This window comes from Rhizophagus irregularis, chromosome 6 (assembly GCF_026210795.1).
Source record: "Rhizophagus irregularis chromosome 6, complete sequence".
NCBI lineage: Eukaryota > Fungi > Glomeromycota > Glomeromycetes > Glomerales > Glomeraceae > Rhizophagus > Rhizophagus irregularis.
In genome coordinates this window covers 3,660,591-3,804,769 of record NC_089434.1, presented here as the reverse complement: position 1 = coordinate 3,804,769, position 144,179 = coordinate 3,660,591, and the positions used below count along the sequence as shown (strand labels likewise).

Genomic DNA, 144,179 nt, shown 5'->3' with positions numbered 1-144,179 from the left:
ATACATTTGTTTTAATCTTATTCTAATAAAATATATAATTTACTGTATACATCCAATGCAGTTCAAATAAATTATTATAAATATATTAGAATAATAAAGTTTAATTGTTGAAATCATATAAATTTAGCTTTTTATCTTATAAAAAACAAACTGATTTTGTAGAGAACATATTGATGAAAAGGATATACATATTTGAACTGTCAGCATGCATTCATGAATTTATTATAGCAGTATTGCCCAATATAAAGTACCAGTTAGAGGGCAAATTATTTATTTCAAATGTTAGAAAAAAAATAAAAAATACCAAACACTCAATGGGCTAAATGTGTTTATAGTAAAAATGTTTAGTAGGAAAATTCTGAGTGAAAAAAATGAATTTGACTGAAACTTAATATTAGCTATTAAACATCTCATTAATATGTATTGGTCACTTAACGTCTTAACCATTAAGTTCTAACCATTATGACTAGTATACTAATTTCAAAATAGTCTAGTTTTTTATTAATTTTTAGTTATGGATTTAAATATAGGATATACAACCACTTGTTATTATAGAGTTTATCTGTTTTAATATAGATTTGAAGTACCATGATCATTAGAATAATATTTTTATATCTCTTTTATATCTTTTTGGAATCCTGATGAGGATTTTGTAAATTGATAATTGAAATAACTTTTCAACTATGGACTATCACTCTGCTACTTTGCAACAATATAGTATTTAAATTGTTCAATTCATATCCAGAAAATAAGGCATCCCTTAACTTATAGCCAATGGAGTTAGGACAAATAGTGTTCATACAAAGAATTAAAAGAATTTAAACAACTATTCCAATACAAATATATTTATTGTATTTCAATTAAACAAAAATATTTATTTTAAAAGTTAAACCAGAAGGAACAAATTTATGGGTCCTATCACTATTATTGTTTGTAACTTTGAAAATTTTTTAAATTTAAACAAAAATTCAAAATATAATGAATTAGAAATAAATTGGTTACAATCACTTTTGAACATTTAAAAAATCTTCAACAACATCTTTCAGTACAAAATATTATCATAAAAAAATTCAAAGATTAATAGAAGAAATACCTACTGTTGAACAATATAAATATAAGTAATAGATATATAAGTCAACCAAATTAGGTGTTGATGGTACATAATACTTTTGTCTAAATATTAGAAGTCTTCTTATATACCTAATAAATATTATAAGTCTTCTTGTAATATTTAATAATAATGAATTATACACTAATACAAAAATCTGTAGGAGAAAAGATAAACTGTTTAAAAAAAATAAAAAGTTGTGAAGTGGGTGATTTAAATATTAAAAGAATAATACTACCTAACTACAAAAATTAGGTTAAGTATTTTAAAAGGTTTGAATTAAATACTTTGAAAATAGAAAATTATATAAATAGTAAAATTAAAAACTACTTCCATTTCTTTCACATTTATGATAAAAAAATATCAACCAAATTACCACTTATTAAATATATATTTTTTTCTTTAATACATTTTTTATTTTTTATTTTATTGTATGGATAAGAATGATAAGAATATTATTAATATACCAGGGGAGGCATACTTAACTAAAAAACTCAATGCCTTCTATACACTATCAGAGATAAAAATGAGATCTCAAAAAATGTCTAATAAACTAGGAAGTAACTATAGCAGGACTGGATTATGGATTATGGAAATACTCCTTATTAATTCCTAATTTCTTAATACCTATGGCTGTTGGTTATTTACTCAACATCATATTAGGATTCAAGAAAAATAAACATCTAAATATCATGTGTTGCTACCTTTTTGCCAATTCACAAAGATTTCTATGAATTAAAAACAAATGATAGAAAGAATACTCTAAACTATTGTGGTAGCACTCTAGGAATCATAATAGGAGACTTTAATTATAGACTAAAAGACAAAATCAGAATGAAACTACAAGCTATTTAGACTATAAAAGCACATGGCTTAATTGATGATCTAGCTAAATATCATGCAACAGACAACATGCCAGCATTACTTATATCAAAAAATTGACTACCAATTTTGCAATCAAAAACTATTACCACATACAATTCACACTTTCATTCAATTTATCACCTCTTCTTTTTTTTTATACTGATTATAAAGCACTTTTAGATCACTTGTTCAAAGAACCTATAGAAGGACTAAGTAATAAGCAATAAACCTAATTACAAAAATCAGGTTTAGTATTTCAAAATTTAAAATAATATCAATTTTGAAATACTTTAAAGAAACTTTATTTTATATAATGAAAAAGAAGATAGAAAAAGTGAAACACCACTCAATGTTCTTTATATACTATGACAATTTCTCCAACAACACTACAGCTGATTATGGAAGTACTTCTCATTACTTTCTTATTCCTATAACTAGGTACAATATATTTTATATAAAGAACTTGTAAATGAGCTAAAAGAGAAATATAATTATTATGACTTATTGTGGTTTAAATATTACAATTGATAGGATTTTTCTAGTAATGCCAGATGCTTAAATATGATCATAATATATTAAAGTTTAATAAGCAAGACTAGACAGAATAAACCTAATTACAAAAATTAAGTTTAGTATTTCAAAGTTTCACATTAAATAATTTTGAAATATTATTTTACCAAGTTATTGTTTATATCTGCAATTTAAAAACAAAATATTTATTTTACTACTTGAAGGCTACCGAAAAGAAAAAGGCAGATTTTAAACAAAAAACTAAAGAATATCCCTATCTTAACATTGCTACTGTTAATGTGTGAGGTTTAACGCATGGATCTTGGATGTGAAATTATCCTATCTGATAAGGTGTGTAAACAGATGAAAAAGGGCACATTATATTATTTATATATTCATGAGTAATTTATTTCTTACTAGAAGTGAAATCACCGCCATATTATATTTTTTAAACTAAATTTTTTAGATACAAATTTTTTAGGCAAAATTATTAATTTCACAATTTTACCCTTTAATATCATTATCTAATATGGATCTAATGCTTTAGTGAACACCATATATTTACAGATTATTAGAAGTAGCTGGTTATGATTGACATCTTCTTGATTGTTTTGAAGAATTAAGTGTTTGTTTTTTTATAAGTGGCATGAAATCAGCCATTAACTTTGAAATCTGGATTAATTTAGCCCATACAGATGACAGTAACTCATATTATATTGTCTCTTATATTTTTAATTATGAATACAATCAAATCATCTGTGTAGTAAAGCTCTTGACGATTTAATTGCAAAAATTTTGTGAGTAAAAATTTATACTAGTAAAGCTAAAGGCTATTTAAAAAGAACTCGTAAATTCTTAACTGATTTCAGAAATAAACTCAATCAATGTTCTAAGTTCAGTGAAAGAATATAAAGAAATAAGAATAATGGCACTGTTAAAACCAGTCTGTAAAAATGACCATTTTTATTTTTCAATAGAGGATCTTATGAAGGTTAAAAAGGAGAATAAAGATCTTTGAGAAGAAATTGTGAACTTAAATGAATTTGGGATTCTTAAACAAGCTTCAAGTTCAAGCACATTATGATTTTGGGCTGTAGAACAAAGGAAATTGTGGAATGCCCAAGCATTAATTATTAGGCAAACTGAAACGATTGATGGACTTGAAGAAGGAGTGTGCAGTCTTCTAGAGCACAATATGTGTTTAGAGAGAAGTGTCGTGGGGTTTGGTTTAATGCATACAACAAAAAGAAACATGTTTTTGATTAAATTAAAGAGGAAGTTAACAACTGTTGTCAATTGATGATTCTTTGTAAGAAACCAACTGATAAACAGATGTCTTATATATTTAACAAATAATGGATTACCTTAATTAGAAAAACAATATATTATAAAAAAAAATTATTTTATCATTAATTAGTAAATATAAATATATTTATTATTAAACAATATAGCATTTCAACAGACAAAATATTTAATCAGGTTAAGTTAATAAAAATTTGGTAAATCTTAAAATAATGCTAATTAATTACAAAAATTAGGGTTAGTATTTCAAAGTTTAAAATTATATTAGTTTGAAATACTTTGAAAAAACTTTACTTATATAAAACAGAAGGCAATACAAAATAGTTAAAATAAAAACCACTACTTAATGCTTTCAATACCTTATAACAACTGCCGATTCCTTTCTAAAGAAACACATACTGTATAATAAAAACATTTATGAGAGGGAGGGACCTTTTTTTCAAAACCTTTGTCACTCATCAACAAAGAATGAACAAAAATCATGTTATTCACCATGGCACGTCATCCAAGATGCTGACTATGCACTATCCCCAACAAAGTACTATGATGGTTTAACTTTTGGGCTAAGAATTATGGTTTAAACCACAATCCTGATTCTTATGACTCTTATTCTAAAGGCACATGAACAATAAAATACATTTTATAAAAAACTATAGAGGGCTATATAATAAAAAATTTTATTATGGTTTAAAACTTAAAATTATAAGAATTTACCTAGTAATACTAGATGATAAGATATTAAAATTTAATGAGCAAGGCTAGATAAAATAAACCTAATTACATAATTTAGGTTTAGTATTACAAAATTATATTAAATCAGTAAAATAATTATTTTTTAAAAAATATTGATTAAAAAAGAATGGATAGAAATTAAAAATGATAATTCATAACTTTTGACCTTTTCTCTTTGATTACTATTATTGGAAGTCTAATTTCAAAAAGTTCAAAAAACTGCAATTTTAAAATAAACTATATATTTATAAGTAATTTATTTTTACTAGAAATGAAATCATCATAACTTTTTAGAAAACAGATTTTTTTAGACTTATATTATTATATTATTAATAACTTTAATTGCAAATATCAACTATTAAACTTGATAAAAAAATTCCAGATGATGGATTAATTTAATTAAAATAACAATACTACCTAATAACAAAAATTAGGTCTAGTATTTCAAAGAAAAAAATATAAACTTTGAAATACTTTTAAAAAAATTTTATTTTATAAAACAGAAGACAATACAAAATAGTACAAGTAGAAATCATCACTCAATACAATACTCTAGTGGCAACTGCGCTCATAGAAGTACTTCTCATTACTTCATATGGCTCTTATTCAATAGTCACTATCTTTTTCAAATTTTCCATAAGTACATTTTTTAAGTAATCATAGTGGGCTAAGAAATAAGTAGACTTTATGGTTTAAAATTAAATTATACAACTAAAATTGCTAATATTATAATAATTGATAGGATTTACTTAGTGATACCAGATGTTTGAATGTGATAGGATATTAAAATTTAATAAGCAAAGCTTAGATGAAAATACCTAATTACAAAAATTAGGTTTAATATTTCAAAATTCTATATAAATAATTATTTAAAAAATCTGCTTGTTATCATTAGAAAATATATAAGACTTATATCTTGACTGAATTTATATCTGTAATTTCAAAAAAAAAAAATAGTTTTATATATATATATTTATAAGTGATTTATTTTTCACCACACCATATTATACTATCAAGCTAAAATTTTTAGTTTAATATTTGGAGAATACTTTGAATGGTGATTATATTATAATATGTATCAACAACTTAATCTCAACATTGATACAAAATCTGGATTAATTTAGTAATAAGAATACAAAAAAATTTAAATCCACTGCAAAATCTTCAGAAAAGAACTAAAATGGAACTGGAATATTTAAAATTAAAAAACATTATAGAACTGGATAATTTATGAATATTAGTAATATAAACATTGGTAAAGTTCATTGGAATTTTGATTTATATCATAATATAGATTGCTTGTCATTCACACTCAAAAGGATTTTATAATTCATATGAACATTTGTTACTAATTTCAATATTTTCAATATTTATCAATATCTTAATTATTTGAAATTTCAATATTTTCAATATTTATCAATATCTTAATTATTTGAAATTTTAATTTTGATTGATATTTCAATAGAGATTGAAAATTTTCTGCCACTACATTCAAAAGGATTTATAATCCTTATGATACAGAAGAAAATATACTCGTATTTAATATAGCTAAACTTAAAATTCAAGATCATGCATCATATTAATCACTAGCCAATATATTAAAAATGCTAAAAACTATAAATAAGCCAATATACTACTCCTTAATAGATGCACGGATCTTACTTCAAATGTTGTCTAAAAAATTTATTTAGCAGATTTTAAATAATGAATCAATTCAATTCGTAATTCAAGATATTAATGAAACTATACATACACATGAAGAAGCAACTCCTAGAAAACATATCTTACACTTGAAAGTTAATTTCCACCAATCAAATAATGCTATTATCTGGCTGAACCCTAATAATAACAGATTCACTAAGATGAAGTGGTATTTTAACATATAAATTCTTGTAACAATTAACATCTTTGAGATTATTATTCAAATTATAATATAAAAGCAACTACAAAATTTAAAGTAAATAGTTTCTGTACCTACTATTACTGGTTTCTCAAAGTTACATTAAATTTTCCTTTCAAATATATTAAAAAAAGAAGCTGAAATACCTTATCACAGAGTACTTATGTTCTAGTTCTTTAATGGTTGATCTTTTGGCCTGTAGATGGGGTTTTTATACCTCTAGGAAGCATAGCGAACATGCTTATATCACCTTGTCGATCATTTGCCGATCATATAGTAAATTAGGTGATATCGGACTTTAAGGCTTCGGGCGAAGCCACAGAAGTTCGGGCGAAACTTGAAACTTTTATAGCCCATAGTTTAACTGCTTTAAAATTAATGGCCGAAGTAACCAAGTATAATTTTTGGTAACACAAAAGTTATGAATAAAATTGTATTTGCAATTATAATACTATAATTTATATAATAAATAGAAATTTTCAAAATATCATTTCTCAATCAATTTTGCATAAATATTTATGAAATTACTATCAAAATGTTCGTCTTGATGAGATGAATCCAACAAGCTATAAATCGTTAAATTCTGATCACTGGGTGTTGCAACATCATCAATTATTTTTTAATTTTTCTAATTATTAAAAATTTAGCCTATTTTCGGCTGGGTAGTTAACTTTGGATATGAAAACATTAATTTTCGGACTTTTTTTATGAATATTGATAACAAATAAAATTATATAACTAAATTTATTGTTAATTTTTTTTAATTTTTTTTATAAATAGCTTAAGATTTGTAAGAAAACTCTTTATTTTTGAAAAATAAATCATTTAAAAATTTAAATTAAAAAATGGAAACAGAAAACATATTAAATGTTTGTAAATTTCATTCTACTGACTGCAAGGGAAGAATTAGAATAATTACTGAAAACATAGATATTCCAGTAACAATGAAAGAAATTGTTTTAGTTGGCATGAAACTATGTCAAACTCATTATAATAGATATGTCATTAATGAAACTCATAATCTTGGATATAATAAATCTTGTTCTCATCCAAAACATGAACTATATAAAACACAATCAAAAGGCAATAAACAATCAAAAAAACTTAATCTTGAAAAAGTTCCAAAGAGGTTAATTGAAGTATTAGGATTAGATGAGTTTGCAGAAATTTGTAGCATGTGTAGGAAAAAAACTGATAAGGATCCTGAATATTTACAAACTGAAGAATATAAAGCACCTATTTCAAAAAAAAAACAAAATGATGATAAAATTCTACAAGTTGGTAATTATTCTTATATATTAAGAAATGATGTTTTTTATAGTGGAGAAGAATTAAAACAACTTGAATTGGATTTTCAAGAAATTTTAGAGCATATGACAATTCCAAATGAAGTTAGTTTAAGTGATAAGATAATAAAAATGTCCAATATTCTTTATCATAATCAACATAAATTAAATCAAAAGCCTATTTATGAACCAACAACTTTTAAAATAATGTTAGAAGCAGCTGATAAAGATTTGGTTGGTTTTTTTGATGAATTATATATTGGTACTAATCCCCATACTAAATCTGATAAAACAAATGAAAATAACAAGAAAAAATTAGTTTCTTTATGTTATTTTTTGGCCAGTATTAATAATAAATATATTAATAGTATTAAAGCTGATATTGGATCATATTTACAAACTTCTGGTGCATCATCATCATCTATTGATACATTAGCAAATATAGGATTTTCAATAAGAAGAATGACAGTAGATCGTCAAAAAAATCTTATTTCAAATGAGCATCAGCAAACTGTTGATATTTACTGCTTGCAAAATATAGAAAAAATATTTATTTTAAATATTGATGATTATCATAATATTCATCGTCGTAATAAGCCAACATTATTAGAAACACATAATATATTTCATTTTGTTACAATTTTATTAAATTCTAATTCTAATATAGCAGCAATACCATATTGTTCAAATAATATTTTAATACATAATCCTAAAGGGATTGACTTTAAATTAATTATTAAAAATTTTGAGGATTTTTTTATGAAGCAAATAGGTAAAAGTTATTATGAACAAAATGAATTATGGAAACAATTCTTAATTGAAGATTCTTATGAAAATAGAGTTGAAAATCTTAATGTTCATGATTATGATAGTCGAATTCAAAATCACCAAGAATTAAGATCATTAAATAATAGCAAATTAGTAGATTTTATCTTACATTCATTGCATAGTACTAAAGATTATATAGAATGTTTAGATATTTTATTCAAAGTATTTGAAAGGTCAGAAAATGAATATAATTATTTAGATAATTATGTTATTCCAGTAGTTGCTGATTGGCCAGGACAAGTAAATATAAGAAGAGCTATAACATTAAGAATTAATAAAGGAAATAAATCTGGTATTTCAGAACAAATATTGAGTTTAATTCCTATAATTGGTCCACTTCATATTTCATTAAATAGTAGAGAAACTTTGTTTCAAACCTATCATTTTTTTTTGAAAAATTATACCATGATTTATTTGGAGAAAAAAAAATATTATCTCATAAACCAAAACAAACTGTAATTAATCTTATTTTAGATTTAACATTTAATGGTTGGAAAAAGATTCGAAATGTTGTTATGCATCGTTTTGGAAATTCTAAAGATATGGAATATAGAATGATGATTGATTTATTAGATAATTCTATACCACTTACTTTAGATATATATACAATACTCTTTAGAAGTGGATATTTTGAAGGATATTTAGAAGGTGTTGTAAGAATTTGGGTATTATTTCAAAGATTAAGATGACATAATTATAATAAAGCATCACTTATGTTTTTAAGCGATGTGTTTTATTGGAAATTAAATAATCATCCAATGGCTAATATTTTAAAAAATCATTTGCCAATTTTTAATGATTATTTTGTAGAAAATTTTCATAGTTCTATTAGAAGTCAAACTGCTGAATCAAATACAGCATTACAAATTATTCAAAAGGCCAAAATTATTGATGTTGAAAAAAATAGCAACCTTTCTTTTAAAGAAGCTTTTGTTAATTCAAGAAATCCAGTTATTTCTCAAGTTAGATTAAATTACTTAGAAAAAAAAGTTTCCTTGTTTTTGCTTTCTATTTTTGATGAAATTTTTCATAATTTAGGAAATACAAATCAAGTTAATAATAATAAGTATCCAAGTTTTGCACTTCCAACCTTTAAAATTAATGTTGATATAAAGGCCCTTCCATTGGCTTGGAATACAAAAAGCAAACCTTCTGATGATAAGGATAAATTTTGTGATGCAGAAAAATGTTTGCTATCTAATAATAATAATATAGATTTACCTAATAATAATGTTATTTTAATTTGTGGGCATGGCTTTCATAAAGAATGTTTAACTTTATATAATGGTAATTGTAACCATTGTTTTAATTATTTATCATCTGAAATAAAAAAAAATATTAATAGTTTAACAGAAAGATTAAATACACTACTAAAAGATAATGAGAAGCCTTTAATTGAAAAAGATGCAAATAACAATATAAATGAGGATATTGATGAAAATATACAAGATATTATGGAAAATGTAGAACAAAATATAGATAACCAATTTGAAATTTTATATCAAAAATGGTCAGATTATGATAATTTATATTAATTTATTAAATTTATAATAGATTTATTTATTTTTATTAAAAGTTATTACTAATAGATATTATTCAATAGTAATACAACTCTAATAAAATTTAATACATAGTAAATTAAAACAATACTAAAATTATTTGTAAAATTTAAACATGTATTATTGTGTAAAATTTTCCGATTGAAGCTAATTATTGGCATTTTAAAAGTTATTATTAGTAAAAGTTGCCTAATAATAGTGCGATTCTAATAAAATTCAATATATTGTAAATTCAAATGCTGTTTGTAAATTTTGAGTATATATTGATCAATATTATTATGTAGAATCGTTCAATTTAAGCTAATCAATTTAATTATAGCGATGTGATAAAGTTGAAAAGTGATCAACAAATGATCGTCAAATGATCGCCAAAATTGTGATAAAATAGGGATGTTCGCTATGCTCCTCTAGGATTAGTCTTGAATGCACTCCCCTGTAGTACTCTTTTGTACTATCAATTTTATTCACTTAGTTTTTAACTAGAAATTGATAGTATGAATTTCCTCTTCTCTTTTTCTTTTTCTCTTTTAACAGAGCAAGTAGAATTTCTTTAAAGTGAATTATCTTTGACTCAATGGAAACTAATTAAAATGAAAGAGCGAAATGATTCTCTCTTTGAAAAGAACCTTCAATATCTAAATACTGGTTGGAAATTACAAGACCAGGTTGAAGAGATGGAAGAGAAGGTCAAAGCTCTTGAATAAGAACAAGATAAATTCAAGGATACCATCTCTAATCTTCATTCTTCCAATTTAAATTATGGTCAATTACTTCTTAACCTCAAAGGTATATTATTATTCTTATTATATTTTAATATTAAATTACTAAATTTTTTTTTTTTTTTTTTTTTTTTAGAAGAAAATCTCGCTTTGAAAAACTCCAATAACTCTTCTCTCTTTCTTTTGGGAGTTTTAAAATTTAATAAAATTTTATATTCTATCTTTAACAAATTATATGTTTGCTTTTATTATACGAATTAATTAAAATATTTATTTAAGTTTTCTCATAAAATATTTCTTTAATAATTCTCCATTTGTGGGATTTCTTAATATCTTTCCATCTAATTCTTTCAATTTGTAAAATTCATTTAACAATATTTCATGTATTAAGTATAGTTCTGACCATTTATCATTTAACTTGTTTGATTTAGAATTTTGCTGTGCTGCATTATATTTTAATACTTCATCACCTATTTTAAATTCTTCTTTTCCTTTTCCTTTGCCATCATAATATTCCTTCTGAGATCTTAAAATTTCTCCTTTTGCTATGTTTCTTTGAAAAGGTAGTTCTTCTATAATTTTGTCTAATCTTTATGTAGTTTGGGTTTCTTTTCCAATGAAATTAGCTTTTTGTCTATATACTAAATAAATGGTTTAGTTTTTGTAAAAGAATGGGTTTTATTTCTGATACTAAAGGTATCATCCCATTGTTTATCTTTTTGTAATTTAGCTAATAATTCACATAGTGTTTATTAAATCTTTCTACTAGTCCATTAGTTTAGGAATAATAACTTGTTGATAAATTATGTTTTATTTCAAACTTTTTAGTTAATAATTCTACCATCTTATTGTCAAAATGTTTGCATCTATCATCACTAATTATTTTTTGTGAACAACCATGTTTACATATAATATCTTCATAAAGAAATTTAACTACTTCTTCAGCTGTATTCCTTACTTTTAGTCACTCTTGCTTCTGGCCATTTAGTAAAATAATCCATTGCTACAATTATGTATTGATGTAGCAGGCAATGGTTCTACAAAATTAATTCCTATTTGATAAAATGGGATTTTGACGCTGATTGGGCTTAATTCATTTTTCTTTTGAGGTTTATTCCTCCTTTGGAATCTATCATATAATTTAACATAATTTTCAATATCTTTCATCATTTTAATCCACCAATACTTTTCTCGTATTTTATTTTGGGTTGCTTTTATTCCAAAATGTGCTGATAATTTGTGATTATGCATCATGTATAGTAATCCTTTGACTTCATATTTTTGTATTACTTTAAGTAATTTACCATCTTTCACTTTATATAGTTGGATTCTTTTCAATTTGAATTTTGGGTTTTCATGAATATTTTTAACAATTTCATTATATTCGTCAGCTTCCATTCTTTATTATTTTCAAAATTTCATTATAAGCAATTTTCCAACTTTTATTATTATTGTGAATTTTCACTGCTTTATATATATTTTTATCCTCATATATTGTTTAATGTTGTTTGAACATCTTAACCATTTCCATGTACTCATTTTCTTTGAGTGTATTATATGATGATTTATGTCCTTCATCATTCTTTTTAAGCTCTCTTTCTATATAATCTTTTCAACATGTGTCATTTTCTAAAAATATAACTATCACATTATCAATTATATCTTTGTATTTGAAAATTTCTTGTTCCATTTTAAAATTTCCAAAGGTTTTATTGTTCCTCTATTGAAACTACTCATCTTTTGATAAAAATATTCACAGTATGGAGATTTATCTACTATAATTATATCTTTATTGGTATATATTACTAATTTCTTGTTAATTTATTCAACTACCTCTTTTCGAAATATCCATTCATATTTAATAGTTGGGGTTTCAAATAATTTATTCTTCTTTTGAAAGTATTAAAGATAATTTTGAGATTTTGGGCTTCAATTTTCCTAATTATATTTTCTACTATAGTAGTTTTTCCTACACCATCTATTCCATCAAGTATTATTAAAATGGGCTGGATTTTCCTATTATTTTGTTTTAATAAAATTTCTTTAGTTACTTCTTCTAGTTTAAGTAACATTGCTTCATTATCTGTAAAATATTTGAATTTGAAGTTTGAGTCTTTAGTATATAAAATAAAATGCCATTTATCTTTTATTTTTACATATTTTTATTTTATTTTGAAATTTTGAGTTTGGTATTGTAAAATTAGGCTTAATTTATAAAAATTCAATTAACATTTTAAAAGTTTTATGCTTTCCATAAAAGGATCTATGTTTATATCTAAACTAATTGTCATATTGAAATATATCATTTGATCAAATATTTCATTTCCAAAAGTTATTTCTCATTCTAAATCTTCTATCCTATCTTTCAAATCATTCATTTTGTTAACATATTTCATTAACAAATATTACCTTTTTTTTCAACTCATTTACATATTTGTTTCTTCTTTCATACTTGATCTTGAAATAATTTATCCACTCTTGGGCATTCATTACCATGGCTGCATTTTCATTACACATTCTCTCTATTTCATTAAGTTGGGCTTGAGTTTCTTCTAATTGTCTTCTTAAGCCTTCATTCATTTGATCTTTTGTTCCAATTTCATTTTTCAATTTTGCAATATGGTTTTGAAGTTCAATTATTCTATTATCAGTGGAGTTTATTTTTTGAATTATGTTTATTGTAGAGGTGGGCCTTTCATTGGTTCTTCTTCTGGCCATACAAATTCTCCATTCATTTCCTATGGTTGTTGGATTTCTTCAGTTCATCCAATAATATCATCAATAGTCCTGATATATTCAACTTGGATTAATTCCTTTTCTTCTATATGTTCAGCTATTATATCTGTTATTTCTGGAGGACTACATAATCTAACGCCTTCTCAATTTCTTCTTTTGGATATTCAGAAAATATCCTTCCTTTAAATTCCTTATTAAAATATTTTTGTATTTTTTTGGACATGCTTCTGAATATATTTTGTTCTTCCTTTCTGCCATCTTCATCCTCTAGGTCATATCCATATCTGTCTATCCAAATCCTTAACTTTTCCTGTATTGATTGGAGTTGGGGCTTTTCTGATTTGTCTTTGTTAACCATATTCTTAATGGTTAATACACCATTATATTTTTTCCTGCAGACTATTGCTCCTGATGATCATGATTCAAAATCATCAGTTTTTAATTGACAGACTGTACAAGTTTTATGCAAGAGGTACTTCCTATCAATTCTAATCTTTCTCTCTTCTCATTATATTTAGGGCAAATGCCTAAATTGTTAATATAATTGGTGGGCTTTCTTCCCTATCACAATTTGTGCATCTAATTTTAGGATATTCCTGCTTTCTTTTTCCTTTGTTGGGTTTGGGTAGATCTAACTCCATTTCTTCCATGGGGTCTTCTGGTTCTGGTATATTAAATTTGGGCTTTTTATTACTTTCATCAGTATCTGGAGTGGATGGTCTATTTATTATTAATACTATTTTTATAGCATTCATTACATCCTAACTTTCAAATATTATAGTTAATATAGGCTTCATAAAAGATAACTGGTTTTGGCAGGTACAACAATGATTGCTTCCCTTGGATTGGGCTTCTGATCTTTGTCTTTTACACCATTCTCCATCACACTTGCACAAATATAACCTATTCCAATAGTATAATTTGTCATTACACACTTCTTTACTGTGTACCCAAGATCCACATCTTGTGCATTTAGATTTATTACAATTATATGGAGGGTGATAAGTTACGGTTAAATGCTTGAAACATTCAATAGGTTCTTTGTGTTTTTGAAGGTTACTTATTACAGCTTTTAGTTCTCCATATTCCCTATCCAAGCTGTAATAGTTTTGTTAACATCTTTCTAAACATCTCTTACATTTTTAATTTAAATCAGTCCTAATTTTAAAGTTTTGAGGGTTGGATTAGTTAAGAACTTCCTTGAGTTGCTCAACAGTTGAATTTATTTTTAATTTGGGTTTTAGGTTTTGGGTTTCAGATTTTGGTTTTCAGGTTTTGGGTTTTGGTTTCTTGAAAAAGTGATTAGTTTATTATTAAAATTAAGATTTGTATGATATTGTTCTATTATCCTGAATGTTGTCTTTTTATAATAAATTCTCTTCCTGCAGTTAAATGATCATCATCAATTTTACTGGTGCATCTTTAAATGATCTTGGTGTATCTTTTAAATTATTGTTTACATCTCTAAATAAACAAACTCTTCTTGTGATAATTTGTTTATTTTATCAGAATAATACCAAAATTGGGTTTTGATTGTTCTATTTTAAATTCTGATTTTCTATCTAGAAATTCAAAAATTCTTTTATGCCAAGGAGTGTTTCATTACTAATTTTATTTCATTAAATATTCAATATGACTTGGGCTTTTAATTTGTTTATTACACTAATTTAATTGATTTTAATTATCATTTATATTCCCTGGTCTATATTCTACAAAGAAATCATATTGTTACAATTTCATTATCCATCTGACACACCTTCCTTTTGGAATTTTCTCATTTACTAAACTTTTAAGTGCTGCATGATTAGTAATTATCTTAAATCTTTTATTTATCAGAAATTTATGGAAATATTCAACTCCATATACTATATATTACTAAACATTCTAAATCTGTAATTGGGTAATTTCTCTCAGTTTTATTGGTGCTCTTAACCAAAAACACAAATATAAAGTGCAAGTCTATTGCAAATTTACAATTAATTACTTTCAAATGCTATATAAAAATAATGCATGTTTATAACAAATTTATTTCAAATACCATACAAAAACATTACAGATATTGTACAAATGGATGCTCATAATTGTACTAAATTTGTTATATTAACTTATTTTACATTTTTTTCACAAAAACCCAACAAAAACTTTTTATTGGGTCTATATATATAATAGTTATTGGGTAGGTGAGTTGAAATATCACCGAACTGCAAAGCAGTTCAGATGATATTTTAACCCCCCTACCTAATAACTGTGTTATTATGCAGACATCCAAGATCCCCAGTAAAAAGTTTATGTTGATTTTTTGTATAAAAAATGTAAGTTACAAATTTAATATGATTATGAGCATCCATTTGTACAGTATTTGTAAACAATTTGTAGTAAACTTGTAATGTTTTATATAGAATTCAAAGTAAATTCGTCATAAACTTGCAATGTTTTTATGTAACATTTAGAATAAATTTGTATATTATTTTTACATGTTTGATTTATTATTCATATACGAATTACTGTGTATATATGAAATACAATCTATTAAAATTTATAAAAAATATATGAGGATTGATGTCTTTATTCAATGATCTAAATTGGTGAAAAAAATTAAAAATAATATAAGGTAGAATGGAATATAAAAAAAATTAAGTTAAAAAAATATGATAAATTATACAATATATGGATTTGACATAGCAGAACAAGATATGGTCTTACTACTACAATAAATTTCCGCCTAAGAAATTTTTGATCGTAAAATGAGCTATTGCCTCTTTCAAAATTGGATGATATTGTGTACTTTATTGTACTTGTCAAAGACTTATATAATGATCTATAGAATATCTTTGGTTTGCTGAGAATTTCTGGTTCGTCTTTGGCCACTTGGTTTGGGATTACAGTTTCCATAAATGTAAAAGTCAACTCCAAATTGTTTTTGTACATTACTGTGAATATACCTCCCATTTTTTAAGTTATGACACCCTTCGATATTCCTAAGTCAAGAAATGGTACCTCATTGGTATTTAAAAAAAAAAGACAAAAAGCAAAAGTTAATAAAATGTTTTGCCAAAAAAAATCATTTTATCAAAATTTTGCTAAAAGAATTAAATTCAAAAAAATATATAGTCTGATTTCCTTTCCCATGCGCCTAGACCCGTCTAAAAAAAAAGATAGAATTTGAAACATCAATATACATTTCATCATAATAAATAAACTAAGACGAAAAAAACAACTTACCATAATGGTATCCAAAGAGATTTGAAGAAATATCTATAAAAAAAAGAACTATTAATATCTGTTTGTTAATATTAAAGGAAAAATTTGAAAATTTACAAGATGTCATGTCCAGGAGACCAAAAAGCCACCTAAAAAAGAAAAAGAAATAAGTAACCACCATTTTTAGAAGAAACTAAAAAAAAATAATACTCCCACTAAAGTCCCTGCCCAAAGAGCTGAAGAGCTGCCTAAAAGAAGAAAAATAAAAGTGTTAGGAAATGTTTCGGCAAAGAATAATTCAAAAAAAACCTCTACCCTACTGAATTGTTACGCCAAAATTCCACATCCAACAAGACCGTAAGAAGCATCTAAAAAAAAGAGAAAAAATTGTTAAAATAGATAATTAAAATTTAAGAAAAAAAATCTCCCACCATTATTCCCACACGTCCAAATACTCAAAGTCTAAAAAAAAAGTAAGAAAAACAACTATTAGAAATTGTTCATTAAAATTAAACAATTAAAAAAAAGATGAACTTACCAGAAATTTGCACCAAAGGAGAGAAACGCTTAAGATTTCTTCAACAAAAAGTGCGAGAGAAGCGGGAAAAGAGAAAGAAAAGAGAAGGGAAATGTAAAGTAAAGGAAAAAGGGAGGAAATGAAAAGGAAAGAACGAGGGAGAGACGAAGGGAAGTACAAAGGGAAGTGAAAGGGCGAACGAACTGAAGGAAAAGGGAAGAATGTAAAAAAAAAGTTTAAAAAAAAAGTTTAAAAGAAAAAAAAAGTTTAAAGAAAAAAAAGCTTAAAAGAAAAAAAAAAGTTTAAAAGAAAAAAAAGTTTAAAATGAAAAAGTTGATCATCATCGAACTGCGGATTATATCACATACTGACGTGATACATATTTTTATAACGCGAAAATCATTAATATAATTATTTTTTCAACTAAATTTAAAAATTGAAATAAATAATAGTTACAAATTTAAAATATAAAAATTGTACAATTTCTGTTTATTAAATGTAATAAATCTTACAATAATTGTACAATTCCATATGAAAAGCATAGTAAATGTGTGATAATAATCTATATGACGCAATGCGTCAAAAATATCAGAGATATTTACTCAATAATAATTTATTTAAAAAATATCAGTATGTTAAAAACAACATGATCCTATTTGGCTGCATAATAACCCATATATACTATATGTTCTATATATCGGACATATGCAACATATCGAACATGTTCGACATTTGCTATATTGATCGGCATCACGGGTCCAGTTATATCATGTGATTACTGCGCAACATTTTACTGCATAACAATACCATAGCTACCATCAACTTCATATATCACACAAAACAGACATTCCGAAAGAATACTTCAATTATATTAGATTTTATCTCTAATAAAAACAAACCTTTAATTTTTAAATTTAACAATTTTATTAAGGTAAAAAATAATATCTAAAATTTGCGGATTAATAATCTCGATCTTAATGTGTAAGAAACTTTCGAATTAACTTGAAAAAAATGCACGTACGCACATAACAATCTTAATTTATTCTTCAATTCGTCATTTTACAGTAATATGTAAAAAAATGACTATTTTTCATGATCATGTTAACTTTATCATAAAAATTAATATAATATTTTTCCACCAACTTTTTCAATAACCTCTCTACAACGCCGTAGCATTTAGTTTACAAGATTAATAAGATTAATTAGAAGGCTATTTAAGATATTTCGCTACTCCAAAAATGCTCCGATTCACTAAGATTTTTTTGCTTCACGTTTTTTTTATGATTGCTTAAAGATTTTCAGTAGGATTTATTTAGGTCTGAACTATTAGCATTATTATCAAGAAATTTCCTAGCAATACGACTGGTATGCTTAGTATTATCTTGTTCACTTGTTGCAGCCACCATCTACCTCGTAACATATTGCACACTTTTAGGATATGTCTTTCTAAAATTTCTGTATAGGATTGCCTTGCGTTTTTACACCAATGCTTTATGGTGTTACAGTATAAGTGGAAAGCTGTTTCATCACTAATCATCTTTCATGTGCTTTCAACTCGTTTTTGTTTATGTAGTGTTGTTAGCATTAGTATCAGTAGCAAGTGAAAGCGCATTTCTATATCTAAGGTTATCCAAATGTTGATTTTTTAATTTATTTCTTGATTCACTTGATAAAGGTAAAATAATTAAATCTCGAAATTTCCTCTTTCAGTATATTAGATATTCCCAAGGATTTTTTCATAGAATTAGAAAAATAATCTCATTCCAAGTTTCATTTACTAAAGACAGAGTATTTTTATAGAACGTCTATACTTAATTTGGTCATCATTTTAATTCTTTTATTATTATTATTATTATTTTATTTTTATTCTTTTTATGGCTGAAAAGTACATTTAAATATTCCCTGTAAAAAAAATTTATCCGCATTTTCTATAAAAACTCCGTGGATATGATACATTTATGGAATAAAAAAGAAAATAAACACGGAAATATAAGGATTTCCTTACAGGACATTTGCCCGACAGGTTTCGCCAGAGTTATGCAGAGTTATGTTAGAACACGTGATCAAATGGCCAGCGTTAGGCTGTCGGGAAACGGTAAGCGGTTATAAGCCCGAAGTGTTGCTTATATGTTTTATTGTTGTACATCGTTACGTGCCGGACGGATCAGCTTCGCACCAACTAATTACTATTATTACAAAGCCACATAAGCCACAAGCCACAAGACTACGATTATCATTGAAATCACACGATATTTAGGATAGTATTCATGATAAAAATAATCTCTTTATTTATATCTTTCAATTAAAAAAATTAGAAATTCGCAATTGACTAACCCATATCCTAAGAACCACTTTTTTAAAGAAATTCTGTAGTTTTTTTTTATACATAGAAAAAATTTATTTTGTGCTTTGAAAAATTTTTATATTACATAAATCTATATATATTCGACTTTACCCTTATTTTACATACATTTTTTCCACGCACGATGTCAAAAATTCGAAGGTCATCATATTCTGCCAGTGAAAAACTTAAGATTTTGAAATATGCAAAAAATCATGGTCAAAGAGAAGCTGCACGTCATTTTTCTATTGATCATTCAATGATATCACGTTGGAAAAATCGGGAAGATAAACTTAAGTCGGCAAAAGGGGAAAGTCGACGTATTGGTGCAGGAAGAAAAGCAAATTATCCTGAAGCTGAAGCTAGTTTAAAAAATTGGCTTATAGAACTTCAAAATGATGGTATTGCAGTGACTTCTAAAGTGGCTAAATTTTATATGAAAGAAGTTTTAATCGGAGAGTTTGCCCAAGTTTATCCAGATGGTGAAAATTTTCTTGCCTCAGAACGTTGGCTTTATGGGTTTATTAGAAGGAATGGATTTTCTCTGCGACGTAAAGGTCAAAATGACATGATGAAGGCTGTTCATGAATCCGCGATGCAAGATGAACTAAGATCAGGATCGTAGATTAAAAAATAACTTTCAATTTCTAATTTAAATATGAACAAATAAGATTATGCTAAATTTTCTTTTAAGTATAATATACTTTTATCAATAAATACAGAATGCTGTATGATAAATTAATGTAAAAAGTATTTTCTAAATAGATTTTTACTTCAAATCACCGGGGGTAATCATCACCGTTGGCCAGAATCATCAATTTTTACCGGCACTATATTTTTTTAATGCTGGTCGATCATCATAATTTCAGTTATCACCCCTTAGAAAAATTCTTCTAAATAAGTTAACATAAATCACTGTGATATTCAGTTGTATCATCTGACTTCATTCAAAATAATAAATTAATATAAGAATAATAAAAAAAAATTCATTATTTTATTTGTCTAATAATGTGAAAATAATTACCGTATCCTTCCGTCTTCTGAATAAGAACCACCCAAATTTGAAAAAAAAATTTTTATTATATTTCATATTTTAAAATTTTTATTTTTAATACAAATCATTATTTAGTTCATCATCTTCCAATTCATCTAATTCATCAGCCGAATCACTATCTATATCTATAATTTCTTTTTCGTTTTCATCAAATTCCTCCTCTTTTATCTTGTCCAAACAAATCATCTTCTGACCCATCCATCGCGTTACTAATACCGCATTTTTTATTTTTTAAATGACTTTACAATCATTTCTTTTGGAATTTCCGTCATGTCTCAGTATCCATTTGCAAATTCGGGCTTTCTCAAATTCCCACCTTTAGTATAAGAAAATTTATCAGAACTCGTCCAGATATTCCACTTTTCACGAAGTCTATCTTTAAAGATAAATTCCTTGGCATTTGCTTATCTTTAAAAATGACAGTTGGTGGTAAGTTTGTACCATCTGCAAGAACTCTAAGAACACATGTTAACCGATTTTTTTCATTTTCAGTTGTTCAAATTTGCACAATTTTAGCACCACAATTTTTATAGTTAAGTTTCTAATCCCTATAAAAAAAGTAGATACGTTTTTTATACTGAGAGATACGGCTAGATACATTTTGAAATACAATTCCATATCTTGCAAAACACGTTTTGTATACGGAAGCTTTTGACCATTTTTTTTTTATAAAAATTTTATTGGAGTAATTACAGAACGTAATTAATTTCAATATAGACGTAAATACATCATCTCAATAAAGTATTTAAACTAATACAAAAGAAATTCTACAAAAACCTAACTGTATTGTGACTAAGTAAGCTACAGTATAAAAGATTACTTTATTGCATGATTACTCACTATTACTATCATCCCTACTTCCCTGAGTTTGCGCGTTTTTTGTTTGCATTTAATTTATCATTATCCGTCTCAACCTCTTTACCTTTACCTTTTGATCCTTCTCCATTCACATTAATATTTTGATTATACCACTAAATTATGAATTCAATTTGTTAAGATCTGTAACTAAATTATTTTTATTAACCGTCGAACCCGTTAGACTTTCCCTCGCTTCAAAAAATTGAACATCCTCTGAAAATAATTAGTAGCGTTATTGATTGGCATCTTCCGAGTTCTCCGAAGATCATCTTTACCTATTAATTCATCCTGCCCTTTAGTTCGTTGAAATTTAAACTATTTTTTATGAGTTACCTTCGTCTGTTTCATACCATTGTCAATTCACATCAGCTCCGCTTGTCGATTTATTTACGTGGTGGAAAAAAAAATTTTCAAGTATCATGCTTTATAAATTCTGGAAAAAATCCGATAAATATTTATTGTTTTTTATTTTTACTTAGAAGAGGTGAATACATCGTTTAATTACAGGCTTGCAACGGTAAAAAACTCTGATAAATGATCGTTTTTCTAGTTTTTGTTTCGAAGAAACTCAGACACGTGATCATTTTTCTGATAAATTTTTTATAGGGGTGATATTAAAAATAAATTAAACCAACCAATTAACTATAAATTAATTCCTTTTACAAATTAAAATTCTTTTATAAAAATAATTTTTCGTTCATTGTCAAACAATATTTATTTCTGATTCTTGTTAAAATCGGATTATTCATAAATTTTACTTGAAATTAAAAATAAATGTCAATTTGTATTTTCCATTTGTTTATACACATTGTACGTTTATTATGTGATGAAATCAAAACTTCACCGGAATCATTTAGAGAGTATCCAAGAAAAAGATCCGAATTATATTTATATGTTGTGTCGAAATTGTAATAAAGTGTGTCAGATCTTCAATGTGCGATAAATATACTATAAGTCTACACGTTTTCTTTAAATTGAAAAGGCTCTTTCGAACAACAAACACACTTACTGCAGAGTGCAGACCTTATTCCAAATACTGACGGATATTTTACGTGTAAAAGCTAAATTTTGCACGGGAGTTTGAAGTCAATAAATTTAAAGCTCCTAATAAATGGATAAATGGATTTAAAGAACGTCGTAATTTAAAACAGTACATTAAATGGGGTGAAGCTAAAAGTGCACATTGGAAATATTAGAAGAAGAAAGGAAAATTTTGCGTGAAATCATTAAAGTTATGTTTTGGACGATGTTTTTAATTATGATGAAACAGGTAATCTTAAATTTTTTTTTTTTAGTAAATGAATAATATTTTTTTCTTTTTATTTTAGGACTGTATGGATCTTGAACTTCCAAAACACTAGTACAAGGTCCACTTTCTGAAAAAAAAATCAAAAAATGTGTTACGCTACTGCCCATGAGAAATTGAAGCTACTTTTATCCATGATTATCAATCCCATGGGAAAAAAAAGAAGATTTATCGATAATTACTATTGGAATTCTACTGCATGGACGCAGCTTTCAATATGGAATGACTATCTTTGCAAAATTGGATTGGCAAATGCGGATTGCAAAATCGCCATCTTTACTGGTTGATAATAAGCGCATGTAATAAATGAAAACAAATGTGAACACTAAATACTACAGCACATTTACGTGATGCAGGTATTATTAATTCTTTTACGGTCGGTAATATATTTTATTATTTATTAATATTAACATAGATGTTTTACAAGCTAGATTCAAATTATCTAAATTGTGTATTTTTGATAGTTCAGGCGCAACATCAGAAATTACTTGATCGAGGAGTACAAAATTTCACAAGAATTGAATAAGAAGTCATTCCACTAAATATTTATGATGCCATCAATTAACTAATGCTTAAGATTCTGTAAGTCAGCAGACAATTTTTAATTGTTGGCAACGAATTCTTCCGCAAGATGAAATGAGCGCTACAAATGAGGATCATGATGATCGAGCAATTCGTTCATGGAGATACAAGAGCTGATTTACCAACTTCCATTCAATGATCCTATGGATGTAGTGGATTTTTTTCATATTTGTGTCTGTTTAATAGCAGATGATGAAATTGTGCCCGTGATGAAATCCAAGGATAGCGTGATTTCAACCAAAGAAACCTTAAGTCATCTGGATGATCTTGTTTTATTTTCTAAGTATTCATCATATTTACTAATCCAGATAAATTAAATATTTTGAAAAAATTAAGATGTCGAGTATTAACATCACATATTAATGATGTAAAGTAAACTACATTAGATAGTTTTATTCAATAGACGGATGGGTTTAGCAATAATATATTATTCATTTATGCTAATAACCTAGTAATATAATAATATAATAATAAATGTATAAAATTTCGTTGTTATACAATTAATTTAAATTGAGATATTTTATTATATACAGTCGCCACTGGTTATAACGAACCTGTTTGTACCGAAACCTCGTTATACCGAAGCGGAATTTCCAGAACTGATTTTTTATAAATAATTTCACTGGATATAACGAACTTTTATAATAAATCACTATATAACGCATTCAAACCGATCCCTATATATTAGCCTTATAATATTATCATATCTTCTATAACGAACAGTCATGTGACTATAAACTAATCCAGGCCAGATTTATAGCGCCGGCCAGTAATTTTTACGAAAAAATTATGTCAAAACGAAATTCTAATTCTGGCCGGCACTACAAATTTGGCCCAAATTATCCAGAATTTCGGTATATTATATTACGAATTCACTATATACCGAACCTGGAACGGAGGGTTCGTTATATCCAGTGGCGATTACAGTAAAATTTTATCATACCTATATTTGATCAATATCGGTACATAAAATTTTCTTAATATATCGATAATTTGATGTGCCGATACTTTTTTCTCAAACAGTTGTATCAGTACATAGAGGTCCGACTGTAATGTTATGCATGGTGGGGGTGAAAATTATCAAAACAGGAATAGCCGAATTTTTTTGACTTTACTAAATCACACCACTGGCGCTCAACGTTTCTCAAAAACTAGGGTCTAAACTAAACAAGTTATACTAATTAAAATTGCTCGGCACCCTCGAAAATGGTCAGAAAAAAAGATTTAATTAATACTATTTTTTTGTATTGCAAATATTGTAAAATAAAAAAAAAATCGAAAACTTATATGAAATATGAATATATGTGAAGTATATGTTGTAGAGTTATAATACTACAAAGTGGAATATAATTATTATATTAATAGAATCAGCTTAGCTAATCTACTAGCGTCATGGCGCGTTTTATAATTTTCGTATTTTTTTATCATAAAATTAATTGAAATTAATTGTCAAAAATATTAGATGTTAATAATTTTTAAATATTTTTTTTTTCTTTTTTGAAATTTTATTTTATTTTTTTTTGGAAGTAAAAGTAAATTCACGGTGACGAAATTTTCTTTCTTTCTTTTTTTTTGTAACAAAATAATTTCTGGACACGTTTAATATGGATTGATGCTGTATTGATCCCGTGACTTAATTATTGTCACGTGGAATCGCACCATTTATAGGCGCAGCGGCCGCAGCGCTGAACATAGTTTCATTGTCACAACTTGATTGATTGCCAAAAAATTTTATGAATTTAGATTTGTGACAGTGTGATACAGTATAAAGTGAGTATAAACAGGGTTAGAATTTTATTACACCAACACAAATTTGATTATATTTTTCTGCAAATATGCAACGGCTAATCATGTTGAAAGAATTATTTTAAATTTGTGATATAGTTTTTTTTTTCAGAATGTATAGTCTTTTTTTTGAAAATTTTCTAATTTTAAAATTAAAACTAAACTAAAAAAATATACGATCGCTAAAATTAATATTTATTAAGTATTCAAAGTGTAGATCAATTATTTCCTTTTTTGACGGACAAAGCGAAGACATATAAAGTAATTTTAAATGCAGATCATTTAAACAATTCAAATGGGTTGCCCATTTATTTGTTATTTATTTTGATTTTTTTTTTTTAATTTTAAAAAAATTAAAATTATCATTTTATCACATCAAAAAGTTGTTCACCTGTTTTTATCAGGTTTTATTCGTTACTAAAGTTATTATATTTGAGAAACTTTAATGCATGTTGGCGTTTTAAAATGGAATCTCTTATTTAGAAAATTTTTCTTATCGTTGATTTTTTTTTTAATAAATAAAAAAAAATTTATTTTTTTTAATAAAACAATTTGATAATTATTATCAAATAGAAAGATAGAATTTTATAGAATATTATATTTCACAATGGTTTCTCGACGAATAAGAAGTCTATTGAAATAAATAAATAAAAAAATATTTTAATTTGCTCAAATATTTTATTATTATAATAATCTTTTCTTTTAATAACTTAAATAATTTATGTTTAGTTCCGAAACATTCAAAACAAAAGAATTTTAAGTTATTGTAATACAGTATAAATAAGGTGGGATTTTTACTACGCCGATAATATATAATATATATTTTAATATAGTCGTAAAATAATTTTTTTCTGCACATATGAACGGCTAATTATGATGAATGGGAATATTTTAAAATAGAGATGTTGTGACTATTAAAGTTTTTTTTTCAATATGTATGGTTATTTCACACGGAGTTTGAAATTTTCTACTAGACTAAAAAACCATACGATCGCTAAAAATTATCTTTTTTTGACTCGTAAATATGACTTTATAAAGCAATATTGTATGCAACTCTGTAAATTAACAAATAAAATAAATTGTTTTTTATGTCGTTATTATAAAAATTATATTTATTGTATTATTTTATTATGTTATTTTACTTATTTTAAATTTTTTTAACAAAAAAAAAATTATCGCAATCATATCAATTAATTATACAATAAAAAAATTTTTCTACTATCCACAATAAATGGCGTAAAGACTATTACTTGTTCCATCAGGTTCTCATTATTAATTTTATTATGCATACTATTTACGTTTCAAAATTTGGTCATCTGGTATCTTATCTTTAAAAATATTCTTTTTTTGTAACCTAAATAAAAGCATTTTATCTCCTTATCAAAGAAAAACAATCAATACAATAAAGTTTTAATAGATGACTTCAAAAAAAAAAAGCTTTCTTTGTTTTTTCTTTTTTAACCAAAATAAGCTGATTTGATGATAAAGTGGATACACACTTTAATTTGATATTTATGACTAAGCCAAATATTAATTGTTAGTAACGCATTCTTTCATCCATAGATTACCAAATAGTAAAAAAAAAATTTTATAAAATTTTATGTTTCAACAAGATAAATTCTACAAATGTTAGCGATATCATTGATGGTTTTTCGATGAATAAAAGTCTGTCGAAATAAAGAAAAAAATTTTATTTCGCTCTAATTATTTTATATGTTGTTCCGAACAAGAATTTTAAGTTAGCGTAATACAGTATAAATAAGGTTAGGATTTTTTACTACGCCAACATAATGATTTTTTTTTCCCACAACATGAATGGCTAACCATGATAAACTTAAAATAGTGATATTGTGAGTATTAAAGTTTTTTTTCGTCATTTCACACGGAGTTTGAAATTTTCTACTAGGCTAAAAAAAACATACGATCGCCATACAATGAAAATATGTAATCAAGAATTGGATTGGCAGTTCTTAGATAAGGTCTGATAACTATGATAGTTTGTAACATAATAACATAAAATTTACCTTTTTCGGTCCATAAGACCATAAATGACTATATAAATCGATATTATATGCAACAACACTTTCTGATAATGCAGATAATGACATCTCTATTAAAGTAGCAAATAATAAATTATTTTTATGTCGTTATTATAAAATTATATTTATTGTAATATTTTATTTATTTATTTATTTTTTTTTTTTAAAAAAAAATTAAATTACCGCAATCATATTAATTAACTATACAATAAAAAAAATTTCTGCTATCCATAGTAAATGGCGTAAAAACTATACTTGCTCCATCAGGTTCATTATTGATTTTATTATGCATATTTACGTTTCAAGATTTGGTCATCTGGTATCATTGCTTTAGAAATATTCTTTTTTGTGGCCTAAATAAAGCATTTTATCATCTCATCAAAGAAAAACAACCAATACAAAAAAGTTTTGATAGAAGATTTCAAAAAAAGGAACTTCTTTTGTTTTTTTTTTAACCAAAATAAGAAGTTCATTTTGTTATTTTTTTTTTAACCAAATAAGCTGATTTCGATGATAAAGTGAATACAAAACTATACACTTTAACTTCTCTAAATTAAATATTAATTGTTAGTAACACATTCTTTCATTCATAGATTATCAAATAGAAAAAAAGAAATTTTATGTTTCAACAAGATAAATTCTACAAATGTTAGCGTTATCATTGATAGTTTCTCGATGAATAGAAGTCTGCTGAAATAAAAAAAAATTATTTCGCTCTAATTATTTTATTATTATTATTTATCTCTACTTCTTATTTTTTTTAAAGATAATTTAAATGAATGGTGGTTCCGAACAAGAATTTTAAGTTAGTGTAATACAGTATAAATAATTTACTACGCCAAAATAATATAATATACGTTTTAAAATAATCCCACAAACATGAACGGCTAACCATAATAAACTTAAAATAGTGATATTGTGACTATTAAAGTTTTTTTCGTCATTTCACACGGAGTTTGAAATTTTCTACTAGGCTAAAAAAAACATACGATCGCCATACAATGAAAATATGTAATCAAGAATTGTCTTAGATGAGGTCTGATATAGCTATGATAGTTTGTAACATAATAACATAAAATTTACCTTTTTCGATTCATAAGACCATAAATGACTATATAAATCAATATTATATGTAACAACACTTTCAGATAATGCAGATAATGACATCTCTATTAAAGTAGTAAATAATAAATAATTTTTATGACGTTATTATAAAATTAATTTTATTGTAATATTTTATTTATTAAAAATTATCGCAATCATATTAATTAACTAGTATACAATAAAAATAAATTTCTGCTATCCACAGTAAATGGCGTAAAAACTATACTTGTTACATCAGGTTCATTATTGATTTTATTATGCATATTTACGTTTCAAGATTTGGTCATCTGGTATCATTTCTTTAGAAATATTCTTTTTTGTAGCCTAAATAAAGCATTTTATCATCTCATCAAAGAAAAACAACCAATACAAAAAAGTTTTATAGAAGATTTTAGAAAAAAAGAACTTCTTTTGTTTTTTTTTTAACCAAAATAAGAAGCTCATTTTGTTATTTTTTTTTAAACCAAAATAAGCCGATTTCGATGATAAAGTGAATACATAACTACACACTTTAACTTCTCTAAACTAAATATTAATTGTTAGTTTCATCCATAGATTATCAATAGAAAAAAGAAATTTATAGAATTTATGTTTCAACAGGATAAATTCTACAAATGTTAGCGATATCATTGATGATTTCTCGATGAATAAAAGTCTGTTGAAATAAGAAAAACTTTATTTCGCTCTAATTATTTTATTATTATTATAATTATCTCTATTTCTTATTTTTTTAAAAAATAATTTAAATAAATGGTGGTTCTGAACAAGAATTTTAAGTTAGTGTAATACAGTATAAATAATTTACTACGCCAACATAAATACTATACATTTTAATGTAATCATGAAATAAATTTTTTTTTGAACGGCTAACTATGATAAACTTAAAATAGTGATATTGTGACTTTTAAAGTTTTTTTTCAATATGTATAGTCATTTCACGCGGAGTTTGACTAGGCTAAAAAAACATACGATCGCCATACAATGAAAATATGTAATCAAGAATTGGAATTGGCAGATCTTAGATAAGGTCTGATAGCTATGATAGTTTGTAACATAATAACATAAAATTTACCTTTTTTGATCCATAAGACCATAAATGACTATATAAATCGATATTATATGCAACAACACTTTCAGATAATGCAGATAATGACATCTCTGTTAAAGTAGCAAATAATAAATTATTTTTATGTCGTTATTATAAAATTATATTTATTGTAATATTTTATTTATTTATTTTAAAATTTTTTTTTTTTTAAAAAAACAAATTAAAATTATCGCAATCATATTGATTAGCTATACAATACTGTTAAAGTAGCAAATAATAAATTATTTTTATGTCGTTATTAATATTATATTTATTGTAATATTTTATTTATTTTAAAATTTTTTTTTTTAAAAAAAAAATTAAAATTATTGCAATCATATTAATTAACTATACAATAAAAAAAAATTTTCCTGCTATCCACAGTAAATGGCGTAAAAACTATACTTGTTCACTCAGGTTCATTATTGATTTTTTACGTTTCAAAATTCGGTCATCTGGTATCTTTTATTTAGAAGCATTCTTTTTTGTAGCCTAAATAAAGCATTTTATCATCTTATCGAAGAAAAATAACCAATACAAAAAAGTTCTAATAGATGATTTCAGAAAAAAAGAACTTCTTTTGTTTTTTTTTTAACCAAAATAAGAAGCTCATTTTGTTATTTTTTTTAAACCAAAATAAGCCGATTTCGATGATAAAGTGAATACATAACTACACACTTTAACTTCTCTAAACTAAATATTAATTGTTAGTTTCATCCATAGATTATCAATAGAAAAAAAGAAATTTATAGAATTTATGTTTCAACAAGATAAATTCTACAAATGTTAGCGATGTAATTGATAAATAGAAGTCTGTTAAAATAAATTACTTCGCTCCGATTATTATAATTTAATTATTTTTTTTAAAATAACTTAGGGCGGTCTCATCATTCAAAACAAAAGAATTGAATGTAATACAGTATAGAATTATTATTACGTCAACATTTACAATATACATTTTAAAAACATGACATGAAATAATTTTTTTTTTCTGCAAATATGAACGGCTAAATCGTTGTTTCACACGGAGTTTGAAATTTTTAAAAAACATATGATCGCCATACAATAAAAATATGTAATTATCACAGATAAGGTCTGATGGCTGTGTCACCTTTTTTCGATCAATAAATGACTTTATAAAGCAATATTGTATGTAACAACTCTTTCAGATAATGCATCTTTGTTTATGCCATATATTTATTGTATTTATTTTATTAATTGTATTTATTTATTTTATTAATTGTATTTATTTATTTTATTAATTGTATTTATTTATTTTATTTATCGTATTTATTTATTTATTTTATTTTTATTATTTGTTTTATTTATTTTATTTTTATTATTTGTTTTATTTATTTTAAATTTTTTTTTTAAAAAAAAAATTATCGTAATCATATCAATTAATTATACAATAAAAAAAAATTTTTTTGCCATCCACAGTAAAATGGCGTAAAAACTATACTTGTTTCATCAAGTTCTATATGATTTTATTACGCAATTTACGTCTTAAAATTGGTCATCTGGTAACTTTTTGTTTACTTTGAAACATTCCTTTTTTGTTAACCTAAATAAAGCATTCTATCATCAATACAAAAAAAAGATTTTTTGAAAGATGATTTAAAAAAAAAAAGCTTCTTTTGTTTTTTTGATCTGATGATAAAGAGAATATATTTTATTTTAGTATTTTAGTAACACATTTATTCATGGATCAAGATGGTTTCATATGAAATAAAAATAAAAATATTTTTCTAAAAAAACCCTATTTTGGATTTGTTACAAATTATTGATAAGTAAAAAACATGTCGTACATCACATTCATATTGTTGTCGAAGCCCACAAAGGTAGAATTGGCTGATACAATTTTTTTTTTTTTGAAGTTGTATCAGTTTCTTAATTAATTTAACAAAAAAAAATTAGTTATTTAATCCCTCAATTTTAGCGTAAAAATTTTTATTTCAAGAAAAATAAAATAATTACTGATATAATAAAATTCATTCACATAAATTGAAACGTAAAATTCATTTAATATGTCTACCAATACCAACAAAGGACTTGAACCTGCCTTCATTCAAAATAATAATAACGCTATTGTGTTGGTGCGGGATGGTAAACCTGTATTCGAAAACATCGGTCCCATAAACCCATTTGATTTCTTTAGCAAAGAATTCATCCCTGGACAGATGAATCATATTAAGCATCCGACATTAAAAATACCTGGTTCAATTTTTGGAAAGTACCCGAACCACATCGATGTCATGAACCATGGAAAACATCCATTCAATTTCAATCATTTAAGGAATGCAAAGCATCCATACGTTAAATATGTAAAAAAAACATCTCATTTCTGTGGAAACTCTCACAAAGACCCAAAATTTGCTGAACTCCTTAAGCACCTACAAGAAACGGCTACAGAGGTGAAGGTAGAGGGAGATGAAACAATATATATTACTGAATCAACGGTTGTTGAAGAAGGAGGGTCAGGGAACGACATTATTAAAAACGCGCTAAAAGAAACATTTGAATCGTTAAATTATGACCAACGTCCGAAAATGACTAAAATAGATGAAGCTACCGCAAGTAAAGTAGGTGTTTAATTTTTCCTTAACTTCATAAATAAAGTACACATATTAATTTTAAAATTTGATCTTTAGATACAAGAATTTATTAAAAATAAATCATTCGCAGAACTCGCAGAGTTCCTTAATGAATTCCATAAAGAAGAGTTCGAAAAGTTCCGTCATAGATTCCAGAGTAAAGAGTTCATTAATAAAGTAAATAAACTCCGTAAAGAAGGGTTCCTTAATAATAAATTCCATAAAGGAAACAACCAAAATACAAAATCCAGACTTTGAGTTTTATTAATTTGAAATTGTTTATTTAACATACAATTTTTTTTTTAAATTTTTTTGTTATCATTTTTTTTTATTATTTTCATTTTTTTATATTACGTATATATTACGTATTTGTTGTTTAAAATGTATTTGTTATTTAAATTTATATTATTTTATATTTTATAAATAAAGAAATTTTATGTATTCGTCAAATATATTTGTTTTCAAACTTGTATTAAAAAAAAAATTACAACTATCTACTAACTCTGTACTAGTGAACAACGCACTCAAACCATTCGATTTCAATAAATAAAAAATTTTAATATCGTGACCGTAATTTGTGGAAACTACAATTTGATCTAGAAAGAATATAAAGTCATTTCGTTATAACATTTTTTTCTGGTTCAAGTCTCGCTCTTTGTATAATTACAATAAGTCTACATAACCCATTCATGCGTATGATCGTATGATTTGCATACGTATGATGTATCAATGTATGATTAGATTGATTAGTGTAACAATTACGCAATTACGCAACCTTTTTTTTTTAAAAAAAAAACTATCATTACAACAATATATACATGTATGATTTTAAAAGAATAATCTTATCCTAAGTTTCACTAAAAAAAATATTTCGGCGTATTTTCAATCATATCAACCATAAAATAAAATAAAATAAAAATAAATGCAAATTATAAAACAAAATAAAATGAAAGAAATAACATTACCTTCAAGACAAAATTTACAATGAGAGGAGTCAGAGGACCAAAAAATATTTACCGTCTGATATATTGAATCTATTAGGATCATGCTGATTTTGACGGACTGATATTTTTTGTTAATGGCTAAATAATTGATATTTTTTTTTATCGGTTAAATATGACTACAAATTAATCCTTTAATAAGTTTTGCAGTTTAGTTATACATTTTGATACTCATAATAATAGCATGATCTTGCGTGACTGACGCAATAACTATTGTTTATCGTACTCAAATATATATCACGTGACCGCGAGTCTTTTTGAACTCGGCAACAATATTTGCCGAAAGTCCCGTGAATTGTGAAACGGTACTATACCAGATAATTTAACCGGAAAAAAAAATTTTTTTAAGTAATAAAATAGTTTCTACCACAAATAAAATAAATAAAATAAAATAAAATATTATATATCGTTTATTTAAAAATTCATTATTATACTGTTTATTATACAGCGTTGAGTTATTTTAAATAAAATTTATGATACCACTACTAGATTTGTTTGTTTATAAAATTAAACCGCCAATAATTTCATAATTTCGTATTATAAAACAAGAGATTCCATAAATTCTTTTCCTAGATTTCTAAAATTTACAATCTTTATGGCTTGGCCGATTTCAAAAAGGAGTGATCGTCAAAATACGGTTCATATCACATTTTTCCAAGCGTGCGTTACAGAAAATTTTGAGTTCAGTTCACGTGTGATTTTTTATCAAAATGAGTAATTTTTAGGAGACAGAATTGGATAAGATTATGATGATGTGGGAAAAATTTCAAAGTGAAATAAAATAATATTTGCGCAATATAAGAAATATGAAAAAAAATAATAATAATAATTTGGTTTATTATTTTGGAAAAACGAACGTTGAAAAAACAAACGTTGGAAAAATGAACGTTGGAAAAACAAACGTTGAAAAAAAATGAACGTTGGAAAAATTGTGATAAAATTGAGATAACATAAAAAGTTGTTAAAAAAAAGAGAGAGATTAACCGATTAGTTCATGATTTTCATTATCTAAATATCAATAATTCCGAATTGTTTACAAATATTTACAATTATTTACACAACTTTTAATTTAGCCGATATATTCCATAAATATTATTGGTTTATTGAGTTATCAATGAAATCAAATTTGTTAACATCATGGTAAATCGGTAAATCAATGAAATGACCAAAAAAATTTTTAACAATCAGTAAAAAAATGAAAAATAAAAAATAATATCAAATTTAAAAAATCGATTTATTTTATTGTTTATTTTAATTTGAAAACAATATTAAAAATTGTGTTTTCTTAGGAGCCTTTCCAATATAATTCTTTTTCTTATTTTTTTTTATTTATTTTTATTTTTTTATTTATTTTTTTCTTTCTTAAACTTAAACTTTAATCCCCAAATCAAATGTATATAAAGTGTTACAAAATGATCATTACCAATTTATTAGTACAACTTAAAAAAAAATTTTGAGAAACATTTACTTCTTTCTAGAATCCAATTACCAAGTTTATAATTTATATAGAAAAATAATTTATACAAAAAAAGAATAATTTTACATTTATCTTGTTTATTCGATTTTAAAAATATGGATAATTTTTTTTTCTGTGTCCATTCATCGTTATTAACTGATTACAAATAAATAAATAAATAAATAAATAAATAATGTATGTATGTATGTATAGTATGTATATTTTTCATTATAAATTATTTAATTTTTTTTTTCTTTGTCTTCAATAACCCAATCAATTTAAGTGGTACCACCATTCTTTGATGTATAAAGTAATAAAATACCAAAAGTTGTCGTTTGAAACATCTATTGAACTCCTTAATAACTATTAAGAAATGTTCAAAGAAAACAATCAATTTCCTTTTTATAAAATCCGTAACTTTTGTTGGCGTAACGTTCGATTATGTAATATCATCGTAATATTCATGCCCTAATATTAGAACCGGATAAAATTCACTGGTTAACCTTAATCGCTTAATCATTTCCAGCTGGGCTTTAAACCGAATATTAAAGATTTCATATTAGGGTCGTTGCATAGAATATTATATATTATTATTATTATCTTTTAAAATAACGAATATACAGTATTTCTAACGTAAGTACAGTATATCTATTATAATTTATTTAAATATACTACAATAGTTATGATAAAGAACACCGTACAGTCAGACAACATAAGCATCATGACATAATCATCGACGGGGTTATAAAACAATTAAAAGAAAAAAGCTACAATATCTGCCGGAGATTACTATTATATTTACCTTTCTCCGAAGGTCCTTGTGAACCGATTTCCCTGTAAAAAAAGTCGATCCGTTTTTTATATTTCGTCTTTTTTCCGTAAAAAGCTGAATTAATAACTTTATACCACGGAATTTATCGAATTATTTACATTTTCCGTGAATGGATCCGTGAAAGGCTCATTTTTACGGAGTTTTTACAGAAATAACGGATAAAATTTTTTATAGGGTTTTATTAACACGTAATTACATGATATGAACTTGAGATGTTTTTATTATTTTAATCAGTAGAAATTTCTAGATATTAATTCTACTATGACTTCCCATTTTATTATTATTACCTAAATATTCTGAGATTGGAACAAGCATTCGCGATAATACTGTATATGAATAAATTCGGTCCCAAGTCCAAACCTCTAAAATTATTTCAATTATCCTAAACGGAAAAAACAATACGATTAGTTTATTTGTAACATAGATACACAGGATCAAGTCCCCCTGCATATTCTTTTGACAAACAAACATTTGAATGAGGGGATAACATTCCGTTAAATTATTTTGACATGATCAACAAAATGTAACTTTTAAGGTTAGATTTTAAACTTTTTTGGTTTAGGAAACTCTGGTACCACCTTAAACGTTATAAAAAAGTCGATCTATGCAACTTATATTCTTCATCTCGTTCTTTATCTCGTTCAGTTCTTCATCCCTATTTTTTTTTTTAAAAAAAAATTATGTCTTCACCAATTTTACCTGCCGAATGCTTTAGAAAAATACTCAATCTTCTCGATAATTCAGCATTATACAATTGTTTATTTCTCAATAGATATTATTGTAGAGTTGTGATTCCTATAATTTGGCAAAATCCTTTCGTCAAACAAATTGCGACTTTTACTAGCTGTTCATTAATAAACACGATACTATCATGTTTCGACGAGGATGAAATTCTTTCATTAATTCCTAGTTCAATAAATTTAAATACTCAACCTCCTTTATTTGCATACGTAGAATTTGTCAAAAAAATTAATCATGATTGTTTAGTTGAACACGTTAGGACCTCTATTGAATCATCAAATGAAAATGGTAATTATTTGGATTGTGAAGTTCAAAAGTTGGTAAATGCAATATACAATAGAATTTTTCGTAAAAACACAGCCTTTCAGGAATTCGAAGCCAATGTAACACAAAAAAATTATATTGATCTACCAAAATTTTCCGTTTTTACAAATTATGAACCTGGAATTAGAAGGCTAAGGTCTTTAACGATATTTAATTTAGATTTAATAAGTAGTGATAGAAAACGTCAAAATACTTCCAAATTTTTAGATATGGTGCCTAAATCATGTGATAGTATCGTTAATTTGGAGTTATGGATTAAATCAATCAAGAGTATATTTGTGAAAAAATATTTGGACATTATTAAATCGCAACCATTAAAGAGAATATTCCTATATATTGATAGTCCTGAAAGAATTACATATAATTTGGAATTAGAATTTCGATCCGAAACTTTAAAAGAATTAATACTTGATAGTGTTGATTTCAAACAAATTAGTTTATCATTTATACCAAAATTAAAACATCTAGAACGTTTAGAATTTTTATATTGTAAGGGATTTAATAATTGTGTAGTTTTATCTAATAGTAAATTATATCTTAAAAAATTTAAATTATGGTATTGTGAAGTGGGAGATCTCATAGAAGAAATAATTTATTATCTTTGTAATGAATCATTATTAAAGTTAACTCTTAGCAATGCTACTACAAAAGCAGTTCAAATAGTAAAAGAATCTTGCCCAAATATTAATTATTTTTGTATAAGATTTTATGCAAGAACATTTTCTGATTCAATAATTCCATTTATATGTGATTTATCATTATTAAATGTCTTAAATATTGGATCAAATTTTGGTATTGATATGGCTTCATTAGTTAAAAATTTTGGAAATTATTTAATTTATATTGAATGTTTATTTTTTGATTTTAATATTGATTTACAAAGTTTTATTTATTTTACTAATAATTGTAAAGCTAATTTAAAATATTGGATTCTTACTTTAGAAAATAATTCTTCATCTAAAGAATATTTATTACAAGTATGTAAATTTCAAAATATTCATAATTCTTTAAAAACAATTGGAATTAAGAAGTATGGTGATGGTTGGATGAAAGAAGAATTAGAAATTATTGATATATTAAAGAATCAAGGAATTAATATTGTTACACCTGATGAATTAAATTATTTATTTTGTTAAGAGATTGGAGATTTTGAGATTTTTATGTAATATTTTATGTAGTATTTTATGTAGTATTTTATGTAGTATTTTGTGTAGTATTTTGTGTAGTATTTTTGTAGTATTTTTGTAGTGTTTTTATCGGTCATTTATTTTATCTGTTATATATTTTTATCTTTCGTTTATTTATTGTATATTATATATTTTTATCTATTGTACATTTTATCTGATATACAATAAATACGGTATTCTTATCTACAATTTTAATAAATTTTATAAATTTTATAAATTTTGCACAATAAATTTAAAATTCATGTTATATGTTATATTAACGATCAATTATCGTAAACTTAACATTATTAGCGTTATGAACGTCAAAAATGATAATTTAAAACCATAATTTATTGTAAAATATCGATCGTATTTACCTCCCTTATTATTGTTTCCAACCAATTTCATGTATTAAAATTTTATAAATAAAGAAAAAAAAAATGTACGACCTTATTAGTTATAATTTGGTCAGTATATTGGTATATTATTTTATTGCCGTTTCAAAAATGATTGAAATTTGATGTCGGTGGCGACAAAAAAAAAAAGTATGTATGTTAAGGTAATGTAACACGGGATCGTTATTAAGAGATTAGTAGTATAACAATCCCAAAAATAGAACATCGAACCAATCAAGGAGGCAGTTATGCTAGCGGATGAATAGTTTTCGATAAATCGTACTGTAACACATAAATCGTCATATACTGTGCCCGTAACTGGTAATAATAACAATAAAATATGATAATAATAATAATAATAAATATGATAGTAATAATAATAATAAAAATATGATAGTCGATATGCAAAAAAAATAATATAATTGATTATTCGTTTAACATCTCCCCTAAAAATTGGTAACAATAAAAATTTGTTAATTTTAACCCAAATATACAGTAAATAAATTATTATATCATTCAGAAAGAGATTTGAGATTTAATTTTAATTTGTCATAATTGGAATCAAACCATCTCGACCAAACAAGTTTATTAATGAATGTAAAATAGTTGGTAATAAATTAACGAGCAAAATATATATATGATATAAATATATATATATATGAATACTCGTCGTCATTAAGACTTCAATTTTCATAACTTGAAGTTTAACATGAATATTTCATTACAATAATAAAAATAATTTTGATAATGACGTTCATAATCATTTTTTTGTTTTTCGAATTTTTTTATATAACATGAACATTTTCTTCGAATCAAATTTGTTTCTATGATGTTACTTTTCTTTATAATCGTTTATGAAGTTATTTTTCCTTAATAATCGTATAATGATGTTACTTTTCTTAATGCTCGAGGAGACCTTAATTTTCTTTTCTTATGACACCTTTAGTTTTTATTGTAAAAAATTTTAAAATTAAAAATTAATCAAAAATCTATATTTTGATGTCCAATATAATAAAATTCACAATTACCATATTAATATCGGCAATATGAAATCTGAATAACGTTAAATACGATACTGTACGAAAATAAGTAAATCTGTAATAATGTTTTTTTAGGGAAGTTTCAAACATCATAGTGGTTTGGTTCAGTACTTAAATAATTCGTTTAATAGCAAAATATATACGAGAAGACATAATCACTTACGTGCTTAATTGGCATAGTTGTTATGGTTTAAAATTTTCATTTGCAACTTAAAAGATTCAACATCCGAATTTTTTAAAAACGAATAACGAATAACGAATAACGAGTTATAACGAATAAATACAAATAAATACGATTAAAAATTTATCTTAACGCAAATGAAAACAAAACCATGGCATATTTACGGATAAAAAATTTGAAAAGCAAAAAAAATCCATATTTATAATAAAATAATACTCTTGGAAACGAAATTGATTGGTGTTGTAAATTGTAATACTACAAACATACATCAGCTGTTAAGACCATTTTAATCGTTATTTGGCGTCGATCGATTATATAGTTTTATTTTATGTAAACTATTGATGTAGTTAGAGAGATGAAAAACAAATCGAACACAAATGTTTTGTACCAAGTTAATTAGTACTTCTGTGGAATACATCATGTTTCAAATGATTTATGATTTATTCAAAAAAGGATAAAAAAAAAAGATCAAAAAAAAATATTATTATGTTTTGTCCATTTGAACTATTTTAAGAGATGTATTGTATTGATGATATGATAACCACAAATATTGTATGCGATATGAATATTACTAATTAGTTATGGCAAGCGGTAGTGGTCAAAAGTGCGTAGCAAAACATAGCGTGTACACGCTACAAAACATAGCGTATACACGTTATCTTTTACGGCGGGTTACCCCTGTTCTGTTGGATTAACCTGTCAATTTCAGGGGTAACCCGCCATAAAAAACAGCGTGTATACGCTACATAATTTAACGTGTATACGCTTTATATTATAACGGTTTATTAATTTATTTTGGACCAAATTTTAAAATTTTCAAGGGATTGAATACCCGCCGCTTCACATATCAGGTACCCGCCGCTTCACATATCGGGTACCCGCCGCTTCACATATCGGGTACCCGCCACTTCACATAGCGGGTAAACGCTATTTCACATATCGGGTACCCGCCATTTAATTTTTTTTTTTAAAAAAATTTTTTTTTTTTCTTGGCTTTTTTTTATAAACAAATTTTGTAGAGAATTTTTATTTTTAATATAGGCAAAGGCTTTGTTTGATAGAATTTCATTGGGAATTTTTTTAATAAGAAGATTTTTTTTGATAAAAAATTTCGTTAGAAAATTTTTTTCATTGATAGGGACATTTCTGAGTTTTTTTTTTTGATGGATAATTTCGTTAAAAACTTTTATTTGATAGAAATTTCATTGGAGAATTTTTTTTAATAAGATTTTTTTTTTTTGACGTATACTTAATTTGTTGGAGCAATTTTTTTTAACAGGAGAGATTTTTTTGATAGAGAATTATTTGAGATTTTTTTTTTTTGTAGAAAATTATTTGAAGAATTTTTTTAATAGAGAAGATTTTTTTTTTGATAGATAATTTCGTTAGAAAATTTTTTAACAAGTGAAATTTTTTTTGATAGAGAATTTTGTTACGAATTTTTTTTTAATTGAAGGAGTTTTCCTTAATAAAGAATTTCTTTTGGGAATTTTTTTAATAGGTGAAAGTATTTTTTGACGGAGAATTTTATTAGAGAATTTTTTTTTAATAGGGGGATTGTTTTTGATAGAGAATTTCATTAAAGAATTTTCTTAAATAGATTTCGCTGAGAATATTTTTTTTTTGATAGGAATTTCATCATAGAATTTTTTTTTGATAGATAATTTCGTTAGTGTAAATTTTTTTAACAGGGAGATTTTTTTTGATAGAGAATTTTGGTAAAGATTTTTTTTTTAATAGGAGAGGAGTTTTTTTTTTGGTATAGAAATTCTTTTGAGAATTTTTTTTAATAGGTGGTAAGAATCTTTGAATTTTTCTTTAATCGGGATATTTTTTTTTGATTGAGAATTCATTAGAGAATTGTTTGTTGAAAAATTTTTTTATTTTTTTGATGGAGAACTTTGTTTAGAAATCTTAATAGAAAATTTTATTGAAAATAGTTTTTTTTAATAAGTGTATCGAGAATTTTGGCTTGAAAATTTTTTTTAATAAAGAATTTCATTAGAGATCTTTTTTTTTATAAAAAATTGATTGAAAATCTATTGGAAAATTTTTTATTAAATTTACAATTTTAATAAATTTTTACTTCTCTTCATCTTCCCATCACTTCCTTTCATCTCCCATCGCTCCTTTTCGTCTCCCATCACTCCTCTTCGTCTACCATCACTCCTTTTCATCTCTCATTATGTCCTATTTCTCCTTTTTGTTTCCTATCACTTCTCATTACTCTTTTTTACTCCCTTTCATCTTCTATTACTTTCCATTACTCCACTGTTATTTCATTTTTTTTTAGCATCTTTCTCGTAATTTACTTATCTTTTTTATTTATTTTTATTGTTAATTTTATTTGTACACTTCAATAAAAATAAATATGGTGATTTTTTTCTTTAAAATCGTAAATGTGTGACTTGAATTTTAATATTTGTCAAATAAAATTTCATTAAATAAATAATTATCATTATTGATGTTTATCAAAAGTTAATATGCTGACTGCCAGTTCTTATAACGGGTACCCGCCGTTTCTTATAACAGGTACCCGCCGTTTCTTATAACGGGTACCTGCCGTTTCTTATAACGGGTACCCGCCGTTTCTTATAGCGGGTACCCGCCATTCCTTATAACAGGTACCCGCCGTTTCTTATAACGGGTACCCGTCATAACATATAACGTATATAACGCTATGAAATATAGCGTATTAAACGCTATTTTTTGCAACAGGTTACCCCTGAAACAGACAGAACAGGGGTAACCCGCCGTGAAATATAACGTATACGCGCTACAAAACATAGCGTATACACGCTATGTTTTGCTACGCACTTTTGACCATGGCGGCTTTCCATAATTAGTATACTAATTGTATGTAGATCTATCTCTGAGACGTTTATTCGGACAATAGTAAAAAATAATTTCATGTTGCGCTTCTAAAATTCTTTTTTATTTTTTTTTTAGAAAATAAATAATTAATAATTAAATAAACAAATAAACAATTAATTTGTTTATAGTGATTATTTTTTTCTTTGATAGGGATACTAACTATATTAACAACACAAAGACTAGTAATTTTTCTTTCTTTTTTTTATTCTTTTTTTTTTTAAAAAAAAAAAGAATACCAGATGTCGCATTCTTAAAAAACACCAATAAACAACATTCATCGGAATTACCGAATATAATATAAAAAAAAAGATTATTAATAATTATTTGTTTGGGGCTAGTTAAAATTAATATAATTAATATGCAAAAACAAAGTTCTCATGACAATTTTTTTTTTGTGCGTGTGAGAAAAAGAAAACATGAATAATTATGTGATATATTTTCCGGAATATTTCACATACATATGTTTGCACCAGTGAAAATTAATTTAATTTCGTATAATTTGATTATTTTGATTTAAAAACTAAATATACCTAATATACTGTATATTTTTATATTAACGATCATAAAAATAGCTTTTTATGACTCCCTATTTTTTGTTCTTTTATTAATTGATCACGCATAGCCACTATCATCTAAAAATCGATTTTAAAGTCAATTGATCGATTTCTTAATAATAATCAATCGAATAATCGACCAACAAACAACGAATAATGCTTTTTATTATTTACCGTATATAAATATTTATTAACCAATAAAAAAGAATTTTTTTTAAAAAACTTTTTATAATTCGGCAAGAATAAAAAACTATACATAGAACAAAACAATGAATAAAATAAATATGTATAAATAATATTATAAATTTATAATCGATCAATCAATTAATGATTTGTGACTTGATCTCTTGATCAAATCAAAATTTATTCGATTGTAATCAATTAATTGATGACTAATTAATAAATACAGCGTTCGTTAATATACGTGTCGTCGGAATTACCGAATTATTAATTCGGAATTTTGAATATATCATATATTATTCATAAATACATTATTCAATAATGCCGTAAATTATGAATATGTTAAATATTCCAATGGGTTTCTTTTTTCGTATCGCATAATCTTTTTATAATATATGACAATCAATTCACATGTACTGTAACTATGCAAAGAGACGAAAGTTTTAAGTTATAATACATAACTTGCTATTGATAGGAAAAAATCAATGGTTCATTTAATTTAAACGTCCCTTCTATTCATTTATACAAAAGAATGAAACTTTTCCTTGCTTTCTTCTAATTTCGTTCATATTTGGCTTGAATTATGAAGGTTTTGGCCTACATTATAAATGAATGACATATAAGCGAAAAAAATTAAAGGTAGTTTTACACCGAAAGTTGTAGTGTCGGAGGTTTGATCTTGAACTGTAGTAATTATCAGTGGTTGCAAATACTAGATTTCGTCATAATAAGAAATAAAGTAATTACTAATTAGAAATTTGCTAAAAAAAATTTTTTTTGTACCAGTTTATAAAGTGAATAATTGAATAATCTAATTAACAAAGTTTTATATTTTTGATAATATAATAATTATACAGGTTATAATTATGATCCGCGTGGCGCTGTTGATTACTGCGTGTCTGCGTCATAAATCTTAATGTCATAACTCCGGCTGATTTTAAATGATCACACCGATCTACAAAAATTACAAAAAATTTATATAGTGATAAAATAGAAGGAAGGTTCGAAATTGTGGGATACAATTTAAAAAAAAGGACTTTTTTTTTTAAGGTAAAAAAAAGAAATAATTTGCCTAATTTGTTCACATTGACTGATTTTTCTTTGATAAGATGCCTTTTTTTAGGTTCTTTGTTTATTTTACTTTTTTTTTTAAAAAAAAAAAATTATCAAAATAAAAGATAACAGATGACCAATTCTAAAACGCCAACGTACGCCGGAGTTTCTTAAAATGAAATAATTATTTTCTATAATTATTAATAAAATGAAATATCATTTGAAAAAACCTGTTAGAAATCAAGTAAAAATTGACTAAACTATTAAAAATTTTGATAAAGTATTTTTTTTTTTTTGTTGTACATAATAAATTCATTGTAAAAAATTTTTTAAAATCATGCAACACTTTTATTCGTTTATTTTTATGTTTCACACAATTATTGTATAATTGGATTAAAATAAACAACATATTTTTATAATAAATAATTTTTTTTAAAAAAATCACTTTTAATCGTTCCTTTTACAGAAATTCATATCTTAAAACGTATCATGAAATACGCCGTCGATGATCACATTGTTATACAGCATTTTTTACGTAATTCATTTTATGACGCCTAAAACAAACATATGGAAGCTCCTTTCCATCTGTCGTTAAAAAACGAAAAAGGAAATGCGTCATGTGACCTGGCCAGAATTATGTTATGTGTCGGCCAAGGATCTGCAAAATTTTAAGGCATTATTAAACGATTTTGTGAATTAATTAATTCTTTTTCATTCTAAAAGAAACCTATCAACTTCAATGATACAATGATATTTTCAGTTAAATAAACTCGTCTATAAAAAGTATGCTTCACCGGCTTTATGAAAATATTAAGAATTGTGGAATGATTCTTTTATTTCAAGCATACAACGAACTGATTTTTTCAGTAAAATATATTAAATAAATTTTATAATATATAATTAACAATTATTTGTCATATTTTAAATAATAATTTATGAAATTTAGTTTATAAACATGCTAATTTTGTTACTTCATAAAAAGTTAGTACAATTATTGAACTATCCATGCAGTGAATAAAATGATTTAATATTCCAAGGTAACGCAATTTTACGCGTACACAAATTTGATTTGTAAATTTTGTTTAGGACATTTTAAAATGCATTATACAATAGTAAAAACTGACCACCCTATAAAAAAAATTCTGGAAAGAAATCCGATAAATGATCATTTTTCTAATAGTTTTTATTCCAAAGAAACTCAGACGCGTGATCATTTTTCTGAAAATTTTTTATAAGGTACCTATCATTGATATGATATAGTTTATTATCAATAGATCAATTGAATGAACGAAAATTACAACATTTAAAAAGATTTAATCTGAGGTCATCTTAATATTGTCTCAGTGCCCATAAATCTTAATTATATTTAGAACAAAAGAAAGATTATATAGAATTGTTTAAAGTTACAACAAGATCACTTAATTAAAATGAATTTCATATTGATGGAAGGTGATTATGCATTGCATAAGTCATACGCAAGTTTATGTTATAGATTTCTTTCTAACCCGGATTTTTATCAGAACAACATACGGAACGAAAAACTTATATTCAGCATTTATTTCATGTTAATAAAAAAAAAATTTTTTTTTTGAATATTTCCCTTTCTTCTAATGAAAATGCCTTTCAAACTAGAGGTTGGAACCGACCAAAAAAACCTTAACCGATTAATAATCGATTAACTAAGGACCCTAATCGATTCATAATCGATTAATATTAAAACCATTTTTTTTGGCCGCGATTGCACCAAATTGTTTTTGATCATACATTTAATTATAGGAAAGTCTTATTTTATTATTATTATTATTAAAAAATTAATACAAACTCGTCCAAGTTCGGAGAACACGTGACCAAAATTCACAGCTCTGAGCCGCGATAATTTGACCAGAATTATGGTTTGGATAATTTTAATCGATTAACCGATTTTTGATTAATTAATCGATTAACCTTAATCGATTCCAAACTCTAATTCAAACTTGTTAAAATGTCAGGAAATGAAATTCAATTAAATAAATACTTGGCTGAAAATTCAAAGTACTATATGAACGTCGGTATATTCCACCACTATATAGTAATCCAGAATTGTAGCGTTTCTCCAGTTAGTTCTCAATAAAAAAAGCTTCCAAATTCATTTTTGTTATTTGACGAAACGAATATGTAATATGCATATAATTATTAATAAAGCCACTACATTTTATGGAATCATGCATCCCTGCGAGGAAAATGGCATTTATACAATATTATCTAATCGCGTTCATGAAATTTATTCTATAAAAAAATTCAACTAGTTAAAGAATTTTTAATTTATTGTTTTTATATTAATTTTTATATATCAGATATTATAAATATTAATTTCATTAAAAATTTATTATTCATTATATGATCTTCAGAATTTACGTTTCAATTAGAATTTCCAATTAAGAAAATAAACACGATTTTAAACATTAGCAACAAAGTGTTGATATTTAACATGTGACTTTCTTCTACTACTATTTAGATTTCCAAATTAGAGTTTCGAACAAGAGTTATTTTAACCTGTAACATATCCGGTTTCCTCGAATTATTCATGAAACGAAGGAACTGAACTTTCAGTTTTTAGATTTTCGAATTTATTTATATATCCGGTTCCTTCGTTGTATCCAGATTTATTGTATCCGGTTGTCTCGTTGTATCCAGATTTATTATATCCGGTTGTTTCGTTGTATCCAGATTTATTATATCCGGTTGTTTCGTTGTATCCAGATTTATTATATCCGGTTTTTCATTTTATTCGAATTTTGGTTTAAATCTGAAGGTCGAATATCGGTTCCAACCTCTATTCCGAATATAATAATCTGTAAAATGTGACAAAATAAATAATCATGATTACTAGTATCTAAAGTAGATAAATTGAACGTGGTTTGTAAGATTAAAATTTTATTCAAAATGGTTTCTTAATACTAGATTATGGTATCTGAACTTTTCGCCAAAGTCCATTTCACCGAAACCCATTTCACCGAAGCCATTTCGTCGAAGGAATATTTCACCAAAGGGATATTTCACCGAAGGGATTTTCATCGAAAGGACGTCTCACTGAAATACCATTTCATCGAAACCCCCATTTCACCGAAGCCATTTTATCAAATAAAACAGGACATTTCGTCGAAAAATTATTATTTATTCCATTTGATTATTTTATTGTTTTTATACTAAATATATAAAAGAAATGTTTTCTAGAAAAAATTTTGAATTAGCTGAATTTTATTAAATTTATCTCGTTGTTTATATATATTAATAGTCTTTTTTTACTTACTTTTTCGTGAATAAATGTTTTCAGGAAAATAAGTTATTATTTATTTCTTAACAATTAATATCAGTTACCTGAATGTTAAATTGATAGTAATATCCTGGAAAAAAAAAATTCTCTAAAAATGATTTAATTTTTATTTTCATTGCGCGATGTTTTTTTATTAAAATGTTAATCGCTACCATTTTCAGAGAAATGTCCAATTGGCGAAATGGAATTCGGCAAAATGAAAAGATTCGGTGAAATAGATTCGATAAAATGCACTTTCGACGAAAAATCCTTTCAACGAAACGTCCCTTCGGTGAAATATCCCTTCCGCGGTGAGATGGATTTCGACAAAATATACCGTAATACTAGATTATAAAGATGTTTCAACTTTGACAATTTTTATAATAAGGTAATGATATTACGAATTTTATGTATTATAATATTATTATATTAAAAAAAAGAAAAATATTATAATTATTAGCGGGTTATGAAATATAATATAAATATAAATACAATTTCGCTACGATTGCGTGTAGTATTAGATCTTATAAATCTTATAATGCCTTAGTATATAATCATATCTACTAAAAGCTTTATTATATATGATAAAGATAAAATTACGTAATACAATTAATACAATTTCAAATTCTTTTTTTTTAAAAAAAAAAATGGTTTGAGAAGAATAATTTATTAAATTTATTCATATTACGGTAACTATTTTCCTTTTTACAAGATACCTCCGTCATTATTTTATGTGATTCCTTATTCTTTTTTTAAAAAAAATATAAACAAAAAATGACATGACACGATGACCAATTCTAAAACGCCAAGTATACATCGGAATTCTTAAACAATATCTTTTATTTTTTTATGTAGTTATTAATTAAAAACATAATCAAGTAAAATTGATCAGCCTATTAAGGATTTTGAATGAAGTTTTTTTTTTGTATGCAAAATTCATTGTAAATATTTTTATAAACGTTTATTCGTTTATTTGACATGTTTCATATATGTTTGTACCAACTATGTTTAATAAGCGCATATTTCAATAATAATGAAAAATTTTTAAATCATTTGTTGGTTATTTCTTTTTTAGAATTTCGTAATTAAAAAAAAAATTCCGAAATACACATTGTTATGCTGCGCACTTTAAATTGCTTCACGTGATATACGAATTCGTTATTTTAAAAAAAAAACTTCCTTGTTAAAATTCTATTAAACTTTATTGCTACACGAAATTTACAAACAAAAATATACCATTTATCTAAACAATATATATTAAACTACTATTAAAATTTAATCTGAAAGGTCGCCTCCGTAATCTTAATTCCTTTGTGTAAACTTGCAGAAACAAGCATTACTTCATATGTTCTTGAATCCTGGTCTTTCTAATTATTTCATTTTGCGTGAAATATTTGACATTTTTTGCATTAATTTTGAAAATTCTCTATAAAATACAATATTCAAAATATGTATTTAAAAACACTCATTAATATTTTTATCATAGAAATGGATTTGTTAATACAAAAGCTATTTACTATCTGACCATAATTTTTACACTTTATTCATTCTTAATTTTTTTACGCCTCATCAAAGATTAGTAAGATAATTAGTGCAAAGGTAATAAGGAAAATATGGTCTCAATTCAAAAAATATCTGTATCTCTTAATACATAATTAAATGAATATCGTTTAAGATAAAAGATAAATAAATTTTCTTTTTGTTTTAAAATTTACTCAATTTAAAATTGCATAATAAACTTTTCAAGATTATTATTTATTTACGTATATACAATAAATTTTCGATCCTATAATGTTTCCATACGGATAATATGAAATACCTTATATTTCTTTCATTTACCATATTTACTAGACAAGGTTCATTTTAACCAATCATATAATATTATTTATTTATCTTCCTAGCGTAAATACAAAAAAAAGTTTATGTGCGAACTATAATCTGTATCCACCTTAATTTTCGTTAATTAAAAATATATATTAATTGCCAATCCGCCACTCAACGATACAAAATTGATTAGTAGATCCGTCGCAAGTTCTTATATGAATGACGTTGATCGGCACATTTCAACTCCAATTTTGTCCTACATAAGTCATGCTTAACGTAACCATACTTTACCAATCAATAATGCCAAACGTGATAAAAAAATTTTTTTTCGTTTGTTATAAAATTTAAAGAGTTTACTTTGGAGGAAGTCACCATTCCAGCTCATATTTTAGGTAACTTTACACCAATTATTCACGAATTTTGCAAATTTAACAAGGTTTTTATGTACTATTATATAATATACGGTATATTCTTGCTTAGATTAACAAAATAATGTTTAAAAAAAAGAAAATAAAAAAAATTTTTTTTTTTTTTTTGGCAATGTTTTAGTTTTACCAGTTTTATAAAACCTATACCTAAGTAATGTAACACCTTTTTTAAATGTATTTTTAGGGCATTTATATTACAACAAAACGTTTTCAAACTTGTGCAAACACCATTCCGAAGCAATAGTATTTAATATAAAAATGTCCGACGAGATTAATTATAGATTGCCGATCATTTTGTATCGCTGAGTGGCGAATCGGCAATTAATTAAAATTTTTATTTCAAACTAATTTATTTTTGATATATAATTTGGCAATGATTTTTCTATTATGGGTTTATTATTTTTGAAAATACAAGAAAAAAATTATATTACCGAAATATTTTTACTTCGCATAGAGTTTCGATCCGTAGCGGTTTTATCCGGTTTTTATCCGGATACCGGCTCGGTTAATTTAGGCTGGGACCACCAAAATTAATAAAAATTTATGGATTAATATTATTTTAATTCTGGCCGAAATTATAGTCCACTCAAAGCCGAAATTTGTAACCTTTTTTAATTATAATCCCACGTTAAAATATTTGAGGTTTTATCCGGATCGAAACACTAACTTCGCATTTTTCATTTAACCATTTCGGGTTAGATTTATTTTTTATGATGATCACGAATTTTCTTTGTTACAACAATAGTAATTTTTGTATATAATAGTGTGGTAAGATCATTGTACTACGAATAGCAATACAAATAAGTAATACAAATGTGCGTAACTTCGTTCATAATTTTTTTCTTTTACCTATAATAATTCTGAAATTTACTTTGAACAACGTAGTTATTTATTTATTTATATAACTAAAATTAAAATTATGATCCACAGCTCAATTAATATGGATGAAACCCCAAAAAATTTATGGGAGGATACTGATGGAGATAAATATCAGGTAAGCAATTTAATATTTTTAATAATTATAATTATTTTATTGAATTTTTGTAGTTAAAAATATTAATGATTTTTTGTCTATTAAAAGGTCCATGTTACAATTCCTACTATTGATTCAACTATTGAATCAGAAAATGTAGATGAAAGAGTAGTTTATATAGAGGATGTGGAAAAAAGAATACAAGCGTATGGAATATGTGGAGAATGTAAAGAACCTGGCACAGGATGGAAATGGTGTCAACCTTGTAATGCTAAAAGATTTAAAGATAACTTTAAAAATTGGACTAGTGGAAATAAAGATATTGATGAATTTATACAGCAATCACAACTTAATGCTGTACATCATAAAAAATATCTTGAATGGATACCTTTTGGAAAATTTCAAAATATCAATTATATTGCAAAAGGTGGTTTTGGTAAGATTTATACAGCTGAATGGCCTGAAGGAGATATTGAATATTGGGATATTAAAAATCAAAAATGGTATAGAAGTCCACATGATAAATATGTATTGAAAAGTTTGAATAATTTTTCTGATATATGTTCAGATTTTTTAGATGAGGTAATTTAAACTTATTTTGTCTTATATATAAAGTTTGTTATTTGCATTTATTTATTAATAAAATTTTTCCTTTTTGATGATAATTAGATTAAATCTTATCTTCAGATTCATTTTTATGATATTGTTCAATGTTATGGAATCACTCAAAATCCAAATAATAAAGAGTATATGATAGTTTTATTTTATTGTAATGGTGGAAATTTGAGAAATTATTTAAATAAATCTAAACATTATATCAATTATAAATCAAAAATTGATAAATTACAACAAATTGCAAGAGGACTTTTAGATATTCATAATGCTGAAAAAGTTCACAAAGATTTTCATTCAGGTAATATATTACTTGATAATCATTGTCCATTTATAAGTGATTTAGGAATGTGTCAACCAGCAAATATAAAGCAAACAGTTAAAGAAGAAGGAATTTATGGAGTATTACCATATATGGCACCAGAAGTTTTACGTGGACAACAATATACAAAAGCAGCAGATATTTACTCATTTGGAATAATAATGAATGAATTTCTTTCTGAAGAAATTCCTTTTAATGATATTCCTCATAATGAATTTTTAGCTATTAAAATATGTAAAGGAATTAGACCAACAATTTCTAAAGACATACCAAAGTTACTTGCAGATTTGATAATAAAATGTTGGGATGCTGAAATAAAAAATAGACCAACCATTAAGGAATTGTATCAGATATTAACAAAATGGAATGAGGAAAAAGATAATAGTGAAACTGAAATTTATCTTCAATTAGAAGGATGTGATAAAACTAGAGAAGAAAAATTCAAAAACAGGTCAAATGAAGATAAATACAAAAGCTTCCAAACACATCCACAAGCAATTTATACTAGTAGACTTTTAAATTTCAAAAATCTTCCAAAACCAGTAAATTCTTCAGATTTACCATCTTTTCAATTTAGTTCAGGTAATTAAATTTTATTTTATTTTATTTTATTATATAATCCATTTTATATCATTAATGTTATTTTTATTTTTAATAGACACTAGTTATACTGCTCAATCAACATCAGAAAATCTAAGTAAGTATTCCCTTTATTATTATAATTATTTATTTAAATTTATTAACATTTAAATACTATAAATACATAATATACAGTTTCAGAATGCTTAGATGTTCAATTAAGTGAATTAGGTAAGTTATTATTATTTGTCAAATAATTTTATTAATATTCTATATCTAATTTGTTATATTTTATAGAACTAAATGACATTTATCAAGATGATGAACATAATATTGAATGAAGTTTCTTTTATGTGAAAGTTGATGTCAGATAGTTTAAATATTAATAATAATAATTCATGTATTGAAGTTAGTTTACTTCTATTTTTCATTCATTTATCTATTATATTTTATAAATTTTTATCTTAGTATTTTATTTACATAATATAGATTTATTGGATTTTATATTTTAAGAATAATTTATATTAATAAAGAATTAAAATTTTTTTTTTGTTATGCTTATTTGATGACATAACCTGTAATACAGTAAGTATATTTGCAACTGCAAATATTCCTTTCAATGTATCTTTGCTCAATGATAATTGTTACAAATTCTTAGTGAAATTCATTTAATTATATCATTTTATGTGTAATAAATGGTTTTGGTTAATACTTAAGGTAGTTAGATCAAGTTAACTAAAATTCACTTTTTTTTCAAGATGCGATTAATCACATGATATTCTATCAAATTATATAAGCGTTAATAAGCAATTTTTTCTTCACTTTGATTTCAGCAATTAAGTAAATTATTTAATTTATTGTGAAAGATTAGGATTTATATTACGAAATAAAAATCAATTAGGCTTTATCAGAAGAAACGTGTATATATATATATATATAACAAGATAGGTTTGCTAAATTCGGTGGATATGAAAATTAAGAACATTGCATTGGATTATTTTGGATACTAATGTCATAGTGTACCGCACATGATAGCGATAGGAATTTTTGATATTATAAACATTATATATTAAAATAATCATTTTGATTATCTTCAACAAGAGAAAGAGATATAAACCACAAGATTTTGTTCATACAATCACACTCATATTTAATGATAATTAATATTTTTTTGGTCAATTAAATTCACTATTCAATATTTGAGAATTATCTATCGGATTAGTGTCAATATCAATATCAATAGGCAAAAGATAGTAATAATAAATGTCCACAAAATAGATATATAGTAGATATAATAGGTTTTTTGTTAATATCACTAATATTAACATTATTTTCATTCACATGAATGACTGGGCATTATTTAGATATGAATTATATTTTAGACAAAGTAAGATCAATTCGTGGAACACGATGCTTTATACTTTGATTTATAATTATTTATTATATGGAATAATATAAAGAATTAAAATGTAAAGAAATTATTATTGGTATTTCTGACATGCAATGATGATGTGCTACAATTTGTGTCACTCGAAAAATTTTTTCGAATTTTTTTTTTTTTTAGAATACTGACGAAATAAAATGATTCCGGATTTAATTTATTAACTAAACATCCTGTATCCCCCCTTCTCAGAAGAAAAACTTTTATTTTTTAGAGCAAAATAAATGCGATTAATGCGAAAGAAATCAATATATTAATTGGAGAGAAGGCAACAAAAAAGTCAGAAAAAAAATTATAAGTAGGTCAGACCAAAAAAAAATACATCGCAAGTAGGATGCGTGCGCAAAAACAAACCGAAATAATTGTCGACGACGATTAATAATGAAAAAATATTAAGTAGAAATTAATATAAATTACTCAAAGCTGTAATATTTGTATCGCTTTCTTCTGACACTTGAGACGTAATTTTACCATTAAAATAAATTTAATTATCCATAATTTTTAAATTAAACTTAATATTTCAATTAATATTTTTAATAGACAAGTTTATTGCTTTTTTTTTTATATATATACATAAAACGCTTGTTAAATTAATGAGAATTACAATGTTATCACGTTGATTACAATTAACAAAATTTATTTGATTAAAAAGATAAATAAAAAATTTAGTTCTATTCTCTATTCTCGTCTTTATATTATAGAAATAAAAAATAAAATAAATAAAAATAAAAACTTGATTAAATAAATAAAAAGTACAAATAGTGGGTAAATTTAAAGGAAAAAACTTAATTTTTTTGAATGAAATAAACCATAAATTCAAAAAACAAGGGTTTCACAGGTGATTATTTATGACACCCGTTAGATGTTGAATATTTGGTTTATTCATTCACATAAAATTTAATTTAAAATATTAAGTTAAAAAAAAACGCGGTTTTCATTCTCTGGCATTATCTATTAATACTAAGTTTGGTTTCACAATTATTTCCTAGCATTATCTATTAATATTAGTTTATCATTAGTTGTTAAAAAAAAATTCAGTTCTTTAAATCGGATTCAGCTTTGGATTAAGGTCAATTAAGTATCTTCACCCTCGATATTAATGAATTTTGAAATCTTTTTTGTAAATTAAAAGGGAAAGAAAGTTTGTTAATGTTTATAATTACATTGTAAAGTGATAAATGAGAAAATAGTCACTTACACATATGGCTGATTCTAATTTCTAAGCACTAGATTGTTTGAATGGATTTGATTAGCGTTTGGTTGATTCTAAGAATTCCGATTGTTGAATAGGTTAAATTAGTGTTTGGTTTGATTCTAAGCACTTGGTTGTCGAATGGATTCTAATGGTGTTTGGTTGATTTTAGTACTCGATAAGTTATCAATCAGGTTACTACCTTCCTTTTGGTAACTTATTATTCATTCTATAATACTCCGACTCGCTGTAAAAATAAAAAAAAAATATGTATCAAAATGATTGGAATAATTAATTGCAATCACCAAACAACTATTTCTTACCAGAGGAAACTCACGAATGAAGAGCTTAAAGAGAATTCAATGAATTGGGGTCCGTTATATAGACCTTGGCAGTACGTAAATTAATGATAAAAAACTTGTTTTTTGAAAAAGAGGCTTACTGACATGCTGTATCATTAAGATGAGATCCAATGAAATCATAGTAAGTGGATTCATATAAAGATTTTAAATGGAACTTTACAGGCGGAAGCGAGATACTGAGACATCCCATAATTAGCCCCAAAAAGCCTTCAAAAGCCAATCTATAACTGCGACCGTGCCGGCTTGTCGTAAATTTTACTGCACCTGTGACTATGAATGAATTATTCAATCAACATATCCGGGAAGATCCTTGGGCAGTGCTAGCATAGATGACAACCAAGACACAGCTAAGGACAAATAAGCCTAAAGAAATTTACATAGATGTAATCTAGTTATGAATCGGTTGAACGTTAGACATAATCGGGTGTGCAACTTATTGGTCCCATTTACACAATTATGCAGAACCTGGGCAGTGAGTATATGTATATTATATTTGTGTAAATGGCAGGAGATAAACAAGTTATGCACTAGAATCAAAATGATCAGCCTAACGGTTGATCATTTATACCCGTAACAGTACTATGCCACATTTTCACACGAACCAATGATATGATTCATGTGAAAATCAGATATTTTATCTCAACTAATAAATCTAAGTATGTGTTATTTAGATTTTGTCTATACACGTATTTTGTTAATGTAATATGTATTGTATATCCAGTTCTATTAAAAATAGAATCTTCAGGCTGATTATTTTAGATTAAAAATGCGATCCGTGTTTTATCTTACCATGTTTTTTCCGTGAATGTATCGTTTTCACGGAATTTTTACGGAAGACACGGAGAAATAATGGAAATATTCGGATAAAAATTTTTTATAGGGTCTTGTTTACAAAAAGAAACTGAAAAATTAGTATTATTTCGTTAAAAAAGCTAAACAATAAGAAGAAGATACGGTATAATATTTTCGAAGCCATACCTAATTTCAAAGAAAAAAATATATCTTCAAACTCAAAAATGGCGTCCAAGTCCAGGAAGCTGACCTATCGTAAGAAAAGCAGAGAAAATACGAAATGTCAACTCGTGTTTCGTTTTTAACAAAAGAACTAAAAATTAAAAAAGATTTGAAGTGCTTATATTCAAAATTACGCTCAAAACGCGTCTAAGAAGCCGTATACAGACCTACAAAAAGAGAAAATTGAAATTCATTACATTTTGTTATAAAAAATTTTTCTTTTTGACTTTTTGAAAGTAAATACCTTCGAAATTCCATATATTCCATCCAATTTTGATTTATTTGTAAGTCCTAAAGAGACAAATGAAATAAATTTTAATAAACCACTTTCTTAAAAATAAAAAAGCAAATATCTGTAAAAAAATATGTCGAAGTCGACGAATTTACCAATCATGTTCGTTCAAGATTTCGAAATCTTAAAACCTAAAAAAAAAATCAACGAAGCGTTAATAAGCATTAATTAAAAAAGTTAGAGAAAAAAAAACAAGATTGTACCAGAGTTCAGGACTTATATTTTACAAAAAAACAAAACAAAGTTGTTAGCTAACGTTTCGTTGTAATAAAATAACAAAATTATTAACTTCGAAGATCCAAATCATACAATACCTTCGAAATGTTGAAGTAGCGTCCTGCGTCTCAGATAGAATTTCGAAAGTTTATCTTCGAAATAGGAATCAAGTACCTATTTTCGGCTTCCTTAGTAAAGTTTTATCCTCATTAAATCCAACGTCTGAAACCTAAAAAAAGAATGAAGCGAACATTTCATGTTAAAAAAAATTTCGAAGTAGTAATACCTTCGAAATCTTGCATAAGCTTATTGTCCAAAGATCGGTCAAAACCTGAAAAAGATGAAATTTAGTTACTAACTCCTATTTATTAAAAAAGGATACAAATAAAAAAAAGACTATTTACCTCTGAATATCGAGTAATTTAACTTCACAAAAAAAAAATTAATTTCGCCTAGATGTTTTTCTAAGTCAAGTTCACCTGTGTAAATATATTTAAAAAAAGTGAATAATTTTGAGCTATAAAATTACCCAAAAACAATTTAATCAAATAATAAAATTAATCTCTTACCCTAGAACTATATCAAAAACGAGTAAAGTAATATTTGATTTACTAAACATAATATCACTCTTTGTAATCCATTTAGCAAATAAAAGTGCACTTTTAAAGTATCAAAAACGAGCACGGAAAATTACCAAGTACTCTAAATTCTCTTGTATTGTTATTTTCGCCGACTCGCATGAAATACATCAAATAGAAATAAATTACGGAAAGGTTTTTTTCTTGATCATTTAAACCTACTGTATTTTCGAGAGAATAAAATTTTGTACATTAATCTGACAATTTCAATGGCACCTTTCAAAATGTCTGCAAATATGGTAAATATATTAGCCGAATATGTATAGTGTGCCACTGTGCCATGGTCTTAAAAGAAAATATTTATTGTGGCTGGTAATTATTCTCTTCTAAACCGTATTGGATTAAGATCATTTTTGCAGACAATAATAAAATTTTCTGATTTGACAGTAAATCTTGGTCTTATAGGTGGCGCTCCGATCTCTGGTTGATTATAATTACCTAAAAAATTTTTTTGTTTATTTGTTAATATATATTGTAAAAAAAAAATAAATAAATAAATAAAAAATAAATAAAATGTATAATTTTTTTGTCTTGTTTTATTCTCAGTTCAATTGTTCTTATTTCAATCAATTTTAATCTACGTATATCTTGGTAGTCTGTAGCATCACCAGGAAAAAAAGATTATATATTTAATTGGTACAGGTACGATGCAGATGTGGGTACAGTTATAAGATCGTCACAGGTACAATTCAATTCGTACCAACAGTACTTAGTACCATTTTTTAACGTAAAATTTAAAGTCTTCACATAATATAATATATATATATATATATAAATTTATAAATAAAATAAAAATTGCAAAATTATTTATCGCAGTTTTCAGAATTCTGTGTACGTTGTGATTTCTGAGTGAGGACGATTACGGGACGATTACAGGACAACATTGTCCGATTTTTGTCCTGTAATCTAAAAATTTTTTATCAGATGATCTATAAGAGGGTAGCACAATTTTGAAAAGCGCAATAAATCAATGCATGTTACCAAACGTTACATGCTTATATGAACTCACATCAATAAGAATATGATCCTAGTCAAAATTGAACTTAAAGCAGATTATAATGTAAAAAAATCATGATTTGCTAATTTAAGTTAAAAAAAAATCATTCAGGAATGGACTGAATAGAACTAAAAATTTCCTATTAAAAATAGAAAGATATTTTATTACTCTACTAACTGTTCCAATAGAAATAGCTTTACCATTCATCAAACTATCACGCACATACTGTGCTAAAAAACTGTAAAAATAAAATATGAAAGTCGATATCAGGTATTAATTATAAATAATAATTTAAATATAAAATATCTCAAATATAAAAATGAAATTACAAATAAAAAAAGGAGTTTTTATTTAGAGTTAGACTTAAGACTTATGTGACTTATATTACTTATATGACTTTATAACTTATAACTTATATGGCTTAAGATTTCAACTAGTACCCACCCATGGCTTTATATAATTTTTTTTTTTTTGTAAGAAAATTTCAGAAAATAGAATTGTTAATTAGTCACTATAAAATTATGTCATATCTCATATCCCAATTTTTTTATATTCCTGTATTGTAATGGTGCGTATCACCGAACAATGAAAAGCCGATAATAAAGATGATAAAAAAATTTACGAAGATAACGAAAGTGAAGATTTAAATGATGATTATTACAAAAACGATGAAAAAACTGACGAAATACAAAATGACGATAAAAAATAGAGTTGTGACGGTATTATTACGAATACAACAATACGACGTTGTAGTGTATGTTGAGGTTAATTCCTTCTGATCATATATCTAATCATATATTAAAACATATTATTATATTAAGATAATTACAATTGCCACTAAATCAATAATAAATAAATAATTTTTACCAGATATTTATTGCGGATGTATTAATCAAGATCGTTAAAATAAACATCAAATGCTAATGGTGACTGTGGCTGTTCGTGTTCATTATTTAGAAGTAGCTCTGGAAGTGGTTGTGATATCGGTAAATGAAATTCATCTGGGAACCAGGAGTCATCCAGTGACTGATTATCTTCGTGTAATAACTGTTGGTAATTTACATATTGTTGTGGCAATGGTTGCGGCGGTATTGTTGACAATTGCGGATGCAGTTGTGGTTGCAGTTGTGGTTGAAATAGAAGTGGTGTTACTGCTGATACGCAGTGTATCGGTAGTTGTTGTGGTTGATACTGCGACTCATCTGATAGTTTGTGCATTTTCCAGTATTCGACTGGTGAAGATAATGGTTGTGGTTGATAATATTCATATGAGTGAGGTTGGTAATAAACATATGGTTGGGTCAATGGTGGACGTGGTAATAGTAACGGTAATTTCTTTTTTGGTGGTTGTGGTGGCGGTTGCGTCGATGGCGATTTTGGGTTTCTTAATTTGAATCTGCGATTTCCTTCAATCGCCAAAATTTTAAAGAACTTCTTTATTTCTTCGGACTCTTCTTTCCACATTTTCTTTGATTTACTACCGCAACCCTTTTTATTAAGCCGCGCCAATACATTTCGTTGATATAAGTTATACGAATTATTGTTGTATCTATCTCGTAATAAATTATCAATATTCATGTTTAACTTACATGGCGGATTATTCTTTATTTTTAAAAATTCTAGATGATTTAAAGTTTTTTTTGTTTCTTTCATTATTTTTTTATTGAGAATATAAGGATGATATTTATTTAGGTAAAGAAATTTTTAATATGAATAATTGTTTTGATATCGTACTTATATATAATTTTTTTAGTAACAGATTTAGAATAGAAGCCTCTTATTTTAGGGTATACAGCGAGAATTTTAAGGACCGAATATAATAGAATATTTGCAGATGGCCAGATGTATCATTATAAATACTTTTTTGGATTAAAATTATACAATATATATCAATATATATACATACAATATACTATACAAAAAAGAGGACTAGGGTTAAGTCAAAATAAATGCGCTATCCAATAAATTTTGTACGAATCTATGTTGAAAAACTTTCGATCGATAAAAATAATATTTCTTTGTTTAAAAGAACCAATCATTTCATTTAAAAAATTTTAGAAGGTTCTACAAAAATTTTTTTCTGACGCATTTTGCGATTCGAAGCATGATAAATAATAATACGCTTAACCCCTATATTGATCTTTAATAAGAAAAATATGAACTTTGACATTTTCGGGATTCCGGAGGAAAACTAAATTTAACAAAAACGTAAATAGCCAGTCATTTCTCACATGCTTTGGTGTTTTCTGAAGGTCTTACAATATATTTTGATGTAACTGCATTTCGCTGTAGAAAAAAAACCCAAAAATCATACAAATTTATTTAATTAATTACGTTATATCGTGCATAATCTAATAAATCTTATTTATTAAATAACCTGTACAACTCCTAATTAAGTAGTCCTGATCTAAAATAATAGTCTTCTTTCTTTTTGATATAAAATATATTATTGGAGAGATTATATATAATGATGTAAATTTTGCCAAAAATAGAAATCATGTTGAATCCGGATTTGTAAAACCATCATGCAACTGCGCCAAAATTATAATTGATTGCGTGTGTCGAGTCCAAATTTGTGAACAACACAAAGTATTTTTGTTAGAGCTATATTATTAATGTTTTTATAATTTTTTTTTTTTTTTTGCAATACTTTATGCGAATTATTATCTCGTTAAAAATGATATTTAAATAGCCCGCAACGTTAATATTGGATTTTATTATATTAATTTATATTCATCTTTACGAGTTCATTATGTCACGTGTTTGATATGTTGAATTCAACATTGGACAGAAATTTTTTTTTTTTTGATCTACCCCATTTTTATTCGTACATTCATCGACTGCGAATACCCCAAAAAATTTTTTGTTAAAATATAGAGATATAATCTAGGATTTTCATGAATTTATTCTTTTCAAGAAACAAATATTATAAAGTCAACCACAAACCATATTAAAGTGTAATTACAAAAAAATAAAATCTGATCTTTTTTTCTTGTATATTGATGCAATCACAATGCTGAATAGGTTACAACTTCGGTTAAGAAGATTCTGGAATACAGTAAAAAAGCAGATAATTTCCGGTAAGTTTTAATTTATTAATAAATATAAGTTGTAAAAGTAAGTAATTTAATTTATTTTATTTTATTGGAAAAATGTTCTTGATCCATGTCATAAGTTCATCTTTTAGTATCTACTACTTAAAGTGAGAAAGCAATAAATAAATATATTTGTGACACGAACCGTTAAGTTTATAAGAAAATTTTGCCGATAATGAAACATTTAAGAACCTTATTGACACATAAATAATTGAAGATTTGGAACATCGCTGCGATCGTAAATTTAAATGAATATTTACTTCGTTCAAAACAACCTTATAATATCTCCAAATCTGTGAATACGCATTCATACAACACACTTCAATTTTATAACCTTACAGCCTTATAGTATTAGCTCAATGGTTCAAGCAAGGTGTGAAAGCACCAGAATAAAATCACTGGGATCACCAACTCCATAATGCACACGCCGACTCTTGTATTTATTTTTTGATTTTTGGTGAAAATCAATTGGCGTCATCAATCATCATACACGTCTGTATGGCAGAATTATTATATTATCTATTTTCGGTATTTTTCTATTCATATATTATTCATTAAACATAAATTTAAATTTTTTCAGAAAATTTCTGTCTCACATGCTTATTTGCTAAGTGTATTAAATATACAGCCAGACAAGACATGTTAAGTGTTTTTTATTTACCGTAAAAGGAGAATTTTTTTTGCATAATTCTTTTTAATTCTTCTTGTTAATAATGTTAATAATGATTTTTTTTATGAATAAAGGGTTAAATAAGGGAATTGTATAATATTACATTTGATATTGGTGTGCTATCTTCTTGTCTGTCTTTTTCTTGCAAGAGATACGTCGATGAATATTGCAAAAATTGGAATCCAAAAGTACAGCAACCAATACAAACCGTGCAGATGATAATAATGATGAAGAATTAGGTTATGATAACAATCGGTAAGAGAAATCGAATGACAACAATGACGATAATGATGATTAGCAGATTTTTAATCCATATTGTTGTTGCACGGGTGTGCTTAAACACGATAAGCAAATTTTCAAAGCCTCAGAGTTTCTTGGAAATTGCATCATTTCAAATCGCTCCTCTGCTTCTGGCAAAGTAATTACTTGATCATAGAATTCAACGTTACTTTCTTTTTTCACAATTCCTAACAAATATACTGTATATATTTTAAATATATTTATTAATATTTAATAAAATTTTAATTATTTTTTTTATTCTTACTTCGTCTTTTGGATTTGATTCATTGATTATCAATTTCCATTTTATCTATTTCACATCATACACTATTTCACATCATATACAACTTCTCGAAATTATCGATTGACATTTGAACCTCATCTAGGGTTATCATCAGGAATTTTTTCCACTAAAAATCCACATGGAAATCCACATCGAATATTGTTGGAAATCCGAATAGTTAGAATATTTTCCAAATCCTGTGACAAATCACGTGGTATTTTCGGCGTAGATCCACAAAATTCGGCATAAGATATATGGGAATGTATGGAATTTCACATATTTCCGAACTAATCCATGTGGAATTACATGGATCGATCTACCTAAAAATTTCATGATCTTCAACTACGAAATATATTCTAATTGGCGTTTTAATTTGTTCTTTGAATTTTTTTACATTAGTTTTTTTTCGGAATTTCGTTATCTTCTTCTTGTTCTTCAAGTTCGGTATTTTTATTAGTAGATTCTTCATCCTGGCCTCTAAAATTTACCATTCTACAAGACGTCTTTTGATCGAAAACACTCATTATTTTCGCCCAACCACGCACGTCGTTGTTTTTTGTATAAGTTTTTTATATTTTTCATTTTCAGTCTTTAAACGTTAATAGTTTGAAGAGAGGAACCTCAGTTGTTAATTAAAATTTTCGCGGACGTAGTTAAAAGTATAATTTTTACTCGAAATTTATAAGTTTGCGTATCAGGCTAACTAAAGGTAATAATCCGCAAACAATTATCAGACTATCAGTTATAATAAGCAAGTTTAGTTTTGAGAAAAAAGGTTTGCAAGAGAGGATCTGGAAGTATATATATACTTTCAGTACGTGTGAAAAAAAAATAAAAATGAATAATACGGGTTTATCATTAGATTATGATTCAAGAGTATTATACTACGTAATCTTTTGGTAGCACGATTGACCATATTAACGTATTGTGGCTTTGTGTGATTGTGTGATATACATGATATACACCCATGTGAAATCAAATTATTCCAAGGGTTTTATACGCACCAACAAAAATATAATTTGAAATAAACGAAAATTTAGTAAGTCAAACATACCCCGTTGTATAATTAAAGATAAAAACAATTTTAAAACTTTATTATCCGCCATTACAAAGGATTATTGTAATTAATTTCTTTATATGATTGCTCATTGTTTCTGAATTCATAATTCATGATAGTACAAATGATACAGATTATACAAATAATAATAGTATGCAAGTTGGCCAGAGAAATTTCGCAATAAGGTCGGCTAAATAAACTTTCCGAAACATGCTTTGTATTACCCTAAGATTTCTAAGATTTGCAATTACCGTATCGGCAATTAGTCCAACGATTCGAGTGTTGAATAAGTGATTTATCCGATTTCACGTGACCGTGATCAAAATACCGAATATTTTGATTTGAAAGGAGGTTTTCAAGAATTTTTAGAATTTCGGTGTTAATGTTGAAGAATCAATTTCGCTGCATTTGGAAATGGTTATGAACATGTTTAATTATAAAATTTGATTAAGGCCAAAATTTTTAAGAAAATTGTTAATTGCTTTGGCACGATTTTATTGACTACGAGAGAATGCGATCACATAACAAATTTTTTTTTTTTTAAAGAAAAAACATTTTATATATTTTATTTTCGTCTCAAATAATTTAATATCATGAAATAATTATTAATAGATTAATTTTAGAAATATTGTAAAATCAAAAACTATTAGTTAATATGAGTTTTTTTCGGAATAAACTAGAAAAATGGTCATTTATCGGAGTTATTTTATAGGTATGGTAGTGTATTAGCTGGTCTTAATACTATTTACTACAGTATTTCTTTATATATAATAGTGAATAAAATTGTACTAATTGTAAGAACATTTGTGAGTCAAGAAAGAATAAATTTTATTAATCTAAATTGTAAATGTTTGTCCGTGTATATAACATGTTGCTTCGGAATTTATAACTTCAAATTATGGAAATTATTCAAATTGGTGTTATATTTTAAATGATTGGATATTAACGATATAGATATCGTATATATCGTGCCGAAATTATCAAACATTATGTTTGATAATTTCGTCGATACGATTTACAGTATATGTTGTATAGTACGAAAATTTTTATTTAGAATGATAAGCGAAAAGTTTGTTTTATATAAAGTCGCTCCATTTTTTATAATGAATAAATTGGAAAGTATTTTTTTTTTTTCTAAATGTTTTCAATTGGAATTTTACACTTTTTTTACGGTTCTATTTATAATGTAGGCAATAGTGTTTTTTTAATTTCTTGTGTACATATTTAGAAGTTGAATGTTTCAAATTTAAGGAAAACAAGTTTAAGAAGAAAAACAAATAATCCGAATGCATATAATAAGATACCTTTGTTCACTAGCCACAATTAAAATTTACGGTATATTTGTTTCCTGAATACGGAAACAATTAAAATAAAACTCTTGTGTTTTAATTCTTCTCAAAACGGTTACACACACAGACCTGCTGAGCCGCTGATTACCTTTGGATCATTAATGTAGATCAACATTTTGATTAAGCGATGATTTTTATAATTTAAAAAAAAAAAATATTTGATAAAAATACGATTTATAAAAAATGGATGTTCCCGTTTACGTTGATATTTCAAAAATACTGATGTTTTTTCGTACATAATATTATCATACTAATGAGTGAAAGGAGAAAATCAACTGTTCCAAGATGATAAAAAAAATAACAATAGATTTCCTTATTAAGAATATCTGAAACATAATGAAATTTAATGATACATATTATATTCCATACCTGGAAAAAAAAAGTTTGTTAATGATTATTTCATGAACAATTCTATATTTTCCATTTTCTATTAATAAAATAAGACAGTATAAACGATTTTTCTTTTGTGTCATGTAATTAAAAATTTTTGGGGGCAAAGATATTATCTGATTTCATTACAAAAATAAAATTTAAAGATAAAAAAAAAACTTTTTTTTTTATTTTTAAAGTTCAGAGTACAGCAGTGGACGGGGTAATTTATTCCGTATAATGATAATAATATTATTCACTAAGTTATAATAATTTTATAGTAATAAATTGTCAAGCTTTTCTTTTAATATCAAATTTTTGGTATACTGTAAAAGCTTTATTGAGTAACATTAGTCGGATTCGTTAGTGATCGTTATTTGATCTTTTCCAAAACAAACATAAAAAAAAAAAATTAGAATTTAACAAATTTGGTTAATCATTTGATAAAAAAGATAGCCAATTTTGGAATATCATTTAGAAGCACCCATTTATAAAAATTTTTATCACTAAACATCAATTTTGGGGGCTATTATGGTGATTTTCTATAAATAATTTAGGGGTTAAAATAATTCTGGGGTTTTTTAATTCGTTATTCATTACTTTAATAGTTTAATTAATTGTTAAAATGTTCAATTAAGAATTGTTTAAAAATGGGAATTTGTGGCACTGATATATTTTCATAAATGGTAAATCCTTGAAAGTCGTTCCGATCTCCGATTATCATACTTAACGTTTATCGTTTCCCAAATGGATTAATCCATTTTTAATCTTTGTAATGTTGCATATTTCACAAACAATTACGCTTGTATATTTAAAATAAAAACTTCAAATTCCGTAAGGAATAAATCTCCTTATCTCTCACTCATTGAAAATATTTTGAATATGTTGGCGCAGTATGTGATTTATACAGAAATTCCTATATTAATTTACATAATGCATACAGTATCATTTGTATTGTGCCGAAATGCTGTATATTAAATTTGGAACTTGCTTTTATAAGAATTTATATAGAAAGTGTAGAATGTTGAGAAGTTATAATATATAATTAATACGTTTATATGTTACATTAAATGCTTTTTATTATCTCTAATTTGTTTAAAACAATCAACTTCGGATCGGAATTTCCTTTTTTTTCCTTTCCTTTTTTTTTTACAAACTGAATATTATTTATTTTATTCGCGATATATCACAGTATTGAATTAATTTTTGCTGTCACACACCGAATTTTATGTATGATGATTGACATTATATATAAGAGTATTGTAAAATTTTTTTTTTCGTTCAAATATTTAATAAACAAAAAAAAAACCTAAATTTTATTTTACAATATATATATCTTGATATAGGGTATATAACGTATTTACGTATATGCAGTATATGCAGTATAAAAAAAAAATTTTTTTTTTTTCTTTCTTTTTTTTACTTTCTTAAAACAAATAAACAAATATGAATTATAAATTTTTTTTTTTTTAAAAAAAAAACAACTATGAATTATAATAACAGACAATTCCTTAAAAAAAAAAAAAGTAATATTCGATTCTTTCATTTAATTCTTTAATAATCAATCGGATACAATTTTATCTTTAACTCCGAAAATTTCATATATAAAAAATGTGAATTCTTTTAAAAAAAAAATTAAAAAAAAATTCCAAATATTTTTTTTTTCCTTATTTTTACAAATAAATAAATTATTACCAATTTTATTTATTATTATTTTTTTTTTATCGAAAGAAGAATGTCTTCAAATTCATTAATGCAAGTTCCTACTACTACCAAGGACGTCGAATCTTTTACGCATCCTCCTTCACCACAACCATCGATTAATAACAAAAATGAAAAACATGTCACCAAATCAAAATATAGAATGAGAATTTGCGATGCACCGCCGGAGTTACTAGAATTGATTAGGCGTTCAGTAATTAAAAATGAACAAACGTTACAAAATAAATCCGGTGTTTCTAATGTCGCTTTAAAAAACGGTTCAACACAAAATGGCGGATATACACCATCAAAAGATTTAATTCGAAATGATTCACCAATGACATCCTCAAAATCATCATCAATTAATTACAGTTCGTCCGGCGTAAAATATATATCATATACTCCACCATTACCAAAGAATCGTACCGACAAAACTAAAACAAAAATTACATCTAAAAAAGAAGCAAAGAAATTCAAAATTAAATCGAAGACTAAACAAGCAAGTTCAAAAAAACAAATTTTATATAAAAAAAGAGGTAAAGGAAATAGTTTTTATAGAGCTATGACGAATAGTGGTATAGCTCCTACGACTGTGGCAGAAGAGGTCAAACCAACTCGTATACCAATTGCTCCTTCTATGAAAATTGAAGATTTGATGAAGAAAATTGCACAGCTAAACCTTGATCAAGATATACTTGAACATATCACACCTAACATCACATGGAAAGGGAACCCCCTGTTTATAGGAAATTTAATTCATCGCAATCTATTACATCCAAAAGAAGCTCTCGTGGTTTCAACTTTACGTCTCACACCTCTTCAATATTTAACATCCAAATTCATTTTAATTTCATCTGCAAGAGGTTACTCGCAACGATCATTCCCGTTTCGTAAGAGTGACGCACAAAGACATCTGCCAATAGATGTCAATAAATCTAGCAAATTATGGGAGTGGTTTACACAAACCGGGTGGTTAAAAACTGATTTTGAATTTGTAAGTTAATAATTTTTATAATGAATCATAGGTTAAATCTTTAAATTTTACTAAAACAAAAGTAATTTTTTCATCATATAAATATAATATATTGTTTGTATAAAGTTTAATATTTAAGTAAGGTTTTTTTTTTACAAGATTTCTTAAAATTGTAGTAATGAGACGCAGTAGTTTCGAAAATAGCGTTGTAAAATCTTATAGTATATATCAATAAAATTATATAATAAATTATAATAAATTTACACATCATTTCCTCTATTTAAATTGCGATAATTTATCCCAACTATATTCTTAATTTAAGCTGAAATTTTTATCCAATATATACGTCAATTATTACGTTACAAAGGTTGTTACCTTGTTACAATTTCTGGAATCATGTTTCACTGTCTAGGGATGGAATCGGTTCAAAATGATTCGACTCGAGTCGATTCTGGAACCGATCTTAAATTTAAAAGATTCTGGATCTCTTGGGCTTAAAACTACTTTTAATCATAAAAACCGTTCTGAACTTTGCGATTTTCGAAGAGACTCAAATTGAGTCACCTGATGATCACACACCAACTGTCATTTGAAGGCCAATCAAAATTTTTCTGATTGATCATCATCACATGTTCCACTTGTGTCTTAAATTTGAGTACGTAGCTCATAATTTAGAATCTAGTCCCGACCGGGATATGAAAATCAATTTTATAACTTTGCACCATCTTATTACTAAAGTATAAATTTTTTAGTGCTCATTCTAATTTCTTAAATTTTGTAAGAATAGATTTTTTTAAAAAATCTTTACAAATAATTCTCTTACTTATCATTATCCCTTCTTGTATTCACATCTTCATATTCATCGCTCGCTGAAAAGATTAACTATTAAGAGATAAGTTTTTTTTACGAAATTGGCAAAAAAAATTCTTACCTCATAAAAGCAATCAACATGATTATCATTAGAAGTGAAATCAAAGTGGATGGAAAGGAAAATTGCATGGGTTACAGATCTCTGTATACATAACAATTGAATGTCCTTCGTTAACACTCAGGATAATAATGTCAATAATGGTTAAAAATTTTTCAATTTAATAATAGTTTGGGAAAGCTACAAAAATTAACACTGGTGTTAATTGTGGAAATATCGATTTCGTTCTCAATTTCCTTGATTGTAAAAATAAGATAAATTTAAAATAACAAATTAACTTATTTGATAGATATTATATATTTATGTTTTTTACTTCAAATCACCGAGGGTGATTATAACCGTTGGCCAGAATTATCAATTTTTACCGGCACTATATTTTTTTAATGCTGGTCGATCGTTATAATTTCAGTCACCGGTGATCATCACCCCGGTGATAGTTAGAAAAATTCTATATTTATCATGTCGTAATTATTTTCGAAACTATACTTCTGTTCATTTTGTTTATGTTGATTGTAATATTAGCATTTGCACGCACAAATCGCACCATGTATGGATTATGGAGGTTAATTTATTATTTCTATTGGAATTTCAATGTGATTAATGTGATTTAATTTTCTTTATATTATTTTCGGAGCGAAACGGAGGACATTATACTTTCACGATAAGTCATACAATTTTTTTCTTTAGTGATGGAGGGTATGATTTTTTGTTTTTTTTAGTTCTTTATGTTCTTTGGTTCTGCAGCAAAAAGGTATTTTTGATTCTTTTTTGCTTCATGTTGCTAATTTCTTTTCTTTCTTTTATGTCTTTAGGTTTTTCAGTTTGCGGTAAAGGTATATTTTTTGTTCTTTTTTTTTGTTTTTGTTTTATATTCTTTGTTTCTAATTTTCTTTCTTTTTATTTTTAGGTCTTTAAGTTGCAAAAAGGTACTTTTTAAAAAACGAACCATAATTATATTTAAGGAATTGCCTTAGAAACAGTGCACATCCAACTCGCATCATCCGTTGCATGATTGGAATAATATTCCAAAAGATAACCATATCTTTACCTGTAAATGGTATCATAAGGTTAACGCGCATGCCAATGTAGGTAGACCTTAAATATCTACCTTTAAAATGATAAATTGTCATGCTATGGCATAATTATCTACGCTTATTAACGTTAAAAGCAATTAAGCAAGCGTGTCTTACTACAAGAATATTCAGATCGTAAAATACTGTGCGCTATCATTTTAATCTAATTATTAATCAAAAGCAGATTATAAATAATAGCTGACAGGAAATAATTTTACACTAACTTTTTTTCAGAAAAGGAAAAATCCTTATGAACAATACATATATATTTTATTTTTCGATTAAATAAATTCATCAAACTTAATTATACTAGAATTTATTATACATGTAATTACATAATTAGGTTACATTGAAATGAAAAAAAGCTCGCTTTTACTGCAAAATATAAGTCGATATAAGTCTGTTATGATTACACGGTCATTAACCGATCATGACTGCGACTGATATCGGTCGATCAAGTAGTCAGCCCATGCAGTGATGTATACTGTAGGGTGATGTATACCGGACGTTGCCATACATTGACCACTATACGTACATACATAGCTCACCGTACGCTACATGTTTTCTATATAATCAGTTGGTCATCGGTGTTGTTACTTACGTCGGTTAATAAATAATAATGTCACACAAAGACGTCCGTCGTACCGTGCAACTTACTGATTGTTTTGACCGGTATTTTCGTCAATAGTTACAGAATTTTACCACGGATGTTTGTTTTAGTATTGTATTCAAAAGAAACTAACTATAAATAATTAAACTGGTGATTCTTTGCAATTATGGCATGAACTCGCATCACAAGCTTCATAAACAAAAATTAGAACTAAATAAAAGAGTAAATATATGAATTAAATGTATACTTTTTAATATAAAGTTATCTGGAACGAAAATCAAACTTGCGATTAATATAGACTTTGCCACCCGAAGCTTATTTTTGTAAATGCCCTGTCGTTGTATGTATATTGAAAAAATTGACAAATGTGATCATATGACTTGTATATGTTCATATCAATGTTGTATTGCGTGAGTATTTATCATTATTTATTTTAGAAAAAATAAAAAAATGCAATTTTTTATTTCATTTATTTAACTAATTTTTTTTAACGAGCACTGCACCATAAATTAAATATTTTAATTGCCGGTCCGCCAAAAATCGACACTGCGCTACTAATAAAATTCGGTTTGCCGATTTTGTGTTAAAACTTCAAAAAAGGATATCTCATAGACGACATATTGACTATAAATAAAAGTCATATGATATACTGAAAAAATACCCGAAAAAAAAAGAATTTGCAAAAAAAAATTATACATTCATACGCAAATAATGAGTTTACTATGTACGCGCGTCAGATTTACACCTTAAAATATACGAAATTTCAATATTTCATTTTACTATATTGTGTTATTTACATTAAAAACATATGATTTTTAGCTTTTAAAGTTGTTTTTAAAGACATATTAGAAATATTTTTATTATCAAAAACAAGTGAAAGTTGAAGAAAACCCGTTACAGAAATATAGTTATGGCAAGTCATGCTTGCCAGCCATTTTTTTTTACATTTTTATTTTATTTTATTTTTTTCTCATCTGTTTGTGAAATGGGTGGAAACTTATTCCGCGCGCGAGATGTAAAAAATACTTTTTTTTATTATTGCTATTAACGCAGTGCCGATCTTAGGCGGCAATTAATATGTTTCTACAGGACCCAGAAATATATATAAAAGGGTCAGGTTTGAGTTTGCGTATTTTGAACTAAAAAAATCATGAAAATCTTTCCTTTTTTAGATAATTTTTGATAATGCCAGTCAGAATTTTATTTCTTATTATAGTAACCGACTGGCATTATCATAATTCCGGCCCTGAAAAAATGCGTACAGCTTATATATTTCTGGGTCCTGTTTCTACCGTAAATGTAGTAAATGTACAAATAAAACACGTGTAAGTCACTAATCAATTGTATGTCCAAATATATTCATTAAAGTTCTTAAAAATATTTGCCAGGAAAAGAGAGAGAAAGAATAATACGAGAATGTTGCTTCGGTCCGAATCTGAATTTAACCGAATATAATCGGATAATTATTATAGATATCTGGAATACATTTTTTTTACTTTATTATTAACCTAACCTTTAATGATTGTTCAAATAATTTTTTTTTTACTCTCTCAGTTACATAATAAAAAATTTTTTTTTTTAAGCGATAGACACATGCATATTTTTCATTTTGTTATTCTATTTGATATTTTTGGCTTCATTGTAATTTTAATTTCATTGTAATTTTAGTTTCATTGTAATTTTAATTTCATTGTAATTTTAGTTTCATTGTAAACTTGCAGGTGAATTATAATAATAACAATAAATTCATTTTTGGACATTCATTGCAACTGACCTTATTATGCCCGCTAGTGCTGGTTAGGTGAGAATCACTTGCGGTGAGATTTAGTTAGTTTCCCACATTTTCTTTTTTTTTCTTGAAAAAAATCTCTTTTCATAAATAAAATGTTTGATTTATCAAGGAAGGAGAACAAAAGTGACCAAATATTAACACGTAAGTTTTGTTTTAATTTATAAATTAATTAATTTAAACTTTGCAACCTAACCTTTTTTTATTGGTTTAATAGTTGGTGCCATCTATATTATCGCTTTCGTTGGATTTCTCGTTATTTGTTGGATAATTGCTCATTTTTTTTCTTGTATTGCGAAGTGTTGTCTTCGTAAGGTAATTAATTCTAGGAGATATTAAGTTAATTTTAATATTATACTGTAAATAAATAATTATAATTAAAAATTTTCAAACACGATGTAGGGTTCTCAAGACAATTACGAACCAAATAATTTTATTATATTTACGATACCGTGTATTTTAGTAGACTTTATCCTCGACATATTGTTTGTAAAACTTATATTAAGACACGAAAAAGAAGTTGAACAACTTTTCCTACCAAGGTAGTTCGATTCTGTATTTTCTATGTGTTTTATGTAAATCAAAATAATCATTCCAGCTTATTATCTTTTTTATTCTTCTGCAGTTTAGTATTTTTAATAGGTCCAATCTTTATAAATATTGTATTTTCGGTCGTAATCATAATTCGCAATGTAAGTAAAGAAGGACCTGACGGAACTAACTTTAGAAATTGGATTAATAGAAATACAGGAACAACAGCAATTACAACAGTACTTGCGGGTGCAGATATGACTATGTTAAATCTACTTACTTCAAATTTTTCTGGATTCGGACTCAGGAGATTTAATGCACCTTTTAGTGAAAAATCTAAGGAATTAATATTATATGGTTGTCTTGTTGGTTCATTTGTGGAAGATTTACCCCAATTCGCTATTCAGGTGCGTTCAAAAAATTTTTAAAAAATTTTTTAATAAAAAATTAACGAATATATGTACATATTTGATTTTGATCATTAGATTATATATAAATTAAAAACGGGGGAAATTAAATTAGTACCATTCTTATTACTCGTTACAAGTTCAATAAAATTACTTGTAGGTATGATATATCGTATATATAAGGTTATACATATAGTACATACAGACAGCGAGGAAAATGAGTCTAGCGAGCCTCCTATTAATGTGTAGTAAAGTATGGTAATAGTTTAGAAAATATATTGTTAATTTAAACAATAGAAAGTATCTGAATAATAAACTTATAATAAATTGCAGGCATATGTTATTTAAACAAATGTTCTACACTCGATGGCCCAACCAATTACCAAGATATAATTTAAGATTAAAAACTTTTTTTTTTGCAGCGTCAATTATTAATTACTATGCTTCGCAGATTTATTATTTTTTTTATTATCGTCTATTGTTTATAAAAAAATTTCCTTTTTTTTTATTCTCCTTCGTTATCTGCCCGATACTATAATGCCTTAAGTGGTTGGCCAGCATTACTAGGCCAGCCGGCAGCTGACAAAAATATAAAAATAGCAAATTCTCCTTTTCCCGTTCGCATAAAACTTTTATCCTTTTATAAATGATAATAGTATTTTTCAATGTTAAATCGTGTGTAATATTTACCGTTAATACTTTCTCACACAAAAAATTGATATAATTATTCAATCAATAAAGCTACTCCAAATCAAAAAAAAACAGAATGGGTGATTTTGTCAACTTTTTTTGTATCGTCTTGTCATCGAGGTCTACTCTCAAGTCTCACCCTTGTAGGTTTAAACATATAATTTACATGATTCAATTTTTCAGACTTTCACTATATGACGTAAGGACGTTAAATTAGATTAGATGTTATAACGTGCATACGTTGTAATCGTTGTATGATTAGATTTAAGTCAAATAATATTAACCTAAGATCGGGTTTTGACAAATAAAAAATAATAATAATAAAGTTACATAATGAGAAAAAACTTTTTTATTCTACATAGCAAAATTGATGCGGTTGTCAACAAATAAGCACGTGGTTTAACGACTAGTTTATTACAAGTGTTCCATTATTTTATAATAATATCTAAAATATTACATCTTCTTCCCCCTAAGTAAAATGATGGTTACTGAATTTTATAATTATTTTTTATGATAATTTTAACAATAAAAAGGATGAGAAGGAAATTCCAAAAAAAATTTGAAACTTTGAGTCAGTTATAAATTATAACCGATTAAGCCATTCCTAGTTACAGCAAATTTCATGGTTATTGGTTGCTACTAATAAACTTGATTTTCAGGAATTAACATCCTACATAGAATCCTTTTTGATTGCAAAACACGGATCTTAAAAATGAAATTTTATTGTGGTATAATATAAATAAGTCTATGTGCAATTACAAACTAATTTTCTAGAAAAATATAAAAATATAAAAATTGTTTTTTCTAAGTCAACTGCTTTTAAATGACATAACTATTAAATTAGTAGAATTTTCAAAAAAAAAGAATGTGAAAATAGTATTACGAATAACAGTTTCTCGATATTAATCATTTTCATCCTCGAATACTATGATATTTAAAAGTGTAAATTTCATTATTTTGATCTAATATTCTTTTAAACAATTATACAATCGATATGATGTCAGATAACAAAGAAAAATTTAATAAATATAAGGGTAAATTTAGATCTCGCCCTCGTGTGTGATGTTTAAATCCTCGCCATTGTTAATATTTATATGCGGATCATTTAATTCTGGCCAGAATTAAAACCGTCACGTGATTTAACGAAAAAACCCGAAAAAAAAAGGTTTGTCAAATTAAGTCAAAAAAATGACATTCAAAACCATCTTTGATACTTACAGAGCAGGGGAAAATACACATAGTAGATATTTTTTAAAAAGTTTGTATAACATTTTTTGTTACAGAATGCGAAATTATAACATCAATACGGGAAGATGAGATATATATTTCCCATAAATATAATACGAGAGAAATATAAATTCCTTCTTGACATCTACAAGGAAAATGGCAAAATATGCTACAAATTTATTTGCACTATTTAATCAATTTAATCATATGATATTTAATAATTTAAAGAATCCTATATCAGCTTTCTTTGAGGCATATTAAACATGATTAAATTTGGAATAGCAAGCCTAAAGTAACAAAATCACAAATAAATCATAGTTAACAAATAATTTCCAATAAGTCAGGTGGAATACCGACCAGTTTAGGAATTAACTCCTGTGCTGATTGAGATAATCATATAAATTTATTAAATGATCCATGTTATTCGTAAAATGAATCTTTCTTAATGTTGAAAATTCTATTAATGTAAAAAAATAAGTAAATTCACTTAGATTCATTATGCATGTCTGCACAACGAAAAATTTTTTCCAAATAATTATTATAATATGAACTCTTTTTATATTTATAATTTTTCAGAGTATATTTCACTTACACAACAGAATATCTCCTATATATTGATATGAGTGATATCATAACAATATTATAATTATGTTGCAATAATATTTTCAAAAAAAAAAAAAAAAAAATACTGAATCGATATCAATATACACAATATATTATATCATATTCAATATCACCCAAAATTTTAAAGTTTCTGTAAAAACATAGAAATTATGGTGGCACAACTGTTTCATATTTAATAGTGAAATAAATTAAGTCTTAATGAATATGTTAGAATAGTTTAATTATAGAAATTGTTCAGTAATCAGTACTACAATAGACTTCATTTACAGTTTATATTATTATCAGTAAAAAATGGAACAAAAAGAAATTTTATTAATACTAAATATAAGTATTAATTTATTTACATACTTTCCAGTTCCTTCAATCCTCGTAGCATAAATTTTTTTTTCTTTTGTTTTTTTTCTGTGGCGAACATGCTAAATGTGCGGTAACTAATCATTGGATTACCTAATACCGTATATCTAAAGATTTATTATGTATGTTTAGACTTACAAGAAATTTTGGCATGTTTACTGATAGGAGAAAGAAATTGGCATTTGTATCCATCCAAGTATGGTAATAGCAATTGACTAATGGTTAAATATTATTATTTCCAATTTTACATTAACATATATTGCTTGAAAGTTAGTATGTTTGGAGAATCAGTCAATCTATTTTATGCAGGGTTGTAAATCAGTAATTGTTACCAGGTTAGTTATCAACAAATTTTAAGACATCGGTATACTAAAAAGAAGTTTGACAAACAATACTTTTTATTATATTTATATAAATCATCAATATTAATACAATCATTCATTATATTCATTAATATCAAATAAAGAAAAAAAATAATCATCTAAATTAAATTCCTCATTATTATTTTTGTTAATATTTTTAATTCTAGTTCATTTAATTTATTACTACGTCCAGCTTCTACACTTCTGTTTGATCTATTAATTTGCTCAGTACATTCATTATTTCTATTATAAAACCATAGTTTAGTGGATTGTGTATGGGATGTAATTTTATCATTATTATTGGGTTAATATTTTCTAATTCTAATTCATTTAATTTAATTTAACTCAAAATCTCTCAGATAATTTTAAACTCCTCTAATTTTTTCAACTCTTATCAAATCTATTTCTCCAAATGTGCTTCAATTTTTGAAGTTGGAGGTGTTGTTTAATTGAGAGTAAGGAATAGCCATTGTTCAGGGTAAATCTTAGCTCTTCAGAGAAAAAGAAACCACATTGCTATTTTTATTTTATCAATCTGAATTTTTATTCATTTTTCATATAGTTTCACAGAAAGTCTTGGGAAGATAATTTTGCTTTTAATAGTAATTTGAATGTATACTTTTTCACTATACTTATATAAATCATCAATATTAATACAATCATTAATCATACAAATGGGGAGTTGCTTTCTGTAATAAAAATCGCAGCAAAGTCTAATCGTCCAAAATCCCTTTTAGAATTACCAGAAAATAAATGATTTAATTCCCAGAAATCAGAAAATGCGTATTATATTCATTAATATCAAATAAAGAAAAAAGGATCATCATTCAAATTACATTCCTCATTATTTTGGTTAATATTTTCTAATTATAATTTCTAATTCATTTAGTTTAATTCCTTCAGTTGCCAAGATCATAGTTCCACCAATGCCTCCTATAAAAGAGTGAGATATTAGGATAGGTTAATATGAAAATGATGCAAACATATACATACTTTGTCTTGGTGTATATAACAAATTATGGCTTCTTTATTCAACTCAAAATTCCTCAAATAATTTTAAACTCCACTAATTTTTCCAACTCTTATCAAGTCTATTTCTCCAAATGTGCTTCAATTTTTTGAAATTGGAGATGTTGTTTAATTGAGAGTAAGGAATAGCCATTGTTCATGGTAAATCTTAGCTCTTCAGAGAAAATGAAACCACATTGCTATTTATCAATCTGAACTTTTATTCATTTTTCATATAGTTTCACAGAACATCTTAGAAAGATAATTTTGCTTTTAATAGTAATAATTTGAATGTATACTTTTTCACCATTAATCATTATATTCATTAATATCAAATAAAGAAAAAAGGATCATCATCCAAATTACATTCCTCATTATTTTGGTTAATATTTTCTAATTATATTTCTAATTCATTTAGTTTAATTCCTTCAGTTGCCAAGATCATAGTTCCACCAATGTCTCCTATAAAAGAGTGAGATATTAGGATAGGTTAATATGAAAACGATGCAAACATATACATACTTTGTCTTGGTGTATATAGCAAATTATGGTTTCTTTATTCAACTCAAAATCTCTCAAATAATTTTAAACTCCACTAATTTTTTCAACTCTTATCAAGTCTATTTCTCCAAATGTGCTTCAATTTTTTGAAATTGGAGATGTTGTTTAATTGAGAGTAAGGAATAGTCATTGTTCAGGGTAAATCTTAGCTTTTCAGAGAAAATGAAACCACATTGCTATTTATCAATCTGAACTTTTATTCATTTTTCATATAGTTTCACAGAACGTCTTGGAAAGATAATTTTGCTTTTAATAGTAATAATTTGAATGTATACTTTTTCACTATTAATCATTATATTAATTAATATCAAATAAAGAAAAAAGGATCATCATCCAAATTACATTCCTCATTATTTTGGTTAATATTTTCTAATTATAGTTTCTAATTCATTTAGTTTAATTCCTTCAGTTGCCAAGATCATAGTTCCACCAATGCCTCCTATAAAAGAGTGAGATATTAGGATAGGTTAATATGAAAACGATGCAAACATATACATACTTTGTCTTGGTGTATATAGCAAATTATGGTTTCTTTATTCAACTCAAAATTTCTCAAATAATTTTAAACTCCGCTAATTTTTCCAACTCTTATCAAGTCTATTTCTCCAAATGTGCTTCAATTTTTTGAAATTGGAGATGTTGTTTAATTGAGAGTAAGGAATAGCCATTATTCAGGGTAAATCTTAGCTCTTCAGAGAAAATGAAACTACATTGCTATTTATCAATCTGAACTTTTATTCATTTTTCATATAGTTTCACAGAATGTCTTAGAAAGATAATTTTGCTTTTAATAGTAATAATTTGAATGTATACATTTTCACCATTAATCATTATATTCATTAATATCAAACAAAGAGAAAAATATCATCATCTGCATTACATTCCTCATTATTATTTCGGTTAATATTTTCTAATTCTAAAATTCATTTAATTCAACTCTAATTCTCAAATAATTTTAAATTCCACCAAATTTTTCAACTCTTATCAATTAAGCCTATTTCTCCAAATATGCTTTGTTATAGATAAGCTTGTTTAATGGAGAGTAAGGAATAGCCATTGTTCATAGCAAATCTTAGCTCTTCAGAGAAAAAGAAACCACTTTGCTATTTTTCATTTTATCAATCTGAAACAATATTCATTTTTCTAGTTTTACAGAAGTCTTAGGATGATAATTTTGCTTTTAATAGTAATTTGAATGTCAGAAAAACACCTGAATGGCAAATAAAGGAGTTAATGCTCTTTTATGGAATTTATAAAGCAACTTCACTAAGTATCACATGCTTTTAGCCTTCTCCAATGGATCAATCTTCTCTTCTAACTAATTTTCCTTAATTAGTTTATTATTCCTAAGAGATAGTTTAACTGTAACATCTTTTAGCTCTTCATTCCTTCAATTGGTAAAACCTTTCATAAGATAACAACCTTTAACAAGATACCACAAATTAATTGCATTTTTTACTAAATTTGATTCCTGTAAATACAGCATGAGAAAAATGACCAAGTGTTTTTAAATATTCTACATATTCTTCTAATACTTTACTTTGATTCAATAGGAACAATGAATTAATCCATCTTTGATAACTGAATTCCATTGTATTTCTACTCTATACTGAAAATCTAATGTGTAAGTTAACACAATAACTGGATTATATAAAACTTAACCAATGATCTTTTCATTAGATCTAACTGTTAAATAAATTATCATTTGTTATAACAAAATCTTCAAGATTTTTTAATTTAAATAAACTGTTGGCAAATCAGATGTATTATTTTGTAACTGTTGTAAAAAGTTGATGAAAGATTCAAAATCACCAGTAATAATTGTTGATATAAATCCAATATTATCTTCAGATTGAATAACAGATTTTGTTAATAATAGAATAATAAAAAAAATAAAAATGTACTTCCCTAAAGAAATACATTTGTTTTTTTTTAAGTATAACTTTAATCCATAAGAATTGTATGAGTTCAATACCTAGAGAAGTTTTATGTGGATATTTTCTTTGAAGAACTTTCCATGCAGTTTTATATTTGATGCATTATCTATTATAACTGTTGAGTGCTGATAAATCAATACCATTTGCTGTGTATACTTTTCTTAAGTAGTAGCTTTACAAAAAATGATTTGGAGTAGTAACCATATAATTAACAATTGATAATTTGTTTTAAAATTTTTCAATTAAATAAGATAATTTGTGATATTCTCTATCTAAAATAAAATCTATTAAATCTTTTTAAGCATTTAAAGGCCTTTTTTTGTCATTTTCATGTATTCCTTTTAAGGTAGATAACAAATAACATAAATGAATTTTAAATCAAGGCATTAATTTCTTAAAAAAAAATTTCATATCAGGATTTTCTTACAATTCATTGATAATTCACATTACCACATTTTTATTTTTAGTAAAAGAATAAAACAATATGATTTGCTTGATTAGGATTAATTGAAGCTGAATTGATCATTCTTGTATTAGTTTTCAGCAAACATGACCAGGTAATCATTTCATTTGTAATTGATCTGCATCATCATGATAATTTTCAATGCAATGAAACATGGAGAATTAAAATTCTAAAGAAATCAGTGACATCCTCATCATTTAAAATAATGTTACATTTCTTGAAAAGAACTTTTTTTGCTTCTGTATAAACCTCTTCAGCATGATCTTTATTTTTCTCTAAACACATATTATATTCCAGAATGCTACATATTCCTTCCTCAAGACCAGCAATCTTTTCATTTTGTCTAATAATCAACGCTTGAGTATTCGTATTTCCTGTGACAATAGATCATGTGTAAATTCCAAAAATTTTATTCAAATGTTGGTTTTTAATATAAAAACCTATAGACTTTTCTGAATCATTTTTTTCTTTTTGCTTTTAACAAATTTTGTATCTTTCATAATTCTGAAAATAATTGTACAAATCCATCAAATGTATATTGAAAAGCATTTTTGGAATTTGATTAACTTCTATTTCTGACATAATTACTTCTTGAAATAATCTGCCAAACTTTTAAATGTTGGTGATTGCTGTAATCGAGGTTGATCAGTTTTAGTATGGATATATGGTTTTTTGTTTCCATATGGATGGTATTTGAGATGTAAGCAAGCATTCAACTATAATGCACCCATTTATTTCTTCTTATAAGAATTGGAATATTATTTGATCTATTCTTTTGTGCTATTAATTGAACATATATTTTTCTTCAATATGAATTTGATAAACTGTTATTTCTTACAGATTAAATAATCTTATTCATCAGTTCTTTTTGTTTTCTTATTTTGCCCTAAATCCAAAAATTCTCATCAAATCCTTATAGTCAAACAATATAATCACAATAGTTTATTCACCCAATATAACTTTTAACATCAACCATTAATCTTTTTTCTAAATTATATAATTTTTTAAATTTATATTTCTTTCTATTATTGTTACTTTTTGTTTTAATTTAATTTTGTCAGTTTTTCCATTACTTATAAAAGTTTGTAACTATTATTAATAAATGGTAAAAAGGTAGTAAGATAATCTATATATATCTCATTTAAACTGCTTCTATTAAATTTTCAATTCTATATTTTCAATAGTATAAAATAATGAAAAACAGTTTCTTGTATTATTAATACATAACTTTACACAACAAAAACTGCAGCTATAACTGATAAAAACCTTTTCTTGCTAGTTGCAATTTTATTTAATCTAACTTATATTTTAAACCATTATCTAGATTTAATAAATCATAAAAAATAGTTTCTTTATATTAAACTAACATATTTTACTAAACAAATATTTGTTTTGCATTATTCCATTGTCACCCTGAACTTCAGATGTAAAAGCTTTAATTATAATGCAATTCTTATTAAATGCTTTTTAATAAAAGTCCACATATTTCAATTTGAATAAGTTAAATATATAATAATTTAGCAAGGATATAAAGAATATGTGATCTAGATGAAATTTTAAGTATAAATTCTATTATTTCATTATTAAATTGGATATCTTAATTTCTTACTTCTATTACAATTTTTTGGGAAAGCTGTTGAAGAACTTGTATAAAAGGATCATTTGCTTTCTTTATTATTGATTGATTTCCTAACACTATAGTATCATATTTAGGACTAGGATTAGAGTTAGGATTTGGATATGGTTTCCCTATCAACAACTATCAAAGATATTAGAAGAGATATATTCTAATTCCATGACCAATTTAACCCAAATCTACATACTTAATAAGTTTTAACATACAAGTACAATGCTTATTTATCATCAACTGGTTACTACAAAGTTGCCAAATAAATTGTCTGGTATTAATAATTATTATTGGGAAGATAAAATAGTGGTATTTAGTGGTATTCAACATCATTCCACTATGAAACAGAAATCATTATAGTCAGATTCCATTAGGAAATGGAATCCATTATAAAGTCTGAAGTGTTATTTTTGATGCGTATAAATAAAATGTCTTGTGTATATAAGTTTTAAGTAAAGATTCTGGTGCATGGTACCTTCTTTCCAGTTCATCAGTCATACGTTTTTTTTCAAGGTAATCTCATCCATCAGTTCTTATTATTTTCTTATTTTGCCTTAAAGAAAAATAATTCTTGCAAATCCATATATGATTAAAGATTCTTTTTTTTATCAGGTAATTATAATTCTTATAGTAAACCTGACAAGTGTTTCTTTCAATACTTTTGGTGAAATGTTCTGCATGAATAGAGAAATATTCTTTAATGCCACCAAATATTCATGAGGTAATATGTTTCTAGTTTATTCATCCAATATAACTTTAATTTTGTTGATTTTTCTATTACTTATAAAAAGGTTGTACTATTATTAATAAATGTATATAATCTATATATATGGAGTATATTTGCTATTATTACTATAATGATTGAAACTTCTCAAAATATTGTTATAAGACATCTTAATAATAAAGAAATATATATGATTTAACAATAATATTTATAATTGTATATTATTTAAGTTTATAGTCAAAATAAAAGAATATCTATCATAACCAATTCTTCTAGAACTATAATCTTAGGTTATTTCTTTGTTTTTAATCTCTTTCCTTTACTGAGGTTTGTAATTGTATATATATTTTTTACTATATTATTTATTAAAAATATATATATTAATAATTTTTCCTTCAGTTATTTGGTTCTATTATATTTTCAATTAAATGAAGGAATAGCTGTTGAAGAATTTATTGATTAACTAAACTAATATAATACCATAGTTAAGGTATGGACATAGGATTAGGATAATATATTATTTACTAAATTTACTTTTTCATTTAGGAAAAACATTGGTCTAATTTTTTACTCTTAATTATGCCTGACTTGAAATATCAAGTTTTTAAGAATATATATAATAAATCAGATTCATAATCTTAAACTATTACTACAACTTTTTGGACAGTAGGATCGTCTCCCATGATACAGAGGATGTTATAAAAAATTTCGTTCCATATTTGAGGGAAAGTTTGAGCACCAAAGTCTGCAATGAGTTAAGGCCACTTTATGTTTCTATAATTCCAAAAGTTTATTATGGAATCTTCTTCAACTTTAAGTTTTATATTCTACTTCTCAAGACTTTTTTCATCGTCAAGTGGCATTCACTTAGGTCTAAATTTTTAATGTCTTTCCTTTCCTCATGTTTGCTATTTTGACTATAATTCTATTATTTATCTAAACTATATTAAATTTATTAATAAATTTCTTTTAATTATTTGTTCTATTATAATTTTTCAATTAAATAAAAAGGTTGAAAAACTTATGCATCAATTCTATTTAACATTTCCTCATGAAAACTAAATCCATCTTATATATTCTATGTATTTACAGTATTACTTTATTTATGCTTTGTTTTGTAAGCCAATCTTGAAAAATTTTTTTTGAAGGATATCAATAAAGTCTATATAATTAATTAGATAATAAAGAGTATGCAATTCCCAACAGAACAAATGTGTATGTTGGTTGACTACTATTACTAATATACAGCCAGTGTCTTTGAAAGTTGAAATTATTTTTCCAATGAAATTTAACTTTTAAAATATATAGTTCTCTTTTTCTCTTCTTGAGTTTTAAAATGTATACTAGAGTTAATTAGTGTATGAAATAATTAAATATTGTTCTAAATTATATATATCATATATAAAATATATGAGGGATATTATATACATATATCATATAAACTAAAGTAAAAAAAAAAATATGCGTAGTTCAATTATTAGTTGTTTTATTTTTTATATTATTTTTTTAATTAAGAGAAATATATCTATTGTTATAGTATATAAATAAATTAATGGGCTTGGTTACAAATTTTTTTGGTGAAGGCATAATCAATCCAAATACGAGACAACATCTGTAACAAAATATATTTTGGTATCATAAAAATTCAAACTAATTATGTTTGAAAAAATTTCGTGGTTATGTATTAAATTCTAAATGTTGAGATTTCAGCATCCAAGATTTAATTTAGTGGAGCGAAGATCTGATATTGTACTTTGAAACCTTGTTCAAGAATTTTAATTTTCTCTTCCATTTCTTCGATTTGATCCTCTAATTTCCGTTCAAATATCAAAGATTTTCTTCTAGAAGAGAATCATTCCATTCTTTCACTTTACTTAGTTCTTCAAAGGAGTCAAATAGTCTAAACATAGTAGTACTTTTTTTCTATTTTTTTTCTTTATACTTATCATTTTCAATTTCTTCTTGCATTTATTTTTTTAATAATAATTACTTCTTCCCAAGCAAAATTGGCTTTTACTTTTTTGGCACTATTTCTAACATACTGAAAACAGACCCTTTTTCATTTAAATAATAATCACTATTACAACTATAGGAAGATTTTACTAATATGTATATTATTATTTCCTAACAATAATTCATCATCAGTTGTCAAAATACTAGTAATATTATTCCTTCCAAATTTCAACACTGTTGAAAATTTCAATCAATTTCAGCACCAAATCCTGGAATTCAGTTTGACTCAATTGTTGAATTAATGTGGAAGTCATCTGAATGGTTCTATTAATAGAATAATCCGGGTATTTCTTTCCCACTTGTGAAACATCATCTTTAAACAGGTATTAGCTGAAAATTCTAGACCTTTATTACTAGTGAAGATAAGCCAAACGTTTAAATATAGAAATATTTTCCATTTATTTTTACTTCATTCATTACTATGTTGATTAATGGTGCAAGTAATTCATTTCTCTTATTCATCTTTCAGCTAATTTTTTTTCCTTCAAAATATTTTAATTCAATATAGAGTTCACATATTATAAATATGAATTAAGGTCAATTGAACTGCCAATAAGGATATTTTCTTTGATGAGGATTTTTATTTTTTTGATTTTTTTTTATATATACTGTATATATTTTTCAATATCTTTTAAAATTTTCTTATTCCAACTTTTTATTATATAATTAGAATATAATTTTTGCAGGCCTTCATTACCATGTCCTGTAAGAGTTGTGCAATGTAACAGTAATAGATTTTTATGTGATATTTTTCTTATAGATTTAAAGGCTGTATATTTATTTACATTGTCTTTACTCTTATACCTTTCTAATCCTCTAAATATTAGCCTTTAACCATCGCTTTAAGATCAAAACTTCATCTAGGTAATATAAAGTCTCCAATCTATCTGCTCTAATAACATTGGATTCTGGAATGGATTTGGATAAATAAGCAATACCATGTGTATGAATTGCTCCACGATTTTGAAATTTATCATGCTCAAAATGATGTAACCAATTTTCACTCAGTTAAATGTGGATTTTTCCAAAGGTACTAATGTATTTGATAGTACACCAATTTGCATTGTCTGAATCTAGGCTGTTGAAATAACCAGTGTTTTTGAATTTAGAAGGGTAAAAGAAAAAATCATTGCTCATGAAACATTGAAAAATAAGTATTAATAATAAAGCATATGTGACAAAAGCTTTATTCTATCATTATCATAGCTTCTTCCTATTTTAGCCTTGAAAAAGCCATGGGAAATAACATGGTTTCGAATTGAAGAATCGACTTGAATAAAAGTAGCTTCTTTTTGCTCTTCCTTCAATTTATGGCTTTCTAGTGTCATCTTTGCCTTTGATGGTGTTTATCTGATAATTTTACATAGTCAGATAGTGGAATATAGTCAGCTCCTGATTTTTATAAATCCAGTATGCAACAGTTTAGTAAATTGTCTTCCCATTCCCTTTAACCTCTTCCTTTACATCATCTTGTAATCTATTTGTATGAATAATATTTGTAAGTTCTAGATTAAACTTGTTCTATAACCAAAAGGGCCTCATTAATATAACTTTTATGATTAATTAATATTTGTAAGTTCTAGATTAAACTTGTTCTATAACCAAAAGGGCCTCATTAATATAACTTTTATGATTAATTAATATTTAAGTAAAACTAAAAATTAGCAGTAAATAATCTACAAATTATTATTTTTCTTTTTCTTCTTTAACAGCTTATCCTATTATATCTTTATATTAACTTTGTTCTTATGGATGATTTATATTTTCGGTAGCAACCACTATATATCTATTGCTGTTCTTTGTCATAGGCGATATCCATACCTATCCTATTGAAGGGTTGTCCAACTTTAATTGGGTGCAAAGGCTCAACACGCCGATTTATTTCCTATTTATCTTGACAAGTTTTCTGTAAATATTTAACAGTTTGGATGTTTACTGTAGTCAGTCTAAAGAAAATAGATCCCACCAAAGGAGTTTAATATTTGATGAAATATCAATTACTTGAATTTTGAGATTATCAAGACTCTTCTTATCATTTTTGAAAGTAGGAAGACTATAAATTAATTACTCTACCACTATCTATTCTTCAATTCTTTTTTTCCATTCTTAATTGAAAGTTAATAGAATTGAGATAATAGCAACAATGATAATGATAATGTTGCTTTATATTGAAATAATTTATGATTTTTATATTGAATTAAAAATTTTTATGACAAAAAAAATATTGTTATAACTAACTGGTTGGTCTCCATCAGATAGTTGTTATACTGTCTCTACAGCAGTCTATTTAAAATAGTTTATAATATTGATTTTAGTCTAGTTTAATTTTATTTGTTTTTCACATTTTATTTCTATTGTATATGTAAATGTTAAATGTTTTGAATATTCAATCTATAGTAAAACTGTATTTGCAAATAATTATAGTATTAACTCCAGCCACTCAATATTTAATATATTTAGACTGTAATAGACCTCCTATATCTAATAAGTCTATCTATATTTTCTTCTTCATGTCTGGATTCATAAAATATTCTGATTCTATGATATAAAACTGTATAAATTACAAACAATTGCTAATTTAGTTTTATACAAAAATGGTAGTCATAGTAGCAATTTAATTACTTTTTATGCATTTCTGTATTTAGAGCATTCTGTAAAATAAAGATCTATATGCCATGTATGTGTTTACTACTGTCATATTTGTCATTCAGTCATGTTACTATCAATCCTTAAGTTTTATTAGTAACTAATACATTTTTTAAAAGCAGTTGTGATATGAGAATTGTTGATTTTACAGAATTGATAGTATTATTTTAGAATTAATATTATTTTATTATTCTTCTATTATGTAATTATGTACTTTCTAGTATTAATTACTAATGATAATTTTGTAATAATGATAAAATATTACAAATATAATGTATGAAATCGAATTTTTTGGTATGAAAATCGATGCTGATACATTTTTTAAATCATTTCTTTTAGCATTCTCAGAAAAAGTTGAAAGGAATTCTGATAAGAAATCTGAAAACGACCAGCAATTGTTGCAGATGTAGGTCGTGTAGGAGTAGATGAGCTTCATTACTATATAATATATAGTTAAATATTTTGGTGATAATTCTTTCAATAGCTCCATCATCCAGTAGTTCTCTGGGTTGAAATCATATCATGTATAAACAATATGAGTTGAGTCAAAGGCAGCTCTTTTATTTAAAGTTTTATGCTTCTTGCATTTATACTTCTTACATTTTTGATTGTGTGAGATAAATAAGATTTTCAGTAAACTATCAATTTTTCTGCAAGTAATGCATATTCTCTAATACAATTCAATGATTTTTGGTAAAAGTAATATTTACAAATTTTATAACCCAAATTATTGAATTCATAGTATTTTGTAAAAATTCTATTCAAATATTATGGTAAATCTCTATATTTACTGTAAAGAGTATATGACTTGTCAATATGTTGGACCCTGTTTGCATTATAAATAAATACTTATTTATTGGTTATAGTAAGTTTTATCATTTGATCAAGATGGATATAAAAAATGATCCATAAACCCTATTTAGTGAGGGGAAACTTCTGATGAATGTATTTAAATAAAAAAAAATAATAATGGCTGTGTAAATTTTCTATTAAAAAGAAAATTCTAGGCTTAGATTTGTTTAATTGTACTCACATAAAGCCACATGTACTGTGGTAACTGGAATAATTTATATACTCAATTCTAAATTGTAATTAATTTTTAATAATAACTTAAAATATAAATCTCACTCTGAACAGAATCTTCTTCCTATATTAAAAGTATAATAATTATTTCTTTATAGACTATAATTCTATTGCATTTTATATCTTGATAATATGATCATCATAACATTCTTTTTGAAGTGGCTTATTATTCTGTGTAAAGGAAAAAATAAACAATAAGCCTGTGGTGCAGTCTAAGCTTTATCCAAAACTTAATCAATAATAATCAAGTTAGTGAATAACTAGCCAACATTATCTTAGTTATAACTTTCAATTATACATAAATTCATTTTATTAAATAGACCTTTAATTTGTGGTAACAATAATTTGAATTATTTGTAATATGATATCATAAAATATCAGAGTCCTTTGTATCCTACATTCTTTTCACTTTAATAAACATCAAAAAAAAATTCTTAAATGAAGTAGGATGAAAAAAAACAAATATATAAACAGAACCATTAACAATAATTTGTATTAACAAAAATTAGAATGCATGAAATTCTTTTTAATTTAGTTTTACTGCAATTGAAATTTGTCATCAGGTCATGATTCTTTAATATGAAAAATTAAGAGATAACAATCTCTTAAAAAAAAGGAAAAAAAAAATTAAAATTTGTTAATCATCAGATACAGTATCTATCAGATTATTACTCAAATTTTCTTTTAAGTATTAAACATACTTTGGCGTTGAAAACAGATTCTGAACTGAATGAATACCTGTAAACCTTTTTCTAATTAATTAATGTCTTAGTTGTCACTCGTCAGATATTACAAGTAAGGTAATTCTGACAAAAGACTTTATAAGCAGCTTGAAAAATGATTAATAAAAACCTAAATAATAATATCAATAATGGAAAATACCTATGGTGATCTTTTTGTTAGAATGTTTATACTTTTTGGTTAAGAAAAATTAATTTATTATTTTTCAAGTATTGAACAAGTTTACACGGATAATAGTGAAATTATTATTGAACAGCTACATGTAGCACTAAAATATTTATAGTACAAAAGCCTTATTTTTGTAGCTGAAAGAATATAAGCAATATGTTTTTTTATTGCTGAATATTCTTTTTTAAAAAAATAGAACAAAATCATACAATATCCCATTCACCATTCTTATAATTCAAAAACAAGGATCTTTATTATTAAATAAATTTATTTTATAACTAGTGGACGTATTCCCGGTGTCGCCCCATATCGCTCAGGATTCATCTCCTGTTCCTTCTCTCCCCGTCCTGATTCCAAATCCAGGATTGCGAGCTGGATCCAACTGAAAAAAAATCCCATAAATCTAATTTCGACCCCAATAACTCGTTCTAAGCACGTGTTGAATTTGTACTGCGCCACAGAACAAAAAAAAAAAAAAAAAATCCCGGAAGCCAAAGAAACCCGAAGCTCAAAGATGGTCCAGTCCAAGTCCGCAAATAGTTAAAGGAAAAAAAGTGTCAGTCCCCGTTCAAAACTTCTAGTTCACCGTCAGTACTTTAAGATTCAACGAAACCTTTAACTTTTGATAGGTTCAAAACGCTGTTTTGACCGTAGGTAAGTAAAACTCTTGCAAAAGGCCTAAAATACTTTTCTTCTTATCGACAACCCACAAAAAAAGTCTCAAACCGAAGATAAAGGAGTGAAAAATAAGTTTGTATTATGTCTGGTGTTGAAAAAAAACTTTTCCTCAAGGACTTTGTGAACTTTCCACCTTTGTTCCGTCCTAAAATTTGTGTACATAATGATAGGCGTAAAGAGTTCTTTTTTTCGATCATATGTTCTGTTATGCGAAATTCATAAAATACAAAAACTTTAAAATTTACATTTTCAATCACTAATCACTTTATGTAAGCTATTAAACATGTCAATGACGTAAATTATTAAAACAAATGTTCATAAAACTACAACAAATAGTTTTACCGAACCTTACTTGGATTTAAATAAAGTATTATGTTTTCATTTAAAGATAACTAAAAAGTAAAATTATCGCTATGATCGCGTCTAACTCTTTACTATGACGTTTAGACAAATTTTCCAATAGAGCGTAGAATTTAGTAAATCCAAATTCCATATATTAAGAACAAAAAAAAATGTCAACTAAGTAAATGGTTTTAACTATTAAATCAGTATATAGTATAACCCAACTACAGTATTAGCTAGATGAATGTATTTTGAAATACAAATTCTATAATAAATTATAAATTAGGCAAAAATATATTTACAAATCTACTTTCTAAATTATAGCGAAATTGGTACATAGAGTTGTTGACTAATTTATTTAGTAATGATAATAAGAGCAAAACCTTAACAAATAATTATACTATTTACAAATAAAGAATAATGAATGTTAGCTCATTGAGATATACAAATTTATTGCAGTTTATTTAAATAAAATCTCAATCACTATTAAGCGAAGTAGTAGCAATATAATTTATTAATTTTCTGGTATATTACATATTTCATCATTAACAACATTTTTAAAGGTTCTTTATCTTTATGCGAGAAAAATTTTCAAGAAGTAAAAATAAATTATATAATATGGACTTTAGTTTATAACTGGAAGTTGTGTTAATTCAGAGTTTATACTACAGTGTACAAGATAAGGATGTATTCCAGTAAATGTACTTCTTTGGTTCTTACGATATTTGCTCAAAACATTATGTAATTTAAATCAAATATGCGACTTTATTAAAAAAAAACACAATTGTGATGCAGTTTCCATAATCTAGTTTTAATCTAAAAATATTTTTGATTTAAAAGAGTGTTCTTTTGTAATAAACTAATAATATGTTTATTGAATAAGCTAGTATAAATTATTTGATAGTGGGTATAATTACAATAAAATCAAATTACTAACTAGTTAAGTTTATATCAAAAATCAATTTTTTCGATATTAAATTAATCATTGCTTGAATTTGTATTTTTTTTAGGTATATTATAATTTATAAAAATACTGATGATTCAGAACTTGATATTCATTGTTAGTTATAAAATTTAATGATTCCATTTTTTTGTCATTTATTTAGCAAAATTATTCAATAATTGCAAGATTGCAAGATAAATTTTACGAAAAATATTTTATAATGAGTAAACTATAGTAAATAATATTGATTTAATAATTATGAGTGTAGCAAACATCTGTTAAAAAAATAAATATTATTTTGATTTTCAGAATTGAGTAAAAAAATATTTTATATAAAAAATACATTATTTTAACGTTTAATTCATCCGAATCTCGGGAATTTCTAATTCGTCCTGCTCCTTTGAATGAAGGTTTGAAGAATTATATGTTTCATAATCATCTATATATAATTATTATCCAATAAGATTATGAAGGTATAAATATTATCATTAGGAAAAAAATTATTTACTTACTCAGCTTCATTATTATCATAATTTACTAATTTACATCAATTTACAGAAAAAAAGATTGATTATGAAATAATTTTTTTATTATTATTAAAAACAAAATTATGTACTTACCTTTATTATTGTATAACCTTTAGATTTAGGCTTGTCTTTTATTTTAGACAATGGAAACAAATTAATAAATAAATTTGTTATGTATAAATTTTAAATATTTTTAATTAAAAAATAAATAAATAAATAAACATAACTAACTTACTTTGTGAAGTCAATAACTTCCATTGAATAAAGATTTTTTGTAAATGGATTAAGTAATCGAGATGTGTAATGAGCTTCTGGATGAGTAGTTGATTGATTACTTTTAATAGATAAAAGATTTACTTTTCTATATTCTTCTGCTTTTTCAAATTGCTTTTTAATTTCCTCATCATTAAAGATATCAATACCAAAATAAAATGATCTAATTGATTTTTCTAAGTCAATAGCTCTTGGTCTATTATTTGGATTTGAATCCCAACACTTTTTCATTATATCAATGTAAATTTTTGGTATTTCTGACTCGTTTATTTCAGGTCTAATTCCATTGCATATATTTAATACTAAAAACTCATCATGTGCACAATTGGCAAAAGGTTGTTTTCCAGTTGCTATAAAATACATAATCATGCCAAGACTGTATATATCTGCTGCTTGAGTATAAGGTTTACCTTTTAACACTTCAGGGGCTACATAAGGCATAACTCCATAAATTTTGCTTTCATCTTTTATATTACTGACTTCTCCACATAATCCCATATCTGAAATAAATATTTTATTAAATAAGGATACAGTTTCTTGTTCAACTAATAAATTTCCTACATGAAAATCACGATGAACCATTTGTTTTTGATGAATATTTATAAGTCCTGTAATAATATTCAATGTTAAATCTAATTTATGCGTCCAATTAAATTTATCATAATTTTTATTTAACTGATAATATAAATTTCCTCCGCGTGCATAGCCTAGAACTATAATATAATCTTTTGTATTTGGTTCTTGAGACAATCCATATATTCGGATAATATTTTCATTATAATTAAGAGAATATGCTCTAATCTATTAAAATGTGTAAAAAATTTATTATTTTATATAAAATAAAATTTAATTATATACAGTATATATATATATATATATAATTTCTTACCTCATTTAAAAATTCATCAATAATATTTTGTGATGAATTGAGCAAATATTTTAAAGCGACTTTACTACTATTACCACTCATTCTTCTAAATTTTTCTTTGTAAAATAATGGACCGTCCTTCCATATTGCTGAATAAACTATGGCAAATCCTCCCTTACCTATTTCTTCAATCTTATTAAACTGATTGTGTGGTATCCACTCAAATATTGTATCAGATTTATCATTAATTTTTAATTGCATTTCTTGAATAAGTTCATCGATTTTTTTATTTCCACTGGTCCAATTTATAGAATTTTTCTTTAAATAACCTAATTGACATGATTTACACCAAGAATCATGCAAAATTTCACTACATTTTTCACAATATATATTTTCAATAACCATAATATAATCTTTTGTATCTGGATTTTGAGATATTCCATATATTATTTTATTATCATTAGCCTATTAGAAAAATATTTTCATTAGAAAATAAAATAAAATAATTTATTAAAGAACTGAATCTTATACCTCATTAAAAAATTTATCAGCATTATCTTGCAAGTTGTAAAATTTTAAAGTAATTTTTTGATTCTTATTTTTTAAATTTCTTTGATATATTTTTTTATATTGATCATAATTTAACTGACCATTTTTCCATATTGCTGAGCATATTGTAATATAATCATCTTTGTTTATTTTTTTAATATTATTAAACTGTTCATATGGTATCCATTCAACTATTATATTTGTAAAATGAAAATTTTTTAATTGCATTTCTTGAATAAATTTATCAATTTTTTCATTCTTGCTGGTCCAATTTGTAAAATTTTTCTTCAAATTGCTTATTTGACATGGTTTACACCATTTGTGAAATGTATCTGTATATTCTTTACCACAATTTTCACAATATATCTCTTTTATAACTATAATATAATTTTTTGTATTTGGATTATTTGGATTTTGTGATACTCCATATATTTTATTACTGTATACAGAGTTGTTACTCTAATAAAATAAAATAAAATATTACCAAAATAATTAAAATAAAATAAATTAATAAAGAAAAATTTTATACCTTATTAAAAAATTCTTCAGTAATATTTTGTGAATTAAATGATTTTAAAGTAACTATTTCATTCTGATTTTTTAAATTTCTTTTATATATTCTTTCATTTTTATCATAAATCAACTGACCATTTTTCCATATTGCTGAATATATTGTAAATAAATCATTTTTACCTATTTCTTTAATATTATCAAACTGATTGTATGGTATCCATTCAACTATTATATTATTATAACGATTAATTTTTAGTTGAAATTCTTGAATAAAATTATTGACTTTTTCATTTCCACTTGTCCAATTTGTAAAATTTTTCTTTAGATAATTTATTTCACATGGTTTACACCATTTATAAAATTTATTTGTATATTTTTCACCACATTTTTCACAATATTTATCTTTAAGAAACATTATATAATCTTTTGTATCTAGATTTTGAGTTAATCCATATATATTATCAATCCTATATAACTTTGAATTATCCTATTAAAAATAAGAAAAAAACATTACTAAAAAATAATATAATATAAAGGAAATTTATAAGAAACTTTCTTACCTTGCTTAAAAATTCAATAATATCTTGTGTATTATAACATATTAAAGTAACTTTTTTATTTTGATTTATAAAATCTCTCTTATATATTTTTTTATTTATATCATAATTTAATGGACTACTTTTCCATATTGCTGTACATATTGTAATAATACCATTTTTGCTTATTTCTTTAATATTGTCAAACTGTTCGTATGATATCCATTCAAGTATTGGATCATTGTAGCGATCAATATGATTTAGTTGCCTATCTTGAATGAAATTATCGACTTTTTCATTTCCACTAGTCCAATTTATAAAATTTTCCTTTAAATTGCTTATTTGACATGGTTTACACCATTTATAAAATATGTTTGTATATTCTTCACCACATTTTTCACAATATTCATCTTGAATAACTATTATATAATCTTTTGTATCTGGATTTTGTGATATTCCATATATCGGAAGAGCATTACTATTACGTCCCTTTATTTGAAAATTAATTAGTATAAAAAACAATATAAAAAAAAATATTTATATTAAATTTCATACCTTGCTTAATAATTCGTTGGTAATATTTTGTGAATTATGCATATATTTTAAAGCAACTTGTTTTTTTCCTAACTTTCTTTTATATTCTTTTTTATAAAGACAATAATATAAAGGACCGTCCTCCCATATTGTTGAATATATTGTACTAAAACCATCTTTTCTTATTTCTTTAATATTATTAAGCTGGTCATATGGTATCCATTCGATTATTATATCATTGTAATCATTAATTTTTAATTGAAATTCTTGAATAAAATTATCAACTATTTCATTTCCACTAGTCCAATTTGTAAAATTTTTCTCTAAATAATTTATTTGACATGATTCACACCATTTGTACTTCACTGTTGTATATTTTTTACCACATTTTTCACAATGATCATCTTGAAAAACCATAAAATATTCTTTTGTATTTGGATTTTGAGATATTCCATGTATTGATAAATAATAATATTCTGAAAAATATGATTTAACCTATTATAAATAATAAAAAAAAATATTTCAATTAAATATATATTTATATATTAAAATTTTGGATTAAATAAAATCATTTCATACCTTATCATAAAATTCATTGGTAATAATTGGTAAATCATACAAACTGAAAATAATGATTTTTTCATTCTTAGATTTCCTTACATATTCCTTTTTGTGATGACAATAGTATAATGGACCATCTTTCCATATTGCCAAATATAAAACATTGTTTATTTCTTTAATATCATTCAATTGATTGTATGGTATCCATTCAAATATTATATCATTTGGTCCATAAATATCTTGATTTTTTTTTTGAATTAAATTATCAATGATTTCATTTCCGCTTGTCCAATTTGTAAGATTTTTTTTAAAATTATCTATTTGACATGGTCTACACCATCCATCTTCTACATATGTGTATGTGTCGCCACATTTTTCACAATCTATATCAATTTGTGACATTTTTTTATTATTTCAAAAAAAAAAGCGAAGATGAAACGGCTGAAACGCCCACAATTTACACAACATATTTATTTAGTTTGACAGTGATCGTACTGTACGTACTGTTGTAATGCCGTAGTATATCTAGTAAATTTATTAATTGTGAGGCGCAGTATTACATTTAGTCTTAGTGTATAAAATTTTAACTTATTTTTATTTTTATTTTAATTGGACCGAAAAGTCGTTAAACTATTAGTCATGAGAATCAAGGATAATTGGACCGAGAAGTCGTTAAACTAATAATCACATGGATTGAGGTAATTGGTCCGTGATGACCTTAAACTATTAGTCACGAGATTTAAGGATAAATGAAGATCCGTAAGATACTAAATTGGATGAAATCAAGTGATCCGAGGTGTCAAGTGATTAATTTGTTGATCACTGCGTTAATATTATAAATCATAATTCAGGAGTTTATGATGATCAAATGGATACAAAATTAAGATAATGGAAATACTTTAAAACAATGGAAATACTTTAATAATTTAAATCCATGAATCGAGATTATGAATTTAGTTACACAAAAACAAACATAAAAAGGCGTGAAGATCAACTTTTGGAAAAGGGAGAAAAATTAGACGAAATTTGTTTTGTTATTTAATGTTATTAAACCAAGCATATTATTGTATTTATTTATATTATTAATAAAGAGTCATTTTGTTAATACCTGAGGTGGCAAACATAATTCTCTATGGGCTCAGGTGTTACAAGTGGTGCATGCTCCGAGAAAGGAAGGTGATCATCCTCACATGATCACTACAGGTTATAAGTACAGGATCTCTGAGAAAAGAAAATGATCACCCCCACGTGATCATTAGAAGTTACAAATAAAGGATCGACGAAGTTAAGGAATTATAAAATTAAAAGTTCTAAGTCTTGGTTGGAAAGAATTTAAGGTGTATTGATGTTAAATTTTAATAAAATAAAGTCAAATATTTTAAAGGATACGTGAAAATAATGGTTACCAATGTAAAAAGTATTAATTTGGGTAAGTATGACCATAAATGTATGAAGAAATAATGTTGAAAACTAAATTTTTGATCTAACTTGACCACCGGCTGATAAGTCAATGAAAAATTATTATTATAATAATTTTCATACATATGAACCAAATATGTATGGTAGTAATTGATTATCAAGGGAAATGCGAGGCTAATCAAGTTAGAAGGGGTTTTAATAGAATATTGTAAATAAGTTCCATGAATTAAGGATTAAAAATAATTTTTATAAATAATTGAGGTTAAGTTAAGGATAAAAAGTGTACCCAAAAACCGACACTATAAATACGATGGTAGGGTAATTCTGTGAACTCAATTGAGGTTTTCTGTGTGATCAATTGAGAATAATTCTGTGTGAACTCAATTGAGGTTTTCTGTGTGATCAATTGAGAATAGTTCTGTGTGAGCTTTTTCTGTGTGAACTCAATTGAGGTATTCTGTGTAATCAATTGAGAATAGTTCTGTGTGAACTTTCAAAAACAATTCTGTGTGAGGGTACCCAAGAAAAATCATGATTAAAAATTTTTATTAAAAATAATATTTGCTGGACAAATATATTCAAGGAAAGTTATAAAAAGGTGAGGAATTCGATCTCTCACCCATAAAATGGAATACAAAATCAATTTAACAAAAGAGGATTCAGAAAAATATTTGTGTAAAGGAAAAGGAATTAAATTAAAAATTTATAATGAAGATAATAAGGCCATCAGTCTAAAGACCATCTATGATGTTAGACCACCCAAGAAAAAAAAAAGAGATGTTTGACCTGTGATAATAGAGAACATGTGAAAAGGACCAAAAGTGAGAATAAAGTGGAAAGATTTATAAATGAATTGTTGACACCGGTAAATGTGGAAGACCTATTGATACCAGAAATACAAAATGTAGAAATTCATGATGTTGAAAAATTAGTAGAAAGATACATCAGTCTTGGAAATACAAATGGTAAAAACATCTTAATATGGTACAATATTGGACAAATTTTTGAACGAGAAATTAAAGCAAGAATAAATCAAACAAAGCCAGACCAGACAGCTAGAGAAGAATTATATGATGAAATGATGGAATTTATAGTTAATGAAAGTACTGATGAAAAACGAAAGAAAAAGGAAGCATTAAGGAAAAGGATGCAAGGAGCTATAAAAATATATAAACTTTTTACTGAAATTGGTCAAGATAAGATATATAGAGTAAAGGAAACATTTGTAACGACTATTATAAAATTGACAAATCCGGAAATACAACAAATAATCGGACAAATCAAATATGGATTCACACTCCAACCTTAGGTTGGGAATTTTAAGGAAAAATATAAAATTATTTGTACAAACCTGTAAACTACCATACTCAGTAATGAACAAATGAGGTAAAGGCAAGCCCAGTATAGGTCAAATAAAATATAAAAGAAGGATAAAAAGTAAAAGACGTGAAAATTTTTAGAGAATTTTATTAAAAATGGAATGGTACCATGTTTGGAACGCTGAATATATAAACCATAAACAAGAACATGACCTAGGAGTGATAGAACCAGAGGAATGTTTAGCATGTGAAATATGTAATCCAATAGAAAGAGAAGTATCAGCGGCATTCAAGAAATTTTGGGATGCTTTATTTAAATTTGAGGATACAATACTAATGTACAATAATGTAACACATAAAGAATTATTGAATTTATTAAGTATGGACAATAGAGAAAGGGAGGATACAATACATAAGGGAAAATGTAGGAATATAGTAGATAGAATAATTGAATCAATAAGGTACAGACAACAACCAAAAATGAAGGAAAAAGGATTGAGAATAATAATTGTAGTAATTGTAAGGGATTGTATTGAAGGAAACTTGGAAAATGAAGTATTTGACCGGTTAATTGGATGTCCAGAAATAATGGAACATGGATATATTTTGGAAGATTGGGATATTGAAAACAGATTTCAAAAATTTTGGGAATGGTACGGTTCAATATTAGAATTTGGGGTGGAAGTAATCCATGCGACACCAGAAACGATAGTAATATTCAGGAAATTATTATACATGGAAGAAACCATAACTAAAAAAATAAGAGAAGTAATTGATTTAACGAATACAATTGTTTACAGAAACTCATTAGGAAAGGAAGAATCAAAACAACAAGAATGGGAAAGATTGATACGGAAAGTGTTACAAAGATTTATTGACACCAAACAATTTACAAGGGAACCTGAAGACCCAGAAAGTGCTAGTCCTGAAAGTTATGAATTGGAGGACAGTGATGGTAGTATACATTATGAAATAAAAATAGAGGATGATGTCGAATGGACAGTAGAATCATTAAAAAGAAAAATTGAAGAAATGGGTGGAGGGTTCACTGACAAAGATATACAAAGAATGTGGGACCTAAGGATAAGGATAGAATTGATATTAACAGAGGACTTTTTAGGTACATTTTCCGAATTAATGGGATTAAGTGATGAAAAATTGAAGGATGAAATAAATGAATGGTTAACAAAAGAAACATTAAGATGTGGAAATTGTAGAAATAGAAAGTTACCTGATATGATAGCAGACATTGGACAATGTAAAAATTGTGAACAAAAAGAGTTATTAGAATTAAAGGATGACTTAGAAAAACTAGGATACGAATTAAATGTGTCAGAAATAGGGAGAATAAGAGAATTCAGGATAAGCAATAGTATAATATTAACAACGGAATTTATGGAAAAATATTTCCAGGAAATTAATACGAATGACAAAGAATTAAGGATAAAATTATATGAATGGATAAATGAAAATACCACATTTTGTGATGAATGTGGAATAAGATGGATGAACAATAAATTTGACGAAGGAAAAACCAAGTGTAGGGATTGTGAGAATGACGAAAATGAAATTGATATCAGGGTTAAAAGATTGAAACAAGTATGTGATGATAATAAAATAGGAATAACTAATGGAGAGTTATTGAGGTTAATCAGTATGGGATATACTGATGGAGAAATATTGGATCAAGAATTTATTGAAATATTCCAAGGAAATAAAAATGAAATGGAGAAAAATTTAAGGCGAATATTAGATAAATTTCTAAAACAGCAAGCTGGAATTGAGGATAGTGAAAGTAGTGGAAATGAATCTGATAATGAAAAATCTGATGGATCTGAAAAAGAATCAGATGGATCTGGAAAAGACGGAGAAATTTTAAATCCAAATGATACTGATAACAATGAAAATTTTGAAGAACCTTATGAAGAAAACATTATAAATAGACCTGGTTTTGACTCAAGTGAAAGTTCAGAATCAAATTCTGAAAATAAAAGCGAAATATCTGATTATAATATAGAAAATTTATTTGAAACACCTTTAACACCACCGATACCACCAATTCTACCAATAGTACCAATAATTATGGGAGCAACAAGAGCTGAAGTAAGGGAAGATTTTAGAGCGGCTTTACTAGCAGCAACGGGACATGATATAGGAGGTAATTGGGCTGGATTAGTCGCAGCCAACCCATTAGCAAATGCAATTGAGGATGCAGGAAATGTAGCTGGAGGAATAATTAGTATGCCACAATTTTATGGAAGGGAAGAAGAAGACGTAAACGATTGGGTAAGACAATTTGAAACAGCATTTACTGCTATAGGAAAAGCAGCAGGAGTAAATGGAGCTAGACAAGCAGCAATGGCAGCTACCTGTTTGAAAGGTGCAGCAGCACAATGGTATAATGAAAAGAAGGAAGCAAACAATGGTCATTTGGTAAATTGGCAAGATAACGATAATGATAATGATTTAAAACATAGGATTAAACAAAGATTTACCAGGGAAGATGTTAGAAAAAGGAAAATGTTAGAATTAAGGAAAATAACACAAGGAGTAAATGAAAATGTTGAGGCATATACGATAAGGTTTAGACAAATATTAAGGATAGCTACCAGAGGCCATGCATTAGATGATGAATTACAAGTGGATAATTATATCGAAGGATTAACACCAACATTGGGATATCAAGTCAGAAGACAAAACCCAGCAAATTTAAATGATGCAGTGAATACAGCAAGAAGAGAAGAGGAAGCTACTAATGAATTAATAAGAAAGACACATGGTATATCAGTTAGTACCCAAAGAAAAGGAATCGATATACAAGATGACAAACCAAAGAATATATTTGAAAAACCATTGGAGAAAAATTATGAGGATGACCTTGCCGACATGTTTAAAAAATTAGAGGTAAAACTAGTAAATCAACTTGGAGGGCAAAAGAGACCACCAAACAATAATAATAGACAAGGACCACCACCTCGAGCATGTTATAATTGTAAACAACCAGGACATTATGCAAATGAATGTAGGGTAAATAATGGTCAAAGAAACTATGGAAGACCAAATAATCAAAATTATAATAGAAGATCAAATAACTATAATGGAAGACCAAATAACTATAACAGACCACCAAACCACCAAAACAATAATCGAGGATTCAATGTAGTGGAATATGATAATTATAATGACCAATATGACCAATATGATTATGATAGTCAGGATTATCAGGATAATTATGATCAAGGATATAGTTATGACGACCCGTATTATCAAGATAATGATGTAACATTTAACCATGTTGATCAAGATTTTTATATAGGTGAAAGACAAACGAGAAGTAACATAAAAAATAGGTCAAGTGATCGAGATATAGATATGGAAATTGACCAAGAACAAACACGAAGAAGAAATAATAAATATGCAAGCCAAGAGGAAAGGGCAGCAGCATTACCAAAAAGGGGATTCACTGATGAAAGTCTGAGGAAAGCACAAGAAGCAAGGAGAAATAATAATACATGTGGAAATTGTGGACAAAGAGGTCACTATGCAAAACAATGTAAAAATGAACGTGTTGAAGGTATTCATAGGACAAGCGCATTTCAAAGAAATATACCAAAATATAACGTATTAGAGGATATGAAAAGTACCAGAGCAAATGCAACTTTTTCACAAATTATAGATATGAGCCCAGAACAAAGAAAAATATATTATGATGGTATGAGAAGGTATCCACAAACAGATTGACTACAAGAATCAATGAACAACATTGAAGCAGAGCATTTAACTGCATTAAGAGGTAAATTAATAATAAACCAAGAATTAAAGGACGTAATGTTTGATACAGGAGCAGCAGTAAATGTAATAACTAGTCAGATAATGGATGAAATGGACCTAAAAATTGAGGAACCGAGTACAGTAAGATGTGTGATGATAAATGAGGATAAATTAGCATCTAGGGGTACCACGACAATATACATACAATTTGGGGATAAAGAAATACCCATTAAGGTTGAAGTAATTGATTCAGGAAAAAACGAAATTGTGTTAGGAAATGGAGTATTAGATATGTTCAAAGCAAATATAGATTACACAGATAAAACAATAATAATTAGAATGAATGATGAAACTATGGATATACCAGTAAAATACACACAAAGGACCATTAAAGGGTTTGAAGAAACATTTGATGAAGAGGAAATATTAGAAGAATTATACCAGGATGAATTGTATAACATATATGAAGATGACCATGAAGGTCAGGAAGATGAAAATTTTAAAGTATAAGTCTTGGTCAGAATGATACTGAAGAGACGATAAAGAAGCACAAAAGTGACCATGAAAAATTTACTGAAAAATTTAAAGTAGGGGACATAACCAATGAACAAAAAGGTAAATTAAAAGTATTAGTAGAAAAATATAAGGATATATTTGAGTACGATGGTGAAAAATATAATAGGACAAACCTAGTAAAACATGAAATCAGATTAAAAGGGGGTACTGAACCAATAGCCCAAAAGAGGTACAAAGAAAATGATGAAAAAGGTAAATTCATCAGAAAAGAGGTTGACGAGATGTTAAAATTGGGAAAAATTAGAGAATCTAGAAGTCCATGGTCTTCACCAGTGACTTTAGCAGGGAAAAAGTCTGGAAATTATAGGTTTTGCATCGATTATAGAAAATTAAATAAAGTTACAATAACAGATGCATATCCATTACCAAGGATTGATGAACAATTAGAAAGGATAAGTTCAGGAAAATGGTTTACCAGTCTAGATTTAGCATCAGGGTTTAATCAGATAGAAATGGCTGAGGAAGATATTGAGAAAACAGCATTCATATGCTCAGCAGGATTATATGAATATAATGTCATGCCATTTGGGTTAACAAATGCACCTGCAAGTTTTCAAAGGTTAATGGATAAAGTATTAAAGGAGTACCTAAATGAATTTGTGATAGTATACATTGATGATATAATGATATATTCGGAAAATTTTGAAGACCACCTAAAACACATAAAGTTAGTGTTAGAAAAATTAAAGGAAGCCAGTTTAATACTAAAGTTAAAGAAATGTATATTTGGAAAAACAGAAATAGAATTTTTAGGACATGTAGTTGGTAAAAATGGATTAAAACCAAGTCCAGGAAAGGTTGAAAAGATACAAAAATTAACAGCACCTATAAATATAAAAGGTGTAAGGTCAATATTGGGGTTATGTACGTATTATAGAAAATTTATTAAAGATTTTTCAAAAATAGTAAAACCAATAACATCTTTATTGAGAAAAGATGAAAAGTTTGAATGGGGCATCAAACAACATGAAGCATTAGAAATATTAAAAAGGAAATTAACCGAAGAACCAGTGTTAAGACAACCAGATTGGTTAAGGAAATTTATATTAATCACAGATGCTTCAGGAATAGGATTAGGGGCAGTGTTAGCTCAAAAAGATGATAAAGGTCAAGAATATGTAATAGAATATGCCAGTAAAAGTTTAAACAGGACAGAACAAAGATGGCCAATAACCGAACAAGAATGTTATGCAATTGTATGGGGAATACAACATTTCCATAAATACTTGATCAATAGAAAATTTGAGGTAGTAACAGACCATGCAGCTTTGAAGGGATTAATGACTGCAAAAGTACCAAAAGGAAAGAGATCAAGATGGGTCATGGAATTGGAACAGTATGATTTTGAAATAACCCATAGACCAGGAAAAGAAAATAAAAATGCAGATGCCTTATCAAGAATAATATAAATAGAGGGGTAAAAGAGTTACTTTTCAAAAATAAAATGGAACAAGTGGTAAGAAATACAAATCATAAAATAAAGGATATAATCGAAAATTTAGAAGGTATAACAAAGGAATTAAACAGGATAAATTATAACTATAAATTCAAAGCCAAAAATTTTGAAGATAGTGAAGAAAGACCATTAATATTGGAAACTCAAGAGGAAATATTACAAATAGAGGTGATATTAAGTAAAGTAAACAAGCTAGAATTATCAGAATTATGTAAAAATGGGACCTAAAATAATAATCATATGTGGAGTTGATGGTACTGGAAAAACATTCATTGTAAATAAACTTATAAAAGAATTTGAAAAAGTAGGACAAAGTGTGAGGTTTAACACCTTTAAAAGGAGAAGAGAGGACAATGATAAGTATAAAATACCAAAGAAAGGTATAGAATGGGAATTCAGGAAGGAAGTTGTCGAACAAATCAACAGGAGAATGGAAGAACATGATAATGAGGATTGGTTAATATTAGATAAAAGTCCCTATAGTGAGTACTTTTATCAACATACACCATCATTCGACAGAGGATACATAACAAGATATGAGAACCACCTATTAGAAAAGGAAGTATTTAGGAACAAAAGGATAATTGATGAATCAATAGTGATATTTTTAGAAAATGAAAAATGTTGGGAAAATTACAAAGGTAGAGAATATTCGAAAAAGGATCAAGGACATAAAACATCATATCCATTATTAGATGAAGAAAGATATATGGAGATGGTGAAATCATTTAAAGAATGTCAAGATATTTACGAAGGAGAAAAATATGCTAATATTAAAATATCGAATAATGACACAGATTGGGAAAGAGTATATAATAAAGTAATAGAATTAGATGGAGATAAACCACCAATAGAGGTTAAAAATGTTGAGATTAAGGATAACATCAGAGTAACTGATGGTAAAAAGCATATTGAGAAAAATGGTAAAAACATCAGAATAATAGAAGACTTTGAAAAGATGGGAGCACTATATTTAGCTCACAGTCATGAATTATCGGCACATATGGGAATCAAAAGTACTTATGATAATTTAAAAGATAAATATTATTGGGAAAATATGCTGAATGATGTTGAAAGATATGTAAGGACATGTGATGAATGTCAAAGAAGAGGAAAACCACAAGGGAAAAATGAATTACACCCAATTAAAGTAGTAGAACCATGGTATCAAATCGGGATTGACTTTGTGGGACCATTGAACACAACAACAAATGGTAATAAATACATCATAGTAGCAATGGATTATTTTACAAAATGGCCAGAAGCCAAAGCAGTAAAAGAAGCAACTGCCAAAGAAGTATCAAAATTTATTTATGAAGACATCATTTGTAGACATGGATGTCCAATGAAAATATTGAGTGATAGAGGAAGTCATTTCAATAATGAAATGATTAAGGAATTAATGGAAAAATTCAAAATTAAATGGAATTTTTCTACAAGTTATCATCCAGAGACAAACGGACTTGTTGAAAGATTCAACCGAACATTAGGTCAAGCATTAGCAAAATTATCAACCAAAGATGATTGGGATCAAAGGATAGCACCCATATTATTTGCTTACCGAAATAAAAAGCATAGTTCAACAAGAATTCGACCATTTTATTTAACATACGGAAGAAATGTACGGACAATAATGGATGAAAATATCAAAGAAATTAACCTAAGTGATAGAATAGTTGGATTATTAGAAGAACTACCAAAAATCCGACATGAAGCCAAAGAACAAATACTGAAATCTCAAACAAAACAAAAAGAGTATCATGACAGAAAAATAATCAAAGAACACACCTTTGGAATTGGAGATAAAATACTACTCTATGATAAAGCCAAAGCACAACAACTATCGGGAAAATTAGAATCAAAATGGTTGGGACCATTTTACATTCATGAAATACTACCGAATGGAGCTTATAGAATTAAAAATATTAAAGGTGTCATCAAGAAGATACCTGTAAATGGAGAATTATTAAAGACTTACCATACACCGATGAGTAAATGATAACTATCATCAATGGACTTAGAAAAATAAAGATAATTTATAATCATGTGAAATAAAATCACATGACATAAAAATAATTTTCGAAAATAGGAAAAACTAATGAAAATTTCCTAAGAAAGACCGAAGTGAAATCCGGTACAGGAAAACCGTAGACTTAACAAACACATGATAAACCGCAGATGTAGACGCAGCAAAAAGGAATATTTAAAATGCAGCTGAGTCAAGTGACAATGCATGTTTGATTTAGTGGTATAATTCGCACCTACCACTTCGAGACACGAGTTCGATTCTTAGAATAAATTTAATGTGGGCATTAAATTTTTATGCGGGGGATAGTTGTAATGCCGTAGTATATCTAGTAAATTTATTAATTGTGAGGCGCAGTATTACATTTAGTCTTAGTGTATAAAATTTTAACTTATTTTTATTTTTATTTTAATTGGACCGAAAAGTCGTTAAACTATTAGTCATGAGAATCAAGGATAATTGGACCGAGAAGTCGTTAAACTAATAATCACATGGATTGAGGTAATTGGTCCGTGATGACCTTAAACTATTAGTCACGAGATTTAAGGATAAATGAAGATCCGTAAGATACTAAATTGGATGAAATCAAGTGATCCGAGGTGTCAAGTGATTAATTTGTTGATCACTGCGTTAATATTATAAATCATAATTCAGGAGTTTATGATGATCAAATGGATACAAAATTAAGATAATGGAAATACTTTAAAACAATGGAAATACTTTAATAATTTAAATCCATGAATCGAGATTATGAATTTAGTTACACAAAAACAAACATAAAAAGGCGTGAAGATCAACTTTTGGAAAAGGGAGAAAAATTAGACGAAATTTGTTTTGTTATTTAATGTTATTAAACCAAGCATATTATTGTATTTATTTATATTATTAATAAAGAGTCATTTTGTTAATACCTGAGGTGGCAAACATAATTCTCTATGGGCTCAGGTGTTACACTGTATTAATCTGATCATCATAATATTCACGTGACAGTCGTGACACGCAAACGTTCTTAAATGATATTTGATGATTGTCGATCAATATTTTATTGATTATTCTTCTCCCTCTAATTCTACTATTTGTTTATATTATAATGTGCAGTTCGCCACTTCTTCTATACATATATAGCTTTGTTTCATTCTTGATAGGTAGTTTTTTCTTTTTTTTGGCTACCTGTTCCTTTATCGGTCGTGGTTTAGGAATAGTCTATATAATTAGAAGTTAGGGTCCGTTCTAGTAATGGATGATAGATTAAATGTAGGACGAGTACCTTCCTATGGAGAGTCATATGTTCTCTGTGATACTCTTTCCAGCTTCACATAAAATAAATAAATAAAGATTGTCGATCAATGACAAGAAATTCTGAAATAACGAATTATAATCAATTTTTATTCTAAACTATTTTAATAAGCAAAAAACTATTTTTTAAAAGGCAATTTCTATTTGTACACGGGGTGTTTAAACACGGGTCATATTAGTAGATTAAAAACGGCATTCAAACCCTCCTTTAATGCCTTAAGTAAACTTGCAGAGCAGGTGAAAATACATATATTTATCTGTAATATAATAAGAATAAAAAATAAAAGAGTATAATGTCGGTAGCATTCAATTTCAAATTAAAAAACAAAAAATTAGTCTATTAAAAATGATATTTATATGACCTGTGTACAAACACCCCGTGTAAACTTAGAAATTTTCTTTTTAAAATATCCTAAATGAAATATTAATGTACTACATATCCAAATTTTCAGAAAATTCATTATATATATATATATATATTTAAAGCTAAATATTATTTATTTTAACGAAAGTCTTAATTATATAATTAGATAATTATGTAAATCTAAAAATTGGCCCACATCTATATCTATCTATATAATTAAAAAAATAGTGTTTTTGATACTAACGTTTAGATTAGCCTGTATAAATTAATTTTGAATTGCTGATTCGTATTCTTTATAGTTAAGACCCTCTTGATCGGCAAGTCAATGTTGTACATCTAATTCAATTCCGGTTAATAAAATTTTTTTCCTCATTTTTTTTTTCTTTTCACCGTTTAGGTTTGGTTTTTTTTCCAAAACCGAAAATTATTAATATTTTTTTTTTTTTTTGGTCTTTTTTTTAGACCATATTATTAATTTTTTAAAAATTTTTTTTTGGTCTTTTTGGACCGAATTATTATTGTCCTTTTTTTTCAGAATTTTTTTCGGTACTTATTTTTTTTTAAAACTGATTTCTTTCTTATACTTCCAAATTTTTTTTTCTTTTTTTTTTCAGTTGACTTTTTCCAATCCGAAAATTTTTCCCTTTCTTTTTTCGGGTTGGCTTATTTTCGAATACATTCTTTAGGTTTAGACCGGTGATCAGATCAATGTTGCGGCGACACGGAAATTGCCTTTTTTCCCGATTCTTATTATTAATAATAATATTGTTTTTTTTATCAAGCTCAATAATAGACTAACATAATTACTTATTTATTTATTTTTTGTAACAATATTAAGATATTTTTTTTCTAGAGGATAAAAAAAAAAGATTTTTTTCGTAACAATATAACAACAAACTACTTATACAAAATTGTTTTTGTAATGAATTTGTAAATTTCACAGTACTGCAACATTTGTTTCGTGTGATAAATAAAATTTGCATTTAATAATAATATTTCATATACTGTATTAGAAATAATGGTAAATATTTTTATAACCTTTATTTACTTTATAAACTATTGGCTTATTTTTTTATCCAGTATCATTAAACATATCTGATATAGGCGCCTGTAATAAACCATATGATTGATGATCTACAATCACGTTAATTAAATTTTACTACGCCATTATCATATGTAACAAATATATTTTTTGCTAATTTTTAATAATCTGTTATTTCAATTCATTATTTTTTTCTTTTTTTTTCTTTTTTGAATTTTATATGTGCTTGCAAAAATATCCTTCCATTTTAAAGGATTTCAGGATTTTATGTTTTTATTCAGTATTATCATAAATATCAATTACATATAATAATATTAATTTTATTTATCTTCATTGATCTTTCAAATTCTTTTTGCCGTTTTCTTTAACAACATTTTGATATTATTCACTATTATTGTCTTTTTCTTGTTTCTTTATTAATTTCATTGTTTTGAACTTCGCTAAAATATTTAATGATTTTAATTGATTAACTATATGTAAAGGATTTTGAGTGAATTAAAAAACCTCCTTTAAGAATAACGGTCTTAGACCGGCCGATCCTAGGACTTTGTAAGACCGGACCGTGGTCCTTTTTTTTTTTAGTACCGGTCCTAGGACCGATACAGTCCTCATACAGCATGTCTTTATATTGAAAATTTTATATTTACTAAATAAAGTTTTATAACTATTGCACAACTTGCAAAAAATTATAAAGACCTACTGGCGTTTTTTATTAAAAACTTAAAGTAAACCTTTGACACTTCAAGCCTAAAAATTTAAACGGTCTTTATGGTTCCACATTTTATGTCACGTGACGCGAGACCGAAAGACTGCGGTCCTACGTTAAGACGGACTGGTCCGTTTTTTTGAGGTGTAGGACCGTTAGGACCGTGGTCTTTCAGGACCGTTAAGCATCTTTATTTAATAATGAGTAATTTTTCGTTAAATATAAAAGAATGGAAAGAATAATTACTTATTTAATCTGAATCATAAATTTTTGTCTTAAAATTCAACTTAAAAAACTGAAAAAATAAAAATATTTTTCTTTTTCGAGTAATTGAAAAAAAATAAATCAATTTTTTTTTTTGGTGAAAAAAATTTTATATAAGGACCAGAAAAATAGGGATGTTTTCTTAAAGTCAGCTTTGTTGATGCGATCTGCTGCGGCCGTAATGCATAACTTTCCGTTCACTGCCGGAATAGATCAGGCGCAGGCATATCACGCGTTTCCATGTTATACAATTCAAATTGTTTATAATTTTTTTATTAAAGTAAAAAAAAAAAATTTATACTTTTAGTAAAATTGATTTCATTTGATTTCATGTTTACCAATGAAAATATATACCGGCCAAATTACACAATTTTCCAACTTTCATTTTTAATTCAAGATTATTTTATTTCACTTTCAAATTTTAAAGAGCACTTGATATACTGCAAACACGTGATCATCAACATAAACTCTACTAGAAATTGTTCATTTCCCTAGCCAAGAATTAAGTCATTAAATTAATGGCCGCCCCTGAACTCCCTTTTAATCGCAAATCCAAACGTCAGAAATCTGAGAAATCAAAAGAAAAAATTATCCTCCGGACCTACGAAAGAAAAAAAGAAATCTTCATCTTCGAGTAAAAAGGACTCACGCGACAAAACCAAAGCTCCAAGTCGACGTCTTTGTACCTTAAATTTATTCTACCAGTCTCTTAAAATAAAATAAAATCCATTTTGGCAAAAATCATACGTGATCTGGACTCAAAATTTTCCTTAACGCACGATTGGCAAATGGATTAATATATGAATATGAGTGTATTTTGACGAACATCAGCACAAACTCATAATAATATATCATCGTAAAGTATTATACTTTTGGCAGCTATTAATCCGTCGTACTAATTCCAGTATTAAATATCTAACCTTTAGATTAATCCATAACAATCCTGATTTTTATTGATAACGAAAATTTAACATTCCTTAGGATATAAACTATATTATCACTCAAAAATTAAAATAATCATTACGCGCGTTTAATATTAACGATTGAAAGTTTTATCTTTATTCAGCTATTTTTATTGACAAGTAATTTGTTATAATTATAACCAATATAAAATAACAACTTTGTTTTATCGTACAAATATAATTTCGTAGATTTCTACTAAAATATATAAAATATGAACTGATAAAATATATGAAGAAAATAAAATTGTTAAAGCCACCTGGCAAATGACCACGGAACATTTGATAATTTGAAATGAATATGGGATAAAACATAAAGTATAAATTTACACTTGAAATTCGAAAGTAGTCTGATTCATAGGATTTCGCTTTTATCTAATTTTCATACATATATTGTTGAAAAGTTTATGATGTCGTTGATTTAAGAAACTTCTCAATTTTGTCATGAACGTTAACACTAGAACTTTATTTCAATAAGATGTCTTTACGGTAATTCAGATGGTGATTGCATATAATTTTCTTTTAATTCAGTTGTTGGCATTGATGCAGGTGGCAGTAAAGTGAGTAAACAAACTTCAGTAAATTGAATTCTGATAAATAACTTAAATATCATCGTTTTAAAAAAAAATCCAATAAAAGTAAGAATTTTCACATTTTCGGCGGATATAAAAATTGAACTTGAATGCATAAATATTAGTATTTTATGATTATTATATAGTTTGCGAGTTATGAGAGTGATTTAGAAGTTTTAAAGTATTGTAAAGTTTTAATAGGTTAATGTTCGTAGGGCTTTTATAATATTTGTGAATATTTTTGTTGTTAAGTTATAAGACTATACAAGATCACTCACTGTATTTGATCGACTTCAGTTGGACAAAAATTTTCAGCAAGGAGACGACGCATTGAAAAAACAAAAAAAAAAAAGAAATAATTTGTTCGTATCGACCAAGTGTTATCATTTATAACTGTTATTTAAAACAGCTCGCTCAACACGCTTAGAAAATATTTCATCATCAGCCGTTTATACTGTACTTACTGGATATTATAAACAGAATGATAATGAATTTTTAAATAAACGATATACAACAGGACCCAGAAATATATATAAAGGGTCAGGTTTGAGTTTGCGTATTTTGAACTAAAAAAATCATGAAAATCTTTCCTTTTTTGGATAATTTTTGATAATTCCAGTCAGAATTTTATTTCCTATTATAGTAACCGACTGACATTATCATAATTCCGGCCCTGAAAAAATGCGTACAGCTCATGGTAAAAAATTTTTTTCATCACCTGACCCCTATATATATATTTCTTGGTCCTTATACAACCAATACATACCAAGTCAAATTTCTAACGAAACAACTTTATATCGAAGAATATTTAATAAAGTACGGCCACAATATCAAAAGCTTTATTAACCGAAATTGAATTGGTGAGTATCATTCCATCCATTGGTACAGTGTAAAAGATGATATGTAGTATTCAAAAAAAAAAATAATTTCATATAAGATTATGGAAACCATATTTTGTGTTTGTCTTAATCAAATATAAACACAAAGTTTTCATTTAATTATCATGGTATCTGGTGACAAAACATTGGATAGTGGCTTATAAGTGGCTTTAGTACTATTAATACATGATTATGAAAATCAAGGATTTTCTGTAACTGGAGAAGTTCGCGTTCAAATCTCTTATGAAAAAATTAAATATTTTCTGCAAAAACATTCTTATTTTACACAATTATCTCTATATTACCACATGATAAAAGTTTATGGCTTGTGTTCATAAAAGCACCAAAAATTTAAAAATCTTGTTTATTATGCATTAGATTTACATTATATGTTTATTGATGACAAATACTTATGATACTAATGATTAATTAAAATAAGCCGGGGGGCTTATAAGTGGCTTACATATTACATTTATTTTTTAATTTTATTGTAATTTACTTTGTTTTGAAAATAAAAATATAATTTTTTTATTAAAAATAAATAATATTGAAAGATTTTTTAGGAGTAAAACTATCAAGTTTTGAAAAGACTTTTTTATTTAATATAATTAAAAAAATTATCTTTTTTATTACAACTTATATAAATATTAATTAAACAATATAAAGATTTGACGTCAAATTTGTTAAATTGTATATTCAACTTATTTTACTAGAAAAAAACAAACAAACAATAATCATGAGAAATATTCAAATAAATGTTTATTTGCTTTTTTTAAAATGTGAAATTTTTTCTCTGAAAAGGTTGTACAAAATAAATCTGACCAATAAAATTTATCATGTCATGTTACCGAAAATTTTTCTCAAATATTTAACGTTAAATCAAGAAATCAAGAAATCTTAAATAAAATTTTGATACACGATACACTTAAAAAAAAAGTTTATGTGTAGTCATGCAAAAATTGTAGTTTCATTTATTTTTTCAAATTTCAACATACACATAGACTGAATTTTTCTTTATTCCGTTAATAATACAATAAGTGCAAAATTACACGCTCTTTTTTAAAATTATCAGTTAAAATAATTTTGTTCATGTTTGAAAAGAGAACTTTCTCAAATATTTTATAATTGAGTATTGCTAAAGATCATAATGCTGGTGCTCGCCTTGTTGTTTCAATAATTACAGTACTGTATGCGGAAAATACTCCCTACGAAGTTTCACAATTATGAAAAAGTAATTCTTTAAATTTAAATTCCCATTTCCACGCGCAGTAGTAATAAAATATAAAGAATCTTTTTTTTTCCGGTGCATTTACGCAAGATAACTGACTAGAGATGGGAAAACTTGAGAAAGGAGCAGCTCGAGTATGGTTTTGGAGTCAGCTTATGGTTCCCAGCTTGGTTCGGTTCAAACCGACTCAAACCGACTTGAACAAACTTGAACCGACTTTGAACCGACTTGACCGACTTGAACCATTTTATCACGTTACATTACACAAATTTCCAAAAAAGGAAAATGTCACCTGCGAAAAATTTGAAAAATCATGTTGTACTGTATTCCGAAAAAGGAAACCCCCGTGCCGATCACTTAATTCCGGCCGGAATTAAGGATTTATTAAAGCCGGTTAGTGTTACAAAAAACTTAGTTTGAGTCACTTTAAGTCGGTTTGAGTCGCTTGAGTCGGTTTGAGCTGCTTGAACCGCTCAAGTTGGTTTGAGTCAGTTTGAGCTGCTTGAACCGCTCAAGTTGGTTTGAGTCGGTTTGAGCAGTTCAAGTTATACTTGCCACCCATATTAAATGGGATAGGAGAATCCCCTATCCCATCCCATCCCATATCCCATCCCTTTTGCCAAAATCCCCTCCCATTTGCCAAAATCCCATCCCAATCCCAAATCCCAATCCCACCCATATCCCATATCCCTTATCCCATCCCAGGGACGATGATTTTTTGTGATCACAGAATTTCACAGAAAATCACAAAATTTGGCTATAAAATGTTGATAATTTTCAAGTTTTTGGCCTGATTTAGGATTTGAAATTATTATAATTCCGGCAGACACTAAATTTGGCCAGAATTTACGAATCGTAATGTTGGCCAACCTTGCATAATTCTGGCCAAATCACAAAATTTCACAAAATTTACTTTTATCACACACAAAATTTACTTTATACCGCCGCAAAAAATCATCGTCCCTGTCCCATCCCTTATCCCAAATAATCTCATTGGTCAATTATCACGTGACGTTACACAAATTTCCAAAAAAGGAAATTTTGCTTCCCGCAAAAATTGAGAGATTTTGGTTTCACAAGTATTCCAAAAAAGGAAATTTTTACGCCGATCATATAATTCTGGCCAGCATTGCATCCATTACCAGAATATGAGCAAAATTAAGATCCCGAACAGATTTACGAAGTTTATATTTTAACTCCGGCCGGAATTACAAATTATAAAGGTTTAAATCCTTATCCTACAAACCCAATTTTTAAGAGATTTACTGATCAGATTTTAATGAAATTTATATCTTTGGATTCGTCTTGATGCAAGGAATTAAATGGTAGTGAAATCATATTTCTAAAATTAATATTGACTGATTTATTATAAAAAATGTATTTTTATACTATATATTATTTGAAAGTAACATGTTAGCAGTTAGTATTCAGTAATATATTGATTATTTTATTTGAATTAATAATTTTGATGATATCTGCTGATATTGTTTTTTTAGATTAACAGTAAATTAATTCCTGGTTTGTAAATATTATTTTATTAAATATTTATGCAATAATAATAATATCTATCAAATTATATATATTAGAAATAAATAATCAAACTTTTTTTGATGAATTAATAGATAGGTTTAAGTTAATTCAAAGTTAAATTGTAATAAAAAATATAAAATAATAAATTGAATAAATATATTTTAAAAACTTTTTATATTAAAAGTAACCAATTATTGCTTGCTTTATACATGTTATTTAATAATATATATTATAAAATACATTTTTTATAATAACTTATTCAATATTAATGTTGGGAATATAATTTCACTGCCATTAAATTCCTTGCATCGAGACAAATCCAATGATATAAATTTCATTAAAATCTGATCGGTAAATCTCTTAAAAATTGGGTATGTAAGATAAGGATTTAAACTAAATTCTGACCTGAATTAACATTAGACTTCGAAAACTAAAACATTACGGCCGGAATTATGTGATCGGCATAGAAATTTCCTTTTTTGGAATACTTGTGAAACCAAATCTGCCCATTTTTTGCGGGAGGCAAAATTTCCTTTTTTGGAGGTCGTCTAAAGCAGGGGCAAATCACGTGACTTCGAAAAAAATTGTTTTCATAAAATAAAACTTTTCACCATATATTCAACCATTCTAAACACACATTCTAAATGCATTTTTGCCTGCTCTGCAAGTTTACTTAGAGCGCAGAGTAGGGTTTTGAATGCTGTTTTTGATTTATTTGACTTTTTCAATTTCGTTATCCATTTTTGGATATGATCGGCAAAGTTTTGTTCATTCATATGTAAAGTCAAAAACAATATTCATAATCCACTTTTTTTCCTTAAGTAAACTTGCAAAGCAGATAAAAATACGCTTATATTATGATTTTAAAGTTTCTATTAATCTTTCTTTATAAAAAATTAATCTAATTAAAATTACACCGAATCACGTGATTTGCCCCCGCTTTAGACGACCTCCTTTTTTGGAAGTTTGTGTAACGTCACGTGATAATTGGCCAATTGGAGAAATGTTACACAAGTATTTGGGATTTGGGATGGGATGGGATTTGGGATTGGGATTTGGGATGGGATGGGATATGGGATGGGAGGGGAGGGGAGAGGAGGGGAGGGGATGGGATTTTAAATGGGCGGCAAGTATAGTTCAAGTCGGTTTAAGTCGGTTTAGACTGAGCCGCTCCAAGTCAGTTTAACGGCTCTATTGGGCCGGAGTTGAACCGATGAGCTACTTCCCATCTCTATAACTGACATTATGAAAAATATCAAGCGTTATTATCTAAAAAAAAATGAAATTAATAGTAAATTTGCTAAATTCAATTCACGTGATGACTAGTTCACGTGATGCTGCTATGGCAGATAATGGTGACGTCAATGACCACAAATAATTTCTAAGAAGCATGCCATAATGATTTTGGAAGAATAAAATCTGAATTCAGTGCCACGAAAAAGTTAGTAGTTAGTACATCAATACAGGCTGAACTAGCATTACTCCGAAATGAAGTCATGCAAACTTCAGACCGAGATTATGGCTAACTAATAATCCAAAGCTTCAAACTGATCACGTGGAAGTACCAGTAGCTATCCATCGTCCGATTGAAATTAGTATTCGTTTTAAGGAAGTTATTAATTCAAATAAAGAGGAAGGGGATACTATGGATTATGTATTTAAAACAGTGAGATGCGAAATTCACCAACTCACTCACTGGAAAAAAGATTGGGAGAGAAACTGTGAAAAGCTTTTATTATGATGGATGGAGGGGATCCAAAATTTAGCGCTGTAAAGTTAATTAATAAATGAATAGAAAGTAAAGAAAAATAGTTATTTTTGATAATAATAAAGTCTATTTAAAATTTTATCCAATCTAATAACAATAATTCTGGCCAAATTTATAAATGTCGGTCGGAATTAAGAATCTTATGACAAAGTCATTGGCAAATGACAAATGACTTATGACAAATCAAGTCATATAGGTCATATGATAGCTCGGATTCCATGTAATGATGGGTCCGGGATTATTACAAATGATTACAAATCAAAAAATTCCAGATGTTGATTAATCGGACCCGCAGAATCAATGGAACTAGGGGAGAAAATTAGTATAGCCGGTTTAGCGCTAATAATATTACAATACAAATAAAAGTTTTTTAACCAAATAAGATTTACAAATTAAAAACATTCAGTTGCTCATTTTGGAAGCGATGGCACTTCTGTTATGACAGGTTAATTAAAATAGAAATAATTTAATAGTTAACTGTATTGATTACTTTTTTTTTTATTTAGGAAAAATTAATAGTGTAGTGGCACAATTAAAGAAGAAAAATCTATTAATGACTTCTGTTCATTGTATTGCTCATAGACTTCATTTAGCTGGCCAAGATGTTGCGAAAGAAGTGGTATATTTTAAAGAATATGTCAATATGAAGCTATTTGCAAACAATTATAGGATCATACAAACGAATGCAAAACCTGAAGCTTATGCAAGATATTAATGATCCACAATATTGAATACAGTCAACTCTTCTTATAACGAATTTTGATATAACGAATTTTACAATATAACGGATCTTCAGTATGGTACAGATTTTAACATATGAAAAAAATCTCATTATACCGAATTTTACTAATTAAATGCTGTATACCGTTTAACGAAGTAAATTTTATAAACCGTATATGAAAAATGCCCCTTTTAATAACGAATTTTCTTTTATACCGAATTTTTTTTCAATATAATGAAGATATTTTGTGTAACTTGCGTTTTTGCATTATAAGATACAATTATTATACGACAATATACCATAATACACAAAAATTTTCCGGGTTATACCAGATTTTCCCATCATATTAACGAATATTCCTATAACGAAGGCCTGATCGCCAACTTCGTTATATTAAGAGTTGACTGTATTATTAATACCCGATGGTTATCTATGTCAAATGTTGTACATAATCTCCATCAAGTTATTTTCTGTTATCGATGCTCTTAATGATGATGCAATCAATGCAGAAAATCCTAAAGATAGAATCTGGGCTACTCAATTAATTAATAATCTCGATACAGAATTTATTATATCAACGATGCTCTTAGCAGATTTAATGTACATTTTATCAAAGATGATCAACGCGATTATATAGATCTTTCAGAATTGAAACATTCTTTAGAAACAACAATTTCAGCTATCAAAGAATAATTTATTGGAACTGAAGAAGTTTTTTCAATATATGGAACTATTTTATATAAATATATGGTAAAAAAATATCGATCCTGTAAATTTACCTTCTTTTATTTTAAAATCTGAAGCAATTATTAATGCTCCAAAAAATCGATTTCCGGATTCAGAAATTTATAATTCACTAGAATTTTTGATCCCAAATTTCTACCTCAAAGAGAAAGTGATATTGCATATTGTGGCGATAGTAAAATTTTAGCAGAATATTTTGTAAATGATCGTTTTTCAACTACTACTGGCGAGAATTTCTCTGCATATTTTAATGAAACAGAATTAAATCAAAAATGGGAATCGTTAAGCAAATAATGAAATCAATCCGTGATTTTGATTTTGTTAAGGGATGGGAGCATATTTGGAACACGAAACCTCATTTTATTAGTGATTATCCGTTAATTTCTAAGCTTGTTAAACTAGCCTATTAAATAATTCCTCTTTCTAATGCCCATGATGAACGGGTAAAAAATCGGATGAACTATGACACGTTGAATATACATTTAATGATATTTGCAAACCAAACGGACCTAATGATTTTCATAATTTTGATTGGAATAACACGGGTAAATCAATATGTGTGGTGAGCTAATGAATAGAAATATTCATATCTTGAACATTTTTATAATTTTTTTATGGATTTTATAATTTTATTCATAATTCATTAATATGTAATTAATATAATATTCAATTAATAAAGAACATTCAATTTTATAAGAAAATAAAAGCATTGTATAACTATAATTATTACATTGCACCTCTTTTTTAAAAAGAACTTAGTAATTAAATTTACATAATACGGAGATAAAATTTTTTGCGCATCGTTAAAAAATTATTCGTGTCGCTTTGCGGCATTTGCGTACTACCGCACCCATACGGTGTGCGCCATCCGCATGTTTAAGTTTGAAAATCACACGCTGCTCATGTATCCATATTATATAATAAATAATTCAAAATGTTTTCGCTTGATTCTTAAATAAGTGCATTGAACTAATTTATTATTAATGAAATAATAGGTACAACGAAGAGAAATAATAATAAAAACAACATTTATATCATGGCATAGAAAATATTTATTAAAAATTTTAATGATGCCGTTTGTTACGTTAACCTTTAGGCAACAATTCCTGTTCCATGCATTATATGCTCATAAGGTATCAATTTATTCACAATCGTTCCATGTTTGATATTTTTTGTTCTTTTACAACCACAAAATTCTGACAACTAAAAAATCTTGACAGCCAAACTAATTCTTGAAGTTTTTTTTTTTAAAAAAATAAGCCAATTAAGCGTATAATTTTAAAAATGTTATGGTGCAGTAACGGGTCGTAATTTATCACATACTGTATATTAAATTATTTCTAAACACAAATCATTAATAAATTTTATTAATATTAACGAAATTGATCATAATGCTGGTGGAAATAGTGATCATCGCGAACTACATATTTCTCGTCCTATTTTCCATAAATATAAGTTTCTTTAAACCATTGAGCTACATCCGCTTTACTAGGAGGTATTCTCGGTTTTAAAATATTAATTAAACGCAGTTATGAAGGTAAAATGAAAGGTAAATAAACGCCATAGCATAAGAATGAAATGTTCATCAATTGTTTTTCTAAAATTAGAAATAACTCAATTAAAAATTAACCAATCTCAAATTTATCCGGTTGAATCTCAATCAGGATTTTGGCGTTATTAAGATGTTAGACGATTGCTATTATTAACGGGATTGGCTTAGAAGTTAGAATCTTGTCAAATTTTCATAACTTGAGATTTGATGGATTATGCCTTAATTAGATTATCATTTAATTTGAAAAATTATATTTCATATAAAACATTACTTTTTTTATAAAAATTACATATATTATTATTTTTTTGAACAAGTTTTAATATAATTTATTATTAATAATTAGTAAACTAGGAAGCGGAAACCGTTATTTTTTTTTTATTAAAGAAATTATATGAATTGGCTACAAGTAAGCAAATGCAAATACATGAAATTCATTATATTAAACTGCCTAAATCTTCACGCACAATCGCGGGCATATTCTCTTCGGGGCAACCTTTATAAAGTCCGAGGTGCCATTTAAAGTCTTATTGCTGATACATCATCACGTGTCGGATGGACATGTCGTCATCAAGCGTAGAAGTATATATTCCTTTGTTACATTTCGGACTAATCAGGTAATTAACGTACATTTGTGAAATATTATTTTTACAAACCCAATTGGTTCGGAGTTCGGGTTTGTTATATAAATTTAGTTCCATTCATAAATTTTAGGGGGTTTTTGTTTCTTTTATTTTGTACTTCTGTAATTATATATTCCCAGGCTTCTAGTTATAACAGATTATTAAACGTTTTTTCTTTATTTATTGAATAAATAATGCCTGAACTTAACAAAGATATTCTTTTTTTAATTTTTGAAGAATTAAAAAAAGATTCCAAATCTCTCTTTTCATGCCTAATGGTTAATAGGCTTTGGTGCGAAACTGTTATTCCAATCTTATGGAAAAACCCTTGGTGCTATAATATTAATTATCGTAATAAAAATTCATTATACTCTTTTATCATTTCCTATCTATCAGATGATATTAAAGAATCTCTAATAAGTCAAGAAATCTTCTTACCTCCTATTTTACATCAACCTCTTTTATTTGATTACTTATCTTTTTGCAGAAGTATAGATGTAGACATATTGAATGATATAATTTCTATAGGAACTTCAGAATCATATAATCAATTTCTTTTACAACTAGAAATTTACAATCTTTTAATGAGGAAATGTTCTCAATTTAAGTATATTAATATTAGATCACTTCAGCATCAAATATTTTACTTTCCAGGAGCTAAGACTCGACTTGAATCACTTTGCGAATTAGAATGTGATACATATATTGATTCTTCATACTTTCATGGATTAGCCCGTATTTGTCAAAATATACAAAGACTTATTATTATAAACAGAAAAATGAAAATTAATCATGGATTAGTCAAATTAATTGAAAATCAAAGAAATCTAAAATATTTTGAGTTGAAGGATGATTTTGACGATGAAGATTTTATAGAAGATCCTTATAAAGAAATTTTTCTTGCATTAGCACAAAAAGCTGACGCTCTTAATCACTTAATATTGTTCCTTGATTTTATTGATTGTTATGAACACACAATCATACAAGATGTACTTACAAAACTTCATAAATTAAAAACGTTAATAATTAATAATGTTTATGTTTATTTTTCTGAAATCCAATTAAAAATGTTGGTATATCATGAACTTGAGGCCTTTAATATTGATTTCACTTCGTTAAATGAAGCTTCTGCTATAATTGAAAATAGTGGAGGACATCTCAGAGGAATTTTATTAAGATATATTGATTACGGATATTGGTATGATAACCTTGGTGAAGATTCTCTTAATTTTATTTGTAAAGTCCATCAAAATTGTCCTTCAGTTGAATATTTATCATTACTATTTCTATCAACAGCGGATCATTTCACTGAATTTGAAACGTTATTAAAAAGTTGTCAAACTTTGAAATCATTATTATTAAGTATACCAAGTATTAATAAAGAAGAAACTGGAGAAAAATTATTAAAAATATTGATTAGATCAGCACCGAAAAACCTAAGAGAAATTAGATTTTTTAAAGAATTTCAATTTTCTTTGAAAAATTTGGAGACATTCTTTAAAAATTGGAAGGACCGGCCTGCACTTACTATACTTACATCTGATCCTATATATAAGGGAGATGACTATATGAAATTGATCGATAAATATAAAGAAAATGGAGTAATTAGAGAATTTAGGTGTGATCCTGGAAGAAATAATATATACTATTAAATTTAAAGTAAAATAGCTCAGTCATAATTTATCACATATCATATGTTTATATTTATTAAATATGTTTGTATTATTTCTTTGCGTTGTATGTAATATTAAGTTTGTAAGAATCGTATTATAAGTTACAAATAAAAAATGTTTACCAGAATTTTATCTATATATATATACGTAAAATTGAGAATTTGAACTTTTTGCGATAAAGCTTAATATTCCATTAACAATTCTATATTTTGGAATAATAACTATATATAAATATTCATATCGAATGTATAATGTAAATGAGAAATAATACGGCTATTTACATCTTACGCCTTTTTCTAATATGTCATACTGGTCATATATATCACAATAATAAAGTGCTTCAAATGAAAGAGTTTTGTTAGGATAATAATATATGGGAAATTTATTGAGCATCTGCTGATCAAGATTTATAGATTTCTTGTTTTATTATATGAATTTTTATTCTCAATTTGATTGCATAAGTTATATTACAAATATAACATAACTTCTATATATTATACATAAGTCAAACCATATTCCACTAACACTTCATTCAACAAATATCGTACAGAAAAACTGCATAAATAATTTCAGTGCCCAATCTAATTTATTAAGCAATTTTTTTTTTGTGAAAAGGTAGAATGAGTGGAATGTAAAAATGTAAATATGCAGATTATTATGTATTATGAATTAAAAAAGAGAAAGAAATTATAATTTTAACGCTCACTCACCACCAATGATCATTAAATAATCTATTAATGTTGCTAAACATTATTTGAACAGCATTTTAAGTCGCACAGAATAATCCGACGAAGGTGAGGATTTTATAAATTTTCAAATTTTTGTTCCTTTTAGTTTTTTTCTGTCTCAATACCATATAAAATATCACTTCTATAAATATCCTTGTTAAAATGTAATAGAAGAAAATGCCAAAGCTTAATAAAGATATTCTTTTTGATTTAGAAGAACTGAAAGAGGTTTCAAAATCTCTCTTTTCATTCCTAATTAGTCCGAAGTGTGACGAAGGACTTTATAATTCTACACAGGGTGATATGAATGTCTGAGCACTTAAAAGCTGTGTCAATGTAAAGAATACCTAAAAATTCTAGTACCCCAAATTTTACACAATTCATTTTTATTTGTTCTGCAAGAATATTGATATAGATATTTATGAATTTTATAATTCCTATAGGAGCTTTAAACTCATATAATCAATTTCTTTTGCACAAGAAATTTACAATCTTTTAATGAGTAAATGTGAATTGAAATATTTGAATATTAAATCAAACAAACATGAAATGTTTTATTTCCCAGAAGCTAAAGCTCATCTGATTTCTACAAGGAAATTTTTCTTGTATTAGCATGTTCTTAATCATTTAATAATGTCCCTTAATTTATTGTATACAAGATTTACTCACAAAACTTCATAAATTAAAAGTATCAAATGTTGGCATCTTTAATTGATTTAATTCATTTCATTAATTGATGCTTCTATTATAATTGAAAATAGTGGTGGACGCCTCAGAGAAATTTAATTACGATTTGACGGTTATGGGGTTGGTTTGTTGAAAATGATTATAATGAAGAATTTCTCATCTTTATTTGTAAAATCCACGAAAATCTTGATTAAAAATTTATCACTATTATTAGAACATTTCATTATTAAAAGCTTGCCAAAAATTGAGATCAATATTCATTACTAATAGTTACAATATATTGATAAGAAAAAAACTGAAGAATTATCAAAAATAATAACTAAATCAGCACCAACTAACTAACCTAAGAGAAATTAGATTTTTTCACTTTTTTAATTATTTATTACTTTCTGCTTTGTATGAATTTGAATTTATAATATAACTTATCAAGTTTGAGTTGGAAATAACGAATTTTTTCAAAAATTGGTTGTTTGTTTTGATTGATAAGTGACATAATTTGTAAGAATATAGTAAAAGATTTTGCCAAACTTTATTTATTAAACTTCAAATAAATAAATAATTTTACAGTACTTTTGCATGCTATTATAATAATGTAAAATTAATATCTACATTCTAAAACATTATTAGTTAAATCACATAAATAATAATAATAAATAAAGCAATATTATTTACATCTTACGCTTTATAATTATCCACGTACTAAAGAACTTCAAGAGAAAGATTCGGATCAGAAAATTGATGGATAATTTGATATATGAGAAGTCTTAAACAAACATCCAAAAATTTCACTAAGCAGATTTACTGAGCATCTGCTGACAGCAGGTAAATTGCATTAATAATTCGAACATAAAAATTGCTCACATTTTTCACTAATAGTCAATCGAATACTCTAAAATTTATAAAAAAAGAGAAAGGATCATTTAATTTTGGAGTGAGAGGATGTAAAATATAAAAATTTAAAATTTTATAATTTAAGTAAAAAAAATTTATTCAACGTAAATTTGGATAAAAGAATATTTATTATTGATAATAATAATAGTTGATATGTTAAAAAAAAATGAAACAAAAAAAAAGAATGATGATATTTAATATTTCAGAATAACATTTTCGTCAAGAACTCCGGCATTTCTCTTGCAAATATACTGTATATATAAAACATAAAAGTAATATGAAAATACGGTTACCACCGGCGGATATAATGAATCCTTTGTTCCAGGAGGTTTAATTCGGTATATAATGAATTTGTTATACAGTATAACTTCTGGATAATTTAGACTAAAGTTATAGTGCTGGCTAGAATTATAATTTCGTTTGACAAATTTTTCAAAAAAATCACTGATAATCGCACCATAACTTGGGGAACGTGTTCGATCATGTGATTTGATAATATCCATATCATCCCTTTATCCTTGGGACTTGATCACTTGAAATTGCCCCTCGGGATAGATGATGGACTAAAAGTTGGGCGCAATTCTTGTAATTAATGCTCTCTTAGAATAGTCCTTCCGACTTTACATAAAATAAATAAAATAAAAATGATCACTTGAAATTTGAAAATTTATTTGTTGTCACTATTTGTCACATAACTTGTATGTTAATTATATATTCCTACTGTACACTAAGGATGCTCGATTATTGAACAAATGAAAATAGTGCTACAGATTTATTTATATAACTAGTCTAAATAAGGATCCCAGACATCTCTAATACACCCAACCATGGCAATGGTATATCTCAACCAAAGTAGCATCGCTGTACCTATGGCCGACTACCATCACTTAGGTTAATGGACTAGTATATTTATATAAGGAGACCCCCTATAGTCCGCCGTGATGGTGAACTTGGTACACGCTACAATCGCTACATGGTTACAAATTCCCTATCATCCAACTTCATAATATATAGACGATAAAGTACAGCATTCGAAGGGAGTTGAAAATTTTTTTTATAATTTGTAGGTAAACAGAGAAGCGTACCATTAAAAAATTTTTTTTATGAAAAACAATAATTTTCAAATTTCAACGCGTAAAGGAACAAACAATTAAGAAACGTGATCTAACTTAATTTAATTGGCTATAAATATTAATCACGTGAGAAACATTTGTTTAATAAAGAAAATAAATAAAATTCTTAAACATTTTAACTAAATATACGCAATTTAGAAGTTTAATAAAACTCTCACACCATGAGATCTAATCATATTTAGTAAGATTGATGCAAATTATTATATGTATTGCGAATTTGTTGTTATTAGTCATTTTTACTCGTAATTCATATTCGTAATTCATATTGTCTACATAACTATTGTTAATATAACATCTACTCATTATTCCAGATGACCGCAGAAAATTTTGTTATATTCATATTTATATGTCATGTATATATAAATATGTATATCATATTGTATATAATAATTTAAATTTTTAATAAATTAAGTTTAGCTTTATATCTTTTAGGATAGTTTCCATCTCATTTTTCATCAAACAGGTTTTATTACTTAGTAAAAGATGGGAAAAAAAAGTGGCTTGTTAGTTTCATATATTTTCATCTTTTTTTTTATTATCGTTTTCTCGATTGTAAAACATTTCAAGTAATAAAAAAAATAGATAATTCTCCCTTGATCTATATAAATCACGATTCAAATGTTTATTGAAAATTTCTGGAGTTTTTTTTCTGTTATAGATGAACTTGCTATTAAAAATTCAAAGTGCAGCAATGATTACATTTGTAATACGGTTAGAAGCTAAATTTGTAAAACAATAATTTGGATTTTTTGATTTACCAGATCGTAGATCGAAAAAAGGGCTAACTTCTTTTTTTTAAAAAAAAAAAATTGACTTTTTTTATTTGATAATTATATGGTCTGTGTCGTTATTATTCCATTTACGGAATCTCTTCAAAGTTTCAAAATTATTGGATGAATATATTATTTTTTTTTTATGTTTTTAATTTAATTATATTATTAATTAAATTTTGATGTTGTAAGCGTTTTATTTATTTTTCTCATATGCTTATGCTTACGTATTAAATTGATCTAATGAACCTAGGTTTGTAATTTCGAGTAAAATATTGCATGATGAAATTATAGTCACACAAACATTTTTTTCAATATTGTAATTATTACAATATATAACATATAATAATATATCGATATAGATAAAATGCTTGATTATATAATGTATATAAAAAGGTTCATTATCCTTTATTTATTTTTTCTTTTTTATTCGTGATGGTGAAAGTATTAAAACCTACTTCCTATCTGTAATAAACCTCTTTCTATCCGTGATATCCCTTCCTATCCTTGTTCCTATCCGTTGACAAAAGTAATAAAGTCTCTCTCTTTCCTTTAACAATGAATATAATTGGTATATATATATATTTTTTTATGTAATATAAATTTATGTTCTTCTCAAATTGAAAAAATTAATTTATATTTTTTAAAAAATTTTTTATTTAGATTATTCATTAACTTCATCTGAGATTCCTTACGATAATTATTGCTATTATCCAATAACTACAGATTTGTCAACAATTTCAGATGTATCAATTTCATCAATTTCAAATGCACTAAGCGATAATAACAATTCATCCGAGATTCCTTATGATAATTATTGCTATTATCCAACAACTTCTGATTTGTCAACAATTTCAGATGTATCAATTTCATCAATTTCGAATGCATTAAGCGATAATAATAATTCATCTGAGATTCCTTATGATAATTATTGCTATTATCCGATAACTTCAGATTTGTCAACAATTTCAGATGTATCAATTTCATCAATTTCGAATGCATTAAGCGATAATAACAATTCATCTAAGATTCCTTACGATAATTATTGTTATTATCCAATAACTTCAGATTTGTCAACAATTTCAGATGCATCAATTTCAGATGCATCAATTTCATCAATTTCAAATGCATCAATCTCAGATGCATCAATTTCAGACGCAATTTCAGATGCAACATTGGATTGCAAACCTGGTATGTATAAAAAAGTTTTATAATTTATCTTATAGTACATTATTAAATTATTATTTTTTTCTTTTATTAATGTATCCACAGAACAACCCATAGTACCATCAAGCCATCCTACAGATCGTAAACACAAGATTCGAATCTTTACCTTGGAAAGTTTGACCGATTTGCTTAATGGTGTCCAAATTTCCTTTGATGGAAATCATAATGATATGACACAGTTGTGGTCTCAAGAAGAGTTGAATGTTCGACGAAGAGTGGTTCAATTTTTTAAAACTAGAGCAAAAAAACGAATTATGGCTTCTTTTAAAGCTGTTGATCCAATTGAACGGCCTAAAAATGGTATTTTTGTTTCCTGCCTTTATTGGTATGATAAGAAAACACAATGTGATAAATGGTATTTCACTTCAACGGATTATCTAAATTTACTTGAAAGTCTAACAGGAATTAGACTTACTTCAGATGAAAAGAATCGAATTCGTCGTAATCTTGAAGAATATAAACCAATAACAGTTGGTAAAAATAAGAATGATAGTGATGATATATATAAAGATTTGATGTCTTATTCATTTGCAAAACCAAGAAATGCGGAAAAAGACATCAAGATTTATGAATGGAGGCATCTATTACATGCCATAGATAAAATAATTAAAAAATATTCAGGTAAAAAAAGAAGAAATAAATAATAAATATTTAATTATTATTTTTAAAATTATAAAATTAATTTTTTTTTATTTTTACAAAATTTACATAATTTACATATAAGATAAAGAATTTAATAAAAAATGGTTTTTATTTAAAATATAACTAATATTTATGGAATAAATAAAATAACAATTTTAAAAGAAAACCATGTTTCTTATCAAATTATTATAATTATTTATAATTTTTATTAAATATATATATACAGTATATTATAAAAGAAAATTATTTAACTATATGTAATTAGTAAGGATGATAAATAATATTTAGGAGTATATACCGCCGGTATATACCATTTATATATGTTATATAATTTTAAGATTTAATAGTAAATTTAAGTCAAAAATAAATAAAATAAATTTGGCCAACTTTATGGGATTAGTACTGGCCAATATATTGTTAACTGTTATGGTTACACTATATACCGAATGGTATACACCTATATCTGTCCTATATGCAATTATGCACTCGAATCTTATGGAATATTTATTGATAATTTTTCATTTTTAGTCATGAAGCAATTGAAGCATGCCAACTATTCAGGCTTACAACCATCTAGCACTCACTTCTATGGTCGTATATTAGGTATATAAGCTCACTCAAAGGCCACTACAGCCTGCGACTCTCATACACCACCACCATACCCTATAAAAAATTTTTATCCGAATATTTCCATTATTTCTCCGTGTCTTCCGTAAAAATTCCGTGAAAATGATACATTCACGGATATCCGTGTTAGCGAGATGAAAATTTCCATGATTTAAGGCTATTAATTCCATGAAAATGATACATTCACGGAAAAAACATGGAAAGATAAAACACGGATCAGATTTTTTACAGGGATAGTTGTTAGCGCCCCTAGTGGTTTGAACTTAAGGAGTGAGTGACCAGACATCTTTAAAACAACTCATCCCTTTTTAGAAAATTGAAAAATCAGTTTTTTGCGATTTTCCCAGCATCAGTGATCCGATTTTGATAAACTTGTTTTTAATTTGTATCGGATCACTATATGCTGAGATAATTGCAAAAAACGAAAAATAAAAAAAGAGCAAATTGGGTCAATTTTGGCAAAAAGTCAGTTATGAGTTCTTATTAAATATAACACCACTTGACTGCAACATTTTTAAATATATAGTTTTTTTTATGTACTTATAGCCATCTGATTTTTAAGCTATAATAATCAAATAATAGCAAGTAAATAATTATTTTATATTTGATTTAAATTCTTATTCCTGAAATATAACCTATTTTACATTTTTATAGATAATCAAATTAATTACAAAAAAGTAATAGTACAGTTGCTACTGGTTATAACAAATCTGTTTGTAAAAAAATCTTATAATGAACTAAGACAAGGTTATCTAAAGCCAATCTTTCCTAGCATTACCATCAAAAAAGCTTAAGTATGTAATCTCAGTGATTTATATTACACAATCAATATATATTATTAGATGTTTATTCTTATTAAAATTTTATAACTAACATAAACTATATTATTTAAAATAATAAATAAACTTTAGTAAACAAGATACATATATTTTATTTTATATTTTAATAGTATTGTTTTTATTTTATTTTTTTCTAAATTTTGTGTAAAAACTAGAGAAATTTTAGCACTTTAGTCAAAATCTAGGTAAAGTTGTTTAGTAAATTTGAAACTACTTGCATACAAAGTTTTAGTAGATACTTGCAAAGTTATGAATTTTTTTACAAAAGAATAATCACAATACACTTTTTTTAATTCACAATACAATTTGAATACTTTGGTCAAAGTAAATCAGTTTTGAGCATTTAGAAAAAGTTGTTCAGTAAATCTGGAAAAGTTATTTATATTTTGTAACAGAATTAATTGTATTAATATTTTTACTATTTTTTAGTAAAAGAAAAAATATATATATTGCTTATTTTATTTAATAGTATAATGCAGAAAGAATTATTTAAAATTATTGTTAGGGTTACCCATGGAAATAGTTGTTGATCGAACAAGTCACATGATGTAGCGCGCAGAAATCCCATGATTATGGCTGAGTTTATTACATTTCTATAACATATTTTAGTTTTATTGGTTATTTACATTAATTAACCACTTTTAGTATTATTATTGCTTTTGACTCATAAATATCAATTATAAGTATCAGTTTAGTTATTATAACATTAGTAAAATTGCTTTATTAGTTAGCTAGAGAAGTTTCTTGAGATTTACATAGTTGATGAATCATATAGACATATGGAAACTTATACAAAATGGCAATAGAAAGGTTTTTGCAGATAATTGCAATGAGAAAAGGACAATTGATTGATTAATCATATTAGTATAATAGGATAAAATTGATAAGTTCAAACTGTCATGTATGAAAATGTAAACATATATAGGGCAATATTTTCTTTTGAATAAAAGTGGTTAACATCTGAGTAGATCTAACAGAGAGTTTAGATTGTGTTATCCGAAGTATTGTTTGATTTGATTGTTAGTTTCTTTTTTTTTACAGTAAACTTTTTGCGTGTTTTACTTGTTTTACCTGCGTGTTTTGTCATTATTTGTTTGATAGATTTTTATTCTTAAGAGACTCTTACATTATCTACCAGAATTACACCTTTATTGCTAATTTTCTATTAGGAATTATTAGTGATACTCTTATATTTTATTACAAATTATTGAAACACCTATAATCTTATTATTTGACCTTTTGCCACAACTGATCAGTCTTCTCTGATGTTAGTTATCACTCCAGACCAAATCGGTGATAACAATAACAATAAAATAAATCATTTTTTCATATATAAACTAGAGTCATACCCTAGGGCCCTAAAGAGTATGATATATACCATAAATTTTAACACTTATTTGCAGAAACAAAGTATTGGTAAGATATAATTTAATTTTCATTTGAAATAAATAAATAATTTATTTTATTTTTTTTTCATCTAAAATAATTTAATTTATTGTTTTTTACGTTTCGATTTAATAATCTTATAATTGGTCTTAAAAGAAGATTTTTTTTTGAAATTTATAAAAAACAACATTTAATTTTTTTAAAAAAAATTTTTTCATTTCTATCCAAAATAAAATTATTCAATAAAATTTATTTCACAAGATTAAAAACTTATTAAAAAAAATATGTGGACATAGGAACATCTAAATTTGATTTGAAATATCCTATAATATTAATATGTAATATATATAATTTTTTTTAAATAAATCAATTCATGTAATGTTTTTTTTTTAATAAATAAATTCATATAATGTTTTTTTTTAATAAATAAATTTTTAATAAAATTCGGTATATATTTTTTTCAATAAAATTCGGATATATTTTTTGGATACATATATATATATTAAATAAAATTTGGAAAATTATCATTTATATATATAATTTGGATATATATATAGTATTTTTTTTTAATAAAATTCGGATATATATATTTAACTTCCTTCAATTCATATTATAATTAATCACAAAAAATCAGCCTCCTGAACAATGTATATGAATAATAAATATTTCTTAATATTAATATATGATTAGCTTACAGATTTTTGACCAGCCAATTTATAATTCCTTGATGTTAATATATGGTTAGCTTTCAGATTTTTGATCAACTCGGATCACAGATCATGATCAAAATTTTTTTTTTTTTATATTGTCCATAATATTGATATCATATAATATCAACTCAATATCAGATATCAATTATCAACTCAATATCAATTCATATAGCAAATTTTTCCTTCCTTTCTGGGATAGCCGATTAGCATAACAACCAATCACGAAATATCACTATTAAAATAGTGTTAATTATTGAATTTTCCTAACTATCACCGGGGGTAATGATCACCGGTGACTAAAATTATGACAAAATTGATAATTCCGGCCAACGGTGATGATAACCCCCGGTGATTAACCTAAATTATAATACTGTATATCAAAATAAAAGTCAGATCATCTAAAAAAAAGGGGGTGCAGAAAATACTAGGCAATATTGTTGATCAGGTGGACGCGTTTTTTTAATTATTTTACTATTTTTAGAAGTGCAATAAGTGCAATAAGATAGCACGTAGACGTGTTGACGTGTCGTGCCATCAATTATAAGAGTTTATTTTTTTTCGTTTTCATTGCTTTCTTTTTAACCCAAAAAAAATTTTTTATTGTTTCTTTCACCCTCACAAACCTCCGAGCTTCACCTTACAAAAATTCACGAACCTCATAAAAAAACTCACGAACCTCTGAACTTCACATTACAATACTTCAAGAACCTTATTATCTCAAACCCTTAACAACCGCACCTTCGCCAAATCAATAATTATTACGTGAATATATATTTTAAAAGAAACATCTAATACTTGGCGCCAGTGTTGGAAATTCAGATTATCTTTATACGTACAAAGCGCACATTATTCAAAAAAGTTTGTGCGCAACATACGAAGCCATATGCAGATATAACCATTATGAAATATCACGCCTATTTACTTTCAATCACACGCGCAGAAATTTAAAGTGAAACAAGACCGTTACCATTTATAAAGGTGAAATGAAAAAAAAACCAAAAAAAAATGACAAGTTCGGACCTAATCCGTTGTCAGAAATTACGGTTATCGGAAAGAGTCATTATGAAATGTTATGCCTATCTACTTTCAAACATATGCGCGGAAATTTAAAAAGATATACGCTGGGCCTAATCCGCTTCCAGAAATTACGGGTCTGGCCTAATCCTACAGTTCGGCGCGGAAATTTAAAAAGATGTACGTTGTGTCAACTGCGCAGGACAGGACCGTTACCAGAAATTACAGTTCTGTCTTTTAAATCGATATCAGAAATTACGATACGGCTTTGTACTGTATAATGGCGATGGAGAAGTATTATCATTTCTACAATATCTTACTATAAGCAGATCATTTTATACTCTATATCCCTTTCTGGAGGTATAGAAGCTTGGCAGAGGTATTACCAATTAGCGCGTCTCGCGATGAGGAAGATGATGATGATAAAGTTGACTTTTGTGCCACCGCCTTTTATGAAGGTGGTCTGTTTATTTTATTTATTTTACACAATAACTAGCATATTACCTTCTTGATCCGCATATATTGTGTTTCATACAGGAGGGTTCATACAGGGTCAAATTACCATTACCAGAAATTCTATTACGAACTAGTTAGTTTATTTTTTATTTATTTCATGTTTTATTATTATTTTTTAATATAGAATCTACTAAATTATATTTGTAAATAAATTGTTATTTAATAAACATATATAATAAACATATATTTTATTCATTATTGTTACAAATTCAGGTTGTATATAAATATTCAAATAGCAATGCTTAATTTAAGTTTCTAGTATATGAAATTCTGAATTAGCTGAAGGAACTCCATTTAATAATGGATTATTGGAGATTCAAAGTGCTATCTTTATGACGGCGGGAAGACAACTAAACTAAATTAAAAAAAAAACACGTTTCAAGACCAATTACTAATAACTTGAATAATGAGAAATGATTATTAGATTTGATCTGATTGATTTTGATTTTTTATTTTTATTTATTATATCTGTTGTTATTTTTTTTTTATGTTTTTTTATTCAGCAAGTATTCTCAATACACGTACTACATTCTCTACATTCGTATTCTCATTACTATACATATTCTTCTATCACAAATGTTCTCTCTATCACGCGTATTCTCTCTGACATGTATTCTCTATCATTAAACCATTGATTTTGATCAGAAATGATGTTAAATTAATAATGATAAATCAATCAAAACATATATAAAATAAAATAAAATAATTATTGATTTTCTCAGTTCCCCAAATTTTTAAATAAATAAAAATTAAATTAAAAAAAAATTTCTTATTAGTAATAATGTGATTTTTGATTAAATATTAAATGTTCAAAGTGTTCAACCACGTTCATCATTAAATCAGACTGATTTGTGAGCCTCAAATTTCATTCTTTAAGAAGAGAGTGAATGATATGTCCAACTCTCATGTTCTTTAAGTCTGTATACGTTTGACCGGTTCCAACAAATAAAATCGGTTGTCCGGTTGTATAAGTCATTGATAAGGCTGCCCCAACCTGTTCCAAATAAAAAATTTTAGTTAGTGTTTGATTACCATATGTTAGTCTTTAATATCATTTCCGCCAAACCTTATCATCAACTGTATCAAATTTCGTCAAAATCATTCCATCTATATGTCTTGGATTTTGTAACCCTGAAAAATCTTTCAAAGCTTGATTAAATTTCGTGAGTTGATCAACGGCTTCATTGCCAACTAATGCTTCACCGACGAATATAATCTTGTCGGGATTATTCACCGAAACCAACTAATAGTGTAAATTAAAATTAGTTCAAAAAGATCGCGTAAAATATATATATAATACGATCAGTATCATACCTTAGCTAACGCTCGCATTAATGGTTCGTTGTCCTGCATACGTCCCGCCGTATCGATCAATACAACCTCAAATTTGTTTATTTTGGCTAAAAATGTAAAAATATGTCAACAACAAGTCTCCACCGTAGTCAATTTTATACATACCGTAATTAATAGCATCCTTTGCTATCCCAGCAGCATCTTTTCCATATCCACGTTCATATAATTCAACATTTGAATTTTGACCTAAAGCATTCAAATTCCTAACATGTACTCTTAATTGTTCTACGGCACCTGATCTAAAAGTATCACATGCTGCAATAAGGACCTTTAATCCGTTTTGTAATAACCAAAAACAAGTCTTTGATAAATTTGTGGACTAATAAGAGAGGATATACATAATTAATTAATAATAAATCAAAAAAAAGCACATGCTTTTTTTAAAAAAAAATAAAAAGACTCACATTATGACTCACTGTCAAATCTGCTAGTAAAATACGCTCGTTTTTATCAACCTTGAACCCATAATATGACCCAAGGCCAACTTTTTCTACTTTAAATCCCCATACCATATCGCGATTAAATTTGGGATGATCACGATTTCTGAATACTTTCTTACGTGAGATAACTAAAGGAAGTTTTTCTAACTTATTGCCACTGATAATCGTACAACAAGATGGGGTCGTTATATTATCTGAACACTCTTTCATGTTTGAAACTATGTTTGTAGAATAAAACCCTGATAAATTTGCCAGATTACAGATTTGTTCACATCGCTCGTGAAGGGACCGGTAAACATATCTGTAATTTCTGTTCTCTTCTAGTAAATGGCTACTAATGTCTAAAATTCCAGCGAGTAGAGGCAAGCGAACCTATTAGATTAAAAAAAAAGTTAATTCACAATTTTTTCTCTTGAACGAATTAATTATTATATAAAAACAAAATTAATCAAACCTGATCAAGTTCATCAGTCATAATAACTGGTGTCACTTTTTTAGTGTCCAAAATATCCAACGTTTGAAGAAGGACATAGAACCCGTTTTCAATATCATTATCGCTCATAAATGAAATTTTCCATTCTGAATCATCTAATTTAGCTTTATGTAATTCTTTCATATATCTCCAATTCAACATTTCACTGTATTGCTCTATAGCTCTTAAAATCTCCTTTTCATTTTCATTAACATAAATAATGGGTGATTTTACAATTCCACCACCGATCCAAACACCAACAAGCCATGAAGCAGCCGAAATTTGAGAATTAGTAGGGCTGACTCCAAGAATTTTGCTTAAAATAACGCGAAACCTTCCTTGTACCGATTTAAAAATAACTTGATTTGGCTTAAACATAAGACAACTTCGTTGTATTTCATCCGACGCAGTCAAGAAATCTTTAATTGGTATCTCCCAAATGAAATCTGATGATACAAGATTGGGTCTTCTCGCCATTTCTCGTATCGCTGCTCTCTTGGCTACCTCTTTTTTAGGATAATCTTCGCCAGGGCCGTAATAGAAAGAATCATTCTTTTTAACGATCATGTTATTCTGTGTGTCATATTCATACCAAAAGAGGCGAATCCTTGGACTACGATTTATGATGGGAATTTCTTCACTTCGCATGTATGGTTCAGCAGCAAATTTAAGTACAAGAATATGTTGATCGTTACATTCGAAAAATTTTGCTGGACCCTTATCATTCGGGATAATACGGTACATTATACCTTCACCTTTCGTAGTAGACTGAATAGTTCTCGGATTGTCATCATCTCCCATAATTTGATTTCCCACATTGAGCTCTTCGACATTTTGATGTGTACCATCATACATTAAAATTTTGGTTCCCTTTGCAAAACATTTACCAACTCCTATATAAATTATAAACGTATAAGCATATCATTATTTTTATTATCTATCTTACAAATTTAACCCACCGTTTACTCCAATAAAGCAAATCGTATAAGGACGTGAATCGGACTGAGCTTGCGCAATATCACGTAGCAAATCAACCGATGTCTTTGGTGTGAGTATACGTTTCAATGACATCTCCATGGATTGTTTCACAGTTGACTGAATGCCTTTTTGAGTTGAGAAGATTTTGATTAATTTAATGACGAAATTTTATAAAATTTATTCATAACATAAACGTACTCTTAAAACTTCCGGTCTTTTGTCCTACAAGATTTCTTGCAACGGAATCACACAAATGAGCTGCAATATCAGCTGCAACATTTTTTTTAATTAAATGTTCCTTCATTTTCGCTAATACTGGAACGAGATCCTGTTCTGTAATTTCTTTCTGTCCGGTAATACTTTTAAAAAATGACAATATGCTAGATCCGCTATTATTTTCGACTGAAGTGTCGTTTGTTTCATTATAATCATCCTCTTCAAATTCATCCTCGTCGTCATCTTGACCTATATCTTGTACTTCATAATACCCATCCTGAAACTGACCCAATTGATTTTGGTCAACCAAATTTTGTGGATCTACTGATGACGATTTATCGCTATCACCCTTATCTCCACTATAATCCAAACTTTCCATTTCTGCTTTTGACACTTTATCATCCCATACACGCATTGTTTTCTTTCTAGCTTGCTTCTTTTCGCTTTATTATATAATAAACAATTATTAATCAAAATAAAACTTATTTAAAATAAATCCGTTTTTGTTCTTATACTTACTCTGATGAAACATTAGGTCTACCAGTTCCAGACTGTTTTCGTCCACCACGTCCACGCTTTCCATTATATCGATGAAGTTCTTCAATATTACGAGCAATTTCGTCTTCACTGATAATTGGGTTCGTAGGAGGTTTTGATATGTCACTCACACCTGAATAAAAAAGATTTTTTTTTTTATCATAAAAGTTTATCCCTTAAAAAAATAAACCGATAAGATAATATTATGTTGAATTTACTAACTAAGTTTTTTCGATCCTTCTGCAGTTTCTTTAAATTTTTTAGTTTTTTCAAATGGTCGTGGTTTAGATAACTTCTCATGACTCTAAAAAAATAATAATAAACTAAATAATTAGATTAATAATTATCCTCATTTTACAATATTAAAGAATATTTTAAACCTTGGAATCCTTTTCTTCGATTTTATTTAATATTGCGCCAAAATCCTCATCGAAATCGAATTTGTGAAGTTTACCAGAGTCTTTAATAAAATTGGCAAATTTATCACAAAAGAATTTCTTGACAGTAGCAAGAAGTTCTTCAATATATGCAAGTTGAAGAATTTTTTGATAAGCAGCCTAGTTAAATAAATATTCGTTATAATAAATTAAAGTATCGAAATATACATATATATGTATATATAATAAAAACACTAAGGGCCGTAGTTGACAAACTCACTAAGTCAACTCACTTTATTAGACATTTACCACAAAAATAAGATCTAGTTCATTTGCGAATGTCCATTTTAAGCTATAAGAATCTTTAGTATAACTATTTTCTCCAGCCCTTTCTTCAATTAATACATCTCCAATTAAAGAATTAACCGGTGACGAAGTAATACGAGTAAAAGATTTAGACCAAAGAACAATTCCACCTTTCGTTAGAATTGTAAAGAAATCAAGCATTTTTGGCAGAATAAGAATGAAAATACTGTTAAACTGTCTATTTTTTTTATTACTTCATTTAATCTAAATGGGGCAATTGCTGATTGGATGTTGATAATTAAGTACTACACTCTGGTTTTCACGCGCTTTTGCATATATATAAACCTCATGAATTTTACTTTCCCCGTTCAGTTTTTTCTCCTAACTTTCATCTTAGAAAATCACTTAGTGATTCAAGCGTCTTTAATATTATAAAAGAAAAATAATTTGTAATGATTTTTATAGCAGAATAGTATTTTAAACATCAAAGTTTAAGTTCGCCATCATAAAGAAAGAAGAAATAAGACGGATCTTTGCATCTACCTCATGGTTTTCATTAATTAGATGATAGCATAAAACGAGAAATTTTGTTAACACTTTGTCAACAAATGTAATGAATGTCATTGAAAGGATTCTTTGGATGTGTCAATTATGATTATTTAGTATAAAGACCTCGTTTGTACTGATACTCGAATAAATTAGGATATTGATTCTTATAATAGTATATTTTATATTGCTCTCAAATTATATTACCAATACTCTTGCCATTCCATTGGGGCAAGAGCTTGATACAAGGGAATCGAGGAAATTCGGTGGAGGATTATTATTGTATGATATTTCGCTTCATCTAGAGCAAAAAAAGACATGCAGATGAAGCTTATATTTTATAGAACCTTATAATAAAGATGGAAAGATTACATCACACTATTACGAGCAGAAAAGGAAATTTTTTTTAAAAACATTCAAAACACCAAAGCTATTAAAAACATATGGTAACAAATACTCGGAAACAACGAACATTCTTATATGGACGTTCTTTATGCCATGATGACGATAAAACTTGAAGTTCTCAAAAAAAAGTAAACGTTTCGAATTGCGATCTGCTTTCTATTTGTATCAGCAAGAGTAAAAAATGACTTAGCGGTCAAAAACTTAACTTTGAATTCATTGAAACAAGAACCGAAAGGGAACTCTCAATGGAGACGATTATGAGAAGAATCAAAACGGAGAGATTAAGGGCTAGTTCATTTTCATTTTAAATTTTTTGATGAAAGTGTTTCTGTTGATGATTTAGATTTTTTTTTTTTTGAAACTATTGCAAGTTATTTTACTTATTTTACTTTGACATACTCTATAATGCTAAATTGCTGAGAAAAAATTTTTTTTTTCTTGAGAAAAATTTTTAAAATCCAAAATCATTTACCTTTTGCTAATTCTGACTTTACTTTCTAATTACAAGAATCCACATGCAATTAGTACCAGCAGATTTCATCAATCAAAATGGTTTTTTAAACATAAATAAAAAAATAATCAATTTGAGAATATTAACAGAAATACGCCAAAAATGCCTTTCATAAAATGGTTGAATAATCTTATGCAGGAAATGTGTTAGCAAGGTTTAGCATTGCATAAATAATTAATTAATCGAAAGAAAAAAAGAATGTTCAATCTCGTCTATTTATTAACAATAATAAAAAAAAATGACATGGCACTTTAATTTTTAATTTATAGAAATTTGTTAAGCAAATTATTAAATCAATAAATTCAAAGAATTTAAACCTAACAATTTTTTTATATTAATATTTTTTTTTTATTAATAATATACTTGTTGCACCAGGATTGGTGGCTTTTTTTTTTAATATCCGAACAAGCACCAGGATTGGTTGCTGGAATTATATGATCGGCATATAGAATTTGTTTAACGTCACGTGATAAACTGGCCAATGCCAGAAAATTCTTCGTTCACGTGATAATTTTTGCTGATCATTTCCTAAAATAGCTAATTAATTTTGGTGATACATTTCAAATAAAACTTAATATATACTTTATACAGCCCCAAAATTGCAAGATGGCCAAGTTTACTTAAAATACCAAAGAGGGTTTTAAATGCTATTTTTGCAAAATTCATCATTTTTGAAAAAATATATATAAAAATTAAAAAGCCAAAAATTACCCTAAGTAAACTTGTAAAGCATGTAAAATTACATTTAAAAAAAAATATTATTTGTAATCCAAATGCCACAAATTTTTTAAAATAAGAATTCCATTTTCATTAAAATATTAAACTTTTTTAACTAATATATATAGATTTCTGATAAATTATCCTTTATTATCTTTATTATATATAAATCTTATGATAACCCTCATTGGTCACATGACAATTCACGGACCTGCTGTTGTCGTAGTTTGTACATCTGACGGGAAAATAAATTATCATAAAATTTTGAATATTTTTTGATTCAGCAGGTTATTAAACCATATTCGTATGAATTTTATAAAAAGAGAATATTGAAATAACTAAATAGGCTAAAATAATTATATGGTAATTCTAGTAAGAAAATTATTTCCTTTTTTTAATTATTGGCTGATATTATTATAATTCTAGCTCTAAAAAAAATACTTAAAACTAATAGTAAATTTTTTTCAGTTGAAACTTTTTTAGAATTCTGAATATTTAGTTGTAATTTATTTATAAACTTTTATTCAAATACTTATAGGCCATTTTTTTAATATTATTAATTATAAATTACTTTCTGTAAATTTTATAAATATTCAATTAAATTAAATATTAATAAACGCAAATTGCAATTTTTTTATATTTTTTTATCTATATTATATAATTTTTTTTACAAAATAAAAATCAAAATAATTTATTATATATAGCAATATATTATATATTTAAAAGAATTTTATCCAATTTAAATTATTTAAAAAATTATATTTATTAAAATTTGCATTTCCAATTAAAATAATATTAAAAATTTTAGATTAAGAATTCTTATATAAATATATAAATATTTTTAACTTTATTAAATAATACTACTTATATTTATAATTAATAGTACTTAATACTATAATATATATTTTTTCAAAAAACTATAATTTAAACCAAATAAGTTATACTAATTAAAATTATTCAATACTTTAAAAATAATTATTTTTTTATATTGCAAATATTGTAAAAAAAAAAAAAATTTTGAAAAACTTATAAAAATATATAGATTATAGAATAAATTTGCTTTCAGCAGATAAGGTACTATTAATTAAATTTAAATTGTAGTCTTTTTAGTTTTTTTGTAATTCTTTCTGTTTTTTATATATACTGCTTCTTTTAAATATAAATAAAAAATAAAAAAAAATATATGTAAAGTATATATATGCTGCCCAAATTATTTTGGGATGCCATAATTATAATTTGGGATGCCGTAATTCATTCAGTTTATATATAATTTACTTTGGGATGCTATAATTGAATTTGGGATTTTACTTATAATTATGGCAGCCCAAAATAATTTGGGTGGCATATATAGTAAAGTATATATTGTAAAATGAAATATTGCAAAATGAATTATAATTATTATATAAATAAAATCAGCTTAGATAATTTAATAATAAATAAAAAATTAAATAAAAAAAAAATTTTTTTTTTATTTTATAATTTTAATCTTTATTATTTAAAAAAAAATTCATTAAAATTGAATTACTAAATTTGAATGCTAAGAAATTTGCAAAATAATTTTTTTAAATTTTAACAAAAAAAATAATTTTAAAATCTATATATTAAATATTCAAAAATTTTATTATAATATTTTATATTATAATTTTTATAATAATATTTATTTAGATTTTTATTATTTTAATTAAATAAAATCACTTTTATATTTAAATAATATTGCTTAATAAAATAAAAATTATTTTTTTATACTTTATAAATAGAGCTATTTTAATATAATATTTAAATTTTAAATTATTAAAATATATATAAAAATAAAAAAAAAAAATCCAAATCTTAATATTTATTTACTAATATTTTATTTTAAAAATAAATATATATTGGATAAATCTAATTGTAAAAGCCTGTTACGCGTCTTATTTGTAACAACCCCCAATTTTATCCAATTAAAATTTAAGATCAGGCGTAATGTAAACAAAAACAAAAGATCAGTCGTGTAACTAAGACAAAAGAATTTTTTAAAAAATTTCAAGAAACTGCTTATAACTTAAAATTTTGTCTATGAAACTGTCTTAAATACATTAAGTAAAAGTTTTCCAAATTAAATTTTGCATATAAAAATTTTATTTGTGAAACACATATTAAATTTATTATTAAAAAAAAATAAAAAAAGGATGTTACAAATAAGATATGTAACAGGCTGTTACAAATACATTTTTTCATATATATTTTACTTAAAAATATAATTATAATTAATTCCTATTAATTAAAATATAATTTGCAATTTATATTACAACTTTAAGATTTTTATATTTTTATATTTTATAATAAAGTAAAAAAAATTTCTTAATATACAAATTTTTATTTTATTTAAAGTATCAAAAATAATTTTAAATATCATTTTTAACTTATTTAATAAAATTTTTTTTCAGTTTTTTTTTATTAATTATATAATATTTTTAATTCAAAAGCTATTTAGTATTTTTTTTTGTATTTCTTTTTTTAAAAAAAAATTTTTCCAATTTTTATATTTTTACTAATAATTTTTTTTAATAGTTTTTAATTATTTTAATTAATTAATTATTTTAACTAATGCAAATAATAAAATTTTTTAATTTTAATAAATTTTTTATTTATAATTATATATATATAAATGGATATTGCGTAGTAATTATTATTCAATTAGTAATTATTACCACTTAATTTCAACTAAAAATTATAATTTGGCCAAAATTAAAATACTAGTTTTTAATTTTAGCTAAAATTAAAAAATATTAATTACAAAAATTTTAATTTAAATAATAATTAGAAAATTCTTAAATTAATAAGATTTTTAAGATCTGATATAATATTTAGAATAAATTTTTTTATTTTTTTTTTTAAAAAAAAGTAGTTGGTATTAAAATGTTAATTGTTAAAATTCATAGTAAATTTTTTTTAACTGGATTTTACCTTTATCTGTTATATATATATATTTTTCAAAATCTTATTAATTATTATAATAAATTTTGAAATTTTTGTTAAAAAAAAATTTTATTAAAGTAAAAAATTAAAATCAAAATTTTGAAAAAATTATCTGAAAAATAGCCTTTTTAAATTTTTTCTTGTAAATTTATATATAGAATAACTGTTTAATATGTGTAATTATTTAATTTAATATTATAAAATTTAAAAAATCAGTTTGGTAAAAATTACCAATGATAACAATTAATATAAATTATTATATAGTTTATACTTTTATAATAAGTTATTAAGATGAACTTAATAAATATATGGTTATATTTTTTTTTATAAAGATCAAAAGATTTATCTGATACATTCATTGATCATACAGTATTTTATACATTTTATCAAACAAATTCTGAAAATCATTGTGTTTAGAACAAAAATATTAAATAGAGAAGAAATTTGAATTACATCACAAAACTTTATTTAATTTTGTATTTCATGAATGATAGGGCAATTGGGCATGTTACTTAATAATATATCGGATGAAATATTACTTCTAGATTTGGTATTTACTAGCGCGAGCTTGTTAGCATATGCCTCGTGATTCTCCATCACGTAATGTGGCTTTTTCTTGTGAAGATACTTGATCGGTTTCACATGTTCTTCTTGAGGTAAATTTTTGTTTTCTTTAGATATCTACTATTACTATTGAAGAAGAGGTGGTGCACTCTCAGTATTATTATTATTTTTTTTTTTGAAGGAAAATCTTGAAGCTGGAGTTTGAACGTTTAATTTAGATAAAGAATCGTGAAAAAGAAAGAATATTGTATAAGGAAATATTAGAAAAGTTTCATTGCCGTAAATCGCCATGTTGAGGAACTTGCTTCAAAAAAAAATTCAACAGTTTCGAGAGAAAAAAATCACGTACCCCAAAAGAAATTTTTCTTAATCCTGTTCTTTATTTTCTATCTGTCCAATGATATTTTTAATAAATGTAAATATGCTAGTGGATCTCCATAATCTTTTGGAGCAAGAAAATTGGTATACCTATTAGCACGCGGGCTTTG

General features: G+C 26.0%; 16 protein-coding genes across 17 annotated transcripts; 11 read left to right on the top strand and 5 right to left on the bottom strand.

Moving 5' to 3' along the window:
- Positions 1-5,931: 5,931 nt before the first annotated feature.
- On the bottom strand, positions 5,932-6,598 carry OCT59_026557 (uncharacterized protein). Its single transcript, XM_066143234.1, has 3 exons — positions 6,563-6,598; positions 6,270-6,459; positions 5,932-6,190 (listed from the first exon to the last, which is right to left on the bottom strand). The coding sequence occupies exons 2-3, from the start codon at positions 6,420-6,422 to the stop codon at positions 6,131-6,133; spliced, it is 213 nt and encodes a 70-aa protein (XP_065992772.1). The 5' UTR covers positions 6,423-6,459; positions 6,563-6,598; the 3' UTR covers positions 5,932-6,130.
- A 663-nt stretch (positions 6,599-7,261) lies between these two features.
- OCT59_026556 (uncharacterized protein) lies at positions 7,262-10,065 on the top strand (the record flags this gene model as incomplete). Its single annotated transcript, XM_066143233.1, has 3 exons — positions 7,262-8,770; positions 9,031-9,178; positions 9,341-10,065. 3 exons carry the CDS (start codon positions 7,262-7,264, stop codon positions 10,063-10,065), a joined length of 2,382 nt encoding a protein of 793 aa, XP_065992771.1.
- A 9,683-nt stretch (positions 10,066-19,748) lies between these two features.
- Positions 19,749-20,228, top strand: OCT59_026555 (uncharacterized protein; the record flags this gene model as incomplete). The annotated part of the gene is made up of 1 exon (XM_025321116.2): positions 19,749-20,228. The coding sequence occupies one exon, from the start codon at positions 19,749-19,751 to the stop codon at positions 20,226-20,228; it is 480 nt and encodes a 159-aa protein (XP_025169741.1).
- Positions 20,229-31,445: 11,217 nt separating this feature from the next.
- OCT59_026554 (uncharacterized protein) lies at positions 31,446-32,270 on the top strand (the record flags this gene model as incomplete). The annotated part of the gene is made up of 2 exons (XM_025327739.1): positions 31,446-32,000; positions 32,070-32,270. The coding sequence occupies 2 exons, from the start codon at positions 31,446-31,448 to the stop codon at positions 32,268-32,270; spliced, it is 756 nt and encodes a 251-aa protein (XP_025169743.1).
- Positions 32,271-35,981: 3,711 nt separating this feature from the next.
- OCT59_026553 (uncharacterized protein) lies at positions 35,982-37,502 on the top strand (the record flags this gene model as incomplete). Its single annotated transcript, XM_025327740.1, has 1 exon — positions 35,982-37,502. The coding sequence occupies one exon, from the start codon at positions 35,982-35,984 to the stop codon at positions 37,500-37,502; it is 1,521 nt and encodes a 506-aa protein (XP_025169744.1).
- Positions 37,503-50,272: 12,770 nt separating this feature from the next.
- OCT59_026552 (uncharacterized protein) lies at positions 50,273-52,180 on the top strand (the record flags this gene model as incomplete). Its single annotated transcript, XM_066143232.1, has 7 exons — positions 50,273-50,347; positions 50,435-50,762; positions 50,895-50,908; positions 50,996-51,842; positions 51,919-51,957; positions 52,035-52,070; positions 52,137-52,180. The coding sequence occupies 7 exons, from the start codon at positions 50,273-50,275 to the stop codon at positions 52,178-52,180; spliced, it is 1,383 nt and encodes a 460-aa protein (XP_065992770.1).
- Positions 52,181-53,804: 1,624 nt separating this feature from the next.
- OCT59_026551 (uncharacterized protein) lies at positions 53,805-56,242 on the bottom strand (the record flags this gene model as incomplete). Of its 2 annotated transcripts, XM_066143230.1 has the most annotated exons (7): positions 53,805-54,393; positions 54,479-54,719; positions 54,796-54,819; positions 54,915-55,104; positions 55,813-55,876; positions 56,093-56,139; positions 56,236-56,242. In XM_066143230.1, the coding sequence occupies 6 exons, from the start codon at positions 56,240-56,242 to the stop codon at positions 54,671-54,673; spliced, it is 381 nt and encodes a 126-aa protein (XP_065992768.1). In that variant the 3' UTR covers positions 53,805-54,393; positions 54,479-54,670. The 2 variants fall into 2 exon arrangements, with proteins under 2 accessions (XP_065992768.1, XP_065992769.1); XM_066143231.1 differs by having other exon boundaries at positions 54,479-54,819.
- A 2,637-nt stretch (positions 56,243-58,879) lies between these two features.
- Positions 58,880-59,644, bottom strand: OCT59_026550 (uncharacterized protein; the record flags this gene model as incomplete). The annotated part of the gene is made up of 1 exon (XM_025332607.2): positions 58,880-59,644. One exon carries the CDS (start codon positions 59,642-59,644, stop codon positions 58,880-58,882), a length of 765 nt encoding a protein of 254 aa, XP_025169746.1.
- A 7,184-nt stretch (positions 59,645-66,828) lies between these two features.
- Positions 66,829-67,797, top strand: OCT59_026549 (uncharacterized protein; the record flags this gene model as incomplete). Its single annotated transcript, XM_066143229.1, has 1 exon — positions 66,829-67,797. The coding sequence occupies one exon, from the start codon at positions 66,829-66,831 to the stop codon at positions 67,795-67,797; it is 969 nt and encodes a 322-aa protein (XP_065992767.1).
- Positions 67,798-72,262: 4,465 nt separating this feature from the next.
- OCT59_026548 (uncharacterized protein) lies at positions 72,263-73,354 on the top strand (the record flags this gene model as incomplete). Its single annotated transcript, XM_025327741.1, has 5 exons — positions 72,263-72,311; positions 72,385-72,482; positions 72,570-72,709; positions 72,793-73,105; positions 73,184-73,354. The coding sequence occupies 5 exons, from the start codon at positions 72,263-72,265 to the stop codon at positions 73,352-73,354; spliced, it is 771 nt and encodes a 256-aa protein (XP_025169748.1).
- An 18,700-nt stretch (positions 73,355-92,054) lies between these two features.
- Positions 92,055-95,159, bottom strand: OCT59_026547 (uncharacterized protein; the record flags this gene model as incomplete). Its single annotated transcript, XM_066143228.1, has 9 exons — positions 92,055-92,318; positions 92,577-92,897; positions 92,986-93,143; positions 93,312-93,429; positions 93,496-93,972; positions 94,043-94,176; positions 94,375-94,513; positions 94,587-95,051; positions 95,118-95,159. The coding sequence occupies 9 exons, from the start codon at positions 95,157-95,159 to the stop codon at positions 92,055-92,057; spliced, it is 2,118 nt and encodes a 705-aa protein (XP_065992766.1).
- Positions 95,160-104,186: 9,027 nt separating this feature from the next.
- Positions 104,187-104,426, top strand: OCT59_026546 (uncharacterized protein; the record flags this gene model as incomplete). Its single annotated transcript, XM_066143227.1, has 1 exon — positions 104,187-104,426. The coding sequence occupies one exon, from the start codon at positions 104,187-104,189 to the stop codon at positions 104,424-104,426; it is 240 nt and encodes a 79-aa protein (XP_065992765.1).
- Positions 104,427-117,269: 12,843 nt separating this feature from the next.
- Positions 117,270-117,546, top strand: OCT59_026545 (uncharacterized protein; the record flags this gene model as incomplete). Its single annotated transcript, XM_066143226.1, has 2 exons — positions 117,270-117,276; positions 117,338-117,546. 2 exons carry the CDS (start codon positions 117,270-117,272, stop codon positions 117,544-117,546), a joined length of 216 nt encoding a protein of 71 aa, XP_065992764.1.
- A 3,116-nt stretch (positions 117,547-120,662) lies between these two features.
- Positions 120,663-122,120, top strand: OCT59_026544 (uncharacterized protein; the record flags this gene model as incomplete). Its single annotated transcript, XM_066143224.1, has 1 exon — positions 120,663-122,120. The coding sequence occupies one exon, from the start codon at positions 120,663-120,665 to the stop codon at positions 122,118-122,120; it is 1,458 nt and encodes a 485-aa protein (XP_065992763.1).
- Positions 122,121-126,908: 4,788 nt separating this feature from the next.
- Positions 126,909-128,221, top strand: OCT59_026543 (uncharacterized protein; the record flags this gene model as incomplete). Its single annotated transcript, XM_066143223.1, has 3 exons — positions 126,909-126,921; positions 127,014-127,541; positions 127,623-128,221. 3 exons carry the CDS (start codon positions 126,909-126,911, stop codon positions 128,219-128,221), a joined length of 1,140 nt encoding a protein of 379 aa, XP_065992762.1.
- A 5,590-nt stretch (positions 128,222-133,811) lies between these two features.
- Positions 133,812-138,191, bottom strand: OCT59_026542 (uncharacterized protein; the record flags this gene model as incomplete). The annotated part of the gene is made up of 12 exons (XM_025323394.2): positions 133,812-134,305; positions 134,378-134,554; positions 134,626-134,711; positions 134,770-134,983; positions 135,069-135,476; positions 135,559-136,469; positions 136,536-136,679; positions 136,753-137,213; positions 137,290-137,440; positions 137,530-137,611; positions 137,688-137,864; positions 137,994-138,191. The coding sequence occupies 12 exons, from the start codon at positions 138,189-138,191 to the stop codon at positions 134,177-134,179; spliced, it is 3,138 nt and encodes a 1,045-aa protein (XP_025187329.1). The 3' UTR covers positions 133,812-134,176.
- Between the last annotated feature and the right edge of the window lie 5,988 nt (positions 138,192-144,179).

Excerpts from the sequence above, each read along its gene's own strand:
- OCT59_026557 (XM_066143234.1), bottom strand. The coding sequence starts at position 6,422 with ATGTTAATTGTTACAAGAATTTATATGTTAAAATACCACTTCATCTTA. Across the intron at positions 6,191-6,269 it reads TAGGAGTTGCTTCTTCATGT|ACAACATTTGAAGTAAGATC; the intron begins GTATGTATAGTT and ends TAAATTTTTTAG.